Source organism: Electrona antarctica (assembly GCF_951216825.1).
Source record: "Electrona antarctica genome assembly, chromosome: 8".
Lineage (NCBI taxonomy): Eukaryota > Metazoa > Chordata > Actinopteri > Myctophiformes > Myctophidae > Electrona > Electrona antarctica.
The window spans coordinates 11,668,300-11,812,478 of NC_136789.1; the positions used below are offsets into that span (position 1 = coordinate 11,668,300).

General features: G+C 43.8%; 7 protein-coding genes across 10 annotated transcripts; 5 read left to right on the forward strand and 2 right to left on the reverse strand.

Annotated features, from left to right (window-relative positions):
• Nucleotides 1–305: 305 nt before the first annotated feature.
• On the forward strand, nucleotides 306–1,628 carry LOC306927923 (26S proteasome regulatory subunit 4-like; the record flags this gene model as incomplete). The annotated part of the gene is made up of 1 exon (XM_079507810.1): nucleotides 306–1,628. One exon carries the CDS (start codon nucleotides 306–308, stop codon nucleotides 1,626–1,628), a length of 1,323 nt encoding a protein of 440 aa, XP_079363936.1.
• A 1,364-nt stretch (nucleotides 1,629–2,992) lies between these two features.
• On the forward strand, nucleotides 2,993–4,609 carry LOC306928103 (nuclear receptor-binding protein-like; the record flags this gene model as incomplete). Its single annotated transcript, XM_079508023.1, has 1 exon — nucleotides 2,993–4,609. The coding sequence occupies one exon, from the start codon at nucleotides 2,993–2,995 to the stop codon at nucleotides 4,607–4,609; it is 1,617 nt and encodes a 538-aa protein (XP_079364149.1).
• Nucleotides 4,610–7,598: 2,989 nt separating this feature from the next.
• LOC306928188 (uncharacterized protein) lies at nucleotides 7,599–13,994 on the forward strand. The gene is made up of 17 exons (XM_079508117.1): nucleotides 7,599–7,758; nucleotides 7,849–7,913; nucleotides 7,990–8,079; nucleotides 8,195–8,322; nucleotides 8,424–8,564; nucleotides 8,932–8,994; nucleotides 9,121–9,288; nucleotides 10,000–10,096; nucleotides 10,983–11,269; nucleotides 11,506–11,659; nucleotides 11,747–11,940; nucleotides 12,043–12,160; nucleotides 12,240–12,445; nucleotides 12,532–12,649; nucleotides 12,975–13,147; nucleotides 13,349–13,425; nucleotides 13,513–13,994. The coding sequence occupies exons 1-17, from the start codon at nucleotides 7,718–7,720 to the stop codon at nucleotides 13,814–13,816; spliced, it is 2,424 nt and encodes an 807-aa protein (XP_079364243.1). The 5' UTR covers nucleotides 7,599–7,717; the 3' UTR covers nucleotides 13,817–13,994.
• A 6,597-nt stretch (nucleotides 13,995–20,591) lies between these two features.
• Nucleotides 20,592–31,592, reverse strand: elmod1 (ELMO/CED-12 domain containing 1; the record flags this gene model as incomplete). The annotated part of the gene is made up of 10 exons (XM_079508024.1): nucleotides 20,592–20,767; nucleotides 23,827–23,960; nucleotides 24,390–24,440; nucleotides 25,622–25,690; nucleotides 26,018–26,151; nucleotides 27,080–27,209; nucleotides 28,424–28,521; nucleotides 28,766–28,794; nucleotides 29,280–29,427; nucleotides 31,572–31,592. 10 exons carry the CDS (start codon nucleotides 31,590–31,592, stop codon nucleotides 20,592–20,594), a joined length of 990 nt encoding a protein of 329 aa, XP_079364150.1.
• A 639-nt stretch (nucleotides 31,593–32,231) lies between these two features.
• slc35f2 (solute carrier family 35 member F2) lies at nucleotides 32,232–42,778 on the reverse strand. The gene is made up of 9 exons (XM_079507393.1): nucleotides 42,613–42,778; nucleotides 41,687–41,798; nucleotides 40,409–40,581; nucleotides 39,721–39,848; nucleotides 38,788–38,947; nucleotides 37,262–37,418; nucleotides 36,791–36,843; nucleotides 36,524–36,678; nucleotides 32,232–33,307 (listed from the first exon to the last, which is right to left on the reverse strand). Exons 1-9 carry the CDS (start codon nucleotides 42,641–42,643, stop codon nucleotides 33,014–33,016), a joined length of 1,263 nt encoding a protein of 420 aa, XP_079363519.1. The 5' UTR covers nucleotides 42,644–42,778; the 3' UTR covers nucleotides 32,232–33,013.
• Nucleotides 42,779–45,809: 3,031 nt separating this feature from the next.
• cul5b (cullin 5b) lies at nucleotides 45,810–66,986 on the forward strand. Of its 4 annotated transcripts, XR_013790574.1 has the most exons (20): nucleotides 45,810–45,936; nucleotides 47,666–47,775; nucleotides 47,918–48,017; nucleotides 48,575–48,751; nucleotides 49,226–49,367; nucleotides 49,719–49,864; nucleotides 50,721–50,801; nucleotides 51,230–51,368; nucleotides 52,315–52,445; nucleotides 54,046–54,153; nucleotides 54,700–54,764; nucleotides 54,879–55,011; nucleotides 56,394–56,525; nucleotides 56,798–56,921; nucleotides 60,382–60,557; nucleotides 60,978–61,139; nucleotides 61,414–61,532; nucleotides 62,939–63,062; nucleotides 65,058–65,470; nucleotides 65,536–66,986. XR_013790574.1 is itself a non-coding variant. In XM_079507594.1 (19 exons), the coding sequence occupies exons 1-19, from the start codon at nucleotides 45,913–45,915 to the stop codon at nucleotides 65,250–65,252; spliced, it is 2,388 nt and encodes a 795-aa protein (XP_079363720.1). In that variant the 5' UTR covers nucleotides 45,810–45,912; the 3' UTR covers nucleotides 65,253–66,986. The 4 variants fall into 4 exon arrangements, 3 of the variants coding, with proteins under 3 accessions (XP_079363720.1, XP_079363721.1, XP_079363722.1); XM_079507594.1 differs by having other exon boundaries at nucleotides 65,058–66,986; XM_079507595.1 differs by having other exon boundaries at nucleotides 60,385–60,557; nucleotides 65,058–66,986.
• A 13,852-nt stretch (nucleotides 66,987–80,838) lies between these two features.
• capn5b (calpain 5b) lies at nucleotides 80,839–126,738 on the forward strand (the record flags this gene model as incomplete). Its single annotated transcript, XM_079507392.1, has 12 exons — nucleotides 80,839–81,003; nucleotides 96,236–96,367; nucleotides 101,953–102,161; nucleotides 102,608–102,800; nucleotides 113,880–114,073; nucleotides 117,756–117,833; nucleotides 118,230–118,425; nucleotides 120,954–121,076; nucleotides 121,308–121,504; nucleotides 123,687–123,808; nucleotides 125,239–125,375; nucleotides 126,556–126,738. The coding sequence occupies 12 exons, from the start codon at nucleotides 80,839–80,841 to the stop codon at nucleotides 126,736–126,738; spliced, it is 1,929 nt and encodes a 642-aa protein (XP_079363518.1).
• Nucleotides 126,739–144,179: the final 17,441 nt, after the last annotated feature.

A 144,179-nucleotide genomic window follows, 5' to 3' on the forward strand; every position in this document is an offset into this window, starting at 1 on the left:
GCCCTCCAGGTTGGGGGTGGGGCGTGGCGCTAACATCAGTCATCTCCATATGTGGGCATATTTTGGACCACAGCCTAGATTATAACTGCTGCTATGGACTATACAACAAAAGTGACGTTGAACTCATAGTGACATAATCATTCAACAAGAAATGTGTATATATAACCAGTGTCTCGTGTTGGTGCTAACTGAGCTGTTGAAAGGTTTGTTGCATACTAACATACAGAGAAAGGACAAGGTAGGTAGAGTCGCAGAGACAGAAGAGTGGAGACAAGGATCGAGTGGACTAGAGAAAACGAGTAACAATGGGTCAAGGTCAGAGTGGAAGCCACGGTCCAGGAGGTGGCAAGAAGGATGACAAAGACAAGAAAAAGAAGTATGAACCTCCAATCCCCACCAGAGTGGGCAAGAAAAAGAAGAGGACCAAGGGTCCGGACGCTGCGAGGAAGCTCCCCTTAGTGACCCCTCACACGCAGTGCCGCCTGAAGCTCCTGAAGCAGGAGCGCACCAAGGACTACCTGCTAATGGAGGAGGAGTTCATCAGGAACCAGGAGCAAATGAGACCCCTGGAGGAGAAACAGGAGGAGGAGAGGTCCAAGGTGGATGACCTTCGGGGAACCCCCATGTCGGTGGGGACCCTGGAGGAAATCATTGACGACAACCACGCCATAGTCTCCACCTCGGTGGGCTCGCAGCACTATGTCAGCATCCTGTCCTTCGTGGATAAGGACCTGCTGGAGCCCGGCTGCTCTGTCCTGCTCAACCACAAGGTGCACGCCGTGATTGGAGTGCTAATGGACGACACGGACCCCCTGGTGACGGTCATGAAAGTGGAGAAGGCTCCGCAAGAAACCTACGCCGACATCGGAGGACTGGATAATCAGATCCAGGAGATTAAGGAGTCGGTGGAACTGCCCCTTACACATCCGGAGTATTACGAGGAGATGGGCATTAAACCACCAAAAGGAGTGATCCTGTATGGTCCACCCGGCACAGGTAAGACCCTGCTAGCCAAGGCGGTGGCGAACCAGACGTCAGCAACCTTCCTGCGGGTGGTGGGATCGGAACTCATCCAGAAATACCTCGGAGACGGGCCCAAGCTGGTGCGAGAGCTCTTCAGGGTAGCGGAGGAACACGCCCCTTCCATCGTTTTCATTGACGAGATCGACGCCATCGGGACTAAAAGGTACGACTCCAACTCTGGTGGCGAGAAGGAGATCCAGAGGACCATGCTGGAGCTGCTCAACCAGCTGGATGGCTTTGATTCGCGGGGGGACGTCAAGGTCATCATGGCCACCAACCGGATAGAGACCCTGGACCCTGCCCTCATCAGACCAGGAAGAATCGACCGCAAGATTGAGTTCCCCCTGCCGGACGAGAAGACCAAAAGGAGGATTTTCCAGATCCACACCAGCCGCATGACGTTGGCTGACGACGTTATCCTTGACGAGCTCATCCTGGCCAAGGACGACCTATCAGGAGCCGATATTAAGGCCATCTGCACAGAGGCAGGCCTAATGGCACTGCGAGAACGCCGGATGAAGATCACCAACGAGGATTTCAAGAAATCCAAAGAGAATGTTCTGTACAAGAAACAAGAGGGCACACCAGAGGGACTGTACCTCTAACCATTCACCAGTCATACCTCATTACCATGCCTACGGCACCCACCATTGGAGAGTGTAAAAGTCAAGAGGAGGCAGCGGTTGTATAGGCTGTCTCATGCATATTTGTTTTTTGTGCATGTTATGTTTGGCTTATACAGGAGATCATGAAGGAACAATCCAGATGTCTGAGAGTGTGTCTGAAGAGGCCCTGAGAAATAGGGTTAAGTTGATTTTCTCTTGTTAACTTCTACTTCTCCATAAAGATCTGGCTGAATAACAGCTGGACCTCAATCATTATTATCAATCACATGAGTTGTAACAGGTTCCAAATATACATCCATGTTGCCTTTTGTCATTATAGTTATAATAGGAAATTGTATAAATGTAAATTTATTTTATTTTGGCACTCTGCACATTCTGTGACAAATGGAAACAAATCCTTGATGTTCAATGTCCATTATTATTGTATTATTGTGTATTATATCAGTGTACCTGTCAAAATGAATAAATACAATATTATTTAAAAAAGATGTACAAATATATGTTAATGTATATTTTTGTCAACATTTTAAATCAATGAGAAATCATTCTTTGATAATGATGATGTATCTTCCTTGTGCTGTGATGAGTGGATTTTTGAGTGTCTATTGTTGCTGGTGACAATGCCACTGTTAATTACCTAAGCCTGATTTTAGAACAGGAGGTTCAGAATGGTACTGTCTTCGCTGGTGCCAACCGCACCATCCATTGTTGGGTGCATTTCTCCTCAAACTGTGTGACCACATTATGGCATAAGGAGCACCACATTGGTCGGCTGACTCCAGGTCATTGAGGTTCATGTAATGTCCCATTCAGTTGGTCTTTACACTGAAGCACCACCGGGCTTTCCATGAAGCACCGGACAGGGGCAAATAGCAGTGTTGCCTCTGTACTAGGTTGTCCCAATGCCAATGGACTCCAACTATGTTGGAGAATATCAGTATGGTGAACACGGTCCATCCCTATGGATGCATCAGAGTATCTGTTGTTAGGTTACATGTACGCATGTACGCACGCAAATAACATAAACGCTCACATATAGTTCAAGATAGGTCAGTTTATCACAACATAATGGTCACATCCGACCATTGTTCCTTTATGTTTATATGGTCATGTCTGACATCATCAATAGAATTTGAGGAATCTGTGTGTCTGTGTCCCTTCATGCTCATGTGGAAATGCATGGCGTCATAGTCACAGTATTGACGTCATCACTGGCCTACAAGTACTCTGTCAAAGTGTACTGACGTCACAAGGAAGGAAGAGACGAGTGGGTTAACAACGCAGACAAGTAGAAGTCCCACTGAACAACAGGAAGGACATAACACACAAGATTTATAAGTCATATGTCAGAAGGAGAGGGCAAGTCACCTCCAGGTGCGGAGGCGAACGCCGCAGAGGTGACTGCAGGCCCAACTGGTAATGGCATTAACACCCAGCAGGGGACAGCGGGGAGCACGTCTGTGTCTTCGCCCGTGTCCACCACGCCTTCCTCTCCTCCTCCTGATGCGACAGTGGATGACGAGGATGAGAGTGAAGATGAGTCGGATATTCTGGAGGAGAGTCCCTGTGGCCGCTGGCAGAAACGTAGAGAGGAGGTGAATCAACGTAACGTCCCAGGTATAGATGCAGCCTATCTGGCCATGGACACGGAGGAAGGGGTGGAGGTGGTCTGGAATGAAGTCATGTTCTCAGAGAGAAAGAATTTCAAACTACAGGAGGATAAGGTGAGGACAGTGTTTGACAACCTGATCCAGCTGGACCATCTGAACATCGTCAAGTTCCACAAGTACTGGGCCGACATCAAAGATACCCGAGCTCGGGTGATTTTCATCACTGAGTACATGTCATCAGGAAGTTTGAAGCAGTTTTTGAAGAAGACAAAAATGAATCACAAAAGGATGAATGAAAAGGCATGGAAGAGATGGTGTAACCAGATCCTCTCTGCTCTCAGCTACCTCCACTCCTGTGACCCTCCCATCATCCACGGTAATCTGACCTGTGACACAATTTTCATCCAACACAACGGCCTCATTAAGATCGGCTCAGTTGCTCCCGACACCATTAACAACCATGTGAAAACATGTAGTGAAGAACAGAAGAACCTGCACTTCTTTGCTCCGGAATATAGAGAGGTTGCTGATGTGACGACAGCTGTGGACATCTACTCCTTTGGCATGTGTGCCTTAGAGATGGCGGTCCTGGAGATTCAGGGTAATGGAGAGTCCTCCTTTGTTTCCCAGGATGCCATCAACAACGCCATTCAGTCACTAGAGGACCCCCTTCAGAGGGACTTCATTCAGGAATGTTTGAAGAGTGATCCTATCAGGAGGCCTACAGCCAGAGAACTGCTGTTCAACCAGTCTCTGTTCGAAGTTCCCCAGCTGAAACTACTGGCTGCACACTGTACTGTTAGCCACCAACACATGATACCCGAGAACGCCTTGGAGGAAATCACAAAGAACATGGACCCTGACCTCGTCATCGCTGAGGTCAAAGGGAAGGCGCAGCTCAAACTCTCTCATTTCCCTGCCTCGGAGCTGATTAAATTCCTGGAGGACGTGAGGAACGGTATCTATCCTCTGACAGCGTTTGGTCTGGCCCGCCCTCGGCAGCCTCAACAGGAAGCGATCAAGTCTCCTGTTGTCACCCCCTCTGTCAAATCACCCACACCTGAAACCGTAGAACAGGAGACCCGTAAAGTGGTTCATATGACGTGTAACATTGAGCCCGCGGAGGACGGAGCCAGATATCACCTGACCTTACTGTTGCAACTGGAAGACAAGCTGAACAGACATCTTAGCTGCGATCTGTTACCAAACGAGAACATTCACGATCTGGCTGCCGAGCTGATACAAATGGGCTTCATCAGTGAGGCGGACCAGAGCAGAGTAGCCTCTGTGCTAGAAGACGCTTTCACCAACAGGAACAGTTCCCTCCATCCTGTTACCGCGTCTTTATAGGAGTCTGTCATTTCCGAGTCTTCTTACAAGTAATCGCTGTTACTCTCTGTCTTCATACGAGGTAGCGATAATAACGTCCTCACGAGGACATTGATTGTCATAATGTCTCTGTCAACACTGTTACTATTTCTACTGCATTTTCCTGTTTAAATTTTTTTTCTGGGCTAAGATGAATCTGCCAGCAGATTAGGTTTAGCTTTGACATTGGGCACAATTAAGCCTTTTGTAAGAGCTCACACACACAAACATGGAGGTGTCACAAGAAACATTGAAACCCATTCACAAGCCATACACTCACTGGTTTTTGTGAATTCATAATCAGCGCATTTCTTGTGCAAGCAGGCCAAGGACCCGAATTCCCGAAGTCTTTTAAAATCAGTTAATTTAAACTTTTTTTTTGTTGTCAGTCCATACTCGGATCTCGCATCAATGTGCGCGGTCTGGTATATCCATTACATAGGCCATCGATTGAATCGTTGCTCCAGGGCATGACCCCATAAGCTGTGTAATGCTGTTAATGCTGTCTTTACATTCTTTAACTTCATTACGTGTCTGTTGTCATCACTCGATCTGCATGCTCAGCATACATACAGAAATAGAGGGTTGAACATGCCCACAAGCATGTGTAACACTCTGGACGTTAAAGCACTCCACTGCTCAAAAAGGTGTGGACATGGCCCCTTATTAGGTTAAAGGTCCAGGGGTGGTGCACATGGGGATGCTCACATAGGGAGAGGGAGGACAGGATACTTTGTCAAATAAAAAAATGCAGATTTTCATAACAAAACTTTAACTTCAATTCACAGCAACAGTAATAATTATTATAAAACAACTGTAAATGTGTGCTCCTCAGAGGGGCCATACATACCCAGGACTTATGTCCGTCTTGAGCCCTAACCACACCAAAGGCTCGAGACGGTTTTAGCGTTGTCCCAGCGGTGTGATATGTCCTGTTGCACGTTGACGGTTGACACACGTCATCCCAAGTGATTCAACTGGTTGAATTCAATGGCCCAAACCACACCAGTTTCAACCAATAGCAACAGAGAGAGTTTGTATTTTTTATGAAGACTCTAAACCCCTGAACCCCTAATTGCTCCCGATGTGCAGGTTGGTGCCTTTCATGGTGTCCTCCGGCATCAGTGTGTGAATGTGTGTATGTGTGTATATGGGTGAATGTAATGCATAATCTATGTAAAGGTGTGTGAATGGGTGAATGTAATGCAAAATCGTGTGTGTGTGTGTGCGTGCGTGCGTGCGTGCGTGCGTGTGCGCGTGCGTACGTGCGTACGTGCGTGCGTGGATGGCTGAATGTAATGCACAATCTATGTAAAGGTGTGTGAATGTGTGTGTGAATGGGTGAATGTAATGCACAATCCATGTAAAGCTGTGTGAATGTGTGTGTGAATGGGTGAATGTAGTGCACAATCCATGTAAAGGTGTGTGTGTGAATGGGTGAATGTAATGCACAATCTATGTAAATGTGTGTGAATGTGTGTGTGTGTGAATGGGTGAATGTAATGCACAATCTATGTAAAGGTGTGTGTGTGTGTGTGTGTGTGTGTGTGTGTGTGTGTGTGTGTGTGTGTGTGTGTGTGTGTGTGTGTGTGTGTGTGTGTGTGTGTGTGTGTGTGTGTGTGTGTGTGTGTGTGTGTGTGTGTGTGAATGCCAGCTTAGCTATCTCTCTCTCTCTCTCGGCAGGCGGTGGCTTGCCCGCAGAGTCTGTATCTCCTGGAGGTTTCATCCTGTTTCAGGGGTGTGCTCTCTGTCACAACCCTGCGCACTATTCGGTTAAGTATATTTCTAGGGCGAAGAGGTTTGTTGTACAGGTATTGAGGTTTTTAAGTCGTTAAATCACACATTTATTGTAACATGAATCCATCCATGGTTAGGGGTCCCTGCTTCATCTCTCTATGTGGTGAGGGGTCCCTGCTTCATCTCTCTCTCAGCTAAGGGGTCCTTGCATTACAGAGCAGGGCTTGCTTGTCCTATTGTCAGGGACAAGTAATAAATCTTTCCAGACAAGTGCATTAAAATTGTACTTGTCCGTTGGACAAGTGACTCTTGGTTTCACTTTTTCTGTGACGCTCCTAGCAGCCAACAATATTGTCTGCTTTACTAATAACCACCTTTCCAATATTGTTAATAGCCCTAGAATGTTGGCATTGCCCTCTACCATAATTCCGAGTTTCGCGAAAACCGACTGCACGGTTCAGCCAGAACTGCTATTTTTGGCGGAAGGAGAAGAAAAAAAACAGACAAAAACAATAAAGGACCAAGCCCTTTCAGGACTGCTTGGTCTTTTAATAATCGCAACAAGGAATTAACATCATAAATCAACATCCTAACCCTAGCTCCCCTCCCCCATTACACTGTGCCTTCATACTTGCACACAAAAGCCAACATATTGTCAATCATCAGTGGATCTTTCTAATTACATTTAGTCAAAACTTTAAATTTAAATTTGGGCAGCGGTGGCCTAAGGGTTAGAGGAGCGCCCTTGTTGCCGAAAGGTTGCCGGTTCGATTCCCTGGACGGGCAGGAAAACCCATGAGCAAGGCACTGAACCCCCAACTGCTCCCCCTGGAGCTGCTTAGTAGCCAACAGTATAAGACTGTGGTTGTACTGGTCAGCTCCCTGGTTTTAATGTGTGTGTGTGTGTGTGTGTGTCTGTCTGTGTGTTTCTATGTGCAGGGCGTTGCTGAAAATGAGCACCTGTGCTCAGCTACTTCCCTGGGTAAATAAAACTTTAAATTGCACGTGAGACAAAAGGATGCTTAAAAATAATATTATGTCCTTGTCGCATGAATTCCCTTATAGCAAAATAACTTTACAATAATGTGTAGGCTACTGTGTATGATGGACTGGGAGTGGGAAAGATAGTCTTCCCTAATGAGCCTCATTCATTGCAAGCTAGTTAAACTACTAATGACCAACACATGTGCATGTCACAGCTGAAGGCCTCTGGTTGGTCAAACATGAATTTATGAAAGACTTATACAAGGGCATGGCATGCTAGACTAAAGAAACCAGTGTTTTGCCTGACCTTGTGTTTGTTAGCAGTGTAATTTTTCTAGCATTTGGGCTAGCTTTAGACTCTGCAGTAGCATGCACATCAGTGGCTATATGGCTTTCATATACTGGTTTGGGTAAGAGTTTTTAGTTTTTAGGAGATTTGTAATTGCCTTGGCATTTAGTGCTTCTCTTGTCTGAATGAACTATGCTCTGGCCTCCCACAGCTTGCCCTTTCTTCTTTCTGTGTGGTCAACTAGTGTTTCTGCTCAATCTGCTGACCTTCCTGATGGTAAGAATAATAGAGTTCAAAACATACAACTGTATGTTATTGTGCCCCTTACTATGCATGTCCATTGTCCATATAGGAGTGCTTGAAATGGAGTGTCATGACCGATATTTTATGATGGCTGTTGACCTGTCCTTTACTGGAAATGAGCTTCGTTTTGAGGCTGTCGGTAGGTTTTTATTTTTTTTACATCTGCCCTTCCTATGATAATAACGGTGTGGAGGCTGTTCCCGTCTGTGAGCCCTGTTTGGTAACCAGTGTGAAATGATGGGCCTTCTTCCCAGACAGTAATGGCAGTGTGTACGACATCACTGAGCAGTATCAGGCGTCGTGTGGCTACAGTATCAACATTCTCCCCATGCTGGGTCAGGCTGAAATTCGAGCCTCTTACTTCTCATGTCATACTGAAAAGGTACACATTGACATTGACCCCCCCCCTACACACACACACACTTCTGCAAATTTACAAATGGGTGTTCATCTTGTTTGTTTTTTTTCCCCGTTTTCAATAAGGATGAAGAAAAGTTTGTGTTCAAGTTTAATCTGATTGCCATGCATGACGGACAGGAGGTCACCCACACTGTGAACAAGACCTGTTCTCCCTTGCTTCCCTGGTCTCCCAGAGAGGTTAGCTGTGAGGTCAACTACATGGAAGTAAGCTTTCATAAGTACACTCTGGAGTTACAGACCTGCAAGGGTCCGTTTGCTTCCAAAAACAAATCACACCCATCTGAAGTGAGGGGCGCTCTTATCATCGTACATATCATCATACATCATTTCATTCTGGCCAATCAGAATTTGCATCCTCACCTTCGTCTTCATTGTTTGTGTTTACACAAACACTCAAAGCTTGCCATTCATAATTTCATTATTAATGGCATGGCCTGGGGACCTCAGGTGGTCCCCAGGCCCCAAATTGAGGACAAGCTGTTTTTAAGCCATGTAAAGCAGACAGTTTAGTTCCTTATTTAACTCCGCTGGCTGCAGTGGAGGTGTTGACTTGTTGTGTTTACTCTTTCAGATATCTGTGAGGAGTGATCAGACCTGTCCCAAGAAAGGTGGCTGGGACTCTGTCCTAATGGGGGTGTGTTTGGAAGGGTTTATATCTTTCTATCAATAGACCTTTTTCACAGCAGCCATTTTGACATGAAATGGGGTAACACAGGTTATTGCACCAGTTGACCGTTGTGTTCTTTGACTTCTTTCCTAGGCCTATGTTTCACCAGTTTCAGATTGGCAGGTGTTGTTTCAGAATCGGGGGAAGCTGATTCCCATGACCATCGTTGAAGCTCGTCTACAGGGCTACATGTTTGTGGTGGCGGGTGGAAGGCTTGTATTCCGTGCACCTTATGGAAAACCTCACTCATTTACCGCTATGGTAAGATGTTTCTTCTACAAGGCCACACACACTTGACCGCAGCATTTTCCTAATAAAACCACTTAAGATCTACAGCATACATGTGCAACTGGCGTCCCGGGGGCCACATGCGGCCTCCACCATCACGTAATGTGGCCCTCAGGTTAATATCCTAACATTGATACAAATTTTACTTTTCACTTTTCAGGATTCCAATTCAAAAATAGCAAAAGATTATTCAGGATTTAAATTCAAATATAGCAAAAATAGCTGATCTACAAGCTCAAAACGCGTCGCACTGCAGAGTGTTTTGAGCTTGTAGATCGGCTATTTTTTCCACGACAGTAATATGCAATGTGGCCCTCTGGAGTGAGTGGAAATATAGTGGCCCTCTCCATTGTCAAAGTTGCCCACCCCTGATCTACAGTGTATATACTTACATTACTTAGTGAAAATTGTCTAACAAGCTCAGTGTGTCGCAAGTGTTTTGAGCTTGTGGAGTAGGTTTGTTTTGACCAAGTAGACTGTCTATCTTCCCTAAATGGAAATGCATGTATTCATAATTTACTTCTGACTGACCGATAAAACATGACCAGCTGAGGGGGCATATCAAAGCCTGCCCCAACCCCTCCAGCAAATCCAACCCTGCTTTCAATTCCCAAACAACCACACTCCTGAGCAACTGCCACCCCCATAACATGTAGGCCACTCTCTCCATTTGGTCTCTCTCAGGTGGATGGCGTGCCGGTGGAAGTGGTGCATGCAACGCTGTTCTCCAGGCACGGCTGGGTTGTCCTCATGGTGGACCTAAGGGTTGCTTGCTCCAAGTGTCAGTACTATAACTCTGATCTCTTTACACTTCTCCATTTAACCACTTAAACCCTATACTGACCGGGTCCCCAGGGGTCTATACTTTCAGGCCAGCCCCATATGACCTAAGGGTTCTACAGGGTTCATATAGCTCCAGCTTGTCTGATAGTGATATGTAGCTGGGCCCAGAGCCACAGAGACATTTATAAACAGTATAATTTTCCATTAGTGCAATGTACTACATTTCTGGTGTGAAAAAGGCATGCGGGACCCCCAAATTTGCACCTGCGGCACCCCCACCACACAAAATTGCCATGTCTAGCTGGGTTTGCCACGCCGTGCATGGTGATACTCCTGTCAATATCCCAAGGTTGGCACAACTTGGCAGGTCTGTTTCATGGTCGTCTCCTTTTTCCCCCTCTCTACACCAGACATCTCGTCACCGAACATTGCCAATCTGCAAGCTCACAATGTGTTGCGTCCTTGTAGATTTGCTATTTTGATCTATTATGACCAGCCGGGAGGCATACTTTGGTTAGACATAGCATTGGTCCGACTGGATTAAGGTTGGTGAGAGGTGCGTTAAGACTACTGGATTAAGGTTGGTGAGGGGTGTGTTGAGGGTTAAAGTTAGTTTGTGCTGCCCCGTTGGAGTTGAGTGTTTGAGATATCGGACCAATGGTATGTCTAACCAAAAGCCTGACATGCCCAGAATAGTGATGCTAGGGTTCATATGGTTAACGCTAGTAGTATATTGTATGTCAATAGTGAAGATGGCTGTTCTACAAGCTCACAGCGTGCCACGATGCATTTTTTTGCCACATGTTCGCTCAATAGCACATTTCCAGATGCAAGTGTTCTATGTGTTTAACAGTAAAGCTTTAAATGTTGCTGCCCATATACAGATGAAGGGTCCTACTCCTACAGTGACAGCCACTCCTACAGTGACAGCAATATGGTGTGGAGGACACCGCTGGTGTTTGCACCTCCTGCATCTGGAGTCTCTGAACTGAACAGCCAGCTCGACATGTCTAATAATGATGGCCAGCTGAAAGGCCGAGACTTCAGCATTTGGGTTAATGGCCAGCTCCTCGAGCCAGAGGTTTTGAAGAAGAGGGGCTACGTCATGGTGGAAACCAACACTACGCTCCAGATCAGCATCCCGTATGATTCTGAAGGAGCACGCAGGAAGGTCAGAGGGTAGACACTTTACAGGGGTTCCCAATCCTTTCCATGCCAAGGACCCCCCCTTCACCCATTTCCTCTTTCAAATGGTGTCCTTAAAACTCCCACTTTGATAAACTTTACAATAATCAACACATGGATCTTCATGACACTTTAATGTGACTTTAAAATTCTGCATAGCTTTTTAAACTTACAGTACTGTATGTGCATGTAAACTTTATGTGGATGTATCTTATTTACTAGAGCCTTGTGTTAGACAACGTGTACCACGAGTACTTTGTCTTCTACCTCTACTTTGAGCATCTCTTTGAAGACGAGGATCATGTGGAAACTAGATTCCGCCTACTCAGATCCCTGGCCACGCCTCTTCGCTCTCAGCCTGCCTTCAGTGTTAACCGTAAGAAAGGGTCCATTCGTCAGTAAATGGTGTCCTACTCTGTAACTTAAAATATTGGAAAAACAATCTGAGTGCTCTTCATTTCAGAGACTGTTCTTGAAGAAAGCATGTTCACAGTTTACCTGGGGCCTTTCCCTGGGGATGTGGAGTTGGTGGTTGTGAAGATGAATGGACATCAATTCACTATGCCATTGCACTATATCTCCAACGTTGTTCATCCCAACAACACCCACGGATATACTCTCAGTGTACCATTTGAGGACTCTGTTGTCTCAAGCCAGGTAGGATAAAAAGGTGAAATGGAATCTTTCCATGAGAAATGTGTCTTGTTTTAGGGTTGTGGCTCTCACTACCAGCCTGTTTGTGACCCTTTTGTTGTATAGTTTTACAAAAGGGGAGTCCTGCAGTACAGACTGGACATCAACTGCTCCCTGATGATTCTTCCTGAGAGACGGTCTTACTATCATCTGGCATCAGTTGAGGCACAGATGACTGGCATCTGTAAGTTAATTGACAGGTCTAATTGTGCGTTTTCACTAGCAATGTTCATAATTACCAACTGTGCCATGCTTGTCAACAGTTCCCCCGGCATTTGAAGGTTTCTGCTCCGAGAAGAGCATCAGTTTCAAGCTAGAGCATAAGCCATTTCACTCCCTGTGGCGGGCTTATATCGGCCCAGATCTCCTCACCCCAGACCTGGCTTTTGACAAGGGCTACATCATGAACAACGACAGCCAAGCTCTGCACCTGACTGTGCCCCTCTTTCGTGAAGGCTACGCCTATAAGGTGGGATGTGAAATCAGAAAACTGAACATCAACTTGTTGACGTGAAGAGTGAAACTTTGTTAACCATTTTAACTCTTGTTGTCTAGAACATTCGTTTGAAGAAATTCTCTGGCTCTTTTGAGATAACCATCAGGAATGCCAAGACATTTGATGTCCAGGATACCTTTGTGATGACTTGTACCTTCCCAACTACGGAACTTGTTGGTATATAATTCATCCTTGAGGGCTTTCTCATTGCGTATAGGGCATAGCAGTGGTGGCCATTTTGTGGTAAAATATTTATACAAAGTTTAAGCCTGGAACCAAACCATCCAGGGTTCTGGTGAATTATAATACATTTGATTCTGTAAAGTAATATTTATGTTATACTGGTAGGCCTACTATATTTAATAAATTTGCTTTGCATTTTTCTAATGTTCTGAAATATCTATGGGGAAAATTAATGGACTTTCGATCGGTGCCACCACAAAATGGCCGTCGCTGTAAAGATGCTGACCGTGTTGACTGCCGATGCTTTCTCCATCTACAGTGTGTTCCACTGATGGGCTGATGACAGTAGTGGCTGATTTGTCTAGTGCCATGCCAACTGGAGGGAACCCTTCCAGAAGCACTCTCCTGGACAGCAAATGTAGACCCAAAGAAGCAGATGGCACCAGAGTTCTGTTCTCTTTTGCTCTTGGTTCTTGTGGGTCCAGCTTTGAGGTAGTATACCAGCACTACCAAAACCACTTAAACCATACATGTGTATATACTGTATTTCCCCATAACCGCTTAAAAACTACATGTATACTTTACTTCACAATCAAATATTATGACATGCCCAGAATAGAAACACTCTAATGGCTGAAGATTGAGTGAAACTGAAAACTAGAGAATACTTTTTTTTTTTTTACTCCCTCCTAGCTTGTCCAGGAAAATGCCATCTATAAGAACCAGATTGTCCTCAACCAAAAGCTCCTCACTGCGAGACCGCCTGACATGTGAGTTCAGTGCTTTCGATTATTTATAATCTCTTAAATGCTGCATACCGTAATTTAATTTAACCCTTGATCTTTTTACCCCTGCAGGGTGACTGTGCAGTGTGTCTATCCAATACCTGGCCTATATCGGCTCTTCTTATTGCACAGATTTGAATCCGAATTCCCTGGTATGGGAAGTATGCGGTACAGTACCAAGAACGTCACACGGACAACTGATGTCCACATGGGTCCTCGTGCATTTTCTCCACAACAGTCCGTTAGGCGTTCCGGCACTCCACCATCAGTAACTCCTAAAACTATGTTGTCCGCCGGCACTCCTAGACCTAGAGAACCTAGCAACAACCTTTCTGGTAGTGCTCGGTTTGTTCAATCCCGGGACTGGGGATGGTAGTCGCCCAAAAATTGCTAAGACTAAAACATAAGGGGACCCTTTTTATGTTCAAAATTTGATTCAATCGATTCCAATATTGTAAGACCAATTTTCATCTTTACAGGAACTCAAGATTGCAGTGATTGATCTTAATGTGTTTGGTAATTGTCTCTTAATAAATAAATTTCTATTTTATAAATACTGCTTGTTGTCTTGTTGGACTCACGAGTCTAGGTGAATTGGTGGCAGTATTTGACCTGGTTTTAACTCATATTTACAGTAGGGGACTAGGACTTACTAGGAAAGACTTTGGTAGACAGCCGGGATAACTAGAAAGGTGTGCCGCTCAGAGCATCTCCAGCAGGAGGCAAGCCCCCAGATCTGTGTGTGTAATGGAGCACTTGGGAGACTTAAGGGATATGTAATACTGACTGAGTCTTTGAACAGTGAACACAAGTATTATGTTATCAGGACAAATATGTCATTACGATATTTTATTCATCGGTAGGGGTGGAGTGGAAACAAAATCCAGTGGCTTTAAATCACAGCAGCCCTCGTATTAAATTGGTTAGCGACACATGTCAATCAGCTTATACTGGTATTATATATATTGGTTTTGCAAGATGTACGCCGGCTTGTGTTGACACCAACATTTGTGATCTCTATTGAAATGATATTAGGGGTCCAGTATTCTTCCTATAAATGAAGCATACAACTTTAACTACTGTTAAACATCTCTGCCAGGAGATTATTGCCTCCGGCTATGTGTCTGTCCACAGCTGATCAGTGTCATATTTCAATCCAACAATGCCTTTGAGAAGAGAGCTGTGTTCATGATCACACGACTAGATTTAAATAAGCCATGTTTTCTGCTGTCTGCAGACTATATTCAGATCGCAGCCATCTTGCCAGCAAGGTGAGTGCTGACTATAGGTGCAACTTCCCATAGACAGCCCATTCATCCAAAGAAAAAAGTCCTATCTAATTGTATTAAACAACGTCAAACTCGCCAACATTGCAGCTGTATGGAAAGCTTGAATTATCTTTCGATCTGTAAAGTTTTTGTTTAATAAAAATCCTCCACCTTCCTCTAAAGAAATTCCTTGCAGGTGATTTGCAAATAGGCCTATTGGAGTTTGGAAGCACTTGTTTTTAGTAAAGCAACCTGCATTATGTGCAAATTCCAAACCGGTGGTACACAGGGATGTTGAATGATATCCACCGAGCACTCCCAAACTCTGACACTCTGAATTTCTTGACAGGAAGTAGCTCATAACATGTCTACAGTGAATTTTTATGAAACCAAAACTTTACAGATTGAAAGAGGATAATGCAAGCTTTCTGTACAGCTCCAATGGTGAGTTTGACGTTGTTTAATACAATTTGATAGGACTTTTTTGTTTGGATGAATGGGCTGTCTATGGGAACATACAAGATGGCCGCAGTCTGAATATCATCAATGCCTTGTAGCCTAGATACTGCCATCTATCACTCATCCAGTGCATGTTAAGGAACATGGGATATAAATATTATGTTGCAGTATATTAAAGAGATTTAATATTCTGTACTGTTACATGCCATTAAACAATTATAGGAGTCAAATTATTGGGTTTAGTCTTTTTGACATTGCATCAACAAATTATATACAGATTAACTAACCTAAGTCATGGAATCACATCTTTACAAATTCAAAAATCACATAGTTCTTATAATTTTGTGAATTGGTATAGAAATTGACAATTATACAGAGGGCCTATACAACCCTATTTTAGTTGGCTAAAATTATTTTTTCTTTTCAGACCCGTGGGTCCATACAAAATAAAACAGCACAAAATATAAAAAGACAGCGGTATATAAATATATACAATATATAAAATACATCAAGTCAGATAAACATTACGTACACCCGTACATCACACTGGTGGCTACTGGCTACCCAGTGCCAACTCCACAAGATTCAGGCACGTAAGCCTCTACTAAAATGTAGAGGCTGTTACGCCAGTGCTCTCTAAGCCTGGATGTGTATCTAACTGCTTTTCATATGGAGCTGGTTAGAGCCTCTATGATTCTGTTCTCTGACAAAATGATACATCAATAATTGTCTTAACAGTGCATCACAGCCTGTGATGCACTGTTAAGACAATTGAGTACCACAGACGAATAACAGTCTAAGTCCACACTATTGATCCATAATATATAAATGATAGATAAGGGTTCAGGACAACGAGGCCTTTTCGTGGAGTGGTCAGTCTGAAATTTGGACTTAGACTGTTTTTCGTCTGTGGTACTCAATTATTGATGTGATTCACAGGTGGGTACACCAGCAGTCACAAATATTTGACTGGCACTATGCCATCTAGGAATGTGGAGCAACAACCTCATAGCATCATTATAGGCCACTTTTAGCCTTGTCATACTCCGCCCTGTACGCATGCCAGAGATGAGCAGTGTACAGTGACATACAGTAGGATCTGAACAGTGAACACTTAACATCAACAGAACACATATAACATTTACGGAGCAACATATTTGCCTGTGCATACATTTTACGACGTTGTCTGTAGATTTCTCTGTCATCCATCCAATCATCATTGACGACATGACCAAGGTATTTTAATTCCTTGCATGTTATGAGAGGACTAGCTATCACATAATTGAAAGGCAGGGAAAGATAAATTCCTGTCCTCTCTGCTTCTGTTGATGTATGTTACCTTTTTTTGGCATTATATTTTATATCAAAATCTTTACCATACTGAGTGCAGATCTTCAATAATTGTTGAAGCCTGGACTGCATATGACCAAATCATCAGCATAGAGATGATTGACCTCAGTGTCTTCCACAAGACAGCCAGTATTACACCCATTCAATTGATTTGAGAAATGATCCATATTATAAACGTTAACTAATAAAGGAGATCAAATCCTCCTGGTGTACCCTATTACTGACATGGAAAGGTTCAGAGATGCAATTGCCCCATTTTACCTGAAACGTCTGACGGGCATATACCAAAAGACCAGCATTCTTACTAAGTATTTTGGAACACCTCTATCAATCAATTTCATAAATAACTTTCCATGACTGACCCTATCAAAAGCTCTCGACGTGTCAATAAAGCATAAAAATACAGTGGTGTTCTGGTTCTTGTATTTGTCAATAATCTCCTTTAAGGCATAAATACATAGATCAGTGATATGCTTTCTAACACAAACGTATTATCAGTTGTGAGGCTACACAGCTCCAGTTAGTGATACCCACAGGCACTACACCAGAGGTAGCCCTACTGATTTTAAACCCTGCCATTTTTACAGCAATATGGGAAAATCATCTTTCCTTTATTCAGTGGAATTACTTGGCTTCCACCCTTAAGCTGATCAGTTCCTTCAAAAACTTTAAATTCACATTAAAAAGATGGTTGGCTGCTAACATGACCTACATTTTTAAATCCATACTGACCTTTTAGATTTAGAATAGGTTAAACAAATAATAAGACAAAAAATGATCTAGTTTTTATTGGTTATTGGTTGGGTTTTTTGTATCTTTTTGTGTTTTTGTTTCTTGTTATGTCTTTGTCTTTAGACCTATTTTGTTTTTGTCTGTTTTGTTTTGTTAATCCCCATGTGACATGGGGAGTAGTGGTCCTTTTGGGTAAAGGGGACATGGGCCATGTCCCCTTTCCCCAAAAGGACCACAACGGAAACAAGCCGAACGGCTTTCTTGTGTCTCCTTTTGAATTAATTTTCAATAAAGTGATCAATCAATCAATCAATCAATCAATCAATCAATCAATCAATCAATCAATCAATAGTAGGATTCTTTCCAGTATTTTAGACAAGACACTGGCAAAGGCAATAGGTCTATAAGTCAATATCGTAACTCAATATTGTCCATGCTATTTAGCTTCCCAACCTTGTCTTTCAGGACAAGCACCAACATTACAGACATAATGGATTCAGGGAGGGCCCCATGATCCATGAGATAGTAGTAGAATTCCTTCAAGTAAGGATTACCTCAGCCATTTGACAGTCATCTGACATTTAGCTTTTATTGTGTTTTCAAAAAGCACCTGTTAACACGTCACAGACAATTGCGTACAGCTGCAGTTTCTAGGTGTGTTCACTTGATTTAGGCTTTAACAGTAGGCAAACGGCGTGCCAAAGCAGTGATATCATATGATTATTAACTTATTATCATGCAGTACCAAACTTGAGAGCAGTTTTGAAGCAGTATATACAGCATGTATTTAAATGCACCAATTATGATCACGGGCCATACAGACAAATAACAAATCACTGTTTCGTTATCATAAATAAATTATTAGTGCACTGCTGACCACACTATAGCAAAACAAAATGGCAAATGCAAGCGAATGATGAACCCAGTACTGACATTCAGTTAAGTAAACAGCTGCATAATACTGACAAAAAGCATTGGCATTCACTTAAATGTAACAGAGAAAGTACAGTAAACACAATTGCGTCACATTCAACAGTGCAAGCATGGCATGGACATTACATCATACAGTTACAGGCTTGTGACAGACAGCTTGCCAAAGCTATTAATCTGCAACCAGTGGATGATATAATGAATGAATCTGAAGAAAAGGCTAATAAATAAATAAAAAGATAAAAAATGCACAACCAGGAATAACTTTCTTACGTTACAGAAAGCCAGCATCACTACTACACATAATAATGGAGGCAGGTTTGGGCTAAGTTTCATTTATACTTCATGATTCATTATGAAAACTACGATTTACCTGATTAATACTTGGTTGCGCATGCTGTTGAGCACCGAAAATAGCTGATCTCAAGCTCACAACGCCTTGTAGGTCGGCTATTTTCAGTGTGAGATGCAAAGTAAGAATTGGGTGTAACATTATGATTGTAAACAATGGACCAACTGCTCATCCACTGTCAAGACACTGAATGGGAATTATTTTCCAAATCTGGTCTTCATAGAGCAGCTTTGGATTTGACATAATAATGAACAATGTAGAAGTTCAAGTTCTCTTGTTGCTGCCTTCAGGAGAGAACTGCATATGACAGGATAACAGACATTACATGGAATGAGTTTCCGCAAGTCACTTTGAAGTCACTTTGAATCAGATAGCTAACAGATTGATACAGTACATATAGGCACACGTGGTGCAAATAAAAACATTTTATGAAATGTGCATTTAAATGTAGTGACAATTATTGCTTTGGCTACTACTAAAACAGCTGATAACAGTGTAACATTCAATTAAAAGTGATTGGAACATCAAACAATCATGACTAAGATCAAACATTCAGAAATGAAACGGTGGAAACTATTTTGCACACCTGAATATATATATATATATATATATATATATATATATAGCGAACAAAGATGATGAACTTCACCTATTATTTTAGTAGCCAATCAGGGAGAAATGTGACCAGGGACATTTTCTTTTTTACAAATGCCCCAAGTAATACTATAAATTGTACAAATTGGACAAATAAAATATAGTAAAATCAAAACAGTATTTGAAAACAGAAAGAAATTACAAGTTCACAAAACAATTGTCTTGTAAGCCCACAAGTGATAAACATCTGTGTAATTTCTCCACATTCAGTATTTTGGCAAGGAGAATTATTTTTGTGTTTTTATCATGCATTTACAAGAAATTACCTAAAACTATAGTACAATCTCTATATGAATGAGCTAAAAGTGATTAATTACATAAATATGTCTACCCGAATGACACAATTTGATTCTGCAAATCATTTTCAGCTATATTTTTTATGCTTCAGGTCAGTTTCATATACAACGCTTCTGTATTAGCTCTTGCTCGTTTTTAAACCTAAACTTACATTTTAAAAAACTCTTTTGCCACCTTTTCAGTTCCTATTTTACTCACCCTGTCCAAGAGCCCTTAACCTCTCATTCCCTGTGGCCACAAAGTTGTGTTCTATTGGCTGAAAGAACAAATCACTTGCTTGCATACATAGTGGGCAAAGTATACTACCGTACAATCATATGAACCATTAAAGCAACTGATGACAATGATTTACTCATTAAATGTGGCACAGACTCCTGCACCCCTACAATCGCTGTGGTCACATTGGATGCTGGTGCTCCGACATTGCAGTGAGTGGGTATAGGCAGTGTGTGTGTGTGTGTGTGTGTGTGTGTGTGTGTGTGTGTGTGTGTGTGTGTGTGTGTGTGTGTGTGTGTGTGTGTGTGTGTGTGTGTGTGTGTGTGTGTGTGTGTGTGTGTGTGTGTGTGTGTGTGTGTGTGTGTGTGTGTGTGTGTGTGTGTGTGGTGGTTACATGCTGGCTATGTGAGCTGTTGGCAGTGCCATGACATGACGTGATGCTAGCTATAGGGGAACTTGGGTTCAACAGGGAAGATAGAGTTGGCCCCCAGACATTGTAACTGAGGCGAATCGTTTTCATTTGGTATTTTGTATAGAACTAAACAAAGGGTGTCGTGATAATTACTCTACCTCCTGGATGCCTGGGGGAAACCTCTTGTACGATTGTATATTTTACTGAGTTGGGTAGGATTGGCCAGAGGGGAAGTGAGGTTAACCACTTAAACCCTAATACTCCATTGACCGGTGTCCCCCAGGGGTCTATACTTGGCTGCCTCCTTTTTTCCATCCACACCAAATCTCTTAGTCGAAAATAGCCGATATACAAGCTGACGTCGTGCATTGCGACACGTCGTGAGCTTCTGGATTGGCTATTTTCGCGGGACATTCGCCTGTCATGACATGCCCAGAAAAGGGAGGGACACTAGGGTTCCCGTGGTAAATCGGTCCGGGGTTTACAGGTTGACCAGGTGGAGGTCTGAGGCAGAGAAGTGGGGACACAGTGCCATGTCGGGGTTCTTCAGCTGGCGCAGGATCCTTCTGTGGAACTTGGAGCGAACGCGATTGAACTCCATGATGTCACTGGGATCTTCCTCGACCCAAAAGCGGTGGAACTCCTGCATCAGGTAACCTGAGGGCAGTGAAGCAAGTGACCAGAGTTACTTACGATGGCAGATGGCATGATAACGCTTCACTCGGTCAGTTACAGAGTAAAGTCCAATACGTTGTTTTCCTCCTTTTTTAGGGGTGAGAGCCCCTCCTATGTCCAGCTTTTGTGTATGTGCAAAGTACAAATGTTGTCCTACACAAACATTAAATGCCATTGACAATGAATGGACAATTATGAGTGTTTGTGTAAACACAAACATTGCGTAACACCTTCGTTGAAGACGAAGGTGAGGACGCAAATTCTGATTGGCCGGAACGAGATGATGTATGATCTGGGTGTGATTCTTTTGTATTACTAATACAAAAGGACCTCTTAACAATTCTGTTTTTTGTAATGACTTACCGGGCCATAACCACAACAATCTTAGCCTAATTATGGTGCTTTATATTAATGCACAGCAAAAAAAGAAGAAGGAGTAGTTCACCCAATATATGACTTTATTTTCTATCAATTACAAACCCCACAAAGCCTTGAATTCCATCCATCCATCCATCTTCAACCGCTTATCCGTAGTCGGGTCGCGGGGGCAACAGCTCCACCAGAGTGCTCCAGACTTCCCTCTCCACAGCAACATTAGTGACTTCCTCCTGGGGGATTCCGAGACGTTCCAAGGCCAGTGAGTCAATGTATTTCCTCCAACTGCGCCTTGGTCTGCCCCGGGGTCTCCTCCCAGTGGGACGTGCGTCGAGGACCTCCCTAGGGAGGCGCCCGCGAGGCATCCTAACCAGATGCCCGAACCACCTCAGCTGACTCCTTTCCAGGCGAAGGAGCAGCGGTTCTACTCCGAGTCTCTCTCGTGTGACTGAACTTCTCACCCTATCTCTAAGGGAGATGCCAGCCACCCGTCGAAGAAAACTCATTTCGGCCGCTTGTATTCGCGACCTTATTCTTTCGGTCATGACCCACACTTCATGACCATAGGTGAGAGTAGGAACGAAGATTGCTCGGTAGACAGAGAGCTTTGCCTTCTGGCTCAACTCTCTTTTCGTCACAACAGTGCGATACAGCGACTGCAATACCGCCCCTGCCGCTCCGATTCTCTGGCTGATCTCCTTCTCCGTCCTCCCCTCACTCGTGAACAAGACCCCGAGATACTTTAACTCCTTCACCTGGGGTAATGCCTCATTCCCTACCCGGACTGCACAATCCACCGGTTTCCTGCTGAGAACCATGGCCTCAGATTTGGAGACGCTGATCCTCATCCCAGCCGCTGTACACTCGGCTGCGAACCGGTCCAGTGAGAGCTGAAGGTCTTGGACCGATGGTGCCATCAGGACCAAATCATCTGCAAAAAGCAGTGATTCAACCCTTAGGTCACCGAGCCGAATACCCTCTCCGCCACGACTTCGTCTCGAGATCCTGTCCATGAAAATCACAAACAGGATAGGTGACAATGCGCAGCCCTGGCGGAGGCCAACCCCCACCGGAAACGAATCCGACTTACTCCCGAGCACACGGACACAGCTCTCGCTTTGGGTGTACAGAGATTGGATGGACCTCAATAAGGTCCCCCTCACCCCATACTCCCGCAGCACCTCCCACAGGACCTCCCGGGGGACCCGGTCATATGCCTTCTCCAAATCCACAAAACACATGTAGACCGGACATGCATACTCCCAGGCCTTCTCCAGGATTCCTGCAAGAGTATAGATCTGGTCAGTTGTTCCACGGCCAGGACGGAATCCACATTGCTCCTCCTGAATCTGAGGTTCGACTATCGGCCGGACCCTCCTTTCGAGCACCTTGGCGTAGACTTTCCCAGGGAGGCTGAGTAATGTGATACCTCTGTAATTGGCACACACCCTCTGATCCCCCTTTTTAAATAGTGGGACCACCACCCCGGTCTGCCATTCCCTCGGCGCTGACCCAGACTTCCACGCAATGTTGATAAGGCGTATCAACCAAGACAGCCCCTCAACACCCAGGGCCTTCAGCATTTCTGGACGAATCTCATCAACCCCCGGAGCTTTGCCACTGTGGAGCTGCTTAACTACCTCAGTGACTTCCTTCCGGGAGATTGACGACGATCCTCCATCATCCTCAGGCTCTGCTCCTGTCAGGGAGGGTGGGTCTGATGTTATTGGGTTTAGGAGTTCCTCAAAGTGTTCCTTCCAGCGCCATACGACCTCCTCATTTGAAGTCAGCAGAGTCCCATCCTTACCGTACACGGCTTGGATGGTTCCCCGCTTTCCCCTCCTGAGGTGTCGTACGGTCCTCCAGAACAACTTTGGTGCCGCCCGAAAGTCCTTCTCCATGGATTCCCCGAACTCCTCCCACACCCGCTGCTTTGCCTCAGTCACAGCCGCGGCTGCTGCCCTTCGAGCCTGTCGGTACCCTGCAACTGCGTCCGGAGTCCCCCGGGATAACATATCCCGGTAGGCCTCCTTCTTCAGTCGGACGGCTTCCCTGACCTCCGCTGTCCACCAGGGAGTTCGAGGGTTACCGCCCCTTGAGGCTTGAATTCAAGTTTTGTATTTATTTTTTATTCCTTTATCAAATAATTTGATGACCAGCGGAGTCTCCGGAGGCAGAGTCTCCTATTGAGTCTCCACATCGGTCATCACATTTTTGGCCTAATGTGACAAAAAAGTCTCCATGAATTCAAGGCATCATTGGGTCAGGGTGTGTAATTCATAGAAACTAAGTCATTCTTTGGGTGAAACTACTCCCTTAATGAATAGAACATTATTTTTAACCAATCCGTATGGTATGGTATGTTGTACAACATCTGCAGTGGTTGGAGGTGGCCCCCCTGCTCTTAAATTGATACATGTAATCCCTGGTGTCAGCCTGTCAGGTAGGACAGTGGTTATCAACCTTTTCAGGCCATGACTCCCAAAATAATCATATTTGAAGTGGGGACCCCCCCCCCCCCCCCTGACAAGCACTTGGTATAAGTTCAATTCTGATTGAGTAATGGTCTTTTTCTTTCCTTCCCCCCACCCCACCCGACAGCGATGGCGATTATGTAGGACCTGCTGTCCACACATTAATAATAACATACATCCCAACTAACTCACAGAAGGTTTGCTGGAAGTGCATCAGGTTGGGCATCTCTGGTGCCACGTTGTACAGATGTGTCTTCAGAGCCCCACTCACCATCAGAGAGTAGGTCAGCTCTGTGATGTTGATGCCCACAATGGCAAAAGAATAGCTGAATGGGACATAACAGAAACAATTAATTACTCACTTCTGATTCATAGATGAGTGCTACAGCGCAAATCTATGATAACATTCAGATGACCTTGATCAAATTAAAGATTGATCTCTATCTGGGCTGATTGGTCTACTCTAAAAACTATAACTCAGATTATATCAGATGCATAAAAGCAAGTAGCCTATGCTTGCACGCTCGCGCACGCACGCACGCACGCACGCACGCACGCACGCACGCACGCACGCACGCACGCACGCACGCACGCACGCACGCACGCACGCACGCACGCACGCACGCACGCACACACACACACACACACACACACACACACACACACACACACACACACACACACACACACACTTTTGATGGTATTTGACCTACTGTATACTGCACATGATTGTTTCAGTATGACTAGACACTCACCCAATAGCTTTGTCTATGGACTTCTGTTCCCATTCTGATTTGCTCATCTCACTGTGAAGGACAAACAATTTACAATTTAGGCATTTAGCAGACGCTCTTAATCCAGAGTGATTTACAGTAAGCAAGAACAATACAACAAGGTAATACATCATAGAAATACAACCAATACATAGAAATAGTCATCAAGAATCATAAGCGAGCTGCAGTAGATTATCTGTACAGTGAGGCTGTGAGTATACATTAAAGAGTGCTACGTGCTATGTCTACATAAAATGCTAAATTCTAAATCTAATAAAATGCTAAATTCTAAATCTAAATTACATAAATTTTGCCTGTGCTACGGGCCAAGATGGAGTCTGCAGAGGTGAGTTTTCAGACTACGGTGGAAGATTGGGAGTGAGTCTGCAGTTCTGATTGCAATGGGAATAGAAGTGATAGATTCAATCCAGTGCTGTTCTGTCTATGAGCGAAGGACACTGAGGTAGCATTCAACTATGACCCTTATGGGTCTTTTTTTGTTTTTTTAGTTTTTAAATCAACATGTTTGCTGTGCATAATATTCATAATGCATATCAGTGGCTGAAACATTGCCCTTTGCTCATTCTGCAAATAATGCTAAGATTCTGGCTAGTGGAAGCAAAAGAGTATCATATACTGTATAGCATAGATGTGGGACGGTGCAGATAAGACTAGGAAACGTTTTTCATGATGAATGGATGAACGAAACAGCAAAGAAGGGTGAGAGATAAATGCACAAAACAAGGCTATGAATTCAGCACAAAACTGTGAATGAGAGTGAAGCGAGTACCTTGCCTCCCCGTGTGTGCTCCTACAGTGAATGAGAGTGAATGAGAGTGAAGCGAGTACCTTGCCTCCCCGTGCGTGCTCCTACAGTGCATGTGAGGAAGAGAGGGGAGCAGTGGGGGAGCAGTGGGTAAATGGGACACAATGGAGGAGGCGGAGGAGAGAAAAAAAGGCAGAAGAACGGTGTTCCTTTGAGATGAGACAGCTCGTTGAGTTTCTGATCGAAGCAAGAAGCCAAAACAACACAGCACAAATGGATGATGGACGTCAGTAAAAAAGTTGCATTTGAGAGAGGGACGTTATAAAGACAGAAGAACAAGCGTGACTAAGCGAGAAGCAGAGAGTTATGGATAATGTGTTGTGTTCACTCAGTCATGCATGCATGTGCAGGTGTGGGGTGTCTGTAATGAAGAACGGGATCAACGTACTTGTGTTTTGGTTGTAGTGAGTCATGCAGCACCTGAAGAGCGGTGGCCTTGTCGTGCTCTGCAAAATACCTATAAGGAAGTAGAGAAAATGGCATTAAGTCAGTTAAAAAGACGTGACGTAATTTCAAGATTCTAAAAGCACAATGGCTTATTGGCGTGCCGTATACCTGTGGACAGATACTACTACATGTACAGCTATCATGCCTGTGCATATGTGTGTTCTCTGAGACTCATGATAGTTGAGTTTACATATTAGTTTACGGTATTATTAGCCACTATTTGTAACAGCACTATTTGTAAGAGCATGCACCACACGAGTCATATTACACAAGCGTGCCGTGTACACAATAAATACACAAGCAGGTCTCTCTCTCTCTCTCTCTCTCTCTCTCTTACAGTAAGTTGTGGAGGCCCAGCAGGCCCATGCCTCTGAAGTCAGTCTTTGGATCGCTGCCTTGGAAGCCAATCTCACACCACTGTTTGGAGATGCGACCAGTGAGAGGTGTGTCAGCACGCAATTCCTTCCAAAGCTGTAATGCAAACACGCACGCACGCACGCACGCACGCACGCACGCACGCACGCACGCACGCACGCACGCACGCACGCACGCACGCACGCACGCACACACACACACACACACACACAAACACACACACACACACACACACACACACACACACACACACACACACACACACCAGTTACACTGAATGCTGCAAGTAACTGGATTGGCAATGCAATGCAATACGATAGAATACTGGTAATACTAATAGGGTGAGGTCAACCCTTAGATTTCCATATATGGAGCGTGTCTTGAGTGTACAGGGTTTGATGAGTACCGTCAGATCAACATATGGAATGTCAGAACAGGTCAGCTCCATATATAGAGATCTAAGGGTGGCAGCGGGGGCAGTGTCTTGAGTGTACAGAGTTTGATGAGGTCAGATGAGGTCAGATGAAGTCAGATCAACATATGGAATTAATTCAGTGCTGTCGCTACCGTGCAATCCGCACTGCGAGTAGGGCAACGCGCCGATGGGGGAAACAAATAGTGCCAAAAAGTGCCAAACCGACCCTCAAAATAACCATTTTCTCTGCGGCTCCGCCGCGTAATAACGAGCGACCGTGTGTGCGTCCTCGCAAACAGCGAAAATAGTCGATCTGCATGAGTAATAGCAGCACTCTCGGCGGGAGCGGGGCAGCACAAATATCCTACGAGTAGGGCAACCAAATGGTCAGCTACGTCCCTGAATGAATTCTGTATTGGCCATCCATTTATGGAGATCTAAGGGTGGCAGCGGGGGCAGTGTCTTGAGTGTACAGAGTTTGATGAGGTCAGATCAATATATGGAATGAATTCTGTATTGGCCAAATTATGGAGCGTGTCACAAGGCGTGACTGACGGACTGACTTCATAGTAAACTGCGACCTACAGTCGCAACAACTATAGTGTATACCTTCATGAGCATGTCCTCATGCTGAAGGTTCTCACAGTCATATGGTTCCCTGCGTAGTTTCTCCACCTCGGCCACTAGGTTCCTGTAGCCTGCGATCTGGAATAGACTGGCCTGGAGAGAGATGCCGAGCCTACGGACAGAAGGAGGGCAATGGAGCAGGTTAGCATGGATAGAGGCACTGAGCCTGGAGCTCACTGATCTCATCAAGCTACACTAATCCAAGACGACGGCCAAGGAGTTCGAGACAGCTTTGTTCTCACACGCTCAAATGACATTTTACACAAAAATTGTTACATATTATGCGAAGGATGATACTGTAGCTGCTTTCCTCACAGTTAATGCACTTGCACGATCTACAGTTGATATAAAACTCCATGACACTATGTTATTCCACAACATTTCAACCGGAAGTACTGTGATGCCAAATACATCACTTCCCTTTTTCCTTTTCTTTTTTTAAAATTCAATTTCTGGCGCTAGAGCCAGACGAGCTTCTAGTGTTTATAATAGTAGTAAGTGGGCCGACCCATATCTTCCCAGATGAGTTCTATGGCCAACAATCACTTTACTGAAAATCTAAAGCCTGATTTTTACTTGATGATTTATACACATGGGTGTGGATTTGTGCAACACTAAAAATAGCAGATCTACAAGCTCACAACGTGTTATGCTGCCATGCGTTGTGTGGGCTTATATTGGCTATTTTCTGGGGCGACACAACACCCAACTAAATGTAAACTGAGGCTTCACTATTTTGTTGCTGTCGGGCAGAGACCTTGTACTGTATCTCCATATTTCAGCTTCTGTTCTTTTTGAGCGATGCAGCCGCTCCAATGCACAGCTTTGTGTGTATGTCTGTCTGTCCATTTGAGCACGGAATCAATGACTTTGATTGGCTGATGTATATGATGACGTTCTCATCATCACATCATGATAAAAGGCAACGCTTACTTCACACAAGTGTGATTTTTGTCAATTAATGCCCTACTACTTCATACAAGAATGACGCAAAAAAGTATAGCGAAAATAGCCGATTTTGGAAGTGAAAGTTATTGATTCAATGAAAAGTATTAACAAGAGCTTGTGACTAAATAATGACATTGCATCCATTGGAACACAGGTTATTTTTTCCATTTCCTGAAAAAAGCTACCGTTTTGGACATTTGGACCAGTGGTTCCCAAACTGTTTAGCCTGTGACCCAAAACAGAAATTAGACATTCTCCCGGGACCCAAACTAGTCAAAATAGCTACTAATATCTACTAGCAAAAAACAAGGGGACCAGGGTCCCGACCAGGTCTTTGGGAAACAAGGGCTCATTGTGGTGAAGACATGAGACTCTCACTGGGGGTTGGTGTCAGGGTTGATCTTCTTCAGGACCATGATGTCATCGATAGTCTTCTCCACTTTGTCAGGGTGGACACTGAGGGCAGACTGCAGCAGCTATGGAAGCCAGTCCAGATATAGGAGGAGGGAAGTGGAACGACAAAAATGAGAGGAAAGCGGCGCACGGCCAATAAGAGGATTGTGGAAAGATAGGATAGTTAAGTATACGCAGTCGGGGAGGAGGGGGGAGGATACACGGAGAGTGAGCAAATGCAACGTAAACACAGATTTCAGGCAGAACGCAAAGGCACAGTTGGATTAAAATAGGTCATCTTGCTCTTAGGAATTCAGAGATACTTGCCTCGTTCCTGGAGTATCTGAGAGAGGACTCTGAAAATGAGATGTTGAATAGAGTCAGACAACTGCTTTTAAAGTATACAGCATTACAGCACTCTTATTATAGTGTAGATATAGTATACATAATTATACTGAATGTATTGTATATACACCTATGGGGAGAGAGAGAGAGAGAGATAGAGAGAGAGAGAGAGAGAGAGAGAATTGTCATATACTGTACAGTATGAATACAACATTTATCTCTCTGAAGCTAGTAAGCTACATATCGTCTCTGTCGGGTGGAAACCTCATTATGTCCAATACTGTTACTTTCAGGATTGAAATAAGAAAATAGCAGCAGATCTATACTTAACTATACCTTTGATGCTTTTAGTGACGCTGTAGTATGATCAAGTAGGACATTTACAACAACAAAAAACACAAAAAGATTGAATGTGGAGATAAAACATTTCTACCCGACAACAACGATATCATAAAAACTTAGAAGAAAGCCCCATTCAGGCAATGACTGAGCATACCAATTTTGTGGGTCCTGCGGGCCCCAGGTTTGTGGTTGTAGCAGAGGCGCTGCAGCTCACAGCGGCCTGTGAACTTCCTGACAACAAACTTAAACCCCCGCCACAGGCATTTGCAGTACAGGAACACAAAGAACTGTGTCACAACCCTGGAAAGAAAATTGGGGGTGAAATAATTGTAAGGTAGATAGTTTGTGGATAGAGCAATAGTGTAGATTTAATTGACTCAGATAGCTTATTTGGCCCCATATAGTGGTTCAATACTAAAAATGCAATAATTTTCCTTCCTTTACTTTTTTTTTACTGAGGCAGAATAGACAACGGTGTCAGTGGGACACACTTGCTGTTATGGCTAATTATAAAATAACACACATTTTTTTTACAACTTATAACTTGTACGTTTTAGCCAGTTTCAAATCTAGCTCCACCACCCATGGGGTCAAGACATTTGTTGACACGTGGCCCTATATGGACTCTCCATTGTGCAAATGCTTCAGCTGCTTCAAGCTGAGGTTATCACCCAGAGTTGAATGACAGAATAATTCTATTATTATAACATTCTATTTCTCTCTCTCTCACGCACGGCACACGCATGCACACGCACGCAAGCACGCAAGCACGCACAGAGAGAGAGAGAGAGAGAGAGAGAGAGAGAGAGAGATGACAGAGGATAAGAAAGAAGAGGACAGGTAAGAACAAAGACGGTAGTCAGATAGCATAATAGCTCTTTTCCAGCAGAGAGGGTTTGCAGCTATTTTTAAAAGCCAGCGGGGAGCAGCACAAATGGAGATGTGGGTGGCTGTCTTGGGAAATGCATAGTGACCCATTAAGAGGAAGTGGAGGTGGAATGATCTTGAGAGCGATCTTGAATGGACACACACGCACGCACGCACGCACGTCACAACACACACACACACACACACACACACACACACACACACACACACACACACACACACACACACACACACACACACACACACACACACACACACACACACACACACACACACGGTACACCTCTGTATTAATATCAGCACGTAAAATCTTCCTGGTCATAGCAGGAATTCAGGCAAGTGATAACTATATTCCTGGTGGTTCACGACACGCCCCCCCCTCCAGCGCTGAGAATCAGCAGATGCGTAAGGCTGGGACCGAGGCTAGAATCAGCAGATGCGTAAGGCTGGGACCGAGACTAGAATCAGCAGATGCGTAAGGCTGGGACCGAGGCTAGAATCTTCAGATGCCTAAGGCTGGGACCGAGGCTAGAATCAGTGAATGAATGAGGTTGAAAGCACTAAGCAGAGTGAGAGCCACCCTGTCATGTCTCAGCCAAGTTGCCTTGGAAGGGCCTTGAGCACCATGAGCACTGCCAAAGGGACGGGAGGGAGACACAGCGCACTTCACAATGTTTGCACATACACCGCCAACAGAATTGAGAAGCGCCCTCGGCCACTGACTGACCCCGCAAAACACTTAAGCCTCAGCCGCCTGCAGGATTATACCCATTGGCAAGGTCTGATTGAGAGACAAAATAATCAAATTGCAATGCACGGAGAAGCTGCATTAAATTCCCGGCGAATATCACACTGGTGACGGTTTTCACAATTAAGGACCATTGAGGATTTGTAGTACAAACGAAGCACTGCAACATGAAATGACGGGAGTTCTTCAATCAATGATGACTGTTTACCTCAAAAAATGTTTCATCTTGCCGGATGTGTGTCGCCTTTACGGTGCTTGTGCTCTTCAGAAATATCCTAAAAAAGAACAAAATGAATGTTATAATATATATGCATAATGCATGATCAGAGCAGCAGAGATAATGTTCTCGTCTGGTGGTTTATATAGCGTGGAGCTGTCCGTGGTGCTGAAGGATCGCGGAATCGGCTATAATGGCATAGCTAACAACACTAAACGCCCGCTGTTCACATTTATTTTTTATTTTTGTATTATAGTGTAATAACGTAGACTACTAAATATGGAAACAGAGTCCCACTACCACTATTCATGTTTTCTGTTGGCCTAGTGCACGATAACCAGTTACCAGGCTAGTGCTGGAGCCGAGAGACTCATTAGTACCCATGGCACATCACCACGCATAGCATAATCTGTGCAAATGTCCATATAGGCTATAAACCTCGATGGGCGCTTTCACAAAGAAACGTGCATTATGCTCAAATAAACATTCTCCCTCTTACCGATTTTAGGAGAGGTGGGCAACAAGATGGGATGCGATTAAATTGCAGCGGGTCGTTGTGTTTGTCCTCTCTCTCTCCACTAGACAACAGTTACCTGCTGCTGCTGTTCTTCCATCTTGATGTCGTCACTGGGAGCCTGAGCGGCTTTCGGTGTTCAGCCTCCTCAACAGCATCGTTCGCAATGCAGAATTATGATTATGGTCACCTCGTGCGTCCAAACACATTAATTAAACACCATTAAATGGAATGGAGTACGAGGGAGACAGAACTGCTGCTTTGGTGGATCATTTGGTCACTAAAACATCGAGTTGCTTAACATTAATTGAATTGAATAAATTCATGTCAGCTCAGAGACAATTGGATCTACAGATTAGTCTGTTTCAGGGGTATGCAGCTAAAAGGGGGTTTCACTCCGGGTCTTATTAGCTATATAAACACCTGCTAAGCATAATTAATGACCATGTCAGTATTCATTTTGACAGCAAATTCTGATTTAGTCTTAGTCCGTTTTATAGTCAACAAAATTAACACTGGGCCATGTGTCATGTCTTCTTTTCATGAAATAATAGATTTTCATAAATGGCCCAAAACAGGGTCTGCATTTATCTTTACATGATGCTGTCAAAGAACAACGTGGGATGTATACTCACTATGTGTCGTCCTGCTATAGCAATTGAAACACAGACTGACCACCTCTAGTTAAACCTCACATCTATAGACTGATTAACATTATGAGAAACAATGTAGACTCCAAGAGAATATAAAAGTTTATTTAAAAACAATATATTTTGTTGCAAATTATTGTATACGTTTTGTGTTCTGAGATTCTCAGAATTATAAAGGCATCAGAAACTTCATAACTTGTATACTTTACTTTAAAAAGTTTATTTTTAAAACATTACATGGAACTATACTGTATGTGTGCATGTGTGTGTAAACAATTGGCAAAAGAAATACAGTGTTGAGAAGAAAAAAAACTAAAACATTTTTATCAACAGTAAGGGTGTCTAATAAATAACTGGACCACTTATTCCTTATACTGGCTAAAATGGACACAAACAGCAATTCAATTGTCACTACATTTTATCATGGATTGGAAGAATCTCTGAAAACAGCCACTAAACAATGAGCATGTGTTTTCTCTGGGAAGCATTAACATTAAAGGGGGATTCCACTCAAATGTAAATTGGGTTGATATCAGCAACTAGAATGGCACTCAGAAAGAGGATTCTTGCTACAAGGCCCCCATGTGGCTAATGTCAACATGCAATATATCGCCCTCATGTGTTCAAAATGGAGTAACAACTCCTCCACATTTCTTTCCTTTTGTATATCCAGAACTGCAGAACTGCTTGCTAACAGCTGCACAATTCTCTGACAACAATCTCAACTAATAAAGTCTGCAGATCTACAAGCTCACAACGCAACACGAAAATGTAGTATCACCAAACTGTGAATAGTACACATCTCAGGAGTGCTTGGTCCGAGGTGGTCTCTAGTAAGTCCATCTTCAGCAACTGTAACTTGTCTCACTTCTTAGTCTCTTTTGTCCTGCTGGGGTGGGGGGCCTAAGAAGGCGGTCAATTCTGTAAGACAGTCTCCAACAATCGTCACTTGTGTCCCCCTTCTTCCCTCAGTCTCTTCTAACTGGAGCAGCTGGTCCTCTGTGAGGCCACCCCTGGCCTGGTCCGCAGCAGACCATGCAGCAGGAAGCTCACAATCCACACCTCTGGATTCAGCCTGGTGTGTGTCAGGGTCCGTGGGAATGACGTTGAACATGATGAAGCCCACAATGATGACCACAAACGAGACAATGTAAAGGTTTGAGAACTGCAAGAGGAGGAGAAGAAAACAGTATAATCAGTTTGTGTGCTCATAGCTTCACGTTGCAGTGTTCATAGTATTGGTTTTATACCATTCAGACTATGGGTTTTATGGGTAAGTCTCCCATTGGCTTAGAGGCAGCGATAGAGACAAGGCAGCCAATCATGAAAATGTGTCCACTACGGTCACTACTAGAGGTAGTAGTGAATGTAGGATGCTTTACAAGCACCTGGCAAAAGATTATGCAAAGAACTTTGGCACATACTGTAGCACTTGCCCAAACTTTATTTGTTCTGGGCTGGGTGAGGGGAAACATAAAAGGAAAGAGAGGGTGCCGTATTAGCCCTTGGGTTGATATGGCATTAGCTGACGAGTTAGACACAGCGGTTCCCAAACCTTTTAGGCCATGCACCTCCTGCCCTAGCCGACGCACCCTCCACATGGAAATATAAATCGCATAAGCTATAGAGACATATATTTCCTATTTATCCACAAATATGCACATATATGAACCTGAATATGGCATATATATATGCAGCAAAGGCTATATTCTGCATATACTTGCCATATATTGAGTTATTGACATAATTTTTAAAATAAAACCATAGCACCACCATTAGCCTTTTCATGTCACGCACCCCCTAGAAGGCGCTCGCGCACCACAAGGGGTGCACGCACCACAGTTTGGGAACCACTGAGTTAGAGTATGCTAGTAGTGCCACAGTGCGCCGACCTTGCTACTGAAGGAACTCTCCATGTCAAAGTCAAATGTACGAATTTCAGCCACCAAACATGATTGCTGCAGATTGTTTTTGTAAACTCCACGTACGAGTGAGAAAACACTGGAGTCTATCCAGGCGCAAAGGAATCCAAACACAGAGTGGAAAACAGCTAGCGACCTTCAGCAGTTCACAGAATGTCTGTGCACCAACAAGAGCGAGGTGGGCCGCTGGCAGCAGCTGCAACTCCCATCCCACATTGACGGAAAATCCCAGGTCTCATTCTCATTGGCAGTAATGTTAATACATTTATTTAACCACTTAACCCTATATAGTTTGTTGACCCCTCCTTTTTTCCCTAAACACCAAATCTACGAGCATTTTCTTAAGCACCTGTGGAAATACTTGATCCAGGCTACTGAAATTTACTCCGGCTATCTTTGATGCTGTTCTTACAATCCTTTTGATGTGTTTTTTGTCCTTTAAGTTCAGGTTTCCATACCAACAAATGATAGAGAAGGAGATAACTGACTTAGGTCACATTCCCACCTAATACTTCGGTAGACTTGATGCGAATGGGCAGAGAAATTGGGATTTTTGCATATTTAATTTGCTGTGGTTTGCCTTCACACTGTCATCCGCAGCAATTGGAAACGCAGCAGGATGGACCTTTATCAATGTGTTACATTCATAAACTAGCCTACACAGTGAAATCTATGGTGTTAAAATTATACTCATAACGTGCATGTGTCGTGCCGTCTGGGACTGGACCCCCCCCCCCCCTCTCTCACTATACGCACGCAGCCACGCACTGTTCTTTTGGGCATGGAGGCACAGCGTTGAGCGCACTGATATAACAGACAGCAGCGCAAAATGTTTACAAGTTTATCGAGATGAAAGTCCCTACTCCCCAGTCCCCACACAGTGACAGCACTCCATGTTTACGGCACGCACAGACAGAATATTCTGTAGGCTATAATACACTGCAGTGTTTTTATGGGTTTCCTTAAGCAATCGATTGTACTCGTCCTCATTTTGATCAGGGCTTCAGTCTCCTCATTCGACCACGTGCACGTCTATCCACGGTAACGGGACATCTTTGCCCTGCGTAAAATATGCCTTCTCCGTCTCCAACTGTGTTCAGCTCCTCACCCGCCACATTGTTTGCTTCATTGCCTTTATTTACTGCGGATTGCATTCACACCTGCACCGAATCGTAATCAAGTGCGATTGGAAGCGAAGCGAAACCCCCGTTTTTGCTCGGAGTAGAATGCGGTTCTTTGATACGCATTAGGATTCGAATGAGCCTTCACACCTGCCAAACGAAGTGCACTTTCTGACAATGCGCAGCAGGATTCGTTTTAAATCGCAGCAAAGCTTTCTGGTGTGAATGTCACCTAAATGAAAGCACTGTAGAACAGTTTCATTAGCGATTTATCAACCTGAAATTTGGCAAGCCTCCTCAAACAAAAGAGGCATTGTTGACCTTTCTTACACAGCATTTGACAGTTCACATAACATTTCAGCAGAAGGTAGAAGATGTTAGTAGGCTGGATACAATTCCATATGCTTCTATCGTTCTACCATACTCATTAGTTATTTATTATGTATTTATTATTCCGTATACATTACTAAAGAAATGTATTTACTATTTATTCTCTCATTACTGCATTACTGTATTGCACTTCTGGCTAGCCGCCACACTTCATTTCATTGTCAAAGTATTTGTATACTCTTGTGCAGTGACAATACATTTAATCTAATCTAATTAAAGGAATGCATAAATAAATAAATAAATAAATAATAATAATAATAATAACTAGAACTGCACTCTGTCGAGTGCCTACTTGCTTGTTGCCACACTAGTAGGCCATAAATGGCCTACTAGTCCGCAAGCAGAGCGTGCAAGTACTGTAGACCGCTACAAACTTTCAAATCTCAGCCTCTCTGTGAAAGAACGTTTGCAATATTTAATTATTAGGTTTAGCTATTTGCTACGTACCTTGCTTTTGGAGGAAAGAAAGTAGCATTTTGAAGTATGGTAATGATTACTTATGCCTGTTATGGCAGTGGTGTCAGATTACATACATGTATACATAGGGGCATTACCTTTAGTCCACCCGACACTGAAACATATCATTACGTCACCATCGTAAACCAATTATACCCTGGCATTGGTACATATCTTCATCACGTCATGGGACATACGCTTCGTAGCATGACGGAAAACATACCTGCACGGTCTGCTTCCGTATGTCCCGTGCCAGCATATGACGTCATATCATATGCTGCTAAGGGACATTGGTACATATCTTCATCACGTCATGGGACATACGCTTCGCAGCATGACGGAAAACATACCTGCACGGTCTGCTTCTGTAGGTACCTTGCCAGCATATGACGTCATATCATATGCTGCTAAGGGACATACGCATCGTAGCACCTGACTGATAACATTACTTGCACGCTCTGCTTGCGCAAGTAATAATAATACATAACATACCGTGTAGTGGAAGAGGAAGAGTCCACAGAAGAGGCTGAATAGGTCAGATGTGAGCAGAGAGAGGTTCACCGCAGTAGCGCTGGTTATCTTCACCACTACGGGCATGAAGATGTACAGTGCAAACATACAGAAGGTATATGCTGCAAACAGCAAAACTGTTGAGAGAACAGAATGAGAAGGCTTTAGTAGATGCATCAGTGGTCAACCTGATACTGCACGGTAAACCACTATAATCGCAACATTCAACAAAATAGAAAATGAACTTACTGATATTGAGATTCCACTTTATTTCCCCGGCTGCACTTATTTCCAGGGTGGCGCTGAAATTCCACATACAATAGAATTAGTGGGGAATAAAGCACATACTTCATACATTTAATGGGCCAATTGAATAGGAAAGCAGTCAAATTAAATACTATGATAGAAGACGTTTCCCTAATACATTTGTAACATTGTAAACCTTAGGTTTTACTGCACGTTGTGGTAAAACTTCTACTAAATGTTTCAAATGAGAGTTTGGTCTTGGAAAAGTGGATTGATTGTGTATTTATTTTTTTTACCCAATAGCACATTGCACAGAAACAGGAATGGTGCCGTCCATCCAGTGACCATTAGCCAAGTATTTTTTAATGTCATGTTGCCTTGGGTGGTAATTATCTGGTGGTTCACCTATGCACATTGTACAATGACTTTTAGGGTGAAAAACAATCTATTAGAATACACATGGTGTTCTCTTACAACTGTATGCCGCTGATGAGTGTCCCGAAGAGTCCCATCATGCCCAGGAACTCCACTCGACTGCAGTTCTTCACTGTGTGTTCCTGACACACATTGGACATGGCATAGAGAAAAGCACTCAGCAGTACCAACCCATCTCCTAGGAGGAGATTACTGCCTAGGGAGTGAGTGAGTGAGTGAGTGAGTGAGTGAGTGAGTAGTGTGGAATATAAAGCAGGCGATTCTGGCCAATAGCTCATTGCTTATCGCGACCGAAGGTCGCAGTTAACTATGGAATCGAGCATTTCCCGGCAGTGTGTCGTGCACCATCAGTGTGTCAGGCATCATATATGGTGTCCAGGTCTCGTGACATCATGTGACATCATCAGGGATGGAGATGTGGAGACCCTGATGTCATAGTAAATGCGACCTTCTATCGCAGTTAAACCCATATATGGAGATCCCTGATGTCAACACTATTGGCCAGCAACTCTACATCTGACCTCAAACCCTTAGATCTCCATACAGTATATGGATACATTTCAGAACCTGTTCTGACATTCCATATGTTGATCCTTCCCCATCCATCCTTCCTCTTCGACATCCATCCTTCCTCTTCGATGTCTCCCTTTTGACTTATACCTGTCCATTCAAATTTCCAGCTCTAGACGGGCCTGCCCCAAAGTTATTAGTGCAGCTGTGCCCGGCAGCCGGCGAAAACTAGAGTTCTCAACAGGCCCACCTGTCCATTCAAACTCTAGACAGGCTAGCCCCAAAGTTATTCTCAACAGGCCCGAAAATTAAGGCCCGCCCCTATCTGTGCCCTCATCAAACCCTGTACACTCAAGAGAATGTCCCCGCTACCACCCTTAGATCTCCATATACTGTATGGAGCTGACCTGTTCTGACATTCCATATGTTGATCTGACCTCATCAAACCCTGTACACTCAAGACACTCAAGACCTCGCCCTTTAGGGCAAGGTCGCTTCTCGCCCTCAGGCGTCTTACAGGTCTCATTGCTGTCGGGCAAAAACCTCTTAAACCTTTTTTTTGTAAATTAACGGCAACGTCCTACTTTATCATGCTAATTTATGATTTACTACAGTAACATTCTACAGTAACTACAGTCACAGAAAAACATCAAAGTACCAGATCCACAAGCTCTGCTCTTTTTTTATTTGAAACCTGAAAAGTAACGGTTTTGGACATATGATGTTTCCACCCGACAGAGACAATATACTTAGTTGACCGTCCGTAGCACCCCAGGGCTCTAGGTCCACTAGCTTGTACATCTGCTATTATCTATCGCCCCATTGTTCTATAAAGATTCATCTTATTCCTGCTGATCCTAGAAGCACCTTACACTTTCAAGACATTTTAATCTCATGTGAGCATCCGGTTGGCTTCTGCTTTTTTTCTCTGCATCTCTCAATAACTTCAAAACATTAAACAAAAACAACATGCCAAGTTCACTGATCCAACAATATTTGCAAAGTTGCTTTTGAATATTTTGGCCAGTTTATAATAATGATCAAAGTGCCCTTACTGGATCCTTGGTCTCTTCCGGCCATCATGTCAGCTCCTACCATTGCACCCACCCCTAACAGACAGACAGCCACAGCCACAAAGTGGACCGGCCTGTATCGTGTCCCCAGGACACACCAGGACAGCACCATCAGGACTGGGATGACAAAGCAGTCCAGAAGCTGAAAATACATTAAAATGCAGACTGTGACTTTAATGGCTTAAACCAGACAAAACCACAGCAGGAAAACGTGTCATACTGACATACTGCTCCACAGGGAATAAAGCGGACAGAACTAGAGGTGAAAGAGGGTGACTAAAACTAAAGTTACAATCCTTGAGTTTTAGGTCCTCTCCCCGGAGGAGAGCTAATTGCAACTGTAACACCCGGGTTTAAAACTTGGGTCTCCTGGCTCTCTCTGATTTTTATTATTATTACAAAACACACCATCACTTCAGCAATATACTGTATATATTTCGGCCATTTGAAAATAACAGATCTGCAAGCATAGGACATTCTGCACAATGACTTTGGTATTTTAAGTATATTTTGATGCTGATACTTTTGTACTTTTACTCAAGTACTTATTGAATACGGGAATACTACTTACTTAATAAGTAAAACATGCAAGTCCTTCCACCACTGGTGTCCTACCCAACAACATGGTCTAAGTTTCTCAATGGAAGAGTTAGGGCACTTCCAACCACTGCATATGAGCTAGTTATATTGTTTTATTATTATTTATACATACTTATACTACCATACACAGATTAGTTACAATGTTTTATTCATTAAAATAAGTCCTGGATTGCATCTTTTAAGATGACTTCAAGGTTCATAATAGTTCAGGATTAGGAGCGTAACTATGAAAGACAATGGCATTTTCAGATCAAGTCGATCAGTTCACTGTTTGGGAGGCAGCTCCTAATCCTTAGGCGATAATATCTGACTTACCTGTATACTTGTCAGTGTGGTGTACTGGTAGGCCTTCACCACTACATAGTTTGCCTCCACATCAGTGAGACCCATCAGCAAATACTTCCACCACTTGGTTTTTAAAATCTGCAAAATGTTGCCTTCCCCTATAGAAAATGTATGCAATAGAGACAAGAGATTAGTTGCTATTGCTTTGTCATACATAGGATTATGTCTCCTCCTTTATATCCCCCTACCTACCACTTTAAACCTGGCAATTTGACATGCCCAAAACCAATTTGGGGCATGTAATTATTATAGTCAGGTACAAATTTTAAATGCGACCATTTTTGTCTGTTTAAAAGACCTACAAGCTGCAATATGTTGTGAACTTGAACATCAGCTATTCTTGAAAAATCACACCTGTGTAAACTGAGTGATGCAACCTCTCTCTCTCTCTCTCTGGCACAACAGTGCCACTTTTGCCCCTACTGGTCACAGTCACAAAGGTGAACACATACATAGGTGACACGGACATTGCTGTTCCTTGGAGTGGTTCCACCACTCAAAAATACAATAAAAAATAAATCGTGGCTCTGTGGTGGTCAACTTAAAATGACAGTAGTTTTTTGGTTTATATTTTTACGACTCTCATTCTACTCGTTCACTAACAATATCAATCCTTAGAAAAATAAGCCACAAGCAACGTGATAAATGTCAAGGTGACCTTTCCTGAAGCAGAGTGAGGACGTGTAGACCAACAAAAGTAGAGCGTAGTTCATGAAACTCTGCAGCATGGGCGTCTCCACCCCGGCATCCACCAGGTACTGGCTGCTCACTGCCGTACCGCATATCAGCAACGACAAGGCCTGGCCCATGGCTAAGGTCTTCAGCAGACGCCTGGGAGAGGTAAGCAAGTGCTTGGTCACGGTGTCAAGTCAAAACAAAGGTTTTTAGTTGTGTGTTGTTATTTAATAAGATTTGTCGTTTTGTTTGGCAGAGCTGGCCAGATTGTGTCTGGGGCACTACACGTCCATCACATGTTTTCTTTTAAACCAAACATGAAATAAATCTAATTATTATATGGCTTGGTTGAATGCTTGATTCTGATTGGTCAATCGCTGAATTCAGCGGTGAGTTATCTCTTGATAATGACCGCTCCGCTCTATAACAGACCGCTGCCTAATCAAACCCTCTGAGCACCAGCTGTGCCCCGCTTGATTTACTACTGTTTCCAACATGACAGCCATGTAAACACAAACACACAGTGTCATTTACAGATAAACATTACTCTCAAAAAAAAAAAAGGAAAACATTTGAGCGAGAAATAGACAAAGCAGTACCCGAAAATGGATTATTTTTGATCAACTCACTTGTTTTCCGACCGACAGTGCTCCAGCCTTGCAGCTGGGCAGACGCAGCCAGAACGAAATTATAGAATACTTTTTTGTTGTGTTTTGGGCAATTTATTAATTTATGTTAGGTAGCCATGTAATAAGTGGGATAATATCTGGCTAGGTGGTTATTGTCGGGAGATAATTCACCGACAGGGAGTTTAACCACCTCGGCGATCTGACATCTCCCGACAATGACCACCTAGCCAGATATTATCCCTTACTTAAAACATTACTCACTGGTTCATTTTCATTATTGGGATTTTTCCTCTCTTTTTTTAAAGACACCTTGCTGAGGTAATAAGCTACCGCCAAACCTACTGATCAATGAGCTTGTAGATCTGCTATTTTCAAAATATTTGTATTTATTTATTTGAAAACTAGAAATGGGATATTTAATGACTACTTTTACTTTTGGTCCTTTAAATATTTTTGATTCTGGTGCCAATACTTTTGTATTATTATTACTCAAGTACATTTTGAATTCTGGACTTTTACTTTACGTTTTTCTATATTGCAGTATTGACACTTTCACTTATTAAGTATTAAGAACTTTAGTACTTTTTCCAGGCCAGCACTGTTGGTTAGCTGAACGCGCATCGCGCACTCACCGTGTGAAGACACCTTTCATCTTGCTGCGAAGTCTCTGGGAAGCCCCAGTGCACTTTCCGCATGTCCTGTCCTCCATGGGCGCAGAACCCTCCATCTCCTTCAGAGGTGAAGCTGGAACAAGACAAGCCGTTTCAAAATAAACATTCTACTGTAAATGGGTTCAAGTTGAAATATTAAGCTGTTCTGTTCCAAGTCAGGTCTAGTAGTCTTTTGCATGCATTATCTACATCACAAGGACAGGCATATGGTGCATAATCTGTTCAGGAATGTGCTGCTCATTAAATGGATGTTAGACTCATTCCTCCTTTGATAAGAGTCACAAAAGCTTCATTCCTCCAGTTAACATAATTAGACAGCAGATGATGATTTCCTGTTTTTGGCTATATAGAAGTGTACATTTGTACGTCTCTAAATGTTATGATGAATTGAAAATGGTGGACCCTCTTGTAAACAAGTGTAATACTTTATGGTGTCGCACTGTCGTCCACTCACAGTTGACAGTTTTTGTATTGAGTTGTACTTGCAATGTACTGTAATCCTGCAAACTGATAATAAATACTTCAATCAATCAATGGGTGGCAATACTATGTCTCCCAATTAGAGACAAAAAATGTGCACGTTTATTAAGCACAACCATTGCAAGCCCCGCTGCCCCATAATGGCACCTCTCCCAGGAGCGGAGGGCGAGTAGATACATGTATTGGATTTTTTTAATTCCATTTTCAATTCATCAGAACCGTACAAATACACTTCCTGGCTCCATGAAAAAGGAAATCATCATAGTTAAAAAGGTAGGGAAGGAAAAGACATAGGTCCAAAGGAGCTCAACCCGGGGGGTCCGGAGACGGGCTAGAAAAGACAAAAAAGGTCCCATATGGGGCTAAACCATATTGTATTAGCACGGTTCGCTCCCTTAATGATCTACCTGTACACAGCTGGGTTTCATTTCCATTCATGGTTAGTTTGATAGGCGAGTCGTCAGCTGAGACAAGTTGACATCATGATTCTTCTCCTCACAATTCCATGAAGTGTGCGACAATCCATGCGACAGGTCCTCCAGCACATGGTCAACCTAGCATTTATTTACACAGCTCTCAATGGGCCGCCTCGTACGCTGTGATTGGTCAGAACGACAGTCTTTTTACCACGTGACATCTGCAACGCGCAGCCAAACTTGACGTTACGCGGATGAAGGCGTGCCTGTGTGTGTGTGTGTGTGTGTGTGTGTGTGTGTGAAATGAAAAATGAAATGAAATCTATATTTACCCAGGGTATCTGGGCTAAGCTCAAGAACTTGTTTCCAGCCAGGCCCTGCTCATAGAACACATTTCATCGTAGTGGTTGATGCCTTGTTCAAGGGCATTTCAGCGGTGGTAATTTTAACGTGTCGGACGGCTGGTTCGAACTGGGAACCTTCCGGTATCTAGACCGCGCCGCTATCCGTTCGGCCACCGCTGTGTGTGTGTGTGTGTGTGTGTGTGTGTGTGTGTGTGTGTGTGTGTGTGTGTGTGTGTGTGTGTGTGTGTGTGCGTGTGTGCGTGCGTGTGTGTGTGTGTGTGTGTGTGTGCGCGCGCGTGCGTGCGCGCGCCCGTGTGCGTGCGTGCGCCCGTGTGTGTGCGACAGAAGGAAATACCGACACTGTGATAGAGAATGAAAACAAGACAGTTGTTTTTGAGAAACCATGCTGTCCTTGACACTGTACAAATGTTGTCTTGTTCGCTTAGATTTCACTCCTGCAGATGAGCCTTTCTTTTTGTATTAGACTATAGGCTATCAAACTCTGAATGGCCTTGGCTTTTAAACAAGAAGTTCAAAAAGTACTACTTGCTATGCCTTTATCATTGCGAATTTGTAAATGATGCTAATTTTGGTTTGTTTCAACTTGTCTTTTCAAGGCAGCCTTAGTTACAGACTTTTATAATCCATTCAAAATGATAGGATATTCATATTTATCTGACATGACAGACATACTGTTATCTATTCTTTGTTTTTGACATGAATCATTGTGATCCATTCAAATCATATTTATATTCATATTAATAATTTATATTTATACCGGGTATTTATCTGGCATTTAGTGACATATGACTGCATGTTATTCTTTCTTTGAAACCCTGAGCCTTTTGTGGTTGCTGAACTGGAGAAAGTCCTGCAGGGCCTGAAATGTGGAAAGGCAGCAGGATATGACAACATCTCTCCAGAGTTCATGATACATCTTGGACCCCGAGCCCTAACCTGGCTGACACAACTCTACACCAGGATCGTACAGACAAACTCGATCCCAAAGAAATGGCGGACAGCAAAAGTAATTGCCATACCAAAACCTGGCAAGGACCACAAATTACCAGCAAGCTACCGCCCAATCTCCCTACTCAGCGTCCCCTTCAAAATCCTGGAACGCCTAATACTACAACGTATTTCTCCAAGAGTAGAGGACATTCTCTGTGTGGATCAGGCAGGTTTCCGCAAGGACCGCAGCACAGGAGAACAAGTACTGGCCCTAACCACCTTCATCGAAAATGGTTTCGAGAACAGACTAAAGACAGGTACTGTGTTTCTTGACCTCACAGCAGCCTATGATACTGTCTGGCACAAAGGCCTCATACTAAAGCTCACAAAGGTGCTCCCTGCTTGGGCAACAGCAATTATCCAAACTCTGCTGACCAACCGGAGGTTCAGAGTCCACCTCGGACAGAACATAAGTGCATGGAGAACACAGCGAAATGGACTCCCGCAAGGCTCAGTTCTAGCTCCAACCCTGTTCAACATCTACACAAATGATCTACCAACCACCAAATCCCGCAAATTCATCTACGCTGACGACATCTGTCTGGCATTCCAAGCACCAGACTTCGACCCACTGGAACAAGTGCTCACCGAAGACCTCTCCAAACTGGACCAGTTCTGCAAAACATGGCGCCTAATACCGAGCCCAGCAAAAACTGTTTCCAGTGTTTTCCATCTCCACAATGCTAAAGCTGCCAGATAACTGGACATCTACCTGAGCGGACTCAAACTAAAACATGCACCCTATCCAACCTATCTTGGTGTGACCCTCGACAGAACTCTGTCCTTCAAGGAACACCTAAAAGGGACAGCAGCTAAGGTGAAGTCCAGGAACAATCTGCTCTGTAAACTTGCTGGTGCAAAATGGGGGGCGGCAGCCTCCACCCTGCGCACCTCAGCACTGGCCCTGTCATACTCTGCAGCAGAATATTGTGCCCCTGTCTGGTCTAGGTCATCACACACACACCAAGTGGACACCCAGCTCAACACCACCATGAGAACCATAACCGGGACTATTCGCTCCACACCACTCCCCTGGCTCCCAGTATTATCAAACATAGCCCCCCCACATATCCGGCGAGCAGCAGTCTCTCAAAGGATGCTTCAAAAGGTCAAAGACTCTCCCCACCTACCAATCCATGCAGACATATTTAACCCACCCACTGCTCGACTCCCATCTAGACGACCAATTTGGAAGAACCCCCCATCAGCTGACTTCACCATCCAATCAGCTTGGAAAAGGGAATGGGAGTCCAATGAGGTCTCAAACAAACACCTGGTGTCAGACCCCAACCAACAGGTCCCTGGCACCACCCTCCCAAGGAGACAGTGGTCTACGTTGAATAGGTTCAGGACTGGACATGGCCCCTGCTTGGCCAGCCTTCACAAGTGGGGCAGTAGCCCAAGCCCACTGTGTGCGTGTGGTGAGGAGCAAACTATGAAGCACATCATAGAAGTTTGCCCTCTCCAAAGACTGGAAGGAGGATTAATCACCCTCCATACAGCAGACCAGGAGGCAACCGATTGGCTAAAGGACTTTGCATTCGCTAAATAAAAATTCTTTCTTTTTGTCATAAATTCTATTATGCTCCCATCAAACATTTATCTGACATGACTGAATGTTAATTATTGCAATTCTTATATCATTAATTTGACTGCATGTTCTTTCTTTTTGACATAACATAATAAATCATTCGGATATCATCCTTTCAAATCACATTGCATTCTAGCCCTGGACCAGGGCTAATTGCATTCATATCTGAGTCTGACAAGGCTGCATGTTATCGTTGTATGACATAAATCATGATGTGATCCAAGCAAATCAGATCTGCACTGCTCAGACCAAGTTACAGTAGGAGTGAAAACAATCTGTGTGGAGTCCCGAACGAGCAGCATATTCACGCGAGATTGCGCGAGACAACAATAAGTTGAGGGGAACATGGCGACGTCTAATTTGCTGAAGGTAGGCTGTCTTCCACTTCGAATCAATTCTTTTTAGGTTTCCATGTCACTGCATGGCACTACGTTTTGATGGACACAAATCGTGAATGGACCATTGGTCATCGTTGCGGTGTCCAGCAGAAAGTCGTATTTACTCACTATACGACCAGTTAGTTATCACTGGCTAACATTATAGCTACACTATTCTATTCAATGACTGAGCTGAGCTGCTAAAAAGAGCTATATATAAGATAGCTAACAGTAGAGAGACACAAAAGACGGAGGACGTACAGTTTAATATAGCATGCATTGTATTGTATTCATCATGCTGCCACTGGGCAGCAGCATATCTGACTGTCACCCACCCCGGGGTGACAATTATAAGAGCTTCCCTGCAACTGACAAGACGGTGGCATCCTCCTCAGTGTTAACTGTTAAATTAAATTATTTAATATAGACGAGTCCAGATTTTGCTCCATTTGTTCACTCTCAGAGTCAGAGTTACAAATGGAGTAGGATCTCATGGGTCGCCAGGGAAAGGGGACTTTGCATTCAAAATGTTGGTCATCATGTGGGTTTTTGCATGCAGACAGGGACAGTACTGTAACTGTCAGTGTCAACACGGAAGCAATCAAACTTTGTATATTTCAGATTCTGACATAGTTCCGTAAGAGGAAAAAAAGCAATGCATGTTATGTTATTCAACACTTCAATTTGGGATTTACTTGAATGAAAATGGTATTTTATTTTAATATGCATGCTAGAGTAAGTATATGAATACACAACACAATATAATTAGCACATCTGCAAGGGGATGGTTGGAGGTTAGCCGCAATTTGCAACAGTAGCTTATTTTTAAATATGTTGCATCTACACCAAGTTCACCAACCAACCATTGACAGTCCGTACATCCAAACACAAAAGTCCTATCGGATTGTATGCAACTCAATATGTCAAGGTCAAGAATATGTCTATGTCAAGAAGTTCCAAGTGTTGGAGTTTGGAAGCGCTCGTTTTTAATAACATAACCTCCTGCATAATGCATTATGTACAGTTTGTACACTTTCAAAACAGGTGATATGCAGGGCCGCTGAGGGATTAACAAGCGCTTCCAAACTCCAACACTTAAAATAATCACCTGTATTGACAGAAATTAGCTCATAACATGTCTACGGACCTACGGTGGATTTTTATGAAACACATTTTGCAGACAGAGGATAATTCAAGCTTTTTGTACACCTGCAATGTTGGTGAGTTTAACATCGTTTAATACAAATACAATTTTTGTGTTTGTTGGTAGCTGATTGATTGATTGATTGAATTTTATTTCACAGTATGTAGAATGGGTACATTTCAATACAAAAACTGCTACGAGGATGAAACCAGAAAAGCACTAAGACTTATTTACAGCAGGGTCCTCCATTTTCAATTCATCAGAACATTTAAAGATGTATATATACGACAAATATACACTTCTATGGAAAAAAGGAAATCATCATACATACAGTTAAAGAAAGTTAAAAAAGGGAAAAACATGTCAGGCTGTCAATGGTTGGTGTTGCAACTCTAGATTCAACTGAACATATAAAAAATAATCTAGTGTTGCAAGTTACGGCTAGATAGAAGTCTCCCATGTGGGACACCTGGGTTCAAATCCTGGCTAGGACATGACATTTATAGATTGCAGCTTTCACCACAGACATCCATGTGAGAGTTGTATTGTAGTTTATTCGCTTTGTGCTTGTTTTCAGAATAAAGGCTCCCTCCAGTTTGAGGACAAATGGGAACTGATGCGTCCCATAGTCCTGAAGTTGCTACGCCAGGAGTGTGTCACCAAACAGCAATGGTTTGACCTGTTCTCGTAAGTGTATCAATTGAATATGTTTCGAGGGATAGATTTGGGTTCAGTCAGTTCAGGCTTTCTGTTGTGTTTTAGCAACTAGGAGGGAACAAATAGGGATATTCCTCCCATCGCCACCTTTGTTCCTGTTGATTTTCCACAGAGACGTCCATGCAGTGTGTTTGTGGGATGACAAAGGTCCAGCTAAGATCCATCAGGCCCTGAAAGAAGACATCCTAGATTTCATCAAACAAGCACAAGCAGTAAGGGTTTGGTGCCATAATTAGAATTTCATGTCTCAACTTTGTGCTGCTCTTATCCTTGAATCTAAGCAAATCTCTGTTGTTAACATGGAGTTAGAAGTTGACTTGAAAGGTCTGAGTAGATGAACCCAGAAGTGTTTTAAAGTCAAATACACTTTTTACTGCATCTAAGCATCAGAGGCTGCTGTCCTGGATCACTAGATTTAAAAAAAAGTCTTACTTTAAATGATGAAGTAGGTCAGGAGTGGCTGATTGTCAGTATCAGCCAGTAACACGCGGGAGTCTGTCCCCGTAACAATGCGCTAGACCCCTGGGAGATGGATTGCTGAGGTGGAGCACCACACCTACCATCAGCTCCCAGTACGACTTGCCGCACCCAAGCCGTGCAACTCATCCGCTGAGTTGGCGGTGCCCGGGATCGAACCCATGAACTTGTGGTCCAAAGGCGAGAGCTCTACCGACTGAGCTACACGGACACTACAAATAGTCTAACTATATGATCATATTCCGTCACTAAGACTGTCCCTACCTTCCGTTCTCGCCTTCTATTCCTCCAGCGGGTTTTAAGTCACCAGGATGACACAGCGTTGCTGAAGGCCTACATTGTGGAGTGGAGGAAGTTCTTCACGCAGTGCGACATCCTGCCCAAGCCCTTCTGCCAGCTGGAGATCACGCTCATGGGGAAGCAAGGCAGCAACAAGAAATCCAACGTGGAGGACAGCATTGTGCGGAAGGTGAGGAAGACAGGAGTGTGTGAGAGAAGTAGGTTGTGACAAATCTAAAATAATTAATATGTTTTACACTCTCAAGTTGTTGTTTAACTGTTGTTAAACAAGAAGTCTACACAATTAGAAGAAGAATGGAATTGTGGACATATCCAACGACAACAAAATATTCAAAGTTTTGGGTCTGCAAGGCTAAATCTCATCAAATGAGTACGACAGACGAATAACAGTCTAAGTCCACACTATTGATCCATAATATAAAAATGATAGATAAGGGTTCAGGACAACGAGGCCTTTTCGTGGAGGGGTCAGTCTGAAATTTGGACTTAGACTGTTTTTCGTCTGTGGTACTCTCAAATGCCGAATAAATAATGGGCCTTGATATGAAAAGACTTGAAAACCACTGTATTAGAATATTTTCATAGGTTTGTGGTGCTCCCACAGCATCCAAGTTGACGCCTGTCTCTCTCTCTCTGGTCTCAGCTGATGCTGGACACATGGAACGAGTCCATCTTCTCCAACATTAAGAACCGACTGCAGGACAGTGCTATGAAGCTGGTGCACGCCGAGAGGCTGGGAGAGGCCTTCGACTCCCAGCTGGTCATAGGGGTTCGAGAGTCTTACGGTGAGAGTAAATACATTGTCGCTGTTGAACGGGAACCTTTGTATGTCCAAAACCATTACTTTTCAGGAAAAGAAAAAAATAACCTGTGGTCCAATCATGTATACAGTAGATTATTTTGTCACAAGCTCTTGTATATTATTAAAAAAAACCCAGTGTATTTTTTATTACTAATATTTTTGTGCATATAACAGAAGGTTGTTTTTTTATTTAGTTTCATAATGGCACAAGTATCTGCTAATGTCTTGTTACTGTAGTTATCACAGTCATTTTGGTTTAGTCATGCAGCAAATTACTCAAACTAAACTACTCATTTGTGTATGTATTTATTCACTACCTGTTTTCTCTGAGCAGTGAATCTTTGTTCCAACCCCGACGACAAGCTGCAGATATACAGAGACAACTTCGAGAAGGCCTACATGGACTCTACTGAACGTTTCTACAGAACGCAGGCACCATCCTACCTCCAACAGAACGGGGTCCAAAACTACATGAAATATGTGAGTACAGTACAATTTGTTGTACCCAAGCTGCATCCTAGCCTAGGACAAGACTAAGTAATCAAGGACTTTCTGCAGAATATATGGGAATTTATTCATACGATAGTGGGCTGCTTTTCACTAATCTAACCAGAATGTGTTTTAGTGCTTGTGGTCAGTGTTCTGTTCATTATAGCCTAGCTCCTCATGTCCATTTAGTTTGGTGTCTCAAGCTTGTATTCATAAAGATTCTGTGTCTGGGTCAGTTTTGTTCCAAGCTTCAAGGTTGTTTGTTGGTTCCATGGTTAGTGTAAGGGTTGAAGCTCGGGTTTGGTGATGAAGTGGTTGTAGCTGTAGGCTCGCTGCAGTACTTTCTTTTCATTTCTCTGCACTATAGTTTTCACTGTAGAATTTACTATTTTCCAATAGCAATTTGTTGCATGGTCCCTAAGTCAGCAAGGTTGCATTTGAAGTCCAATCTACCTCCACATTCAGGATTCAAGATTTACATTTTACAGAGTGAAACATATTTTTGCTTTAGGTGCTCACACTTATTTATTTTTATGCCATGTAGTGGCTGTTTTCAAACAAATCTCTCTCTCTCTCTCTCTCTCTCTCTCTCTCTCTCTCTCTCTCTCTCTCTCTCTCTCTGAATTAATTCCTTAGTGTTTAATACGTTAAGTTATTATCGTCATCACATGCCATTTCATGAAGGCAGGTAGGGCACAACCTAGGCAGTTCTTAGTTAATTGTTAATCCAAAAGTATTGGAGCTTTACATTTTTCCATAACAAGTTCCAGAAGTTTCCATTTAAGTATTTAGACATGAGGTGAAGTTAGTCTACCTCATGAGAGATGGTGTTGTCTCTGTTTGCCAGGCTGATGCAAAGTTGAGGGAAGAGGAGAAACGTGCACTGCGCTACCTGGAGACAAGACGGGACTGTAACTCTGTACAAGCAGTGAGTAGCCAGTCACATCTTATTTATAGTATGAATGCATTAGCTTAATATACTCTACTGTAAAATAAACTGTGTTCCAATGGATCCAATGCAATGCATTATTTAGTCACGAGCTCTTTTTAATCTTTTTTTGGTCATATTTATAAAACTCACAGATATTATTATGAATTACCCACTTTCACCTCAAAAATGCTAAAAAAATAATAATAGCTATCTACATTCTATATTCTTCTATATATATGTACAAGCTCACAACTGAGCTATTTTCGCTACTTTTGCATGGCATTTTTGTATGACTAAGTAGGGCATTCATTTACGTTCAAGACATATGGAGACAAGGCTTCTGCCACGACAGCGACGATATTCAGCATTCCAGGAAAACACATTTAGCTTTTCTTTTTTTTTGTCTTTGCTTGTCTTCATTTCAGCTAATGGAGTGTTGCGTCAACGCTCTGGTGACATCGTTCAAGGAGACCATCTTGACCGAGTGTCCAGGCATGATCAAACGAAATGAGACAGAGAGTGAGTACGGCAGGAGTGTCCCCGCCAAAGGCTCAGCCAGCTCAGGTTTGCACCAGGAAAATGGACCGTCCCCCTACCCCTCCCCCCACCCCCAGCACCTAAACGTCTGTAGAATACCCTTGTCTGCCCGCCGCCTCTCTCTGTCCTGATTGGTGTCTAGGCTGTAATAACCACTCATCACTGTGTTCTGGAGCTGTAGTTCTGTCTATCCACACAGTAATGTGACCATGTTTATAGCCCTGGAGTGTCTGTGGTGCTGAGGCTGAAAATAGACAAAGGACATTCTAAATCGGCCCCATTCCTGCCGTCAAATGGATCAGCTCAGGCCCCAGTACGTCATATTAACCATATGAACCCCAGTGTTCATATTCTGGGAATGCCATTATAGGCAAATGTTCTGCAAAAAATAGCAGATCTACAAGCTCACAATATGTTGAGCTTGTAGAGAAAAGTGAGCTTGTAGATTGGCTATTTCCCCCAAATAGATTTGGTGTATAGGGAAAAGGGTTGGGACTAAGTTTAAGTGGGCTGATCCATTTTTGCTCTAGGCTTATTCTCTCAATTGAAGACTTTTGTCTTTAACAAATGCTTCAATGTACTCTTAAGCCCAGTCCACACACAATGCAGTGATTCCCAATGCAACAGGTTGCAACTTGCAACCATATCATTCCACTTGGCTCTCAGATGTTGCAGGGCATAATAGTGTTCATATTTTCATACGTTTTTGGGGCTTTGCCTAATCTGCTCATCTCAGTACTGTAAGTGCTTTGAATCTTGCTACTGTACTGTGGGTGAATTTGGGGGGAATCTTTAAATATGCATTTATTTATATTTATACCCACAATTGGGTCCCGACCCACTGTTGTAGGCTATGCGAGAAACAGTGTTGTAGAGCAGTGGTTCCCAAACCTTTGTGTCCGCGACCCAGTGTTTGGGATACAGTGTTGTAGCAGTGTATACGGTGCCCATTATGCCTTCCCTCCTCCTGCAGAGTTGCACTTGATGTTCTCCCTGATGGACAAGGTGCCCAGTGGCATAGATCCCATGCTGAAGGACCTGGAGGATCACATCATGAACGCTGGCCTGGCTGACATGGTGGCCTCGGCAGAGTCCATCACCTCAGTAAGTGACAGTGGTGAAAAGTACATTGTACTTAAGTACTGTACGTACTGTAAAATGTTGAGCTATTTGTACTTTACTTGAGTATTTCCAATTTCCAATACTTGTACCCCTATTCACTACATCTCGATTCCAAATATTGTACTTTTACTCCACTGCATTTATTTGAAAACTGTAGTTACTAGTTACTTTTTGGATTTTGATTATTATTTCGAATAATAACCGTATATGCATTTCGGCCATTTGAAAATAGCCGATCTACAAGCTTAAAGATGTAGGGAAATGAAAAATACGGGCATTTTATTTTGAAGCTTCGCTCTGAAACGGAAAGCTTTGAACCAATCGGCACCCTCCAGGGTATGGGACGTAGCTCTGTTACATACACGTGCACAACGCGTACGTTGAGTTTGTTTGTTTACATGTCACAGAGAGATGGGCAGCAAAGCTTGTGGCTTATTTCTAACCTATAATGTTTTCAGATACATATTTTAGCGTGCTGATTAAGTTTAAAATGAGTAAAACCTCTCTGGATGTCTTGAATGAGATTAAAAACGGAGTAGTTCTGTAATCAAATTCAGCTGTGTTTGGAGGAACGTGCAGCAATAGGAATCAAACGGGTGAATTAAATCAAGCGTCATCACACATCACGTTTTTGTTCAAAAGAAGTAATTAAAGGTATCTTCAGTGATTTCACTTAATTCTAATGATAATCCTCCCAACTCTAGAGTGTGCTGACCATATAAGGAGTTCCTCCCTGTCCCCAGTTAACCCCTGGGGTCAAAAAAGCGTAGGTTTCGTTTTTGGCTAGGTGGCCCAGCCTCAGGATAGAGAGGTGCCTTCCTCCAATCATGATCGAGCGGAGGTGGGCCTTGGTGTGCGTGCTGTTGGCCTGTTGCGTGTCCCCCCACTGTAGAGCGTGTGCATGTGCACATCTTGTTACCGGGGCGGACCGGGGGGTTGTCCAAATCACTGAATGCTCCTTTAAAATTAATTTCACTAGGTCTATAAGTACATTTTTGTTACTAATACTTTTGTACTTTTACTCAAGTAAATGTTGAGTTCCGGACTTTTATTTGTAACAGAGTATTTATACATTGCAGTAATTTGCTACTTTTACTTAAGGACGCAATGTGAGTACTTTTTCCACCCCTGAGTAAGTGCTTCTAGTGTACTTCTTCTCACCCACAACATATTGATGTAAGGCAGGGGTGCCAACATTGGCACAGGGGAGGGTAATCACTGGCATAGGTGATAGAGAGGATGTTTTGGTTTAGAAATAAGGGGTGAAACCATTAATGGTAATAGCCTAATTGGTACATAAATTGACAGGAAATGAAATTTCTTAATTGATTAATTTGACATAATATGATGACTTTTAAATGAATCAAGGAAAGGTTGGTTTTGACAGCTGTGTAAAACACAATTCTGTCACTTCCTTTTAAGTTACAATCAATCCCATAGATTAACCAAAACATAATTGTCAGATGCATCTATTATTATTATTATTATTATTATTCGTTAAAGAAATCTGTCGCAGCGCCAGCTGACAGGAATGTCTCAACTCACTAATGGGTAATAAAACTTGAGTTTGTCTCTTGAACAGGATTCTGAGAAATATGTGGAGCAGCTGCTCACGTTATTCAACCGATTCAGTCGACTGGTGAAAGAGGCCTTTCAGGACGACCCACGCTTCTTAACAGCCAGAGACAAAGTGAGCACAGCAACAATCACAGTATCACACAGATCTGTAATCTGCCAGGACACATTGCTGTGCGATTTAGGTCGGTGGTTCACAACCTTTCCTGGATCAGGGCCCACTTGAAAAGCGTTGGCAGCCCACCCATCTGACCACTTAACGCGGCAGCCATTTGACCATGCATTTTTATAGCCTTTTCAGATGTTTATTTTAATTATCTGTCAATTGATTTTGTTTCAGCTTGGATCAATGGAACTAACGTAGTATACTTTAAGTTCATATTCATCGGTATCACAATAAAAGCTAATTCTTCAAGCTTTTAAAGAAGAAAAACATGTTTTTTTTTAATATAAATGTTATATTAATAGCCTATTTAGGCATTTGAACAGACACTCTTAGCCAGAGCGAGATAGAAATGTGACATTGGAATAAGTATTGGACACAACTCAATGATCAGTTATATTATTGGGTATTATTTTTATCTCTTGAACAGGATTCTGAGAAATATGTGGAGTTGTCTAATGATCTACCATGTTGACCATGTTCTTATCTGCCCTGCAGGCATATAAAGCCGTTGTGAACGACGCCACCATATTTAAATTAGAACTTCCCCTGAAACAGAAAGGGTGAGAAATACTCCTTGTATGATGTACATACCTTTGGTCCATCCACTGAAGAATGGCATGTCGCATAAAGCCCACAGTGACATTTCCGTCCCCTCCCCTGCTGTGTTTCCCCAGTGTGGGCCTGAAAACCCAGCCGGAGTCCAAGTGTCCGGAGCTGCTCGCCAACTACTGTGACATGCTGTTGAGGAAAACGCCGCTCAGCAAGAAACTCACCTCTGAGGAGATAGAGGCCAAGCTCAAAGAAGTGGTACGTCTACGCTTGCATGGCTCTGGCAATTTAAGGAATCTCTGTCAGTCTGTCTGCCTTTCTCCTTACTCATCACTGGGTTGAGCAATTGATCTGAATGTGCACACAGGCATTGACCATTGGCATATTATTGCTGTTGGGAGGAAACCACCTAACTCCATTTTTGAGTTTTTCTTTTTTTTGTGGTGCAACCACTCCAAGGACCAGCAATGTCTGTCTGTCTGTCTGTCTGTCTGTCTGTCTGTCTGTCTGTCTGTCTGTCTGTCTGTCTGTCTGTCTGTCTGTCTGTCTGTCTGTCTGTCTGTCTGTCTGTCTGTCTGTCTGTCTGTCTGTCTGTCTGTCTGTCTGTCTGTCTGTCTGTCTGTCTGTCTGTCTGTCTGTCTGTCTGTCTGTCTGTCTGTCTGTCTGTCTGTCTATATGTTTAGGGTACCAACACTTGACAAAGTGGCGCTGTTGAGCTTCACACTGTGCACAGCTGCATGATGGGAAGCTGAGTTTTTAGCAACCATTACGTGATTTCGGGTGTGACAGTACAGTACAGTACAGTACAGTAGAGGGACCCGCTGGGGACCGCCACATGGTAACTCTGTCATTTCTCGACTGTTTCGGGCGCAAGGCGGCTCGCCGGAACCGGGCCGACACCCTGGGCGCGTTCCTGTGGATCTGGAGTTGCACCACTCACTTCACACGGGTGTGATTTTTTCATAAATCAGCACTATTGAACACCCTTTACATCTGTGTGTTGGTTAAAAAAATATTGAACCAATGAAAAGTAGTAAAAAGTGCTTCAGAGAAAATCTCTTAACTCCATTGGACCCTCAAACTGTCTGCTTAAGCAACTGCTTCCACCACATCTCCCCCTCTCATGCAAGTATTTGACAATATATAAAGGCTCAACACCAACTTTGACGAGGCAGTATTGTTTTGTTTTCAAAATATAAGATTTTCTTAATTTCCTGAAAAATGTATATTTTTCATTTCCTGAAAAACGAACATTTTGGAGTTAGCTGGTTTCTTCCCGACAGCAGAGATATCACTATCCAGGGGTTGTTAGGTTGTGGAGGCTATGAGAGATAAAGGTGATTCCAGATATTAAAGGTTATTTTGTACAAAATCATATCATGAACTTATTGTTTTTCTTCTCTAGACATATCATAATATATAAAAAAACATTCTGCAGAACTCATTATTTGACATAGAAACATTTTATTAATTTTTTTCTAATGTTTAATTGTCATAGCTAGCCGTTAGTTTTGTGGGTGCTTAACAGCCAATTTAATTCTGTGACATTTAGTCATGGTATTCCTTCCTGTGAGCCTTTTTCCCCAATGAGTATGTCATGGTATGTGTGGTAATAATGTTTTCTATGAACTCTTTTACAGCTATTGGTGCTGAAGTATGTCCAGAACAAAGACGTGTTCATGCGTTACCACAAAGCACATCTGACACGTCGCCTCATCCTAGACATCTCAGCAGATAGTGAAATAGAAGAGAATATGGTGGAGTGGCTCAGGGTAAGGTGTGTGTGTGTGTGTGTGTGTGTGTGTGTGTGTGTGTGTGTGTGTGTGTGTGTGTGTGTGTGTGTGTGTGTGTGTGTGTGTGTGTGTGTGTGTGTGTGTGTGTGTGTGTGTGTGTGTGTGTGTGTGTGTGTGTGTGTGTGTGTGTGTGTGTGTGTGTGTGTGTGTGTGTGTGTGTGTGTGTGTGTGTGTGTGTACTGTGTGTGTGTGTGTGTGTGCGCGCATCACATATACTATTTGGTTGACTGTACTGTTGTGTGCTTCAACAGGAAGTAGGAATGCCAGCGGACTATGTCAACAAGCTGGCCAGAATGTTCCAGGATATCAAAGTGTCGGAGGACCTCAACCAGTCTTTTAAAGAAATGCACAAACATAACAAGCTAGCATTATCGGGTAAGAGACGAGAAGAGTGGCAATCACTCGCTACATGTGCTTCTGTGTACGCAGGTGCATAACTGTAGTCCCTGGTTTACAGAAAGTGGCATACCCGTTTCCCATAGCTTTGATTGATAGGCTCTGTGGCATATTTATAATAATAAACCTTTATTTGTATAGCACCTTTCATGACATGAAATGCAGCTCAAAGTGCTTTACAGAGCAGTAGAGAAAAAAAGAAGAAGCAAAGGCATAAAACAACATTAAAATAATAGCAGTAATGCAATGCAAAAGCAAGAGTGCAGATGTATATCTTGAGTTTGTTCCACGCCGTCGGCCCGTAGAAGCAGAAAGCTGCTTCACCGTGTTTTTTAGTTGCCATTTTTTTAAGCACATCGAGCGAGCCAGCAGTGGAGGACCTGAATATACATAACTAGGCAGGCAGTCATGTAGGTACTGTAGGAAGGTGCGAGACCATCAGGTCACCTCATGTAGGTAGGAAGGTGCGAGACCATGAGTAAAACTGGAGTAATATGTTCTCTCATCTTAGTTTTAGTAAAAACTTTGGCTGCTGCATTTTGGACAAGTTGTAATCTGTCAGTTTTATTTTGATTTGAACCGGAAACGCATATGAAGCAAGGTGTCATACAAGCTTGTCTTAACCACCAAATGCTTTCCATTATGGTCTGCCACATGAGCCTGGGTCCATTCAATATTTTTCCTAGAGGCTTACTTTTTGTGCCTTAACTATTATTATTGCGATATGCTCTTGCTGTTTCTGTTTTTTCTTTCTTTGCTATTTTAGTTTTTTCATCTGTATGACACTAGAATTTCGCCGCCCTTCGGGCGGCTCATCCTAGTTCCGTTGCAGCGCAATGGGAAGAAGGAAATTGCGAGATTTGACAGACTCCACTTCATGTTTCAGCTGTGTTTTTAAACCCAGTATTGTGCCCTTCACATGTATTAACAGATGGGTATTATTAGTATTTGTTGTATTTTATTTTCACATCAAAGCAAATTAAAGTAATTTAAAATAAGCACACATGAAACTGCTTTTTACTGTTTTGGTTTACTTACAATAAGTTAGTGTTTTTGGAAACCAAAAGATGTTGAGAATGGAGCAGAACATACTGTAGTATATTTTTGTGGGGACCTTGACTGCATTATAGTAGGCCTACAATCTTTTGGATTGCAGTGACCCCACATTGTTTCTTCGGGAACAATATTTGTAGTTACAATGAGGGCTACATGAGCCGAAGGGAGAGAAACACGTCGCCTCTCTCCAGTCCGTGCGTATGTTGCTGCTGGTGGCTGAATAACAACGGATCGCATCGCTGACTGACATAAACGCACAGTTACAAATCAGAGGCACTTCAATAAGAAAACTCAACTAATAACGCTTGTGTGTGTTAATCTGCCCGATGCTGACGTTAGTATATAATGTTTAGATTGTTTTCCTCTTGTACATGCGTTTGTGGGCACAGTGGCAGGGGGTGAAAAGCCGATTTGTCCCATGGTGTGCACTGCGCAACTGTGCAGTGTAAAAAATGCTGAAATCAAACCACACACACACACACACACACACACACACACACACACACACACACACAGTCACTCAGTCACAAATCCTCCACAGTGTGATTACGTGTCTGCAGTGACACTGATGCGAGGTTACAATGAGTCCGTGGTGTGGTGAGACTGGGAAAGGAATAAATCGCGGAAGAGCTTGGCATCCGACTGCGCGCGTTGTGTGGATGAGATGGGCGCGTTGGGAAATACCGCACCGAAGCACACTCGCCTATTAGTTTTCATTGCATTTGCACAGTGCGCTCAGTGCGAGATTTGCGAACGTGGCCGTTGTGTGTGTGTGGCTGGCTGCGTGGGGATCGCCATGTGAGGGGGCTAGCCAATAAGGGGCCTGTTGCATTAGTGTGTGTGGTGTAGCCGAAGGGGGTGTTGAGAACATGAGGGGGATGTAGCACAGCAATCGGTGACCCCTACATTAAGCTGTGTTGCTCCCATCATGCAGTGCAAATGCGTGTTGTAGCAACCGTAGCCAATGGGAAAACAGGATGCAGTGTTGCCAGGTCCGCGAATTGTAAGCGAGTTGTAAGTAGCGTGTTGAATGGCATTTGTTCTGGGCTAGTTTTCATAGACCTGGCAACAAATTAGGCGGGGGTGTCGGTGCTTGTGGCGTGTTTGTGTTTATTATTGATATTGATGTTGTTTGTGAGTGTGGACGGGAGGCGGCTTTAGTGGCAGTGCAATGACAGTTTTTACGCGGGTGTTGTGGAATGTGGTCGTGCGGCGCGACATGAGGAGATAGCCGTGGATCAACGCGGAGGGTAAGGCTGTGTCGTGTTAGTGTGTTGTTGCAGTGTGTGTTGCAGCGTGTTGCAGTGTGTCAGTGACGTAGTAGCTGGTGCCTTTTGTTCCTGTGCGTGCTTTTGGGCACATGTTTTCAATTGTAATATAGGATATCTGTTAATGTTTTATTTGTAATAATTGTGTATATTCAACAATGATGTAATTTGATCCTATGCATATACAAATCTTCCCGGAGAATGCCACTTCAATCTCAAGCCCCTGGAGGATTTTTAGACATTCTCCTTCACTTGACATTCTTACTGACTCTTTGTATCATTTTTAAATGATTTTTTTTAAGTGAAAAATAAACAAACAAAGAGCTCACATTTGGAGCAGCCGCAACACAACTTAGTGGGAACAGGCTTTCTGGTAATAGGAAAGTCACCAGTTGGCCTACCGTCCCTTGTGTATGTGTCAGTGGCCCTGAGCAAGACACTTAGGGCCCTATTATGCATGTCTTAAGTACCAGGTCTTATTACTTAACTTAAGACCTGGAGGCGTGATCAATGCCATTTGGCTATTCTGAGTGGCCAAACAGCATTGACCACGCCTCCAGGTCTTAAGTTAAGTCATAAGACCTGGTACTTAAGACACGCATAATAGGGCCCTTAATCCCTAGCCTCGGAAACCCAGACATTTTTATTTTGCTTAACCCCCCCCGAGCACTCATCATAACCGTCTCAAGGCCTATTCATGCTCCAGTTTTAGGTGATATGGTGAGTGGTGACCACCAGAAAGCTGGTTAGTAAAAACAGAGAGATGTGTTTGGGTGAGCGCCTGAGTGGTGAGTCGCTTACCACCGCGGCGTGACGTCGTCATGTAGTTTTTGGTGGTCACATTATCACCTAATACTATGTATGTATGAATAGGCCTTTAGCAGCCATCAATTGGGTGAATTTAAAGTTGAATTTCCCCCACGGGACTAATAATAAAATAAGTAAAGACAATTTTGTTTCCAGGCAAAAACATAATCTCCACTTCCCAGCCTGGCGGCCTGGTGGAGATAACGGCAAACATTTCCAGCCAAGTATGAAGCAAATAATATCCTGGACATTTCAAGATGTAGGATGGTTTATGTCAACTATGCGTCTCCTTTCATGTTCCCTTGCAGCAGACTCTGTCAACATTAAGATTCTGAATGCTGGCGCGTGGTCGAGGAGCAGCGAGAAGGTGTTCGTTTCTCTGCCTACAGAACTGGAGGATCTCATACCAGAAGTAGAGGACTTCTACAAAAAGAACCACAGTGGCAGAAAGCTCCACTGGCACCACCTCATGTCCAATGGCATTGTGAGTCTTAAATGCACATGGGGCTCAGGGGTAGAGTGGCTGAGAGAAAAGACAGATTTGTTCTAGTCTGGAATGTTAAAATTAGGATTGATCAAGTGATATTACTCAAACAGAGAACATAACCTCCCCAGAATAATAGTCAACAAACAAGTTCCACAACAGTAGGTTATATGAATGGGTGAATGTAATGCACAATCTATGTAGAGCGCTTTGGATAAAAGCTCTATATAAATGCATTTTCCATTTACATAAGCAGGTCTCATTGCTTGATTTGCTTTGGATTGGAGTTTGTGCCAGGTTGCGACACATTCTGATCTTGTAGATATGCTATTTTCACTGAATGTTTGACATGCCCAGAATGTGTTTAAGCAGGCTGACCGTATACCACCATGTGTTACACCTCTCTCTTTTCATCTCCAGATAACGTTTAAGAATGAGGTGGGCCAGTATGACCTGGAGGTAACCACGTTCCAGCTCGCCGTGCTGTTTGCCTGGAACCAGCGGCCCAGGGAAAGGATCACTTTTGAGAACCTTAAGTTGGCCTCTGAGCTTCCTGATGCCGAGCTTCGACGCACACTCTGGGTAAGGCACGGAAATAGCAAGAGCTTGTAAATCAGCTATTGTTGCCATGGGACATCACCATAGCATACGATGGAATATACCTTAGGCATAAGGATGATGACTACCGTACGACACTCGATCTTCGCTCAATATTGTTTGATAGAGGCATAGTAAAAAAATTATTTATACACCTAATGATAATAGACACTCATTTGTCTTTGCTGTTGTTTTTAATTACAGTAGATCATTTGATTGAACTGGCATATGACTTTCCTCTGATCTCTCCCTCCTCCAGTCTTTGGTGGCGTTTCCTAAACTAAAGCGGCAGGTGTTGTCGTACGACCCAGTGGTGGGTTCACCCAAAGACTTTGCAGAAGGAACACTATTCTACATCAACCAGGAATTCTCTCTAATGTGAGAAATGTGAAGAGTCTCCTTTGTCTGCCCCCCCCCCCCCCCCCCCAAACAAATACATAAAAATAAATGGCTGATCTACATACATGCTGAACGTGTAGATCAGCTATTTTTGAAAGCATTTGAAAATACAAGTTCTATGTTATGGGTTCCAAGATCTCAGGTTTATTACTAGTACCTCCTGAGCATAGCCAACACATTACCTTTTGAGAACCCTATTTGAAACCAGCAGCCGGGAAACATGTTTCGCGGCATTGGCATGGTTCACTTAGTTCTAACCCATTGGCATGGTTCACTTAGTTCTAACCCATTGGCCTGGTTCACTTAGTTCTAACCCATTGGCATGGTTCACTTAGTTCTAACCCATTGGCATGGTTCACTTAGTTCTAACCCATTGGCATGGTTCACTTAGTTCTACCCCATTGGCATGGTTCACTTAGTTCTACCCATTGGCATGGTTCACTTAGTTCTACCCATTGGCATGGTTCACTTAGTTCTACCCATTGGCATGGTTCACTTAGTTCTAACCCATTGGCCTGGTTCACTTAGTTCTAACCCATTGGCATGGTTCACTTAGTTCTACCCCATTGGCATGGTTCACTTAGTTCTAACCCATTGGCATGGTTCACTTAGTTCTAACCCATTGGCATGGTTCACTTAGTTCTACCCATTGGCATGGTTCACTTAGTTCTAACCCATTGGCATGGTTCACTTAGTTCTACCCATTGGCATGGTTCACTTAGTTCTAACCCATTGGCATGGTTCACTTAGTTCTTGCAGTTGAAAAGAGCCATTATAAGCATTGAGGTAGACTAAAGGTTTAGTCTACTGATTGACTTGCGTCTCTCCCAGCCACACACGGCATCTCTCTGCACCCCCACAGCATCTCTCTGCACCTCCCCACGGCATCTCTCTGCACCTCCCCACAGCATCTCTCTGCACCTCCCCACAGCATCTCTCTGCACCTCCCCACAGCATCTCTCTGCACCACCCCACAGCATCTCTCTGCACCTCCCCACAGCATTACATTATAGGAGCCCTGACATTGTCAAAAGAAGAGAAATGGTGCAAAGTTTTGTTTTGAGCTGAGCTTGCGGTAGATAAAACAATCCGTACAAAATGGCAATTTGGGGAGTGCCTACCATGTCTCCAGTAGCTAAATGACAGACGGGGAGGGCTGTTAGAAAGTACATTTAGCAAGACGAATGTTCACATTACACGGGAAAGGGCTTGAGGGAGTGCATCGGGATTTTCTATCCGGCTGTTTCGGGACGCTTTTCTGACCACAGGTTTCAATGTAATGCGGATAGATCGCTCCACATAAATCACACACGCAATCTCTATGCAAAATTGTATTTTATTTTTTTACCCCAATCTTTTTCCTTTTTTTTTCTCTCTATTCACAGAAAAAACTCCAAGGTACAGAAAAGGGGAAAGATCAATCTGATTGGCCGGTTGCAGCTCACCACAGAGCGAATGAGAGAGGAGGAGAACGAGGGTATAGTCCAGCTCAGGATACTAAGAACACAGGTACAGTATGGAGACTCGCTGGGCTCATTGCTGGAAAGTAATGAGCAGTACACGTATATGTACTGTACTGTACATGTACTCAAGTACTGTACTTAAGTACAATGTTGATGTATTTTTTACATTACTGGACTAGTTCCAATTAAATTTCAAAACTTTTACTTCACCACATTACATCTACAGTACATCTTAGAGGGAAATATTGTACTTTTACTCCACTGCAATTATTTGACAGCTTTACTGTAGTTACTAGTTAGTTTGTAGATTTTGATTATTATTAGCACAAAACATACTTTACATTAACCACTTCGGCCATATATACCATATTATACTTTGGCTTTTTGAAAGCTTGCAGATCAGCTATTTTCAATGGATTTTCATCCATTTTATACATTTGGAAACTTGTGAACATAATTTTACTTTTGTTACATTTGAGTACCGTACTTCTACCACTGGCTGTGCTCAACATGCACGTAGGAGCGGTTCTTGAATTACGCCTCGGACAAGCACCACCTTCTGTGTGAACAAACAATCAAACGCTGCGTTTCCCACGACGGAATTTCACATGATACAACAGACGTGTTATGTTTTCTTAGTAGTGTGAGCCACGTTTCAATTTGAAAAATACTTTACTTAAGTCCTACGTACTTAGTTGTACGACAAATGGCTGAATCAGCCGATCTATACGTTTACAGCATGTTACATCTCTTTTCCATTTTTGTTTATTTTTGAGGGGCGCTAGCCCCACCTATATTCAGCTATTAGTGTAGATTTTCGTATTAGACAAACATTAAATTCCCATTGACAATGAATGGAGAATTTACGTCATATGTGGACGAGCAAATCGGCTATTTCTATCCTACACAAAGATAAAATTTCCATTGACAATGAATGGAGAATTTACATCATGTTTCTGAGCAAATTAGTAGTTTTGTCCTACACAGAGTAAATTCACATTGACAATGAATGGAGAATTTACGTTATGTTTCTGAGCAAATAGACATGTTACGTCATGACGATGTACGATGATTAGATGTTCTAAAATTACCATTTTAGAACATCTGCCAAAAATAGGGTTGCCGGGGTTAATGTGTTTAGCATACATTTTTTACACTGTTACAAAACCACTGTTTTATATGGGGGGGGGGGGGGGGGTGCTAGCCCCTCCTATATACAGCTTTTTGTCCTAAACTCGTCACATTTGCCATTGACAATGAAAGGAGAATTCACGTCATATGTTGTGTCTGAACAAATCGGCTTTTTGTGGCAACAAACATTAAATGCCATTGACAATGAAAAGAGAATTTACATCATATGTAGACAAGCAATTCGGCTATTTTGTCCTAACACAAACATTACATGCCATTGACAATGAATGGAAAATTTACATTATATGTGGACGTGCAAATCGGCTTTTCTAAACGCAGTGCAACTGTTTTAATTCAGCTATATATATAAGCTGTCATCTTACATGATCATGGTTAAAAGATAATAACATAAGTTGACAAATTAATTCAAGAAGAAGTATATTCATTTTGTATTGGATGATGTACGACGACGAGAGCGCCCCTCACTTCACACAGGTGTGATTTTTCAAACAAGGTCCATGCTTTGGGTTGATATTAGAGAAAGTAAAAGATGAGTGTTAACCTTTTTTCTTTTTTTTCTTTAGTTTTACTGATTTTTGTGATTTTTGTCCACTGACCTCATGCTTCCTTCTATGCATGAGAAGTCCAAGCCGCTTCTTTTCCCCTGACAGGGGGAGTTTCCCCGGTTGGACGTACGTGGAAGGTACACGTTATTCCAACCAGTTCCTTTCCCCTCCATCAGGCGCCCCGGCTGGCCAGGGGGAGGCAGTATAGAGACCAGGACTACTGCATGGTTCTTTTGTGAGGGTACCTACCCTAGGGGACACAGGGAGAACGTGCGAACGCCACACATGAGCTTCTTTCTCACACATTTCCCCTCCTCTTGTCTCTGTACTCCCCGGCCGTCTAGGAGGCCATCATTCAGATCATGAAGATGAGGAAGCGGCTGAACAACGCCCAGCTGCAGACAGAGCTGGTGGAGATCCTGAAGAACATGTTTTTGCCACAGAAGAAGATGATCAAGGAGCAGATGGAGTGGCTCATAGAGCACAAGTACATCAAACGGGACGAGACGGACCTTAACACCTTCATCTATATGGCGTAGCGGCGCGGCTCGACGCGCTACAGAGAGACACTGCCGTCTGTGTCGGCCGGCGTTTGCGCGTGGCTATGGGCCTGATGGACAACTGAGAGTATATCCAGGTCCCTCGTCCTCCTCCGTTCAATTCATGAACCCCTAGCGTTTCTATTCTGCGGTGAACATCCTGTGAAAGTAGCATACCTACGAGCTCACAATGTGTCGCGACCGCGGCGCATTGCGAGGTCATGGATATGCGAGTTTCTGGGAGACTCCACTCAACTAAGTACTCTATAGGGTTTAAATAGAGGTCATGGATATGCGAGTTTCTGGGAGACTCCAGTCAACTAAGTACTCTATAGGGTTTAAATGGTTAATGGTTCGGGCTAGGTATGAATTTATGACTAGAGATGTATTTAAAATAAATCATCCTGCCTTTAAAGTTCTATAATGAAAAAAAAGAGAGAAAAGAAAATGCTTAGGAAAAACCGCAGCAGTCAGCACCAAATGTTTTACGGTGGTTTTGGCTTGGAAGGGGTTCCTTGTCTGTCAGATGAGGCTCAGCTTGTGAATGGTCCGTTTTTGTTGCCATGGTGTGCCCCAGCCACCATGCCGACCAATCACCGTGCTTGCCCCCCCCCCCCCCCCCACACACACATACACCACACACATTGATTGTTTTGTGTGAGTCTAAAGGCATGCTGAGGGGAAAAGAAACAGAAAAGCCCTGCTGACTCACAACTCCCGCAGTCCAGTTTGAATATGTGTCTGACCACCACTCAAAACAACACAGACAAGAAGCTGTGCTTCTCTACATGTTGTGACACACACAGAGGGTGTGTCTCTTACTCAAGTTAAGTCAGATGTGTGTGTGTGGGGAGGGGGGTGTCAAAGCTGTAGTAGTGGGAGCGGACTCAGGTAGAGTGATTCAGCACTTCCATCAGGACATGGAATGCAGCGGTCCGGGATATAAAGCACTCGACAGCTTCCAGAACAGAAACAACAAGACGAGTGGATCCAAGTTCCAAAACGTTCTCCGAGCCTCTACTCATAGGTCACAAGTAGAAACTAGAATGTGGGACAATTAGCATATTGCTACTATATGATATGAAATCAATTTTCATCTACCACATCACATGTGTATGAGCTATAGAGGCAGATTTGGAAATTAGTCCACCCCCCCCCCCCCCCTCCCTCTTTTCTACAGGTTTCCTATGAAAGGAGGCAGAGATTTAGTGTTCCACATGTTGACTACAGCAATTCAAAGCTATACTTGTCTTTAGGAGAGTGTACAAAGGGATGTGAATAATGAAATGACTAAATAAACAGCACCTTATTATAAAACGATGCACACAGGCTTGGTCCTGGAGTGAGTTCTAAATCCTACACGCCTAAGTTATAAAAGAATGGTATATTCCCATTCTTTGATAACCGTCCTAAACAATGTGTGTGATCATTATTTTATTTAGGCTTTACATTCAATCTACATTTTGTTGCTACATTTCCATTCCAACCACCAGTGGTCCTTGAGGGGGTTCCACGTGGTCCCCAGCTAAATGATGGAGAGTTGGTAACCAAATGGACCCTTATTATTAGATCTTTAACTCTTTAGAGTGTAAAATGAAACCGTACGCTCCCAAGAGTAAAATTATTGTTAAACATCTGCATTACTTAATTTACAAGTCTACACAATTTGAGAATGTAGAAGAAGAAAAAACAAAAAAAACAAATATATATATATATATACTATATATCAATCAAGTATTGCGTCTGAGAGGCTAAATGTCATCAAATTGTGGTCTGTGGCTCAAATGCTGAATAAATAATTGATATGAAAAGGGTTGGAAACCACTGGTCTACAATAATACCTCTCATATCAACTTTATTGAGTGTCATCACTATTGCCCACACCATCCTAAGGGATATCAGGAGGTCTCTAACCTGTCCTGTACCTTCCCTAAGGTATATGGATAGAGCTTTATCAGTGATTCTCAACCTATTGAATTTCAACGACCCTCCGTTTGATCTGCGTCAGGCCACGCCATGGTCCCCCATTTGATGCATGATTTACAAAAAAACATCTATTCTGTAGACACATGATTTTACATTGTGTCTCAAATTGATTGCTGGTGGTCCCTGAACCCATAGTTGAGAACCCGTTTATAACCTGTAACATCCTCAACTATGAGATCTATAGGCCTACAGCTGGACCAGGTATATACTATATAGCCCATGCGTAGGCTAGAACTGTCCCCTATGAGGACAGTAGCCTACTATAGGACAGAAATATTTTTTCATTTGGCTGGTTAAATCATTCATGTGCTTGAAGTGGCTCCACTGTGTTTGAATTGAGTGCTGTGCTTTGGACACCGCCTTGTTGCCAGGCTGTAAATCCCGATTTGTACGGCGGAGTATAATTTCGGGGTATATTTCAAGCTAACTTGTCGCATTGCTACAATAATAGTCTATGGCATCATTGGGCACATAATGAAAATGAACTGGAGTCTCTCTGGAGCCATACGAACTCAGAGTGAATTGTTCCAATTCACTGTCAGTAAATGTGATCTTTTGTCGCCATCAAGTGGACTTTCAAGGGAACTTCAACCTCGATAGGACAAAGCGAAACACGGGAATATCCATCAATCTATTAGGCTAATTTAGTTTCGCTTAATCATTTATTTTCAAGTAGGCCAATGCATTAAGATTTGAGAGAGAAAATAGCCCACCCTGCCATTCAGAAATAAACAAGGACTAATTGTGATAATTTGTATAGCTCGCTATACAAAGAACATGTGCTCGCGTCTTTCTTGCCATCGACGTTGAACGGGAGACAGATGAAAAGTAGGCTATAGTGTTATTGCACTGTTCGTGGCCAAAATGCTGCGGATCCCAAATGATTGTGGCAAAAACATGTCCCCTGCTTTAGCTTTGGAATAGCAGGTAGGATCCGAAGATTCAGATCGCTCAGTGACAGATATAGACGGGGGAGACGAATATGAATTATGTCATTCTTTTTTCGCTATATTCCTACCCTACTGTAGTAGCCTAAAATAAACGTCAATATAAACCGACCGCAGGTCAATTGCAAGTGGGTTTTGTGATAATAATTAAGGCGGATCGTTTGCGGGGTGCTTGCGTCCCTCTCCACAATCCTATTTGTCACTTACAACAACATTGCATCCTGCCATCCTCAATATAAGGGGTTTTTAAAAGCCTAATTTATGCCCCGTCGCGCGGCGGTGTCGCGCCGTGCGGGCCGAAAATAGCAGACCTACAAGCTCACGCTTTGCAGGTCTGCTATTTTAGGCCCGCGCGACACCGTCGTGCTGACGAAGTGTCTTTATAGACAGTATTCTCTCTCTCTCTCACAAACACACACACACACACACACACACCCGCACATGCTCAGTCCGCAGCCTGTGTGTGTGTGTTTTCCCCACTTCCCAGCTAGCTCTCTCCTCGTCCTCGACTATATTAGAGCTCCTCCCTGGCGTGCGTGCGTGCGCGCGCGCGAGAGAGGAGGAGGAGAGGAGGAGGAGGAGGAGAAGAAGAAGAAGACGAGGAGGAGGAGGAGGAGGAGGAGAGAGAGGTGTGCTGTGCTGTGAGAGGCAGGGAGGCAGCAGCAGCAGCCCATGCAGCAGCAGCCAGCATAGGGCTCTCCATCATCCATGGACCGATAGAGGAGAGGAGAGATTCCCCGGAGGAGCCGACGAGAGGAGAGAGAGAGAGAGCAGCCGTCGTCAAGGGAGAGAGAGAGGCCTCTAGTACAGGTAGAGACTGCTCTTGTCGTGTGTGTGTGTGTGTGTGTGTGCGTGTGTGTGTGTGTGTGTGTGTGTGTGTGTGTGTGTGTGTGTGTGGAGGAGACTGGAGAGGTGATGGATGCTTGTTGTTGCTCTATCTATAGGGCTATAGCTGCTGCTTCCAGATTCAGATTCCGTGTTGTTTGTTTCACTGGTTGCTGCATATACACACTGTCTTCTTGTGTGAGGCGTTCCGCTCGAGGGGGGATGCCCGTTTGGCTGGTGCGTGCAGCGTGTGCACGCGCGCGTGTGTGTGTGCGTGTGTGTGTGTGTGTGTGTGTCCGCGCGCGCGTGCGTGCGTTGCCGCGCGATGGAAACCCGCGATGAAGATGATGATGCTGCTGCTGCTGCTGCTGTATCTGCACGAATGGATTTGCTTCCCTTTTTTGCGCATTAATAACTACATAGATACTCGGTACCCCCTTAAAAACAACAACAACAAGGGAACAAGTGTCATTGTTGAGCCAGACTACTGTATATCTTCCTGTTCATTAGAGTGGAATGGACAATGAAATAAGTAGCCTATATAGCTTATGTTGGGACCACATGGATTATCTTAGAAGTACAGTATATGCAGTCTATGTATGGGGATTTACTGTGGGGCTCCCACATCCACGCCAGTTATACTGTATGTTATGATGATAATGATGCCATGTGTCAGATACAGACAAGCAATTAAAGCAAGTCGCTTTTGCTCAAGTGCACAACAATTAACCACTTATTAAACCCTCTTATTCTCGGTAAAGAGGTAAAGAGAGTTATAACTGTAGCTATACTTAATTGGACCGCTTTTTTCTGTCTCTGTACGCCAAATCTCGTTAATTGCCAAAAATTGCCAATTTACACGGTGTCAGTTTGTAGATCTGCTATTTTTGGCGAATGCCCCCCCCCCCCCCCCCCCATTCCCCCCCAGATGCTGGGGTTCAAGTGGTTCAAGAAAGAAAGAATGAACACATGCCATGCAACATGGATATGATTTGGACGTGAGCCATTTGTCGAACCATATGGCATCATCGGTGGTCAAAGAGTGAAAAACACATCACAGCTGTTTGTTCTGAGACTACTATACCGTTATTTACACGTAGACAATTTGATACCACTGTGTCCTCTTCACAGGGCAGTTGAGCGCAATGCTCGATTCATAGGGTCAGTATGTTTCCGTCCTATACCACGGTGACGGTGTCGCATGCTGAAAATAGCAATATCTACGAGCTCACACAACTTGTAGAGTTTGGCTATTTTTCGGCCATCATAAGTATAAGTATAAGTGCGGGGAGCTCAAGGATTAAGGCAGAAGGAAAGTGACTTTGCATGGGTTGCAGGTGTCATATGTCATGGTGGTGGTGGCCAAGCCTTGCTGGCAGGAGCAGAGGGGACTGCAGAGAGAGTGTGTGTTGTTGGGCCTGGGATAGCCCTCTGCTGATGCTGAGAGGGGAGGGGTGGGGAAGGGGGGGGGGGGGGTATTGGCGCACCCCTCGATTAGCCATCCAAACAGTGCGGGATCTCCTCTCTCTCTGCTTCTCTCTCTCTCTCTCTCTCTCTCTCTGCTTCATTCTCTATCCCTCCCTCTCCCTCCCTCCTTTGCTTCTCTCTCTCTCTTCTCTCTCTCTGTCTCTGCCTCTGTCTTTCTCTCTCTCTCTCTCTCTCTCTCTCTGCTTCTCTCTCTCTCTCTCTCTCTCTCTCTGCTTCTCTCACTCTCTCTCTCTCTCTCTCTCTCTCTCTCTCTCCTCTCTGCTTCATTCTCTATCCCTCCCTCTCCCTCCCTCCTTTGCTTCTCTCTCTCTCTTCTCTCTCTCTGTCTCTGCCTCTGTCTTTGTCTCTCTCTCTCTCTCTCTCTGCTTCTCTCACTCTCTCTCTCTCTCTCTCTCTCTCCTCTCTGCTTCATTCTCTATCCCTCCCTCTCCCTCCCTCCTTTGCTTCTCTCTCTCTCTTCTCTCTCTCTGTCTCTGCCTCTGTCTTTGTCTCTCTCTCACTGGTGTACTGGTGCATTACTGCTCCCTGTTCACTTCTGTGAGTGTAATCAGTCTGTCAGCAGAGTGGAATCAGAGAGTTGGCACGCGCACGCACGCACACACACACGCACGCGGTCGCGGATGGACGGACGGACAGCCACCTCCCTGTCCAGATGATCTCATAACGTACATCTTCTCACATGCTACAGGTCTGTTTTTAATAATTAGCCTATTTTTTTTTTTGTGGGAAAAGGGTATAATTATTGAACTGTAATTACAACGCAGAAGACAGCAACAACCACAGTTACAGGAATTCAGGCGTGAGGTGTAGTAGTACAGCAACTGGATATCCCAAACAAAGGCGCTGAGGTTTTGCATATAGAGCACAGAGCATACAAAGTACTTTCAGTAACAGTACGTTGGCAGAGAAGCATAAGGATATATGAGGTTTCCACAGGGCTCATCAATATGTCCGTACAGAGTAGCATAAGGACATATGAGGTTTCCACAGGGCTCATCAATATGTCCATACAGAGTAGCATAAGGACATATGAGGTTTCCACAGGGCTCATCAATATGTCCATACAGAGTAGCATAAGGACATATGAGGTTTCCACAGGGCTCATCAATATGTCCGTACACGGACACATGTGACAAGAGCAAGACACAAATGTTTGATTTTCTTCTTTACACATCATTATAATGTTCTTATTTTAATCATAAAATCCAATTACTGAATGTCAATTCTCCAGCTTTATGACACATACAGTATAAGGACTAAAGGGAGTCCATTAGTACTAGTGATTCGCAAGTGTTTTTTTTGCAAGAACCCCTTAATTAACTCTAAGAGTGTACAATGAGTTACAGACTTGTTGTGCTCATTCATCAGGGCTATCTCTTTATGTGTTTCTGGTAATATTATTGGCTACTCATTTGTATGTCCGTGGCAAAAATGGAATTTCGACAAAAATGGTGGCTCGTTATAGACACATTCGTTGCCTACTTTCAACCTTTCAACCCCCCCCCCCCCCCCTCACCCCCAATAGTAAAAAGAATATCAACAAGCTGACAACGCGATGGGACGTGTTATGATCAGCTATTTTTGCTATTTGTAACACAATTGTTAAAGAACCACTTCACCACTTTTCAACCTACCATCATATTATCGGTCCTCACTAATGTTCATGATAAGATGCCACCATTTTTTTCTACTCTGTCTGTGTCTCATAGGGCTGTGGGCAGTTCATCTATTAGCTTGGGGAATCCAAACTGCAGGCTTTCTATTCCTGAAATGTTGCAATGCGATAATGGAAGCCATCGTTCTTCTAACGATAATACAAATCTTTTAATCTTGCAAGAAGAAATCTGCCTAATGATGATGTCACTGGTGGACAGGTTTCTGAACTGCCCACAGCTAGCCCTCCTATGAGACAGACTGAGTAGAAACAATTGTGGCATTTTATCATTAACATTAGTCAGGACCAATAATAAGTTGAAAAGTGGTTGAAGTGGTCCTTTAAGACAAGTGGTCACCTTTTGTTATGCTTCACTTGTTGATGATGGTTCACTTGTTGATGATGTAGCGTAATGAAATACAGTAGATGTTAGTAGTGTTACTACTACCGACCGACATCCATGTCAGCTATGTTCCATTGTAGCTCTGGTCCATAGCTCTAATGCATCCATGTCAGCTATGTTCCATTGTAGCTCTGGTCCATAGCTCTAATGCCTTTGCATCCATGTCAGCTATGTTCCATTGTAGCTCTGGTCCATAGCTCTAATGCCTTTGCATCAGAGCATCATATGTTCCATTGTAGCTCTGGTCCATAGCTCTAATGCCTTTGCATCAGAGCATCATATGTTCCATTGTAGCTCTGATCCATAGCTCTAATGCCTTTGCATCAGAACATCATATGTTCCATTGTAGCTCTGGTCCATAGCGCTAATGCCTTTGCATCAGAGCATCATATGTTCCATTGTAGCTCTGGTCCATAGCTCTAATGTTACTACTACCGACCGACATCCATGTCAGCTATGTTCCATTGTAGCTCTGGTCCATAGCTCTAATGTTACTACTACCGACCGACATCCATGTCAGCTATGTTCCATTGTAGCTCTGGTCCATAGCTCTAATGTTACTACTACCGACCGACATCCATGTCAGCTATGTTCCATTGTAGCTCTGGTCCATAGCTCTAATGTTACTACTACCGACCGACATCCATGTCAGCTATGTTCCATTGTAGCTCTGGTCCATATAGCTCTAATGCCTTTGCATCAGAGCTCATCCATGTCAGCTATGTTCCATTGTAGCTCTGGTCCATAGTTCTAATGCCTTTGCATCAGAGCATCATATGTTCCATTGTAGCTCTGGTCCATAGCTCTAATGCCTTTGCATCAGAGCTATGCTACTCTCGTCTTCCTGCGCTCGCATGAAATGCAAGCCATACTGTAGTGAAAATAAAAATAACGTTTTCGCTACTCACCAATACAAATGCGGCTTGTGTTACTAGAAAGCCTACTTTCTGCGGTGGACACACTTTGAGCCCCCCACCACATGTATAAAATTCACTTTTTGGCCAGAAAAGGATTTATTTTCACCGGAAGGAAAAATCTTTTCTATATGGGGTTTTCTCTTGGCAATATCAGTAGAGGGCGCAGTGCAGTAACTAAAAGTATTTTTCTTCCGGTGAAAAAAAATCCCTTTCTGGCCAAAAAGTGCATTTTATATGCGTGTAGGCTTTATAATAAAAACATCACACCCGTGGGAACTGAGTGGTGCAACCCCCCCCCCCCCCCCTCTCTCATTAGCAGGCAACAGTGCAGCACTATATCTCTCTCTCTGTTTTTGGCACAACAGCACCACTTTTGCCACTACTGGTACTCATAGTAACATAGTCACATACATAGTCACATACATAGGTTAACACGGACATTGCTCATGCGAAAACATTCTCTTTATTTTTGCCAGGGGTCCATACAGTATTCTTTGTTTGTGTAAATCACAGTATGTCTGGAGGAAATCTAGGAACCACTGCATGGCTTTTAAAATGAATCCAATTTCCTATATTTAGTATTCTTTGTGTTCTAACTTATCTGACATGTTGTGGACTGATAAAATGTAAGCCCATCCATCCAACAGTCAGTGTGGCTAATTGCAGTTCTCATTCCACTGTATTCCATCTAATGCTCTACCATCTGTCTCTTTCCTCTTGGGTAGAACTGAGCTCATATATCACCACAGTTAACTCCCCCCAAACATCTATCCACAATCACACTTCATTCATTATCCTATACATAACCCAAGAGCTGTGGATTTGTGCACTTGGAATGCACTGAACACACAAGTCCACTCCAAACGTGGCACAAAAATCAGTCGGTCTGGCCTTTAGTCTGCTTGTATGTGTGTTGCGTTTGTCAGAAATAGCTTGGCTAACAAAAATGTCAGATTTTTTGCCTCATATTTTGGCCATAGGGTGCCCAGAGCCATTAAGATAGAAAGAGTTGTGCCATCTCCGATTCTCCGTTCTCCATCGGCCCAGGCACAAACACATTGTTTCTGATTTCTCATTAATGCAACTCTTATCTCAATGGCTCTGGAATTGTATACATTGCTTGCCTGCATCCAGATCATTGTGATTGATTGATTGAATACTGTATTAGTGAGAAATGTAAACAAAGTCCTGGGTACTTGTTTCCATTGTGGTCCTACAGGTATTAGCCTATTCAATTCAATCTTCAGTTAATCAACATAGCATAAAGAATTAACGCAATATTACACAACAGGTCGTTTCGAGGAAGCAATCTGATTGGTTGAAACAGCCTTCTAGCCGTGCTTCAAACCAGCATCATGGAACACCTAATTAAAACAAAGAATTCAGCCGTGTTGTTCTCCCAGAGCACAGCAGACTCAGTGGCTAGGCTAGCTAGTTTCTTGGGACATTTGTGGTCGTAGTGGCTTCATCTGTCATTAAAAAAATATGATTTTTTTTTGGCGACTATCTTAGTTTTATTAAGGGTAACTGTTGTATAATCGCAATATTGCTTAAATACATGTCATCAACAAAAATACACTCACAGTGCTCAGTCCACTGAATGGACTGCTTCAGTCAGCCAGCCTATACATTGTAGGCTCACTGACTGAAGACTGAAGCAGTTAATATGCTTGTATGTAATTACTAATTAGGCCCTAATACATCACTGCTGTTTGTTTTCATCAATGTCCGACGTGTCGTGCTTTGACATAATTTGTCTGTGTCATTTTGTGACCGTGGACAAAGTGTGTGCTCACTCTCTCTCTCTCTCTCTCTCCATTAATTAATTGCCATGTGGTGGCGTTTGTTTTAGCTTTCAATGACACAGACGAGACACTACAGTAGCAGTAAGAGGAACCTAAAACAAGCCTGAAAACACGCATGGTTGTTGATGACTGTCACTACAAACACATGCAGAGTGTTGTCAACTCAGACGGATGTCAACCAAAGTGCTACACAGAGCAAAACGACAAAACAGCACAATAAGTAAAATACAAATAGAATACAAAATGAAAGCAAGCAACACAACAATAACACTAGGGCAAGGTCTTGGGGTGCCAGGCTGTTTTTAGATTATAGATACAGCATTTCTTTACCTCGCTGGTATAGGCCCGCTGCCGAATGTGCATGGCAGCATGGTTTTCCCATTGCAATCACGAGCCAAGACACCACACCATCTGTTACATTTAGCTTCCAACTGTGTAACCTCTTCGCTTCTCCAGGCATTTGTTCTGGCACTTACGCAACAGTTTCCCAGCTATTTCTCAAAATGTTAAGTTTCTGGATAGTTTCTTTAATTAAGCCTGTGGCAGCGGCAAAACAACGGGCCCAGTTGTTGCAGCCTTGTTCGGGGCATGGCAGCATCGTATGATGACAGCCTTGTTCGGGGCACGGCAGCATCGTATGATGAAATATAAGTTAGGCTTTAGTGGAGCGTTGTTCGGGGCACGGCAGCATCGTATGATGAAATATAAGTTAGGCTTTAGTGGAGCGTTGTTCGGGGCACGGCAGCATCGTATGATGAAATATAAGTTAGGCTTTAGTGTAGCGTTTTGCAGCCTTGTTCGGGGCATGGCAGCATCGTATGATGAAATATAAGTTAGGCTTTAGTGTAGCGTTTTGCAGCCTTGTTCGGGGCATGGCAGCATCGTATGATGAAATATAAGTTAGGCTTTAGTGTAGCGTTTTGCAGCCTTGTTCGGGGCATGGCAGCATCGTATGATGAAATATAAGTTAGGCTTTAGTGTAGCGTTTCCATCCATTATGAAAATGAATGAGTTTGATTTTTTTAATAACAAGTAAAGTGTAGATAAACTTCTTTCTTTCTTTCTTTCTTTCTTTCTTTCTTTCTTTCTTTCTTTCTTTCTTTCTTTCTTTCGGGCCCACATACAGTTAGATTATCACTGAGAACCGTATTGTGCATTAGAGCATGAATTCATCCACTTCTCACTTGAATTGGTGCCAGCTGCTGTGTAGCTACTGTATAAGGTTATTCTAAGCGTCTTCCTTGTTGTTTAATATTCTCTGCACTACTGTGATGTTGTACTTACTCAACATTAAAGACTGAGGGGCTCCTGCTATGGGAGGAGTTGGCCTGTTGTCTCTGTTGGGTGGAAACCTCATATGTCCAAAACTGTTACTTTTCAGGATTCAAATAATGCTTTTTGCAAAATGTAGCAGATGTACAAGTTCAAAATGTGTCGTTTCACGCCATGTTTTGGGCTTGCAGATCTGTTACCTTTGATGCTTTTGTGTGACACTGTAGTTAGTATACCGGTAATCGAGTAGTTGTGTTCATTTAATATTTGCAGATAGGAGGTTTCAGCGATATGATACATATGCAAATGTGGTCTAATGCTACTATATTGCCTAAGCAGGGCTTCTCCTGACTCATTGAGGTGTTACTACACACAACAGTAAGCATGATCATGACTATATGCGCAACAAATAAAAGGCAACAGGCCCGTGTAACCTCATTTGACATTTTCCTGTTGTTTTATTGTTTATTTCTATAATGCTTGAGTAAATGAAATCCCAGTTAACAAGATGGTTAAAAAAATAGTAATTGCATTACAACATTGGAAGGGGGGACGGGAGCGAGTGTGAGCAGAGGGGAAGGGAGTGGAATGCCATAAATAAACCATTTGATTTGCTGATAGGCAACAACAATGATACTTTTATTGTCAATTGTCAATTTGGTGATTTTCCTTTGAGGGCTGGCTAAAACCTGTTTGAGGAGCAGAAAATAAATCTTCTATGCAGGAAAAAACCATGGCAACAAATATCCTTGTTCTGTATGTGTCTATTACAGTCAAGAATTTGTTGATGGATGTGATTTCCTTACTTCTGAACATATGAAATAATTAATTCATTATTTATCCCGTCCTTGTTTACACCATCAAGAAAATGAGTTTACATTATCCTTTAATTGGGCATCTCTCCAATTTCTGAGATGCCCACATTTTCACAACATTTTGAGATGAACAAATCGATTGGGTCGAATAATAAATGACTGCGACTTTCATAGATCTAAGAGAGTCTGGAGTTGCTTTATTTAATATTGTATTGTCTAAAGTCTAAACAATAATGGCATGCAAGAAATAATTGCACGACAGCCTATTGACAAACATCTCATTCAATCATTCATCATTGCCTTGCTCTAAATTAAACAATATATTTATTTAAGATGGATCTCCTTAGATTTCCTTTAAGTCTACAGTCTTGCCTGAAGGTCTATGATCGAAAGCTTGCTATTTAAAGAAATCCGATTTTACATAGTTTTGAGTGTGCAGAGGCTGCCTTTTATTATTCATTTGGTTTCCTTTTGGATCCAGCACCTCACATAAGTCTACTGGCACTATTTATTCTGCAGTCTTTACCACTGTTTCTTCTTGGACCTGTATGTATACCAGGGGTTCTCAACCCGTGAGCTGGTGAGCCATGGGGATATTGCACGTGGGCTCCTAAATAATTGGCAAAACACTAAGATTTTAATGATAATATGACATGCATTCACAATCGAATGACATGATCATACAAATAAACATGATGGTGAAAATGCACACGGAACAGCCATCTGGCCACTTAACATGGCAGCCGTGATCCAGAAAAGCTACCACTGATTTATACCCTATAGGCCAGATTTATACCCTAGCTGTTCCTCCAAAGACCACCTGTCGAGAGAGCCACTGATCCATGTATTGCAGCGCGTCCTTCTTTTGTTTTAATCTCATTCGACTCATTAAATGATAAAACTATAGTTTTATCAATGTCGCATCAATATTCAGTCTTGGAGATCACGAATGAAAGCTGCCTGTGTGTAAAATATCAATCTAAGATTTGACAAAGCTCAAGAGATCGGCTGCTATAGCATCTCTGTCTCTGTCTCTGTCTGTCTCTCTCTCTCTCTCTCTCTCTCTCTCTCTCTCTCTGTTGCCACACAAAAGTAGTAAAAATAGCAGATCTACACACATTTTGAAATGATGTTAAAATAATAATAAAACGGGAACGGTTCTAGAAATTATATCATCTTTTATAAACCAAGCCGTGCAAGCACTGTCCTAATTGGGTGAAATTACTGACTAAAACGGATAGATTGGAGCTACAGCTATATAACTTACTGTATAAGCTAAGTCTATTTCATTTAATGTAAACCTGAGAGTGTACATATGGAACCAAATGGACCCTTAGTAGTCCAGTTGGTTCAATGTGTACACTCTCAGAGTTAAAAACCCATTAAGCGTCCATTTGGAACCCCCACCAGGAACCCTGAGGGACCCCACTTTGAGACCCACTGCATGGGGTAGCAGAGTGTTTCCAGAGCGCCAACATGCACAATAATAGCACCCTGACTGTTTGACCAGAATGGAACAGACTAGAGCCTTGATTAGTATAATTGGTAAGAACTGTGAAGGATGTAAGGAAGAGGTCGCAATCTATTTCCAATATGGCCGCTGTGCATAGAGCCTAGTATACTATCATGTTAAACTAGCGCTGCATGTCAATTCTTTAATAGCCTACTAGTACACGTAGACTAGTACATTTTATTCACCCGGACAGACTGATGAATTAGCAAATGTAGCAGTTCAGTAGACGGAAATGAGATTGCACCTATGGAATAAAAAGAGATGTGGTCAAACAAATCGCCAGCTGCCACATTAACCTTGAAGACAACAGGCTGTCATTGATCTCCATGGATTTAATCTCCCTTCCCCTATAGGGAATAGAGATTCCCCGCACGCACGCACGCACGCACGCACGCACGCACGCACGCACGCACGCACGCACGCACGCACGCACGCACGCACACGCACACGCACACGCACACACATATCCACATCCAACACACACTTGCTCACCCTATCACATTTCGGAGATATTGGTTTAGCAATGGAGTTCGCCAGGCTCGTTTTCTCCTCGATGTGGCCTAACTCATCCTTCTGTTTCTGTGTGCAGATCAATGTGCACACTGCTTGCGTGTGTGCATGTGTGTGTGTGCGCTGTTTAATGCAGCGGTGTTAATTAGACCTCTGGGGTGAATTGACAGGCGAATAATTTTGATCCATTGACATCCAGGTTGTATCCACTGCAGGAAGGAACTGTGGGCTTCCACTGAGGGCTCTCACTGCTAAGGTTGAAAATGGCTCATTGTGTGTGTGTGTGTGTGTGTGTGTGTGTGTGTGTGTGTGTGTGTGTGTGTGTGTGTGTGTGTGTGTGTGTGTGTGAGAGAGAGAGAAACTAGTGTGAACTTACTGACCCGAACAAAATTTGTTTCTCAAACCTCACTATTTTTAAGGATCAGCACTGTCTGTCTGTCTGTCTGTCTGTCTGTCTGTCTGTCTGTCTGTCTGTCTGTCTGTCTGTCTGTCTGTCTGTCTGTCTGTCTGTCTGTCTGTCTGTCTGTCTGTCTGTCTGTCCGTCCGTCCGTCCGTCCGTCCGTCCGTCCGTCCGTCCGTCCGTCCGTCCGTCCGTCCGTCCGTCCGTCCGTCCGTCCGTCCGTCCGTCCGTCCGTCCGTCCGTCCGCACCACTTACTTCAGACAGATCTGATTTTGAGTGGTGCAGCCACTCCAAGGAACAGCAATGTGTGTCCTTATGTCTGTCTGTTTAGGGTACCAACAGGTGACAAAGTGGCGCTGGCACTGGGAGTGACAGCCCCGCCCCCTGCTATTAATTTCAATGGAAGTTGCTCAGTGGCCTTTTGAAGCACCCGGAAGACTGCCGGAAGTACCATTATAAGGTTATAAGGTTGAGAACGGTCTCAAATTTGAGGTCAGGGTTGACGCACGTTACGCACATGACATCACTGAACGTCTGGGGGCTTCAGTACAGTACAGTACAGTACAGTACAGTACAGTACAGTACAGTACAGTACAGAACAGTACAGTACAGTACAGTACAGTACAGTACAGTACAGTACAGTACAGTACAGTACAGTACAGTACAGTACAGTACAGTACATAGTCCGACAGCCCAATAGTCCGACATGTGTACTAAGAGTCCGACAGCCAATAGTCCGACAACCAATAGTCTGGCACCCCAATAGTCCCACATGCCAATGTACTAACAAGTGGCATGGCTTTTGGCCAAACGAGGCATGAGTTATGCCTGTTCAAAGTAACGATTGCTATAGGGCCCCCCTTTGGCCAATTGATTGGAGTAAGACTGGTTTCAGCATGACCCTCTACCATACTGTAAAGTTTCATAAACATTCATAAAAATGTACTCCTGATTTTTTGTTTGTATACTTTCCACCCGTATTATTTTGACCGTACGTAGTACGTATTTTGCTGATTGTCGTTGTCGGTATACTACCTCCAGGGCTGCAGCATGTTTACTTCAATCAAGACGTTCGAGGGGCAGCAGTACTCCACCCTGAAGAGGCAGTGCTTACAGAGTGGCCTGCTGTTCGAGGACCCCCGCTTCCCCGCACAGGACGACTCCCTCTTCATCCATGGCAACAGGATCGGACGTGTGGTGTGGAAGAGACCGCGGGTGAGTGAGTGAGTGGAATAGCCTCCGGCGACCCTGCATGCCAAACCACCCCGCAAAATAATTTAGTTGGATCAGGGGTCTTCAACGTTTTTCAGGCCAAGGACCCCTTAGCTGAGAGACAGAGATGTAGCAGGGACCCCCCCAGCCAACTACATGTTGTGTATACCAGTGGTTTTCAACCCTTTTCATATCAAGGCGACAAGGCCCATTATTTATTCGGCATTTGAGCCACGGACCACCATTTGATGAGATCTAGCCTCTCAGACCCAACACTTAGAATATGTTGTTACTTGTTAGTGTTTGTCCACAATTCCATGCTGTATTGACGTGGTACCATATGAGGGATAACAGGCAAATGGATAACAAAAGCCATCAAAATAACAATTCTTCTAACTCTTGAGAGCGTAAAATGAAACCAAATGGACCCGTGACTCCGTGAGGGTCTATTTGGTCTATTTACGCTCTCAAGAGTTAAAGATCTACGAGGGTCCATTTGTTTACCAACTCTCCATCATTTAGCTGGGGACCACCTGGAACCCCCTCAAGGACCACTGGTGGTCCATGGACCACCGGTTGAAAACCACTGTTCGTGTATTGCAGATTCAACTTTTACATAGACTTCATAGATATGTAGACCTGATCTACAACTTGTAGATCTGCTATTTTTGGCTATTGTTCCCCATCACACAAAGATTTGGACCCCCTGTAGTTACTGTGAGGACTCCGACCACCCTAGGAGTCAGTAGTCACGGACCCCCCTGTTGAATACCCCCGAGTTAGATAGATGCACACCTTTTACCAAGCTGCAAAAGCTGCCGACGCAACTTGTGCATATCAATGGTCCATGTGTGACCTGTTAAGTAGCCTACTGTAGGCTAGTCTGTAGGCACATAGCTATAGGCTACTGTGTGTTGACATGTCGGAACCAGTAGGTTATCAACACAGTATTATGGTGCTTTAACACTTTATACCAGCCTTTCTGGTAGAGTGTGTTGTTACTGTTGTTTTATGGTCGTTTGAATGTATACATTTGTCACGAGTTGACTCTCTTACACTATAGCTGTGCTGTGCACATGTAGGCACACGCGTGTTTGCGCGTGCGTGCACATGACGTCATTAAAATGCTGTGGTACAAAATCACTATTACACCACTGCTCACAATGCTGCACATATTATGCACGCACACACAGGTCCGGATTAACCCCCGATCGTCTTTTAGCTCCCCTGAGAGTTGAGGGCCCCTCCTGGACGCCGACCCCCACTGGCCCAATTGCGAATCTGTCCTTGTGCACGCACGCACGCACGCACGCACGCACGCACGCACGCACGCACGCACGCACGCACGCACGCACGCACCCACGCACCCACGCACCCACGCACCCACGCACCCACGCACCCACGCACCCATGCACTCATGCACTCATGCACCCATGCACATATCCACGCAACATCACCAGCAGCATCCTTCCACTCAGCAGACGCCAGTGGTCCATCCAACTATTCTCCTCCTTCCGGATGGCATGATGCCGCATGCACAGACAGACAGACGGCGAGCGTTTAATCGTCATGGAAACTGGGTCACGCAGATTGTATGTTTCCGTCTCCATGGCAATGTCGTCAGGCAGCCGTCCGTTAAGCGAAGCGTGGGATCGCTCAGCAGAGAGAGAGAGAGAGAGGCTTAAAGTGCTCGTTCTCAATGTGGGGTCCGTGGACCCACCACAGTGGTTCCTTGAGGTGCTTCCAGGGGGTCCCCCCAGAAAAATTACTCATTTAGACCTGAGGGCGATTCTAAAAAAAAAGGCTTCTAAATCTTAACAGTTTTTAGAAACACCTATGTTTCTATGACAGTGGTGCTCAACCATCTTCATGTCAAGGACCCCCAGGATTATCTGTATTTGGCCCCCATCTGAAAGTTTGTAGTTCCAGGGACCCCCCAGAAGCAAAGATTTGAGCCAAAAAACTGTTTAACCACTTGTCTTTTTAGATGGCACATATTAGTTTGGGGGTGCTTGACATGACAACGTCTGAGAACCACTGGCATAAAGAATTGGGAGGCAGTGGGAGTCTGATTAGGTTAAATACAGTTCACCTAAACCCTCTATTCTTAGTAAAACGGACCTGAGTTGCAACTGTACTGGGAGTCTGGGACCGCTCTTTTTCTCTACACCAAATTTCTGCTAAAAATAGCCGATCTACAAGCTCACAGCGCTCACATGCGTTGTGGGCTTGTAGAACAGCTATTTTTGGCTAACATTTCCCCACCCTCAAATATGGATGCTATGGGGTTCAAGGGGTTAAATTCATATGAGAATAATATGAATTATTATTATGTTATAATTTGGCATTCACATAAAACAATATGTTTTAAACACATTGGGGGGGGAAATGGTTTGAGGAACTAAAGCTTCCACACCTCCAACATTCAGTTTGTGTTCATAGCAGTCCACCTTGGTAAAGCTCACCTCATCCCTCAACATATACAAGGAGTTTTATATCATCAATATACATTTAATTGAACGTCTTTACAGTAGAGGGGCTTCCAGAGCATTGCACATATATCTGTTCTATTTTAAATGTTGGACATTTACAATGTTCATTTATGGGCCACTATCGTACTCAAAGTACTGGCAATAGAGCGTCGCAGTCCCACCCCCTTTCATGACGACGCCAGGCCCAGGAAATAATTCCCAATGCATTTTTCCCATAGACATTTCAAAACGTATTTATATAAATACCTTATAAGCGTCGTACAAAGCCAACTCGAGTCGTGACAAATCATGACAACAAACACAATATTTTGGACCAAACAAATAATTACAAAGAAGAAAAACAACAAAAAAAGTGTTGTAACCTGCCTTTTTTTTCTACTTTCTAATTCTTTGTTTGGCCCAAAACATTGTGTTTATTCTTATTGTCATGATTTGTCACGACAAGAGTTGGCTTTGTCCGTGGCGTAAACGTCTTTAAATAAATACTTTCTGAAAAGTCTATGAGGAAAATGAACGGGGAATCATTTCCTGGGCCCTGGTAGGGGGCGGGACTGCAACGCTCTATACCAGGGGTGGACAACTTTGATCATGGAGAGGGCCACTATATGTCCACACTCACTCCCTAGGGCCATATTGTACTGTCGTAGCATTATATTCTAATTGAAATCTTGCATTATTTTTTGCAATTTTTTAATTTGAATCCTGAAAATTAACATTTGTATGTAATTTCAAATGCCTTTAATTATATGTGTGTTGAAGCAATGAGCTACTAATTTAGACTGAAGTAATTCAAGCGGGTCATGTTTGCATGTTGTGGAATTGTAAACAGCTGAAACCAATATTATATCAGTATTCTGACATTAACCTGAGGGCCGCATTAAGTGAAGGTGGGGGCCGCATGTGGCCACCGGGCCGCCAGTTGCCCACCCCTGCTCTATACAGTGTACAGCACAGCTGCAGCTTCCTCCGCTCGTCATGTCATCACAGTGCAGTTCTATTCTGCTACTACTACGGCTAGGTTCTAGAACGTTTTCGTGCCACGGACCCCCAAATTGAGAAGATTTAGGCTATGTAAAAATTAAAAAATAAAACAAACATACATTTAACCCATTTAGGCCTGACCTCGAAATTAAAAAAAAATCTTTTTTCACGATTTTTCAAAAATAGCAGACCTACAAGCTCGTAGCGCGCCACTCGGTGGCGCGCTATGAGCTTGTAGATCTGCTATTTTTCAATAGCTAAATTATAACATAATGTTTAAAACACCAAAAGGGGTTCCCACCCAAAATGGGTTAAAAAAAAATAGCAGATGTACAAACTCGCAGTGGCCAACGTATAAATGGATAAATAAGTGGTTAAGAACGATTGTGAGATGGTATATTAACTACTTTTGCTGGGGACCCCAAATGCATGTGCATTTTGAATATATATACTATAAATATCCACCATGTTTTATCATGTATTTACATCTGAATCTACAGTATGACAGGACTAGGTCAGCTTTGTTTAAATTCTTTATTTTATTTTAACATTATAGGTTATTGTCAACAAGTGTTCAAAGTAAAGTCCTCAGTGTTCATGTAACTCTGGCATTTTCAGAGGTACACTCGGCGATCTTATCTTTTCTTAACTTTTTCATCTCTACGTTCTCATCTCTTGTTCTTATAAAAATGTGAATCCTTCCGCCCACACGGAGAGAGACCTCACCATCCTCTCACCACCAGTATCTGCAGCACGACAACACTAATTAGGCTATTTTGATCCACTTTGAAAAGCCAAGACATGCAGTCTCTCTGGGTATTAAACGCTGTATGTGTACATTACAAAACGATGCTTTCTGCTTGCCTAAATTGCCACTGATGTGGCTGTCTACTACTGGACAGTCTGATAACACATTCATTGCGACCACAGCTCGCAGTTAACTATGGAATCTAGCATTTCCCGTCAGTTTGTGTGTGTGTTTGTTGGTTGGTTGGTTGGTCGCCGGTCGGTCACCCCAGGCAAGCCCCCATAGGCCTATATGGTGCCCAGGTCATCGTGACATCACATGAAATCGCTTCTCGCCCTCAGGCGTCTTACTGGTTAGTTTGAAAGCACATATTGATTAAATATTTTGAACCCCTACTCGCTTTCAGACAGCACAGGTGCAAAGCTCTTGTATGGGTGAAAATGCCTCGATATGGTGGCGTGTATAGGTCGGCTATGATTTCACTTCACATCTTCACCCACCTGGACTGCGCACCCGCCTCCAACATGCAAGGAATACAATTAGGCCTGCATGTATTCACATGAACCCACGTTCAAACCAGAGAAACAATATAGGAACTATGCTAAGGATACAGGTAGGTAGGTAGGTAGGTAGGTAGGTAGGTAGGTAGGTAGGTAGGTAGGTAGGTAGGTAGGTAGGTAGGTAGGTAGGTAGGTAGGTAGGTAGGAATGTCAACAACACATGGGCACAGGTCTCCACCAGGAGGATAGGAGTGTATGTGTGATGTTTGGAAAAATGTTTAGGAGTAATATAAGCATGTTTTTGTGTGTGTGTGTGTGTGTGTGTGTGTGTGTGTGTGTGTGTGTGTGTGTGTGTGTGTGTGTGTGTGTGTGTGTGTGTGTGTGTGTGTGTGTGTGTGTGTGTGTGTGTGTGTGTGTGATGCGGCTTGGCCTGTTGTAGCGCCACCATGAGGATGATTTGAAAACTGTCAAGTGGCATTTCTTCCTCAGCCTAGTGGGAATATGCATGCGCAGTTTCACCGCAATCGGACGCTGCGTTGAGAAGTTGTGGCAACTTGTACAAAGCGGGCTACTCCTGAAAAGTTTATAAGCCAATTGTAGCCAATCAGGGTGGATTATGAGAAATCAAACAAACCCGTCTTGATCACATGACTATGGAGAGCATGTGTACCAATTTGCATGAAATTTGGTTAAAATCTGAAGGAGTAATATTAGAAAATGTGTTTTACATAATGTCGGCATCCTGGTGGCGCTATAAAGAGTATATGTGAAAAATTTGAGGCAAAGTTTTTCCTTGGCCTCTATGGAGTTGGCATACAAAGTTATACACAGATCCGTGCAGTTAGAGGTAAAAACACCAGTTATAGCGCCACCATGAGGCTGAGTTGAAAATGTTCAAGTGGCATTTCTTGCTCTGCCTAGTGGGAATGTGCGTGCACAATTTCACGGAAATCACACGATGTGTTCATGATTTGCAGCATTTTGTTTGAAACTGAGCACTCCTGCAAACTTTGGAAGCCAATCTTAGGGATGGAGTCTGAAAAATCTGAAAGACCTGTTTCGTTGAATGGCTCTAGAGAGACCAATTTGCGTGATGTTTGGACAAAATCTGTAGGTGTACTGTCCAATTAATTCTTTTCACAAAGCGGCCTGCTGGTAGCGCTATAAGAGGCCAATGTGAAAACCTTGGGGCAGAGGTTCGGCTGTGGCATTCAGGGAGTGTGTGTGCAGAGTATGGCTGCGATCAACGGTGCCGGAGATTAGCTGTCCACAGACGGACGGACGGACAAACGGACACACACACGGACGGACGGAGTGAAAAACATACTCTCTCCCCTTGCCTTCGGCCTAGTGGAGACAATGAATAGTTTGTTGGAAAATGTACCTGTATTGTATTGTACTTTTAAAGTTTGCAGCTGTACAGTACTTGGCTTTGATGCTGTTTCTGTACATTAATGCAGTTTGCCATAAATATCAAAGTGAATCACGAGTCATGGAAAGACTTTGACAGAACATGTTGTGAGGTGACAGCCTTCTTTCATCAAACATAGACAGGCCTGGCATCACTCAATGACGGACGGCCTCTGGTTTTAATATGCAGTGTGATTCTGTGGTACGTTGTTCGTGCTGTGTTCACTGACTGGCAGATACTAAGCTTCAGGCTGCCATTGATTTTCAATGGAACTATAGAAGCGAGCGACATGAAGATACAGGTAGAGAGGCCGGATGGGAACCACAAGGTTCCAAGTTCGATCCCCAAGTGTCCTTGAGCAAGACGCTGAACCCCTATTGCCTAATTGCTCCCGATGTGCAGGTTGGTGCCTTGCATGGTTTCCCCCTCCATCGGTGTGCTTAATGTAATGCACAATCTATGTAAAACGCTTTGGATAAAAGTGCTATGGTACATAAATGCCCCATTTAACATTTTACCGTCTCAAGGCTTTCTGTGGCAGGCTGACCGAGTGGTTATACTTATACTACTGTAGATAGCCCATCTCTTAACCACACCAGGTCACATGCAGGTCTGATCCCTTTAACAGCCCATTTGTGCAACATGTCCTTGAATCTTTACCCTCTCACATACTGTCACTCAGCTAGTAAATGCCTGACATGTGTATTGTAAATGTAATGACAGAGCATGGGCCATGAATAGCAAGTAGCTCAAATCTCTCTCTCTCTCTCTCTCTCTCTCTCTCTCTCTCTCTCTCTCTCTTCTCTCTCTCTCTCTCTCTCTCTCTCTCTCTCACATCCATCTCCTCTTCTGATTAGTTGGGGTTTATTTATATCCTGCTTTGACGTTAGTTGTTAGTTGTGAAGTTCTAACATGTGCGGGGTCCATTCATCTGTTCATCGGCTTTGCTTTGCTGCTGGGCGACGACATAGTGGCGTTCCGACGCACCGCCATCCCGACCACCACTCACGCACACCCCAGTTTGACTGAAACGATACGAAAGGCGCACAGAACAAGCAAGGGCGCACAGAACGCATAACAAACTCTCCACCAGGATAGGAGCGTTTTTAGAAAAATGTCAAGTGGCATTTCTTCCTCAGCCTAGTTGGAATATGCACAGTTTCACAGTTTATTTGCGTCATTTTGTGGAAATGTGGAAATGTGGAAGTCAATCTTAGCCAATCACGATGGAATATGAGAAATCAAACAGACCGGTCTTGTTGACGTGACTATAGAGATCATGTGTTCTGATTTGCGTGACATTTGGACAAGTTATCGCTATAAAGGGCAGATGGGCAAAGGTTTTTCCTTGCCATCTATAGGGAGTGTGCATACAGTGTGCAAGGTTTACACAGATCGGTGGAGTTATAGGTAAAACACAAATAGGCCAGTTATAGCGCCACCATGATGCTGATTTGAAAATGTTCAAGTGGCATTTCGTCCTTGGCCTAGTGGGAATTTGCGTGCAAATATTCACGGAAATCACACAATATTTTCTAGATTTGCGGCATTTTGTTCAAAACGGAGCACTCCTGCGAACTTTGGAAGCCAATGTTAGCCAATGAGGATGGAGTATGACATTTCTGGAAGACCTGTTTCGATTAATGGTCATAGAGAGACTGTGTAACAATTTGTGTGTGTGTGTGTGTGTGTGTGTGTGTGTGTGCGTGCGTGTGTGCGTGCGTGCGTGCGTGCGTGCGTGCGTGCGTGCGTGCGTGCGCGCGCGCGCGCGCGTGCGTGCGTGTGCGAGTGCGCTTCATGCGATGCATGTTGACATGCCATTATTACTTGCGCAAGCAGAGCGCACAAGTACTGCGATCGGCTGGGTATGTATGTTGGTGTTGTCCACCGGCCAATAAGGGATTGGTTGGGTATGTATGTATGTCGGTGTTGTCCACCGGCCAATAAGGGACCACAATTCTTGATGACATAACAAAGGTACGTTTGGTGATCGGCTGGGTATGTATGTACAGTATGTGGGTATGTACTGTATGTATGTCTGGGGTAAGAATGGTGGTCCCATATTGGCTGTTGATGGTGACGTAACTAAGGTACGTTTCAAGGTTGGTATACGGTCAATAACGGGTCTAAAGGATTTAGAACAGCAGTTGTAATAGACATTAGTTAGTATCAGTACTTGCGCGCTCTGCTTGCGCACAAGTAGGCCATGTATGGCCTACTTGTGTGCAAGGCGCAAGTTGGCACCTCGACATTTCTAGTTGAAGGCTGTACTCATAAGTTGTTTGATGTAGCTGTACTTGCCTAGGGATGTATGTTGGGGGCCGGCGGTTAGGCTCTCAGCATGGCCTAAATTATTAGGTTCCGTCGGCAACAGCCGCGATATTCACATTACCTCAGTGTCCGTATAGGCCTGCAGGGCATGGATCAATACTCTATTACACTTCCACCTGAGTCGATCCCCAGCCCTGGGCTAGGGGGAAGGAGCCTGAAGTTGTATTCAGAGCCCAGAAATCAATGATAATGCTGAGGGGGAGAAAAAGAAAAAAACTGTGAGTAGAGATCTTAACTCTGCCCACGTAATGTAATCTAGCGTACTTCCTGAGACACGCATGCAGCCGTTCTCTCTCCGACAGGTACGCGGAGACTGCGAATGAGCTCACACTGATGCATGAGCCATGTGGAGCTAGACTCTCAGCACAAAGGGACAGTGGTGCAAAAATAACTCAATTTTTACTTAAGTAAAAGTACCAATACTGCAATATAAGAGTACTCTGTTACAAGTAAAAGTCCGGAATTCTAAATGTATTTGAGTAAAAGTACAAAAGTATTGGCATCAAAATGTACTTAAAGTACCATAAGTAGAAAGCAGAATGTATCATTTCAAGTTTTTAAATAAGAATCATTTGAAAATAGCCGATCTACAAGCTCACAATGCATCGCCATTTTCAAATGGCCAAACTTTATATAGGGCAGACTTGTCGTGGGTAATGTATGTTTTGTAATAAGAATCCAAATCCACAAAGTAACTATAACTAAAGCTGTCAAATGTACAGTACTAAAAGTACAATATTTGGATCTGAGATGTATAGTGGAGTAAATGTAATTTTTTTGGATATTAAGTAAAGTACAAATCCTTCAAAACTGTACTTAAATACAGTACTTAAGTAAATGTGTTACTTTACACCACTGCAAAGGGGGCAGAGAGAGAACTCCCGAGGGGTCCTTCTGATGAAATCGCTTTAACTGTAAAACAGCCGATATCCTCTCATAAACCTATTGTCACTTATTGAGCCGAAAGATCGTGCTGAAGAACACAAGAAAGAAAACGGTTACCCATCATGATACAATGGACAAACCAAAGACAGTACATGTCGCATGCATCGATTGAAGGAATGATCCAGCATGCTCGTCGATGGACAGGGACAGGCCATGCACTAGTGACCCAGCAGCCCAAAAGACAAAGCAGAGGGGCTCCCCAGTGGATCACTGAGTAAGCATACATACAATATAAAAATAAGGCTCAAGTCCTTCTTGCAGCTGTCCTCGGTGTGAGATTAGAATCCTATCCGAGGCACATTACTGCAGGTCATCCCCTCTTCTGTCCCGCTTCTGTCCCTCTTCTGTCCCTCTTCTGTCCCTCTTCTGTCCCCACTTCTGTCCCCTCTTCTGTCCCTCTGTTCCTGTCTCCCCTCTTCTGTCCCTCTGTTCCTGTCTCCCCTCTTCTGTCCCTCTGTTCCTGTCTCCCCTCTTCTGTCCCTCTGTTCCTGTCCTCTTCTGTCCCTCTGTTCCTGTCTCCCCTCTTCTGTCCCTCTGTTCCTGTCCTCTTCTGTCCCTCTGTTCCTATCATCTTCTGTCCCTCTGTTCCTGTCCCTCTGTCCCTCTGTTCCTGTCTCGCTCTCACTGTAACTATCTGGGGGGGAAAAGCATAAAAATGCCACACAATAAAATACATAGTATATGGCGGTCTGCAATATTAAATACATAGTATACGGCAGTCTGCAATATTAAATGATACACAGCTGTGTATGACTTGATAAAATAAGCAACACAAGCTCAGATCGATGTCAGGTTATAAAGAAATCAAATTATATATCCATTTTGCCATGTTTTATAGTATTGATGATAGTATTGTGTTTTCTTTGCTCGGTACATCAGCGTTGGAAAAACATAATAATGAAACGTTAACAAACAAAAACCCTTATTGGTTTGGCCTGGGGAGTTTGCACCATTATAAGAACCAATTATTTGCCAACCAAATTTTGGTTGGCAAAATGCGGAAGTGCAACCGAGCGCTCAATGTTAAAGCCCAGCTGTCATGAATCCACGGGTCCGCCTGCAGTCCCTCCTCTTACCACTAGGGCTGAGCGCCTCAACGTTGGAGAGCCTTACTGGGGCCTTGGCTTGCACCCTTTGTCAGTGTTGCCATGTCTGCACTCTGCTTATTCTAAGCATATTTGGGCTTGTTTTTGGTATATTTTGGGCTTCCAGCTTCCTAAATGTTATTTAAACCAGTTCTCAAACATTTTATCAAGGCACGGACACCTGTATACACACATGCAGACAGCCTTACGGGTCCAATTTGACCACTTTTATTGTTTGTGTCGGGGATTGCCTAGCCTCGGAAATCATACACACACACACACACACGCGTGCGCACATGCACATGTGCACGCATGTTGTTAATGTGACTCACACGTGTGCATGCCGGGGTGGGCGGGGTTAGAGGGACCATACACGGTCCCCAGGGAGCTCTGCAGTGGCTGCATAGCTTTGACCTCTCATGCTAAGTCTTTTGCAGCAAACAGCCTTTTGCAGAGTCAGCCTTATTCCTGACCTTGGCGTTGTGAACTGTGTGTGTGTGTGTGTGTGTGTGTGTGTGTGTGTGTGTGTGTGTGTGTGTGTGTGTGTGTGTGTGTGTGTGTGTGTGTGTGTGTGTGTGTGTGTGTGTGTGTGTGTGTGTGTGTGTGTGTGTGTGTGTGTGTGTGTGTGTGTGTGTGTGTGTGTGTGTGTGTCTGCCACGTGCTTGCGTGTGATTGTGAGTGAGAGAATGCACATCATATCTTAGCATGCAGTTTCCTTAACCTGTGTCTTTATATACACACACACAAAGAGCACAACACACAAGGTGTGCAGAACGAACAAACACACACACACACACACGCACGCACGCACGCACGCACGCACGCACGCACAGGTGAAGTAAACATTGAAGATGCTTTGCTACAAGCAGAATCTGCTAGAGCTACTTACAGGTGTTGCAAGATCCTCCTCTTTGGTAATCCTCGGTGGATGGATGGTCTGAGCGTTACGAGTACCAGCTGTCAGGGTCATCAGCTGCAGGGGAGCCATCCTTCCTTGATGTTTCGCCCCTTTCATCCCAGAACATCTCCGGATGGTGGGGCCCGCGGTCAGGGACGTCTCCCTGCCACTCCCTGCAGCTGGACTCGGGACTATGCATGGCAGGGGCGTCCTACTCCCTGAGCCAGGTCTGAACCTGGCCGCATACCTTCTGCTTCTTGACTGGTTGTCAGTGAGGCTAGGATCCTGCAGGGTTCCAACTGTGGGCTCTCTTCAGCCATATCCATCTTGATGTGGTATCGGCTATCTCCCCAGTGGCTTTCTTCAGTTGCTTGGGATCCAACCCGATCTTCTGCAAGAAGTAGCGCACTGATGTTGCTGGGAAACCACGGCAGCCAACTTTGATGGGGAATATGGATGCGTGCCATCCTTTGATAAGAGCCTCATCAATCAAATCCTGGTACTTGGCTTTCTTCAATGTTGAGAGATGCCTAGTCTGTCCTTCCAGGGCACTGTTAGTTCTGCTACCAAGATGGTTTTAGACACACACACACACACACACACACACACACACACACACACACACACACACACACACACACACACACACACACACACACACACACACACGCAAGCACTCTGTCTCATCCGTGTCTGTTATCTATACCTTTATTTTGATTGAGCCATGCAAGTGTGTTTAGGTAAAGAGCAGTTAAATGATTGTGAGCTTTCTTTCCGCTGTGTGGTGAGTAATAGCGGCGGTGCCCATCGACCCATCCTGGTCTGTCTAGCTCCCAGCCAGCCTCATCACCTAGAGATGTATTATCCACACAGCACCGTTCACACACCAGCCTCATCGCCTAGAGATGTATTATCCACACAGCACTGTTCACACACCAGCCAGATGTATAGCACCGTTCACACACCAGCCTCATCGCCTAGAGATGTATTATCCACACAGCACTGTTCACACACCAGCCAGATGTATAGCACCGTTCACACACCAGCCTCATCGCCTAGATCAGTGCTTTTCAACCCTTTTCATATGGAGGACCATTATTTATTCTGCATTTGAGCCACGGACCACCATTTGATGAGATTTCTCCTCTCAGACCCAAGACTAAAGAAGATGTCTTTGTTGTCGTTGAACACGATTTTGTCATTATATGGCAATAATATTTGCCATTGCCTACAGTACTTGGGAACGATGCAACTTCGTCCATCCATCCATCTTCAACCGCTTATCCGTAGTCAGGTCGCGGGGGCAACAGCTCCACCAGACTTCCCTCTCCAGAGCAACATTAGTGACTTCCTCCTGGGGGATTCCGAGACGTTCCAAGGCCAGTGAGTCGATGTGTTTCCTCCAACTGCGCCTTGGTCTGCTGGTCTCCTCCCAGTGGGACGTGCGTCGAGGACCTCCCTAGGGAAACGCCCGAGAGGCATCGTAACCAGATGCCCGAACCACCTAAGCTGGCTCCTTTCCAGGTGAAGGAGCAGCGGTTCTACACCGAGTCTCTCTCGTGTGACTGAACTTCTCACCCTATCTCTAAGGGAGATGCCAGCCACCTGTCGAAGAAAACTCATTTTGGTCGCTTGTATTCGCAACCTTATTCTTTTGGTCATGACCCACACTTCATGACCATAGGTGAGAGTAGGAATGAAGATTGCTCGGTAGACGATGCAACTTGGGAACCTAATAATACCCATTGTGATAGCACCCGTTTTAACTATCTGTCTGTGTCCTTGTTGTGCCAATACTGTATATGGAGATCTCTGTAGTATGCAATACCCATTGTCATAGCACCCATTTTTACTGTCTGTCTGTGTCCCACATGGAGATCTCTGTATCTGTCTGTCTGCCTGTGTCTGAAGCGTGCAAACTGACTGTGAAAAGTGGACTGGTTAAGTAATCAATTGGCAGGTGTGGGGTTACCATGGCAATCAATTGGCTGAGGCAGAGGCTGGAAAATCAATTGGCTGAGGCAGAGGCTGGAAATTGCACAGGTGAGAGGAGTTGGCCTCATCAGGCCCATGCACTGGCAGAGCCTGACCAGAGCCTTTTGTGGTGTTTCTGGACAACAGTGTATGCCACCGACTTGAGGCCGGGCACTGCACCCCCTGCGTTGTGTGGAATGCGTGTGTATTTATAGTTAGATGTCCACTAAATCTTGTCCCCACACGTCTCATAAGGGACACACGTCTCATAAGGGACACACGTCTCATAAGGGACACACGTCTCATAAGGGACACACGTCTCATAAGGGACACACGTCTCATAAGGGACACACATTGCTGGGCATTGGAGTGATGCACCCTATGGTTGCACCACTTTGTGCCGCGTTGCGAACTTGTAGATCAGCTATATTTTAACTATTTCTTAATATTTCTAGAATTTGTTTGTTTTTAATTCAAATGTAATACAAAAAAATGAAATTCTATGATATTCTGTATTTGATATTTTTCTAAATGTAGGGAAATAAAATGGGATTTTTACTCGAGTCGTGACCCATAAAAATTGGTCCATGACCCACAAATGAGAAACAGTGCACTAAAGTACCCGGGCAACACATTCACTGGGGTTCAGAAATCTAAAAGCACATTTTAGTCTCTCAACCCAAGGGAAATGTTTATTGGTCTATATTACAGTGAGCTTAGCAACACACATGGGCCTGTTTTTTATTACAATTTTATTGTTTTGCTCCCTTTGGTTTTACAGGGAGGGGATGGATGATGTGTATGTACAGTATATCAATCCGCATAATAAACAATCTAAGATGGGTTAGTAGTAGGGATGGGTTAGATGGGTTAGTAGTAGGGATGGGTTAGATGGGTTAGTAGTAGGGATGGGTTAGATGGGTTAGTAGTAGGGATGGGTTAGATGGGTTAGTAGTAGGGATGGGTTAGATGGGTTAGTAGTAGGGATGGGTTAGATGGGTTAGTAGTAGGGATGGGTTAGATGGGTTAGTAGTAGGGGTGAAATTGTAGTAACTGCATCCCTTAAAAAACTGCACTATCCACATGTTTCACACAGATTACATTTCTTTGCTAAATAGTTACTGTATCGATTTTAATAATTGAATCGTAATGTATCGCCATAATGAACCGCTGGCCTAGCGGGCACCTATAGCTCCATCATGGGTTCGAGTCCCGATCCCGGAAACCTTTGCTGCATGTCAGTGACTCCCCATCTCTCTCTTTCCGTTTCCTGTCTAACTTATACTTCGCTATCAATAAAGGCATAAAAAGCCCCCAAAACAAATCTTGAAAAAGTGGTCCCATTTTCATTTTTCACAAGATCGGTGGTTGTTGCAATTACCTGCACTACAATACTTCACCATATGTTGCGCTATGATGAAATATACCCATACAGTGTAGTGTACGCCCCAAAATAGTGTCCAAAGTCAACTCTGAACTCTCTGAAGTTATTTTGTCATATCTGCACGGTGCGCAATTATTGTTTACAACAGAAATTACATTTTGATAAAATGTCCCAACGTTAAGTTGAAAAAAGTAATACATAAAATAAATTGTTAATCGAAATCTTTTGTATGAGAACTAATGGTCACCTCCTAAAATGTCGTGGTCGTGACAGCCGCTGTATGGTGAACTGGAGACTCTGCACTTGTGGTGAAGTCGAGACTCTGCGGTGCCACATTAATCTTCTCAGCACCTCCGAGACACCACTTATCAGCTAGCTAGCAGCTCACTCACTCCTTTATCTCTCTGTCTCCATATCTCCCTCTCACCCTTTGTCCCTTTCTCTGCCCCCTCTCTCTCTCTCTCTGGTCTTACTCTGTGTCCCCAGGAGCTCTGTGAGGACCCTCATCTGTTTGTGGATGGCATCAGTGCACACGATCTGCATCAGGGACAGCTGGGGAACTGCTGGTTTGTGGCAGCGTGCTCCAGTCTGGCCTCCAGAGAGGCTCTGTGGCAGAAAGTAAGTGTGTGTGTGTGTGTGGAAAGTAAGTGTGTGTGTGTGTGTGTGTGTGTGTGTGTGTGTGTGTGTGTGTGTGTGTGTGTGTGTGTGTGTGTGTGTGTGTGTGTGTGTGTGTGTGTGTGTGTGTGTGTGTGTGTGTGTGTGCGTGGCGAGATGTGTGGTCAGAATCAGACGTTGTAAGGACATTTTCACTGTCCCCACAAGAGAAATGTTGTGGCTATAGGCCTATAATAGGAAAAGGTACAGTTTGGGGTTAGGGTTACAATTTGACATTAGAGGTTAGGTTTAGAGGTTAAGGTTAGAATTCTACATTTAGAGGTTAGGTTTAGTTGTTAGGGTTAGAATTAAAATAGATTTGGTTACGTGGCGGTGTGGCGTGCCGAAAATAGCTGACCTATAATCTCAGATCGGCTATTCTCCAGAATGTGGCACACAGATGTCTGGGTGTGAGGGTACAGTAGGTCAGTGGTTCTCAACCTGTGGGTCGGGACCCCGAGTGGGGGTCCCCACATTATTTTGGAGGGGTCCCCAGATAATATGAAGTGACAAAAGAAAGAATGAAAGAAAAGAAAATGTCCATTACTGTATCAAAAGTATAATCAATAAACTATACCATAAAAACTGGTCAAACATTGGCTAAGACTCTAACATCCTTCTAACAGTAGGATATCTGTATGAAACTATGAGTATATGCTATCGAGTGTTGTCTACATAATATGCTATCTTAAGTTTTTGCCTTTCTCAAAGTAGACTCAAGTCCTAATGTTACTGTAATTGTAGATGCTGCCATCCATCCTAATCCATGTTTGTTGTAAATTGAATTATTAATTATTAGTGTTGACAAGGGAGGACAAAATGGTGTTATATTACATCCCAGTCGGACGTATAATTCCCCATACTGTAAGTGACGAGCTCCAAAATTTGGCATACCACTCTACAAAAAAATTGTATAAACACTTTTAAATGGTATACCATTTTTAAAATGGTGTACCATTTTTCAAAACGGTATATAATTTTAAAAGTGGTATAAATCATTTTTCAAAATATTACACAATTTTGAAAAACGGTATATACCATTTTTTGGTATGCCAAATACCACTTTTGAAGCTCGGCCTCTCTCCAATTCCAAGTGCTTGTCAGGGTGAACGTGGTCCCCAGATCAAATATGATTATTTTGGGGGGTCTTGGCCTGAAACCCTTTAGCCTGTGACCCAAAAGAGAGATTAGATGTTTGCCGGGATCCAAACTAGTGAAAATAGCAGATATACAATTCTCACTACTTCTTAAACATTTGTTTTCTAATTTATGGAATTTCTTAGATTTTTCTTTGATGTATTTAGGCCTCTTAAATTACTGAAAAAACAATATCATTGAATATTGTTTTTAATTCATGAACATCTTTTGGGAATGTTTTTCGAAAATGTTTGGAAATAATTTAAAACAAAATGTAGGAAACAAAAAATAAGGGGACCCATAACAATGGTACGTCTAGAGACAACAGGTATAGGCTCAACGTAACCAGACTCGGGTATAGCGGCATGATATCTTTAGCTGTTTTCTTTGCTTACTATCTATCTATGTATCTGACACAAGCCCTGTCTGTCCCCTGTGGTGACAGACAGGGCTGTAAAGGGTGACCCTAGGGGAGGGACGGGGTCACATGGTGTCTGTCCCCTGTGGTGACGTACGTACATGCTGCTGTAAAGGGTGACCCTAGGGGAGGGGCGGGGTCACATGGTGTCTGTCCCCTGGGGTGACGTAGGTACATGCTGCTGTAAAGGGTGACCCTAGGGGAGGGACGGGGTCACATGGTGTCTGTCCCCTGTGGTGACGTACGTACATGCTGCTGTAAAGGGTGACCCTAGGGGAGGGACGGGGTCACATGGTGTCTGTCCCCTGTGGTGACGTACGTACATGATGCTGTAAAGGGTGACCCTAGGGGAGGGACGGGGTCACATGGTGTCTGTCCCCTGTGTTGACGTACGTACATGATGCTGTAAAGGGTGACCCTAGGGGAGGGACGGGGTCACATGGTGTCTGTCCCCTGTGTTGACGTACGTACATGATGCTGTAAGGGAGGGACGGGGTCACATGGTGTCTGTCCCCTGTGTTGACGTACGTACATGATGCTGTAAAGGGTGACCCTAGGGGAGGGACGGGGTCACATGGTGTATGTCCCCTGTGGTGACGTACGTACATGATGCTGTAAAGGGTGACCCTAGGGGATGGACGGGGTCACATGGTGTCTGTCCCCTGTGGTGACGTACGTACATGATGCTGTAAAGGGTGACCCTAGGGGAGGGACGGGGTCACATGGTGTCTGTCCCCTGTGGTGACGTACGTACATGATGCTGTAAAGGCTGACCCTAGGGGAGGGACGGGGTCACATGGTGTCTGTCCCCTGTGGTGACGTACGTGCATGATGCTGTAAAGGGTGACCCTAGGGGAGCGACGGGGTGACATGGTGTCTGTCCCCTGTGGTGACGTACGTACATGATGCTGTAAAGGGTGACCCTAGGGGAGGGACGGGGTCACATGGTGTCTGTCCCCTGTGGTGACGTACGTACATGCTGCTGTAAAGGGTGACCCTGGGGGAGGGACGGGGTCACATGGTGTCTGTCCCCTGTGTTGAAGTACGTACATGATGCTGAAAAGGGTGACCCTAGGGGAGGGACGGGTCACATGGTGTCTGTCCCCTGTGTTGACGTACGTACATGATGCTGAAAAGGGTGACCCTAGGGGAGGGACGGGGTCACATGGTGTCTGTCCCCTGTGGTGACGTACGTACATGATGCTGTAAAGGGTGACCCTAGGGGAGGGACGGGGTCAGATGGTGTCTGTCCCCTGTGTTGACGTATGTACATGATGCTGTAAAGGGTGACCCTAGGGGAGGGGCGGGGTCACATGGTGTCTGTCCCCTGTGTTGACGTACGTACATGATGCTGTAAAGGGTGACCCTAGGGGAGGGGCGGGGTCAGATGGTGGCTGCCGTGCTGATGGAATCTTTGCCCCGCCTGTCGTTTCTCAGGGTCGCCACGTAGGGGGAAGATGGATGATGCAGTAGGAACCCACTGCACATTCTGCCCACACACACACACACACACACACACACACACACACACACACACACACACACACACACACACACACACACACACACACACAGAATCCCTAGAGATCATCTCTCTCACGTGAGATATGTATTAAGTCCTTCAAGGCTGGCTGTGCTTCAAACCGAGACTAGCAGGAAGGCGTTATGGCATCAGGCGCAAACAAATCAGTTAGGCACAAAAGTGGGCAAGCCCATACAGTATATGGGCGTACAGTATAATGATGACATCAGGAATCTCCATATATGGCCATAAAAGGGACAAGGCCGACAGATACAGAGATCTCCATATACATACGTATACTGTAGGTGTGAGGTCTGCATAGCGCCCCGAATCTCTAGTGTTTCAAAAATGCACCTGTACAATTGTAGTTTGATAAACATTTAGACAGTGATGGATTTAGAGTTATACATACAGCATTCTTACATAAAAAAGAATAGATGAATAGATGTAACTTTAGATTTAAAATGAATGTATAGTGGAGTAAAAGTACCGTATATTTCCAAATAGTAGCCCTTACTCGAATAGCCGCCCACTACCTAATAACAGCCTCGGGTCTGAGTCTGACACCATTTTGCATAATAAACACCTCGTCCAAATAATAGTTGAGATTTAACTCACGCCATACTCAGCCAATTCACAGCCGATTGTTATAATTCAAAGTGCTCCGTTGAGTGGCTAATGTCATTGGGCGTATGAATCATGTGTTTATATGCCTTTATCGAACGATATGGAGAGAGGTGGACTTTGGGTAATAATGTCCAAATGCGTCCCCGCGGTGCGTGTAACAGGAAGACCTCATGTGCATTGTGCACTGAGCTGTCGCTCTTGAATTAAGAGATTGTGCTTGTCATTCAATTTTCTACTGACACTTACAGTATGTGTAGCCTATAAGTTATGTTTTTTATTCAAACGCAACCAAAAGCTACAGCTTATAATGAGAGCATTTGGATTTGCGGTGCTGCTGCACAATCATCAATTGCTATCCAGAGAGAGAGGGGAGGGGGGAGAGAGAGAGAGAGAGAGAGAGGAGAGAGAGAGAGAGAGAGAGAGAGAGAGGTGTAGAGAGAGCGAGCGACGCAACCCATATGTTCAGCAGGTAATTATGCATACAAGTTCGGTTTCGCTCAGAAACAATGGATTATAGAAAATTAATCTTTTTTTCCTGTCCTTTGTAGTTGTGTAAGAGAGAATATTAAACGATACATAAATAACCTACACTGTCCTATGTCAAATTCAAAGATACAGTTGACATACCTACAGTGGGGATATATTAGATGCAGCTGTTATTTTATCAACTTAGGTTAATAGCAACACATTGAGCGCAACATCAGCTGATTCCAGCCAGGATGAGAGGGAGACAGGAGAGAAAGAAAGGGAGCGACAGATTCAGACAGTAGAATGAAGGGGATTGGTGGGTTGGTGGACCCGCCTTGGCCGCCCCACAATATTGCGTCGGAATGTGGGTGATGCGCACTCTCTCTCTCAATATTACGTCAAAAGACTATGCCTGCAATATACTGTACTGTATGTTTACCATACCTTATAATTTTGCACTAAAAACATGCTCGAGAGCAACTGTAACCAATTAATGGCCTGGTGCAGGCCAGTGCAAAAATAAATACAAGCCTACTGCAAATAGACGCCTAGTTCCTTTTAAATGCCCGGGGTCCAAATCGATTTTGCATATTAAACGCACAGGCTACTATTTGTAAATATGCGGGTACAATATTATTATAAAAGTACTGGAAATTGTACAAATAAAGTACAAATACCGTAAAATTGTACAAGTAAAATGTACTTAGTTACTTTCCACCACTGCTCACCTCCCAGTGCGAGACACGGAAGGCCCGCTACAAGAAGTCCAGCAGGCCCGGTAGGCGCTCGTTCGCCGTCCTCTGTCCCCTCTGTATGTCCCTCCCTGGCGTCCCCGCCGCTGCAGAGACTGCAACCGTGTGATGCGCATCACCTCTACGAGCTGGCTGTCGATCCAGAAAGACAGCTTCAAGTCGGCAGACATGGCGTTCTCACGTCACACTTCAGGGGACTAACTAGATCTTTCTCACGTCACACTTCAGGGGACTAACTAGGTCAACAGCAAACTGGCTGGATTAAAGCACAGTCTGCTGCAGCTGAGCGTCTTGACTCTCTCTCTCTCTCTCTCTCTCTCTCTCTCTCTCTCTCTCTCTCTCTCTCTCTCTCTCTCTCTCTCTCTCTCTCTCTCTCTCTCTTTCCTTTCTGTGCCTTAATTCCCCCCTAACTCTTTTAGTGTCTTTTCACTTTCTTCCTTTTCTATTCCCTGCTAAGTTAGACACAACCAGGTCTGTGTGCGCGTGCGTGCGCGCGTTACACCTTTGGCACTGTTGGACACAATGGCTGTTAACACTCTGGGTTTATTAAGACGGGCCTGACACATGCTTATTCCCTTCTGTTCCTCTTCATCTTCCTCCTCCTCCTTCCACCTCCCCTGGACAGGTCATCCCCGAATGGAAGGAGCAGGAGTGGGACGACGAGAAGCCAGAGTCCTACGCCGGCATCTTCCACTTCCGCTTCTGGCGCTTCGGCGAGTGGGTGGACGTGGTGATCGACGACCGACTGCCCACGGTGGACAACCAGCTGGTGTACTGTCACTCGGACGACAGCAACGAGTTCTGGAGTGCCCTGGTCGAGAAGGCTTACGCCAAGTCAGTGACTCAGTGCATGTGCCGAGTGCCGACACGTTCACGACATTTCCTGTGTGGCGAAGTAGACGACAGTGTTAGAGCAGTGGTTCCCAAACCTTTTTTGACCCAAAAGAAAATAAAGACATTCCCCCGGGACCCAAACTAGTGAAAATAGCCGATCTACAAGCTCACAACAAGCTTGTAGATCGGCTATTTTCACTACATTTGTTTTCTAATTTATGGAAATTCATAGATTTTTATTTTATTTTCCTAACAGTGTGTTAGAGCAATCATTGCAAAGTGCTAACTACTAAAGATGCTTTTACTAAATTATGACCGAAAACAAGTTATAAATACTCTTGTTTTGGGCTAATGAGCATCATTTTGGGGGTCCTTGCCATGAAAAGGTTTGGGAACCCCTGGGTTAAGCGGCGGGCCCTCTCCTCTCCTCTCCTTCCCCTTGGCAGGGTGTACGGCTGCTACGAGGCGCTGGACGGAGGCAACACGGCCGACGCCCTAGTGGACTTCACGGGGGGCGTGTCGGAGCCCGTGGACCTGCTGGAGGCCCAGGCGGCCACGGACGAGGTGGCCCGCAACCAGCTGTTTGAACGAGTCCTCAAGGTCCACAACAGAGACGGTCTCATCAGCTGCTCCATCAGAGTGAGTACCAGTACACTGCATGCCACTGAATAATAGTGTTGTAGTACTCAAGTCCGGCTCTCAAGTTCACATTTTCATTGACTCGTCTTGTCTCTGTCTCGCCCCTTAATTTGACTTGGACTTGACTCGGTCTCAGACCAAATGACTCAGGACTCTTCCCCCACTGAGTCCACTCCCCCACTTATAAGAGAGCTGTCTGGCGCTTATAGACAGCTATCTTGTATCTTGTAATTACTTTCCACCGATATGAGTTTCACGATGGCTACTGGGCAATACCATGAATACTGATTAACGTCCGACCTCACATCTTATTCCAGATCTTATTCACATCTTATGCGAGGCCAGAACAGTTTATGTGATTTTACCGTCTTCATATGAATCACATAATGGTAAATGCCACTAAATGGTAAATGGTGCATTTATACAGCGCTTTTATACAAAGCGATTTGCATAGATTGTGCATTACATCTGAGTCATGCATACACTGATGGCGGAGGAAACCTGCACGTCGTGAGCAATTAGGGGTTCAGAGTCTTGCTGAAGTACTGTACATGCTGTACTTCCTTCCGTTTCTGTAATTATTGCCACGTCTACATTGCCAGCCTGTCCCTCCCTGTGTTAATTATCTGGTAACGCAACAACTCCATTCATCTTATCGGAGCACGTTTCAGAATGCACTTACTCATCTGGTCATGGGAGTCTGACCTTTTGGATTGTCTCTAGTGTGTCGTGTCTGTTCCCAGGCTACAATAGTAGTCGACCAATTTATAACACGCAGCCATTGTTATTCCAAAATCGAGTGCACGACACGTACAACACAGTTGTTTGGTGGTTCTGTCTCCTTTATATGCATGAGTTCTCACCTCGGCGAACCCATTTCTGAACAGTGGCAGCGAGGCCGTACGCTGGCAACGTGTTGAGCAGCATCCTAAATAAAGATGCAGCCTCTCTCCCTCTCCTTGGCTCTCGTTTTTTCATCTGGCACACACACAGGGATGTTTCTTGTAGGGGCGGCGTGCCACTATATGGACCTTTGTTTTACCCGCCTTGATTCGAACCGTTTTCTCCTGTATGGGAATCCAAACACAGTGGTGGAATAACTATGTACATTTTCTTACTGTAAGTACTGTACTTGAGTATGTCCAATTTCCAAAACTTCTACTTCTACTCCACTACATCACAGAGCCAAATATTGTACTTTTACTCCACTACATTTATTTGAAAAGTTTTCTAAACTAAAGAAATAGTTACTTTGATTATTATTACAAAATATACATTAAAGCGCAAATAACATGCATTTTAAAACTGCTTTTAATATTTAATATCATATTGTCTATGTCCCTCAAAGTTATTTCTAATGGTTTGAGCCTCAATCACCACTCTGATATAACCAGGCCTTGTCATTTCTTTCTGGACTTTGAAAGCAGTTTTGGCTGCAGTACCACAATGTCCTGAGGTGGTGGGGGTGCTGATATGCAGATTATTTAATATTTGAGTCATTATAATACTGATGCTAGATAAAACCAGGCTTGTTTCCATTCCATGCCAGCTTGGAAAATCAACAATGGCGGACATTGTAAACAAAGTGGAAATGCAAATGTGGAAATGAAGACTGAAGAAGACAAGGAATTATACAAAGTAGCGTGACATTGATGACATCACGATGAGGCCAAAATCAGTTGAGCTGTTCCTGAGAGCAATTTCCATTAAAACACCTATATGATATGAAAGCCTGATTGTTCAAAATTGGTTATTTGTGGGGATAGAAAACACATATGTGATCCCCAAAAACACAAAAGAAATTTAAAAAGTTGAATTTTATGTTATAGGTCCTTTAAACACTTCAGCCCTAGCGCTAGCTCACAATGCGTCACGATGAAACGCATTGTGAGCTTGTAGATCGGCTATTTTCAAATGATTTTTATACATTTGAAAACTTGAAATGGGACATTCTTCGTGAGTACTTTTACCTTCCGGACTTTTACTTGTAGCTAGGGATGTGCCGATAATTAATTGCTGTTATGGCCGATAACCGATATTACCGATGTCGATATGATCTAATTCTGTATTCAAAAATTATAATAATTTTGCCCATTCTGAAAAATACATGTAACAGGGTATCTTCACTGCAGGCTTAGGCAAGTCGGATTTAACTTTAATACCTTTATATTTAATATTGTGAGCTTGTAGATCTGTTCAAGCTGTTACTTTGGGCTTGTTTATCTGTAAAGACAGACCGATTTAATCGGACCGATTAATTAATTGGTCTGATTGATTCATCAAACTGATGCCGATTAATCTAAAAACAACTAGAATCGGCCGATACCGATGTGTTTGCCGATTAATCTCCCATCACTAAGCGGAACAACAACTGAGTACCTTTTCCACTGAACTGGAATCCAAACATCAACCACTCAGCCAAAAGGGTGGACAGGGGAGATATTAGACTTCTATATTCTATATGGTAGGTCAGGTCAGGTCTTCTCCACTGTTGATGTATTTTTAGTCATAGTCTTTTTTTTCCTTTGTTTTTAGATTGTTTTGGGGTTTTTTATTACTTTATTTATAGGACCGTAGACTGACAGGAAATGCCGGGAGAGAGATGGCGTATGACACGCAGCAAAGGTTGTCGGGATCGGATCAGGATTTTATAACACACTGTCAGGCTGCTGTCATGGTCTTTTGAGTAAGATTCCATTTAGTTTTTAGTCACATGTCAGTCTTCTGAAATGTTTTAGTCTAGTTTTAGACGACTAAGTATCATACGATGTTAGTCAACTATCTACAGTTGATTTAGTCAACTAAAATGTATGTTTGGCAGACCTTGATGGCGTCGTAATGTCTGATTGGCCTTGTGCCCGAAAATAGCCGATATACAAGCTCACAACGTGTCAATCATAAAATAATGATTTAGTTCTACTGAACCTCTTCTCCACTAGTCCCACCCTAATATTTTAGTCTAGTTTTATAATTTGTTGACGAAGACGTTGAACAGATTTAGTCATATTCTTAGTCATCATAGCTTAGTTTTTATTTCGTTTTCGTCAGTGGAGAAAAAGGTAGTCGACCACAACATGTTTTGTCATGGTTTTAGTCGATGCAATGAACACTCTTCTGCTGCTACAGGCTTCTACTGGTGTGCATTATTTTCACCCTGGATACAAACTGACAGTTTAGAGATGAATGTAAGGAATAGCTCTTCAAGCTATTGGATGGGAGATGGACCGACGAGAGAATATATAAATCATTCTTTGCTCTAGACTCTAGAGTCTGGTATCAGGGTTGTGTGGTTGTCAATCTGTTTGTTGTGTTCTGGGGTTTGTCTGTTTAGAAATTCAATGGCCCCTGAAAGGCAGCAATGCATTTTAGATTCTTAGCTTCTTATTCATAAGAAGCAGTGGAACAATCATGTATTGAGCAGGGCATTATTTATCAGTGCTCGGTTGCTAAGCCCGTGTTTGGACAGACACCATGTTTAGCATGCAAGACTGTTGCTGGTCTATTTGCCTGTGTTTGTATGTCTGTCTGTCTGGTTGGCTGTATGCCATGAAAAGCTCGATTTGTCTGAGCCAGGAGAATACTACGCGACCTCTGTGATGAAATACATCATATATGACAGAAGGGGACTGAACACATTATTTGATCGTACAACTAATTTTCTGATAACGTGGCCTGCTCACATGACTTCATCCTTCCACCTAACGGCTCTGTTGCCTTCGACTCGCGAGCGCTGACAGCGGTGCGATATTCATTTGTTATAGAATCATTAATTCCAGTGGGGGAAAGTACATTTGCCTAAAGTACTGTACTTAAGTACAATTTTGAGATATTTGTACTTCACTTGAGTATTTCAAATGTACTTCTATAAAACAACTACATCTCGGATCCAAATATTGTACTTCTACTCCACTACATTTATTTGAAAACTTTAGTTGTATTATATAGAAATTTCACGAAATACCTTTCGTTTATGGGTAGGTTTCCTTCAAAACCTAGCTGCAGAACATTATTTTATGTACTCCCAGGACAGAAAATTCTAGAATTTTCGCTGTCCTGGGCTCTAAGGGTGACGTAGGAAGCCACGCCTATCCCGTATAGATACCTGCGTGGCTACGTCAGCCCTCATTCAACTTTTCTTCTGCTAAGCTGCGAGAACGAACTTTAACATTCCAGTGTGTGCAGGGTAATATATCTCGCAAACTCGGCCGAGAGATTAATTCTTTAGGACCGTGAGATCTCTGGCACACTCTCGAAGCAAACAGAAGGATACTTCTCGAGAAAAAAAAGCCGAACTTCGACACAAGTGAGTTCTAGGCAACTTGTTGCTACGCTAGCTTGTCGAAAAAAACAGCTCGCGCCTCTTTTTCTCTCTCGCTAAAGCTAGCGTTTGTTAGCTTAAAGCTATCGATAGTTAGCTTAGCGCTACTAGGCAGATACGCCTGTGGTCTACTATTACACGCCACGAGGAAGATAAACCTGTGGCTGTTAAGCACTCGGACTCCTCTCTCTACAAGCAACCATGTCGCTGACGAGGGAGACCCAGCCCGGGGAAAGACGCCATCGAGGACAGCCGGTGCCCGCCGACTGTCAAGAAGGCCCCAAACAAAAGACGTGCTCCACCTGGGGATGCGGGAACACGATGTCGGGCAAAGACGGGCATGACGAGTGCATGTATTGTCTCGGCCTCACCCACACCCGTGAGTCCATGGAGGAAATCGGTCCCGTTTGCCTCCATTGTGAGAAAATGGACGACGACGTCCTAAACAACAGGCTCGGACGTGTCCAAAGGTATTATGACAACTTTGCCGCCCACGGACTCCGAGAGAGGAGCCCCACTCCTCCCCCGCGACGAGCTCGCATACAAGTCCCGCCAAAGGGGCTTTGGCCCCGCGTCACCACCGGAGAGGGACAACGAGCTACCCCGAGACAGAGGCTCGACTACTCGGGCAACAGAGCCCCAACCGGAGCCTCTTCTTCAAGAGCAGCACCTGCCGGCGCTAGCCGAGACAGGTACGCTACTTCAGCCTCTGCAACCAGGGCTCACGAGGCCACTGATTACGAGGCTCATGGCGCGAGGCCAAGGGATACCTTCGCACCGCGCCGCTCTTCCCCAGCTCCACGTGCTCGACAACACGTCGTGCAGGCCACCATTGAGTGCCCGCCCAGACATACAGCTAGACGCAGACAGCCTGCCGTTGCACCCAGCTATATGGTGGACCGCCTGGACCTTTCCCCAGACCGCGCAATGTCTCCCGGTGGGGAGCATTGGACTACCAGGGAGGAAGGGGAGCTTCGTGATGACGAGCTCCCTTCCTTCCAGGAGCAACTCCAGGACTACCACGTCCTGGACGAGGCCTACGCGGACGAGCGAGATGGCCATGATGACCTCTCCCCCGGGGACTACGTCAGCACCACTCGTCGCCCCTTCGACGACCTGGATGCCATGGACATACAGGAGCACCAGCAAGCCAGGGCTCCTGTCCCCCCGCCTCCTGTACCCCCCATGGATGACTCCAATATTTACGAGATATACAGGAAGGCTAGTGCACGTTGTAACCACACATGGCCTAAGTCAACTGTCAAGGTACTACCATGGGAAGGCAGGACTGATGAGTCCGCCCCCCCCCCTGCACCTAGAAGACAGAAGCTCCCTATGGCACAGGGCTTCGAGGAGGCCATGATGCACGCCTGGGACGAACCCCTCCTGAAGGTGGATTTTCCCAAGGCCAGCGCCAAGGGGCCCAACGACATACCAGATAAACAAACCCTCGCCATAGACTTCATGCCTGCTATGGACAAGGCTATAGCGGCCTACCTGGCCAACCCTGCAGCTCCTAGAGTGGATCACCACGTAAAGGAACCGCAGCTCCTGTCCAGCAGCGTGAGGGAAGCCTCAAAACTGAACAAGTGGCAGTATGCACACATGTCCTTCGTGGCGAAGGCCCTCAATGCAGGAGCACTTCTCCAGGGTTCCATGAAGAGCCTCCTCATTGAGATGGGACAGAAGTCCATTAAAGTCCAGCTAGCGGAACTGCCAGAAGACCTGGCCGAGTTACGCCGCCTGAATCACGAGATGGCCACCCTCCAGAGGGACTCCACTCTCCACAACGCCAAGGCAATGGCATGTTCCATCCTCCAGGAGAGATGGCGTTGGGTCGATCAGACCAGCGCCATCTCCCTGGAGACAAAGAAAGAGTTTGTGGCTGGAAATATCCACCCAGACAGTATGTTTAAGGACGCTCTGGCCAAGATGTCAGAGACCATCCAACAGCTCGAGTCCTCCACCAAGACGATGAAGGCGCTCGAACCGCTGGCCAACCAGGCCGCCCCGGTAGGCCGCCCCAAGGCTAAGAAGGCACCCTGGAAGGCCAAGACCGATGACAAACCCAGGTCCCAGGACCGGAGCGGAGATAGACAGCGACAGCCTGCAGGCCGAGGCAGAGCAGACCGCCGCACCTCTCCGCCGCCCTACAAGGCCAGGAGCGCTCCCAGAGGCCGAGGCCAGGGGAAGCGCAAATGACCTGCCCGGGCCGGGTCATCTTCCCCACCACACTCAGAGTTCAAGGCCAGAGGTGGGGATCACAGATCTCACCTCAGAGCCTGCGCTGAAGCGCTTAAGGGGGCCTGTACACAGTGCTGTGAGCACCGTTGTACAGACCACGAAAATTGTTATGTGCAATTCACATGTGTATGTTTTTCCACGTTGTTCAATAAAGAAAACAAAAAAACAAAAAACACAAAAAACAATAAAACCAACTCTGAAGGGCATAGGCCCAGTGGGAAAGATAACCCACACTGTGACAGCTTTAGCTGTCACAGGCCAAAAACTCCACGCCAATTTTTTCCAAACTCAATACCGAAAAAATTCACTAGAGGGAGACATTTCACACAAAGTAAGTCTTCCCCTAGGCAGGCCATGCACCACGCTGACAAGCGCAGGGAACCCTTTGTCACGTCATCTGTCACAATGGCGGATATCCGGGGCTTCCCCGTGGATAATCCGTACAATTCAGACAGGATACAGGCTACAGTTCGCCTCGAAACCGCCCACTTCCAGGAAAATTATTTTCTCAGAAGCGAGCGGGCAAAAGGCCGCCATTCTGCAAGAGGAAATCAATTCATTAATGCAGAAAGGCGCCATCACAGAGGTGGCCCTCGACCAATCAATGAACGGTTTTTACTCCCGCTATTTCTTGGTAAAGAAAAAGGGGGGCGGACTCCGTCCCATTCTAGACCTGAGGGCATTGAATCGTCACTTAAAAAAGCTGCGATTCAAAATGCTTACTCCACCAGTCCTCCTACGCCTAATTCGCGAAGGGGACTGGTTTACGTCAATAGACCTGCAAGACGCATATTTCCACATTCCGATTTACCCGCCGCACAGAAAATTTCTGCGCTTCGGGTTCAGAGGAAAAGTGTACGAGTACACAGTCCTTCCCTTCGGAATGTCACTGAGTCCCAGAGTCTTCATAAAGTGCACCGCGGCAGCTATCGCTCCGCTCCGACAGCAAGGGATCCGTCTCGCTACATACGTAGACGACTGGATCCTACTTGCAGACTCTCCACGAGAAGCACTGTCGCACACACATCGTGTGCTCAGCCACCTCGACTCGCTTGGGTTTATAATAAACCACGAGAAGAGCATGCTTATGCCAACACAGTCAATAGACTTTATAGGCATAACACTGAACTCAATCTCTTACACGGCCCGCCTGAGCCAAGAGAGAATAGACGCAACACTGCAGTGCGTGGCGTCATTCAAAAGGGGACGCTCGATTCCTTTTCATGCATGCCTCCGGATGGCGGGGTTATTGGCCTCTGCGGTCTATTTAATCCGCCTAGCAAGGCTACATATGAGACCTTTCCAACGATGGATAGGCTCTCTACATGTACCAATGCACCGTCGGCACCAGAAGGTAACAGTAACATCACAATGCATACTAGCCCTTCAATGGTGGTCAGACAGGAAAACCCTCTCAGAGGGCGTCCCCATGGGAAAGCCTCTGATCAGGAAAGTCATCACTACAGACGCCAGCATGACAGGCTGGGGAGCCACGATGGATGGACTCACAGCCAGAGGTTTATGGTTGGGGCCACTACGTGCCCTTCACATAAATTACTTAGAGCTCATGGCAGTCTTCCTCGCCCTGAAACACTTCGAGCAGCGCATCCTGGGTTGCCATGTCCTAGTCAGGACAGACAACACCACGGCCATGTGCTACATCAACAGACAAGGTGGACTCAGGTCCCCTCGTCTTCATCAACTGGCTCAGAAACTGATCCTGTGGTGCAACACACGCGTCCTCTCAATAGTAGCGTGTCACGTCCCAGGTCTTCTGAACACAGGGGCAGACCTGCTGTCCAGAGGACCTCTCCGCTACTCAGACTGGTCACTACACCCTCATGCAGTGGCCCAGGTCTGGAGCAGGTTTGGGAAATCCAAGGTGGATCTCTTTGCCACAGAGGAGAACACGAAGTGTCCCCTCTTCTTCGCAATCAGGGGACCATCAACGTTGGGGCTAGACGCTCTGTCACACCAATGGCCCAAAACCCTTCTCTACGCCTTTCCCCCGCTATCCCTCATCAGCCCCACTCTGGACAGAGTGAGGACTCAGGGTCTGAAGGTGCTCCTAATAGCCCCGTCGTGGGGGGTCTGGAGGTCGGAAATAACCCCTCTCCTCTACGACCAGCCGTGGAGAATTCCCCTTCGAGCGGATCTCCTCTCTCAAGCGAGGGGGGAGATCTTCCACCCTCACCCCCAGGACCTAGACCTATGGGTCTGGCCCGTCAAAGGGTGATGTTGACTGCCGTGGGTCTACCTCCGAACGTAATCGAAACGATTCAGAAAGGCAGAGCCCAGTCAACAAGGGACCGTTACGACACAGCCTGGCGCGTCTTCGAGCATTGGTGCTCACGAAGACCAGACCAAACAGTCCCCTACCAGGCCTCAGTGATCGACGTCCTGTCATTCCTGCAGGAGCTCCTAGACAGCGGCCTAGGCCTCTCCTCAGTCAAGGTCCATTTGGCGGCAATCTCTGCCTGCCACCCAGGCTTTGATAACCAGACGGTGTGGAAGCACCCGCTGGTAAAACAATTCATGAAGGGTGTACGCAGGGAACATAGGACATGCAGATCCCTCGTTCCCTCGTGGGATTTGTCCCTGGTTCTAAAGGCTCTGGCTACAGCACCCTTTGAACCACTACAAACCGTGAGCCTCAAGCTCCTAACCCTGAAGGTGGCTCTCCTGATCGCACTCACGACAGCAAAAAGGGTCAGCGACCTACATGCGCTCTCGATCTCCCCAGACTGCATGAGGTTCGATGAGGGGTCGACCAAGGTCACCCTAAAGGCAAACCCCGCCTTCATTCCCAAAAATGCTCTCTCAGTGTGTGTGCCAGTGAACCTACAGGCTTTCCATCCCCCGCCGTTCTCCTCTGACGAAGACAGCAGGCTTAATTGCCTCTGCCCAGTCAGAGCTTTACGCATATACGCGGATAGACTGGCTCCCTTCAGACAAGGAAGCCAACTCTTTGTGTCCTGGGGTGCCAGGACCAAAGGAAAGCCCGTCACGAAGGTCACTATCTCTAACTGGATAGTGGAAGCCATCCGTCTGGCCTACACTAGCCAAGGCGTGGATTCCCCTCAAGCCCTGAGGGCCCACTCCACAAGAGGTGTGGCAGCTTCCTGGGCACTCTACAAGGGTGTCTCCATTCAGGAAGTCTGCACAGCAGCAAGCTGGTCTACACCCTCGACTTTCGCCACATACTATAACCTAGATGTGGCAGCGCCTTCGCTAGCGCACGCGGTCTTGGGGGCCGCTGCTCAGTAAAGCATCAGGGCAGCATAGCGCTGCCTCCTGCTCTCCACAAGGACTAGGTTCTGGACCCAAAAGGGTCCGAGCCCCTCCCAAAAGGTTTACCTGGGACCCACTGGAAGTTCAGGTCACGGGAGTTCATAAAGTCCCATAAACGAAAGGTATTTCGTGAAATTTCTATATAATACAACGTTAAAGGTTACTTTAGTAACCACGGTTGTATATATAAATTGAACGAAATACCTTTCGTGGAACGCCCTTCTGTTCTCTAAAGCAGAAGAAAAGTTCCGAATGAGGGCTGACGTAGCCACTATACGGGATAGGCGTGGCTTCCTACGTCACCCTTAGAGCCCAGGACAGCGAAAATTCTAGAATTTTCTGTCCTGGGAGTACATAAAATAATGTTCTGCAGCTAGGTTTTGAAGGAAACCTACCCATAAACGAAAGGTATTTCGTTCAATTTATATATACAACCGTGGTTACTAAAGTAACCTTTAACGTTACTAGTTACTTTGTAGATTTAGATTATTATTACAAAACATACATTAACCACTTCAGCCCTAGATACATTTCGGCCATTTGAAAATAGCTGATCTACAAGCTCACAATGCGTCGCATTGGGAGATTTGTTTTTGTATACAAGATTTGTATACATTTGTAAACTAGAAACAGGACATTCTGCATAACAAGTAGCCTACTTTTTCTTTTTGTACTTTAAGTACATTTTGATACCAATAGAGTATTTCTACATTGCAGTATTGACACTTTTACTTAGGCTACGTTTTTTTTGTCTTTCTTTTTCTTTTTACAAATTGCAGCGTTTAACTCCCATTTCATCTTATTTGGTTATAATATGGTTATATTTATGTAGAAAATGTATCTGAAAGAAATAAACACAATTCCAGTAAGTATTTTTTCTTTTCTCAATTAAGGACGCAGGCTATTTGCAGGTGTTACCGATGATACTAATTAAGGCTGTGTTCTATTTAGTGTGCAAGGACCCCCATAACTCTGAGAGTGTACACATGGGTTCCATTTGTGCACTCCTTTACGGGCCATTTGGAACCCACTGAAGGACACTTTGAGACCCACTGGTGTAGCAGAGTGTTTTCAGTGAGCCACCATAGTCTGTTTGAACAGAATGGAACAGAGCCTTCATTAGTATCAGCGGTAACGCCTGTGAAGGAAGTAGGGAAGTGTCCCAAGTTCTTTCCAAAATGGCGTGTGTGCATAGAGCCTATATTCCCTTTGGTTTCCGCCTGCAGGCGACCACGGTGGAGGACATGGAGGCGCGGCTAGACTGCGGCTTGGTGAAAGGCCACGCGTACGCCGTCACCGACGTGCGCAAAGTGCGCCTGGGCCACGGACTGCTGGCCTTCTTCAAGTCCGAGAAGCTGACGATGATCCGCATGAGGAACCCCTGGGGGGAGAAGGAGTGGAGCGGCCCGTGGAGTGACAGGTAAAATATGGATCGGCTCATTGACCTTTTGCAGACCGCGGCCATCTTTCTATCAGACTTTGGACGCGCTCGTTTTTTAAAGCAATGTCCTGCTGCCTCCTGCATTATGTGCACATTCAAAACGGATGTTACACATGGGCCGTTGTCGAGTGATATCCAACGAGCACTTCCAAACTCCAACACTTAAAAATAATCACCTGCAAGGGCAGAAAGTAGCTCGTAACATGTCTACAGTGGATTTTTATGAAACAAACACTTTGCAGATAGAAAGAGGATAATTCAAGCTTTTCGTACAGCTGCAATGTTTGACGTGAGTGAGTTTGACGTGTTGTTGAACACACACACATATGCTTATGGTCGGGAAAGTTACACAACTATACTGTAGAAAAAAACCTATGATAGGGTGCTAAGAGAGGAAGTGTGGTACTGCACGAGGAAGTCAGGTGTGGCAGTGAAGTGTGTCAGAATGGTGCAGGACATAATGAGGACATCATGGCAGCAGTGGTGGAAAGTAGATTTACTTAAGTGTACAATTTTGAGATATTTGTGCTTTACTTGAGAAGGCCTAGGCCTCACTCAGACCTTTACTGCATTGCTGTATGCTTGTTGGATGAATGTTGTGTAGTGTCATGGCCGCCCCAATGCATTTCCAATGGAAGTCACATGGTTTGTAGTCCACATTTTGGACTACAAGCTGTTGTATGGCTTTCGGCTGTGTTTCGACTGCGCCCCTCCCCCTCATACTACACAAATGTTGTGTCAAACCATGTGACTCCCATTGGAAATGCATTGGGGCGGCCATGACACTACACAACATTCATCCAACAAGCATACAGCAATGCAGTAAAGGTCTGAGTGAGGCCCTATTTCAATTTCCAATTCTACTCCACTACATTTCAGGTCCAAATATAGTACTTTTAGTCCACTACAGTTACTTGAAATCTTTAGTTACTAGTTACTTTGATTATTATTACAAAACTTTGTTCTGCACATTGAATACTTTTACTTTTGGTACTTTAAGTACATTTTCATGGCAATACCTTTGTACTTTTACTCAAGTACATTTTGAAATACTTTTTCCACCACTGATGAGGACATCATGGCCAGTTGTGAGGAGTGCAGTATAATGAGTGATGATGGACGGGATCAAGGTGGGAGTGGGCGTGCGTCAAGGACTGGCACTGAGCCCTTTCCTGTTTGCAGGAGCCTCCTCCCCACTTCCGTTTCGTCTTTACAGTCGCGCAAATTTATTCGAATATACAGTAAATCAAAATCATCTAAGCATAATATAGATTGCTGCTTAGCAGAAATGAAAATGAAAAAATAAGCTCTAAGATATTATTCAAATGTTTTTTGTGGCAGCTTCCTTACTCGGATTTCAGGAGGTGTAGGTATGGTTTTGCATGCCCACTCAATTCATAATTAACAGAGGAAGATGCAGAAAACAGAACCAGATGGAAAGTGATGATCCTGCAGTGGTGAACCTGATGGGAATTAGCCGAAAGAAGACGAATAAAGAAGATCCAATCGTATCTTTTACAAAGTGAACCATGAGTTGTGCCGGTTTACCACAGAATAGCCACAGCCTTGTTACAGGGTTGACAACCTTTCTAGAACTAATAGCACTCTAAATGCATATTCCCATCATAACATACAGTAGCACATGGTGCCTAGCTTGCATGTTATTCAGGAGAGGTATCATACAATATTAACCATGAAGACTTTTGCGAAACCTTAGAATATAATAAGTTGTGCTCTGGTCACAATCTGAAAATAAAATGACATGATTCATGCTGAATCATATCTGATTGAAAACATTTGAGGAGGCCACGCAAAGTGGATTTAATCTGTATTGAAGTGACCTCAAACAAAAGAAGCATACAGTTGAGTAATGGCCTATTGGCAACAACATTCATAAGCAACAAAATGGTACAAAAACTAAATCTACTTTCAAACCTTTAATGAATTTAGCTATAGCGGGTTATTGTGAAGGTTTCAGTCTTTTAATTCTGAGCAGTATCATGGAGACAGCACAGCTCAAATCAGGTGCCATCATCCCCACCTATTCACAGTTGTTGATTGAAAAAGTACTTACTTAAATAAAAACTAATACTGCACTATAGAAATACTCTGTTTACAAGTAAATGTACAGAATTCAAAAAGTACTTGAGTAAAAGTACAAAGGTATTGCTATTGGCATCAAAATGGACTTAAAGTACCAAAAGTAGAAAGTACTCATTGTGAAGTGATTTCAAGTTTTCAAATGTATAAACATATTTTGAAAATAGCAGATCTACAAGCTCACAATGTGTCGCTCCGCAACACATTGTGAGCTTGTAGATCGGCTATTTCCGAATGGCTGAAATGTATATAGGGTGGTTAATGTAGGTTCTGTAATAATAATCAAAATCTACAAAGTAACTAGTAACTACATTTACATTTACTTACATGAATGTACCTAGTTCCTTTCCACCATTGTTCACAGTCACAACAGGGCCCTACGGTGCACCCAGACAGTCTGGAGCTGCTTACAGCTTCAGATCACGTCTACGTGAATCAAAATTACTTGTCCACACAAGTGGCCTTTTAATCAGACGGCAAGCTTTTCCGCAAAGGAAATGAATTAGAGTGTGCCCTATTCTCAGGACATCATCTTCCCTACCTCCGTCCATCGCTTCTCATTCCATCCCTAATACCCCTGGGGAACATAGAAGAGAATGAAATGAAATGATAGCAGCACTACCTCTTCCCCCGCACTACTTTGTGTTTTCATATTGTTAGATGCCTCCTGCTCGTTGAAACCAGCTGGAATAGGTAATGCTGGCTTATAAAGGAACCTAAATTATAGATGAGAGCAAGAGAAACAAATGTTATTAAAGAGCAGGGAGTTCTCTCTCTCTCTTTATCTCTCTCTCTCCACCCCACCCTCTTAGTCTTTGATTTATCTAATCGGACAGTAAAGTTTGAATTGTCTACTCTTTGTTTTATAATAGTCATATGTTTTGGTCTATTTATGTTTTTGTATTTTTATTCGTAATTTGATTAGACGTATGTTTTGATTGAAACTTTTCGTCTCTTGTATATTAAGTCCTGTTTAATAGTATTATTTTTTAATCAAGTGTTATAAAATGTGTATTCTCTCTCTCTCTCTCTCTCTCTCTCTCTCCTCTGTTTCTCTCTCATGCTCTCTTTATTCTTGCTCAATCACTCTGTCTTTTTGGCTCAGCGTCTATGCCAGCTGAATTATTTATTCACAATTTCATTAAGAATCGTGAATGCGTGGATTCTGATCGACTGTCAAGGGGTGCAGGCTTGTCAGTAAATTATAAACGGGTAGCTTATACATTCTGTATTATGGTTGGTTCCCCTTGCCAATGAAGGAAATGTTATTCCCCCCAGTTTTCCCTAGAATTACTGTACTTTGAGGCAAGGCAAGGCAAGTGTACAAACGTATTTGTATTTCAACAACAAGGCAAAAGTGCCTTAAAATAAACACACACACACACACAGTGGTGAAGGTTGTTGTGTTTTCCTTGTCTGTAACTGTGTGTGTGTGTGTGTGTGTGTGTGTGTGTGTGTGTGTGTGTGTGTGTGTGTGTGTGTGTGTGTGTGTGTGTGTGTGTGTGTGTGTGTGTGTGTGCGTGTGTGTGTGTGCGTGTGCGCGCGCGTGCGTGCGTTTCAGCTCAGAGGAGTGGAACAAAGTGAGCAAGAGTGAGAGAGAGAAGCTGGGCGTCACCGTGCAGGACGATGGCGAGTTCTGGTAAGAAGAACCATAGACAGAAAGGTAGACGCCTCCTTCGGCTCTGAACCACTTCGAGGCTCTGACCACTCTGAACCTCCTTCTGCTCAAAGTGTGCAGTGGTTTTCAAACATTTGAATTTCAAGGACCCCCATAACTCTGAGAGTGTACAAATGGACCTTATGGGTCCATTTGGTTCCATTTGTACACTTTCAGAGTTACACACCCGTACGGGGCCATTTGGAACCCACTCAAGAACACTTTGAGACCCACTGGTGTAGCAGAGTGTTTCCAGTGAGCCAACATGCACAATAGCAGCACCCTGACTCTGTTTGAGTCAGAGCTTTCATTAGTATCATCGGCAACACCTCAATTAAAATTGACACCCGCCCGCCTCCACTCCTCCGCCCAATGTAGGATGACTTTCGACGACTTCAGCCAGTACTTCACCGACCTCATCTTGTGTCGCCTCATCAACACCTCCTATCTGAGCATCCACAAAACCTGGGAGGAGGAGGTGATGAAGGGCTCCTGGGTCCACCGCCAGGACCCGCTCCGCAACCGCGCCGGAGGCTGCATCAACCACAAGGTCACCTTCCTGCAGAACCCACAGGTGAGTAGCAGTGGGTTCAACCACAAGGTCACAAGGTGGAAAAAGTACTACATTTTTTAGGGCTATGTCCAGCTTTGAGGATTTGTGTAAACACAAGCATTGTCCCAACACAAACATTGAATGCCATTGATAATGAATGGCCAGCTTTGAGCGTTTATCCCCCAACACACATTTTCTACTTAAGTGGATGCGCAGGGTCGACCCATAACTCCGTTTGGTTGACACAGGCGGGGCGGGGCGGGGCGGGGCTAAGATTCAAGGTGCAATTATGGTGGGCGCTGTGGTCTTCGTGGAGGGCCACCCCTGCTCGGCCACAATAAAATGAATTTAACGGGTTGGGTTCGGGCCGCGAGTCAGGTCAGTGGCAGGTAGTGTATATCTGCTATTTACTTGCGCAAGCAGAGCGCGCAAGTACTAGTTTCGCCCGACGATGCGTATGCACCGTCCCAGCAAATGACGTAATGACTACTTACTACTGAGCTAGCTATATCAGATATACCCTGACGTCATTTGCTGGGACGGTGCATACGCATCAAGAGTAACCACAGTATACCGCTAATCAACTTACAAATTACATATACATATACATAGGAACATTACCTCTAATCCTCCCGACACTAAAACATATCGTCATTACGTCACCATCGAAAACCAATTACATTCTGGCATTGGGTCCTTTAATCCATATCTTTATTACGTCATCATTGAGAGCTAGTGATCATTGAGAGCTACCTATACCAGTTATACCCTGACGTCATTTGCTGGGATGGTGCATACGCATCAAGAGTAACCACAGTATACCGCTAATCAATTTACAAATTACATACTGTATACATATACATAGGAACATTACCTCTAATCCTCCCGACACTAAAACATATCGTCATTACGTCACCATCGAAAACCAATTACATTCTGGCATTGGCTAGTTATCATTGAGAGCTAGATATACCAGTTATACCCTCTTCGACTTCTTCTATTATGATACTAGGAGATTTAAATGATGACCTGTATAGCGAGAAAGATGGAAGTATAAAGACCTTCATGTCCAGATTAGGCTTTAAACAATTGATCATAAATCCAACTACAGAATACGGAAGTATTTTAGATCATGTATATTTTAACAAATGTGAAAATATTATTACAGAAATTGAAATTAGAGACACCTATTACTCTGACCATGATTTAGTATTAATATCACTACAGTCCAAGATTAAGTAAATTGAATTATTAATTAATTATACTGTATACGTGATACGTGTATACGTGATAACATGTTTTGCGTATGCACCGTCCCAGCAAATGACGTAATGACTACTTGTGCCTGATACGGCAGTGGTGCCAGACTACATACATGTATACATAGGAGCATTACCTCTAATCCTCCCGACACTAAAACATATCGTCATTACGTCACCATCGAAAACCAATTACACTCTGGCATTGGGACCTTTAATCCACATCTTTATTACGTCATCATTGAGAGCTAGTCATCATTGAGAGCTAGCATATGACGCCAGTTATACCCTGACGTCATATGCTGGGACGGTGCATACGCATCAAAAGTAACCACAGTATACCACTAATCAACTTACAAATTACATATACATAGAGGCATTTCCTGTAATCCACCCGACATTGATCGAGATATACGTCACCATCGAAGGCATTGGGTCCTTTAATCCACATCTTTATTACGTCATCATTGAGAGCTAGCTATACCAGTTATACCCTGACGTCATATGCTGGGACGGTGCATACGCATCAAAAGTAACCACAGTATACCGCTAATCAATTTACAAATTACATATAGAGGCATTTCCTTTAATCCACCCGACACTGATCGAGATATACGTCACCATCGAAGGCATTGGGTCCTTTAATCCACATCTTTATTACGATATACTTCATAATACTACTTAAAAAAAAGTAGGTACGTAGCAAATAGCTAAACCTAATAATTCAATATTTCAATCGTTCTTTCAAAGAGAAGCTGAGATTTGACAGTTTGTAGCGGTCGACAGTACTTGCACGCTCTGCTTGCGCAATAGTAGGCCATTTATGGCCTACTTGTGTGCAACAAGCAAGTAGGCACTCGACAGAGTGCAGTTCAAGTTTCAAATATTTGAGCTTTTGGTGTCTGTCCCCAGACTGTCATTAAATTCCCATTGACAATGAATGGAGAATTTTACGTCATAATGTCTTAATTACCAAATAGACATACCGGTAGTGTCTATTTTATGTCATGATGCTGTACGATGAGAAGAGCACCCCTCACTTCACACGGGTGTGATTTTTTAATACATTCTATACATTTGAAAACTTGTGAAATTGGACATTCTGCATAATGAGTACTTTCTACTTTTGGTACTTTATTTTGATACCCATACTGTTGTTCTTTTACTCAGGTGAATTTTGAATTCCGGACTTTTAGTTGTAACATAGTATTTCTACATTGCCGTATTGAAGTATTCAAAAAATTTAATTGAATTGAAATTGAATTTGTATCTCTCTCCTCGTCTGTCCAGGTTGTGTTCGACGTGAAGAAGATGGAGGATGAGGTTCTGATCTGCTTACAGCAGAAAGAGAAGAGAGCCACTCCCAAAGAGGGGAAAGGAGAGAACCTGGCCATAGGCTTCGACATTCACAGGGTACGCACACACGCATGCACTCACGCACGCACGCAGAGACTTAAAATGTATTTTTAAAGGGGGACAACACACCAAATTCGTCTTATATCTTTCTAAAGAGTTAATAAATAAAGGCAGAAATATCCTAAAAATATTTAAAAGGGGGACGTGTTGTGTCCGCGACCCACAAATGGGTCCCGACCCACTGTTTGGGCACCAGATTAACGCATTGTGCCACGTGTCCTCGTGCAGGTGGAGCTCAACAGAAAGTACCGGATGCACACGGCCCAGCAGAAGGTGGCGGGCTCCATCTACATCAACTCACGCTGCGTCTTCCTCAGGAAGGAGCTAAAGGAGGGTCGCTACATCATCATCCCCACCACCTTTGACCCCGGGCAACAGGGCGACTTCCTGCTTCGTGTCTTCACTGACGTGCCTTCAGACTGCAAGTAAAGATCAGCACAATGACCGTACTAGTGTGGTGGTTATAGGGATATTTTAGTGACTGCGGAATGAATTATATTGCAATGCCACGTTCACTGCCTGGATTTCACTAACCTTTGAAGAACGACCGTGCTGATATCATCGTTCCTTTCCATGAAAATCCGCTTTAAAATGGTGTAATTGATTGTCGTAGTGTTGAAAAATAATCCAAAGTGGCGATCAACAACAGCGGAGGAACCACCGCTGCGCGCCACCGCCGCCATTTCCCTAAACCCTTTGCATGCCAGTGCGACGGATGTTTTCCGATGACGTCATCAAAACGCGTCACCTATCCCACAGTTCCCGCACTAAAACGTATTAAAAACGCGAATTAAACAATGAAAACGTAACTTGTGTAACTCGTTATTGGGAGGGAAGCTGTTCTACAATCAATTAACTTGTGAAACTCGTGAATGGGAGGGAAATGATGATCAGTGGTGGAAAAAGTACTCACATTTTTGACGGGTGTCCAGCTTTGAGGGTTTGTGTAAACACAAACATTGTCCTAACACAAATATTGAATGCCATTGGTAACGAATGGCCAGTTTTGAGTGTTTGTGTAAATACAAACATTGAAGACGAAGGTGAGTACGCAAATTGTGATTGGCCGGAATGAGATGATGTATGATGATGTATGATGGTAAGAGTGCCTCTCACTTCATTCAGGTGTGATTTTCTTTACTTAAGTAAAAGTATCAGTAGTGTACTGCAGAAGCACTTTGTTACAAGTAAAAGTCCGCTGTTCAAAATGTACTTGAGTAAAAGTACAAAGGTATTGGTATCAAAATGTAATTAAAGTACCAACAGTAAAAGTACTCATCATGCAGAATGTCCCATTTCAAGGGCTGATAGTGGTTAATGTATGTTTTGTAAGTACAAACACCTCAAAACTGTACTTGAGTACAGTACTTAAACTAAATATACTTAGTTTCTTTCCACCACTGTTAATAATTAACCATTATCCCAAAACACAAAGTGTCGCCCCGGAGGTGGTCGCGCCACGTCGCGGCGCTGCAAACCGCTTGGCGAGTTCTTTGTGTACTTGAACAAGGCAGTCACGAATCGTGACTGCCTTGTTGAAGTAAACAAAGAACATTGGGCACTTCAGGAAACTGACAAAGCGACACGGTCGTGACTGCCGTGGGAGTTTCCTTTCGAGAAAAAAATAATAATGTATTTTCGCAGAACATTAAAACCGTGATTTGCGATGCAATCATAATTTGCATAGATGTTTTTTAGCTTTGCATCAATTCACTGATTGTGCCGTTTGATGACGCACAATCATTCACGGCAACACACAGCGCGGCAAAACTAGTAGATTGTGACAGAAAATCTCTCCAGCGTGCGTAGGAAAGTCATCTTTTCCTACTGGCAAGAATGGCGGATAGTCTCCATAATTGAATCCATTAAGACCTGAGGCCGGTTCTACAAATGCCTTCTAAATCAGTAGTTCTCAAACCTTTTTGTTCCAAGGACCTCCAAAATGATATATTGGCCGTTTATTGTCCAACTCAACCTGCACATTTACTGTAGATTCCCCTTGCAGCACTCGTGTGTGGGTGTTTGTATTGTTTGTATATGTGTGGGTGTTTGTATTGTATGTATATGTGTGGGTGTTTGTATTGTATTGCACACAGACAAGATTTGAGTGGAACCAACTCTTTTCCCCCCTGTACCTTCTCTCATGCATGTCAACCTGTCCCTATTTGTTTTGTAACAATAGAGGGTATGCGCATGCTTAAAGTGAATGGCACATCGAGTGGCAAATTGAGTGGCAAAGCAACATGCAAAGTGAGTTTAACATTGTTTAACGTTTGTTTAATGCAATCAGATAGGACTTTTCTGTTTGGATGCATGGGTTGTCAACGCCAGAAAGTCGTTTTTTGCCAGTCAGTAGGCATTCCTGCATAACTTCCGGATTTGATGATGATGTCACATGCATACCGTCTATAAAAAGGGATGTTGGAGAAACCACTGCTTTACAGAATGTTTGTCCCTGAATACGGGACGCATAGAGTCCCGGAACAACACATTTTCAGATGGGGGTCCGGCGGCCAATACCGATCTTTCTGGGGGTTCCTTAACATGAAATATCTGGTCTCAGGTCTGGAGTGTTTAACCGTGTTGTTCTCCATGCTTACCGCACAGAGAGCTGTCTCTGGACGATCCGCCCCAGACATGCTGGACAGGGATGTGCGGCTACCCCCAGCTGGTCACTCAGGTCCACGTGCTGAACGCAGAGGGGCTGCAGGGACAGGACTCCAACGGAGGTACGTACAGCACAGTTAACGTTTGTTCACCTGATTCTGTTCCTGTAGTCCTGTGCTGTCGATCGCATCGTCAGTGTTTCTTTTCCCTAGTTACAGTATATCCAGTTAACTCTTCATTTTGAAATTCATTTTTGCTCCTATGCCACCAAAATGTGGAACGCCCTACCAACAGCCATTAAGACATGTGAATACCTTGACTCTCAAAGGGCACCTACGGACGGCTGCAATTCGGAACTGGCCCCTGTAAAATCTGAGTCCCCCCTCATCCCCTTTTCCCTCTCACTGTATATGTTTTTTTCCCTTTTATCTCCTTACTATATGATGATTTCCAGTTTTTGTTTTTATAAAGAAGTGTATATTTGTACGTCTCTAAATGTTCTGATGAATTGAAAATGGTGGACCATGTTGTAAACAAGTGTAATGCTTTACCAGTGTGTCGTCCACAGTAACTGTGACTGTAAGTAAATACTTCAATCAATCAATCAACTTAACTGTTGCTAACCGTGGCTGCAACTCTTTTTTTGTCGATTTAATTGAATACTTTTACATTATTTACTTTTGTAGGCTACATATCAAATCATCTGTGCAAATATTTAATATACTTTTTAGAATCGACTAAATTATTATACTTTATTTATTTTTCCTTCATCATAGAAATACAAAAAAAAATAGCCAACCTACAAGCTTACAAACAATGCTTTGGATCATAATAGAACTGCTATTTCTGATATTCTTTAAAAGTGCCCAAATCTTTTCTCCCAAATGGATAATTTATTCAAATCCATATATATATTTTTTATAACTAATTAATTTAATCAATTAGTTTGATTAACAACTATCTATTCCACCCGTACAGGTAAGCTGTTCTCTAGTGCTATGTCATGATTTGAGGCGTTATCTAGACTCTAGTGTGTGCAACATGCTTTGATTGCCTAGCACTACAGTCCCAAATAAGCAGACACCCATATCAAAATCCAAGGCACTTCGGCACCACCTAGTGGTTGATGGTGGCGTTGATATTAAATTACTGTGGCAATCTTTGAGATCCCCATCAGTGTTTATAATTTACAATTTAGGCATTTAGCAGACAAATCCAGAGCGATTTACAATAAGCAAGAATAACACATGGCAATACATCAAATACATTAAGATAATAGTCATCAAGAATCATACGTAAGCTAATATCCTAACATCCGTCTAATAGTGGAATATAATGAAACTATGCGTATACATAGTGTTGGGCTGTGAGAAGTGGTTGAGAATGTAGAACATCTAAGTGTGCTATGCATTACGCACGCACGCACGCACGCACGCACGCACGCACGCACGCACGCATGCACACACACACACACACACACACACACGCATGCAAAACCATTATCCCTTATCAATACGGTGCATTGATTTAGACTCTCCCCGTGCGCCCACAGCCTCGGATCCGTATGTAATCATTACGTGTGAGGGTGAGAGGGTGCGCTCGCCGGTCCACAAGGACACGCGCAGCCCCAACTTTGACATCAAAGGCCTGTTCTACCGCAAGAAACCCAAGGAAGGTATCCACATTGAGGTAAGCTCTCTCTCTCTCTCTCTCTCTCTCTCTCTCTCTCTCTCTCTCTCACTCTCTCTCGGTGTTAGTTAGTTAGTTCGTTTATTTTGGTCCTTTTGACAAACAATGTAGTACAGTACATAATAGTATTTCCCTGTTTGACCCCTAGGGCAGTATTATGTGTGTCTTAAGTACCAGGTCTTATTACTTAACTTAAGACCTGGAGGCGTGATCAATGCCATTTGGCTATTCTGAGTGGCCAAAAAGCATTGACCACGCCTCCAGGTCTTAAGTTAAGTCACAAGACCTGGTACTTAAGACACACATAATACTGCCCCTAGTGGCTAACTTGACATTGTCGTCTTTATTGTCCCGGCTCTGCGACTGTATTTCGTAGGCTCCATGCACACACCATTTCTGAACGAGTTTGGGCCCTTTCCCTACTTCCTTCACAGGTGTTATCGATGATACTAATGACCCTTTTCACCATTCTGGTCAAACACAGTCAGGCTGCTGCTATTGTGCGTGTTGGCTCACTGGAAACACTCTGCTACACCAGTGGGTCTCAAAGTGTCCTTGAGTGGGTTCCAAATGGCCTCGTACGGGTGTGTAAAGGCCTATTCATAGTCTGGATTTTGGGTGGTGAGGTGACCACCGCTCCGGTGGTGAGGTGACCACCGCTCCGGTGGTGAGCTGACCACCGGAGCTGAAATAACGTTGAGCGGTGGTGAGTAAAAACAGAGAGAAGGGCTGGAGCGGTTGCGGTGGTTTGCTCTTCACCGCGTCTCGTGACGTCATGTTGTAGTTCGGTGGTCACCTAACCACCGAAAATCCAGACTATGTATGAGCCTTAACTCTGAGAGTGTACACTCTCAGAGTTATTATGGCGGTCCTTGAATTTTAAAAGTTTGAGAACCACTGCACACTAAATGGAACAAAGCCTTAATTAATATCATCTGTAACACCTGAAGGACGTAGTGTAGGAAGAGTTATTCTATGTGCGTATGTATAGCCCATTGCGGGACCTTCTTAGCTCTATCTTTTCCACTTATCCGTCCTGCCCTTTGTGTCTCCCTCACATCCACAACCGATCGATCCTCCACTCTCCCCATCACCCCCCCCCCCCCCCCCCCCCACCATGACCACCTGACCGAACCAACCCCCCCCCCCCCCCCCCCCCCCCCCCCCCCACCACAAACAGATTTACAACAAGAATGTGATCATGGACACTTTCCTGGGTCAGGTGACCCTGTTCAGCGACCCCAACGAGCGGCAGGAGCAGCACACCCTCCACCTGCGGGACAAGGGCAACCGGCAGGACGACGACCTCCCCGGTACACTCACCGTGCGCCTCATCACGTGCACGGCGCTCACCAACATCTGACGGGATCCAGTCAGTTGGGTCGTTTTGGGCCGGCCCGGCCTCGGATTCACGGGCAACGGTGTTTTCGCCCGCCGTTTGTGTCGGTCTGCCGGCCGCTCTCTGCGTTTCATTCTCGTCATTTTTTGTCTGTCTTTCGTCCGCTCCCGTTCTTTGTCTTTTATCGTCCCTTTTTTTTCTCTTGCTCACATTGTCTCTTCTCTTTTCTCACACACACATTCAGCATTGAAACGCCGTTTTACATGAAACATGTAGGCGCACACACATGCCACACACACACAAGCGCACACGCACGCATGCACGCACACACGCACGGCCGCACACACGCAGGCACGCACGCACGCAGGCAGGCACGCACGCACGCACCCACACACAACCACACACACACACACACACACACACACACACACACACACACACACACACACACACACACACACACACACACACACATTGTGTTTTCCTGCACTCTCCATGCATGCGCCAGTGTTTCTAAGGGCTATGCATTGCCTTAAGGCTGAGTCTGTTTGTCCAACCCTGGGACGAGTAGTGTGTGTTATGCACAGTGAGGGAGCTGGCGGGGGTGAGGATGTGAAATCGATATATCGTCCATATACCGTACATCCTCACCTATACCACCTGGTTGGGTGTTAACTCTCCAATTTGATCACTCTGGTATGCCTCCATTTCAACCACTCAAACGACTGTATTTGATCGAGACCTTTATTGTTATTCACAATACTGGCCGTAGATTTAACTGTGGATTTAAAAAAAAATACGATTATCTCCTCAAGTGTCTCCCACTCAGACACGTACAAGTCCTCTCCAGATTGCCAGTGCTTTAGTTAGCATGCACCATTTTGTCTATAATGGTCACTTTTTAGTGTGTGGACTCGACTAACAAGAAGTCTGCAGCTACGCTCTCCCTCTCCTGAGAGCCGCCATGTGCTGTTCCGCTCCGACCCCCCCCCCCCCCCCCCCATTCAACCTGCTGTTCTTTTCCCCTCACCCACTTCTTCCCTGAATTCCCTTTAAGCCTAATTCATGCCCCGTCGCACGCCGCTGTCACGTGCCGAAAGTAGCACACCTACGAGCTCAAAAGGCGTCACACATGCGGCGACGCCTTGTGCAAGCGTAGGTCTGCTGTTTTGAAACGGGTTTGAAACGGGCTTCAGACTGCACTGGTTGCTATGGACGGTCCCCGTGCTGCATGGCTAAAGAAAGAGACTTGTTGCCTGTGCCGTGCATCCTTCTAATCGTAGCTTAGCAACCAGTGCTTTTGACAGTTCCCCCGCACAACCACAAAACAATTTCTCGTCCAATGGAGGAAAGCGTTCACACCTGACATAATAAAGTGCTTTACGGGACCAAAGATGAACCAGGCCCTACCCCTCTCCTGGTCCAGCCTGGCCTGGCCCCTATTCAACGCCGGGACCCTCCACATCATCTCTAAACGCCGGGGACCCTCACCCCCTGTGCCACGTCATCATCTCTAAACGGCGACACCACTGCCTGACTCTTCCTCAGACTCGAGTCCCTTGGCCCGTGTCAAGACTCACGGTGCCTGACCTCCAAGAGACAGTCGGCTCCACTTTTGGTCGCTGACATCGAGCAGGTGTGTGTGGTGTGCGTGTACGTGTGCATGAGCGTGCGCATGTATGTGTATGTCATATATCTTAGTCGGTGTGCTCTACTCTGTGCCGTGTCTAACTGTCAGGGATGAGCTCTGCCAGTGTTAGTTCTTAAATGGGAGCGTTGAGTATGTGTTAGCCATACAGTATATGACCGTATTTTGTGTCTATAAAGGAAACCGTCAGATCGCTTCTGTCGGGATATGTGGGAATACAACTGGCCAAAAAAACAAAAAAAGAAGAATCTGTCCTTTTAGGGAGCACACGACTTGCACTTTACAAAGATCTGAGTGACCTGCAAGGAACAGAAAGCAGAGGAGAATGCCTGCCCCAGCAGCCTTGAGCTATTTGCCCTGGTCCTGGCCCAGCCTCTACTACCACCATTACAGGAACCATGTCAAACGTGGGGCGGGCGCTCTATACTGTTGCAATTAGAGAGTGATTTCAGAATGAATTTCTACCATTGGTCCAACAACCACAATCTCCCCTGAATCATTTGGAATTTCTTGGGCAGATGATGGTCAAAGTGGACGTCCTCTTTGGCCTGCCGTTCACTGGCATTCTGATCTTTGATGATTGAAGCCCAGACAATACATCACGTCCTTTATATTTCCTTTGGGTTTGTTTTCAGAAGTGCAATATGCATACTTAAATATGTTATCGTTTACGGTTTACTTATTTTTTTACAATTAGTGTTTCAGCGGTTTCTGGAAGAAGTAAGAGCCATGTAAGTCCCAATCATTCGGAAGGCATTTATTTAGAATGTAAGACGAAGGCTCTTGTGGAGCAACCTCTTAATCAAACCACTCAAGTCTTTTAACTTCGTCTTCGATTCTTTGCCTTTTTATTTATTTATTTATAATTTCCTTTTCATTACTTGAACTACGTTGCACATGTGAATTGAAGTCTCATCGTTCCTTTGTGTGCAGCGGCTTTATAAATGTGTCTTTGCATGGGTTACTTTCCAATATGTTCATGGCCTTGTATACCGTTGTAATGTTTAATATACAGTATATTTATTCCTTTTGGTCTTGAAGTCTTTGAAACCGGTACTGTTGAGAACTTGGCATGTCTACAATATTTGCACTTCATATCAATCATATCAAGATGTTTAAAACAGCTACAGCTACTGTAAAATTACACTCACACATTCGATGTGACTCCAACATGGTGGGGTCATCATTGTCTGCAGCAGCCTGTGACTTCTACTGTATTTAGGTGCTAATTCAAATGCCCATCTCCTCTGTGCCCTTCTTGTTTTTGTGTTGAGTCTCTGCTAGAGAAAAGAGACAGAGAGGAATAACGTAGTAAGACTGAATGAGAAAAGAATGACGAGTATGCTAGTCTATATTCAGACTAGCATGTTAAACCTAACTTCCTAGGGCAGCATTTTATACTGTAGAGCCAAAAAGCCCCAGGTTTGCAATTGAAGCAAGCCTGTGCTCAGAATGGCTACAGCCTACAGGTCTGAATGCCCAAACCAAGGAAGAAAAGCACTCTCCCCTCCCTCGACTCACTACCATTGAAGTGTCCTTCTGCAAGGCACTGAATGCCAAAATGCTCCGGGTAGATGGAGATGCTCTCTGCGTTTAGAGATCTCCCTCTGGTCTACTACAACAGAGGTTCCCAAACTTTTCAGTTTGAGACCCAAAAGAAACATTGGTGTCTCCCCAAGACCCACATTTACAGTACAAAAAATACAATATGAATGAATAACTTAAGCCCCTATTTCAAATATAATGAAATTAGCCCATCTACAACAAGCAAGTTGTGTAAACTTATTCACCATATCCACATGGTGGCCATTTTGCTATTAAGTTAATGAAATGCTACTCTGTTAGAGTGGCATTTCTTCCCAACCCGTAAATATGACGTGAGAGCAAAATGTGAATATAGTCAATATCTGAGCTTGTGGATGTACTATTTTCACTATTTCTTAAAGGGATATTTCACGTGAGGGGAGCATTATTTTTTATATATCTATATTAGATTTTTAATGTTTATTTTATTTGAAAGGGAAATATCCCTTTAAACGTTTTTTTCTTTCATGGATTATTTTCTTACATTTTCTTTGCCCTGAAAATGTATAAAAGTGTAGGAAAAAAGAAAAAAGGGAGACATTTACTCCCAACCCATAAAAATGTGTCTGCGAACCCAAACATGGGTCCCAACTCCCTACCCAGTGTTTGGGGAACACTGCTATACAAAACCTGCCAGCTCACCAGAGTACAAGTTGCAGGTGTGCAGGTGTGGAACTCTGGCCCTCTAACTTTGTCCCCAAGAGTCCCCACATTTCCCCCAATACAAGGGCATTATTGTATAAGTACAACATGTGTTCTTAGTCATCTTGCCTGGGTGAAAATGAGGTTTCAAATATTGTGTGGCACTGGCAACAGAGGGAGGGAGAGTTTGAAAGTGCCAAAAGGATTAGACCACGCAGGGTGTTGACACAAACGTACACACTTTGTTAACATTTCTATTGTTCTATTGTTGTTTCTAGGCTCCAAGACAGTTCGATTTCTATTTGTGAACACACCATGCACTGTTGTCTCCCATAGCTTAAAATAAATTGTTTTTCCCTACCTCCCCATTATCTGCTACATGGAGAGTGAACCAGAAACGATGGGTCTTTGAAATGATACTGGACGACTTTCTGGGGATTTAGTGAAACAGATAGTGTTACCATACTCCTTTATGAAAGGCTATACTATGTTTTAATGGAGCAACTCTCACATTCAAGTCTAGTATGTTTATAAATAGGAACTGCATTGTCGCAGTCTATACGAATAATGTGATAAAGCCTTATTTGAGCTCCAGTTGTGGCGAGTCGGGGACACAACGCACCTTACAGGATCAGTAGACGAGCTACATGTGAACAAGCATGCTAAGCTTCGCTGACATTCAGCTCAGCTTAGGTATTTGCATGTAAAAGTGTTTCAACATATCATATTAAAAGTCCCTTAAGATATAGAGTCAACTGATGGTCTGGGGATTTGGCAATAGAATGATGTAATTCAAAGTAAGGTGTTGCCAGTGATACAGTGAGCTCCAGAAGTATTTGCACAGCTACAAATTGGATGATAATATGCCTTCTTACTCTCATTACTCTGAATGTGAAATGACACAATAACTAAACGGTTCAAATGCATACTATGCATGCTCTATTTTGTGTACACTATGTATGCATTTAATGTTGTCAAACGTTACTTACTGTGTTTACATTTTAGAAGACTTCCTTTGATAACTCCACAGCCTATTTGTATTTCATACATCCAAATATAGTTTGCTGTACTTTGAAACATGGCTCTAGTCTAAACCACCCAACGCTATAATGGTTGTCTAAAGGGCTACCAACAAGCAAAGATCAGCAAGCATCGTGCTCTCGCTTGTGCCATATCATTCACCTGCGACATCACGTAATATAAGCATATTAACCACATGGACCCTAATGACTCTCATTGTTTTTAACTGGTTCATATCTACTATGCTTTTGTAATGGCAACACAACCTACCTGACCCTGACTGCAGCTGTCATGATTATTACCCAGGCAGTCGTAATAAAAATGTGTCTATCTTCCAGTCTAAATTAATTAACTAATGTTTTGTGCTAAGCTGCATATCTATTGGAGGAACATTGGGAGAGACAAGGAAGGGTAGAACAAAAGCGCAAACTACAAATATCCATATTTTGTTTATTTAACAGGGACATTGTTACAAAAACAATGTAAATACAATGAATTTATTTATATTTCAAAGCCAATTTTGATGCAGAGATGCATAATGAAGGCTTTACTCACTGATCTCTGAAATAAATACACCCACATCTTACCTTTCAGATTTTATTATTGGCTGCCATGTTTTTTACAGAGCGAAAGCAGGACCATTTGATTGTTTGATGTTTTATAATTGTTTTCTTATATTTGTACTTAACCCTCCATCTTTTCTTAAGACAAGTGAAGAAACAGTCGACAGTTTTCGCCGATAATGGCATGCCCAAATTAGGGAGGCCTGGTTGAAAGTGGTATAGTCAAATACCCGTTGATTGAAGTGGACAGCTTGCACTTCACAGTTACTGTGTCATTTCTCAGAAGTAACGTGACTTCAGTCGTTTGACCTGTCCTCATATTTGTGGACCTCACTGTTGCCAAATATAAGATCTAAAGTCTAGAATGAGATATTCCTTTCCAAGTTCCTCTCCATTCCTCTGCAAATCTTATGTGCCACAACAGTGCCAAAACCATGAAGCAAATGTGACTATGGTAAACTTTTGTTCTCTAATATGTTCTTTTGTATGTGTGTCTTTGTCATGAAGTGATGGTGGTTCTTAATCACGGCATTGCTTTTGTTGCACATTATTCATCATCATTTGCCAAAAGTGTTATGGCTTTCACACTCCAGGCATTACATTGACCAGAGTTGGTTGGAGTATATAGACATTAACTGGTTGCCTGATGATTGATATTCCGGCATTTTTTTTCTCTCCCTGTCCTGTATATAGATCTTTAGGGCCGATGCCAAAGCGAGTTTTAAGCATACAATACACTTGAATGAAGTTGATATGTTCAGAACTTTTGTGACTTTTCTATGAATCCAATAATGCCAACGCATGTAGCAAAGCGCTTTTCAAATCCCCTTGCGCCAACCACTCATGGTATATATTTTGGTCTTCAAAGTGTTGTATAAACATAAAAAAGCTGTTGCTACTCTGATAAACATACTGTGTGACGTACAAAGCTTATGTTGCGCACTTGCATGCATTTAACAGTATCCAATTTTCTAATACTTTGCATTTAGTACCCTGCAGTAGACAGTATGTATATGAAAGTAGCAACAATGTGGTTGTCAGTTATTAAATACATGTTTTGATTGTTGTGAATACGTAGGCTACCATGAACATAATTTGTTTCAAGATGTGATAGTATGGTATTTATGAACAATGTCATAGTGCAGAGTGTAAGATAAGGGGGATCAGAGGAACTCTATAGGAAATAGAAACATGAGGATTTAGAGACGGCTTTAAAGTGATTTGAGGGAAAAAAACGTATGTTTATTTTAATATAATATACTTTAAAGCCTGCGCAGTATCAATGCAGTCTATGTTTATCAGCTGTCTACAAATGATCAACACGGTGCAACAGTCTTAGGTTCGCTTGTCAGCCTGCATACTGCTGCATGTGTCTTGAGTAAGAGACATCGGTCATGAAACATTATGCCATGGTGTTATGTCATCTTTATGATAGTATTATGTAGGCTATATCAGGGGTTCTCAACGTTTTTGGCCGGGGACCCCCGGAAATGCTTTGGCAACGTCTCGGGACCCCCGCCCCGCCCCCTCCCGACCCCCAATATAAATTGACTGCTATAACCTTAACCCATTTTGGGCGGGAACCCCTTTTGGTGTTTTAAGCATTATGTTATAATTTAGCTATTGAAAAATAGCAGATCTACAAGCTCATAGCGCGCCACCGAGTGGCGCGCTATGAACTTGTAGGTCTGCTATTTTTGAAAAATCGTGAAAATAAAATTAAAAAAAAATCTTTTTTTTTTTTTTTTTTGAAAATATTTTGGGGACCCCCCAAAATAATTTGGCGACCCCCCGAGGGGTCGCGACCCACGGGTTGAGAACCCCTGGACTATATGACATTTGACGCAATTTTGCAAAGTTGCCAGACACCTTCTTCTGTATTATGGTCATTGACATTTTTATTGAAGATATGGATTCTTATCCACTCAAAAACGAATGAGCTTGTGATTCTCTTGTATTTTTCTGCTGATGTTTATAAACTTGAGACTGGAATAATCCACTGCATGGTGACACTTCTAGAAGATACTATGGTCTTTATAACGAGTATCTTTTATCAGTATTTTATACCCTTGTTAATTTTCTATAATCCATTTAACCTTGCGTTTGGAGCTGATACGTTTACTGATAGCTAGGTATCAGAGAGCTGATGTGCTGTATGTTCCTGTATGTACTGTGTGCTTATCCGTGTGTTCTTTTCCACGTGACTTCCTTTTTGTTTCTGCTGCGTGTGTTTGTTGAATTTGATTCTCGGTTACACTGTGGTTATTTTATAGTTATGATTGAAAATTAAACCTTTTTTTTATTTTGTATTTTATGTCAACTTGTGGCATGACTTTGAAATAAAAAAATAAAACCTATCTGGGTACTTTCAGTACTTTTTTGTTTAGTACTGAATGTGGTGAAATTGTCGCAAATGAGCAGGTGGAAGAAGTATATAGCCTATATATCTTTTTACTTCAAAAGTATCAATACCGCAGTGTAGAAATACAAGTACTGGCGTTTAACATTTACATGAGTAAAAGCATAAAAGTATTGGTTCAAAAGTAAAAGTACTCATTATGCAGAATGTCCCATTTTTCAAATCTTTTGAAATTAAAAATTCTAATTATTTTCAAATAGCCCAAGTTTAAATAAGGCTGGAGTGGTTATTGCATGTTTTGTAACAATAATCAAAATCTGCAAGGTAACTCATTGTCAAATTATTGTAATGGAATAGAAAGTACAATATCTAAGATATAGTAGTAGATGTAAAACTATGTTTTTATTTTTTTGGTATTCAGACAGCCAGCAATGAGTAAACGCTCCCAAAAAAATGTGTTTCTATGACACATCTAGGGGCCGCAATCTGCATTCAAAGATTTTCCTAGAAGCTTTGTCATTGGTCGATTTGCCTGTCTATTTCCTGATTGGTTAGTCATTGCGACAGGGTTTTTTTTCGACCAATGACATAAAAAAAAGGTAATTAAAATGTTTACATATTATTGCTTATAGCTACTTTAAGCCAAGGTGTTGACTCCAGTGAGCTTGTTTTTTCTTTTTTTTAAGCTATAGTTTTGTCCTCTTACTCTACTTTAGTTTAGTAGTTTTCAACACAAGTAGTCTTCCTTATGCACTGCAGTATTATTTATGTCAAGTAGGCTAACAGTATAGTCTTTTCCACCCGTGAAAATGTAGACATTGGTTTAGTTTGACGTATACATTCATATCCAGCAGCTGTTTTCAGTTGCAGTATAGTCTATGCTGCTCCATTCCACATTATCAGAGCATATCTATTTACACGCACCTCGACAGTGGGTGCAGGGCCAATAAGGCAATTATGGAAGGAGGTAGGGCCCGCACACCATTCTTTTGGTAAAGAATTACTTTATTGAATAAACAAACGACAACGTTTCGATCTTGATAGATCTTCGTCAGGTCAGTATACAGATGCACACATGTTTCATCACTTTTATCCATTCCCCTCAGATTGAGTCCCTCCCCCCCCCCGTCGTGTGCCACCCCCACAAAACACAGGTGAGCCTCATTACTCATGAGGAGCCAGAATTGTGACAGAGTATACAAAAGATACTTATATACCATTTACACAGAATACATCATAATATTAAGAATTTTTTTTCTCTCTAGTTGAGACTACAGTACCTGAGTGGGGACATAGACCAATTGAACATAAACACCATAAGTACAGAATAACTAACACCAGTAAGGGTCCATTTGGATATAGGAGGGTTCATATAGGGTCCCTCTAGGTGACTCAGGATGCAGATACACAGAAGCAACTCACTTGGGTACTTTTTCCATAATATAGGAGCATAGATTTATTTTTCATTTATTTTTCTCAGAGGCTATTTTCAAAGTTCACTGTTACTGCAATACCTCTTTGGAGGGTACAGCTTACATTAAATGGAACGAGGGAATAAGGCATGGGCTAGAAGCTACAGAGAATGTCTCATTGCATTTTCTTGATTCAGACCAGATTCAGACATGGTTTGTAGTGTATAATGTATATAACTTTCACGTCTAAGTAGGAGGTTGTCTACATTGCCCCCCTTCGTGGAGTTATACCATGCTCTATTCCTATATACCTCAGGGAGGAGACATTGTGCTGTGCTTCTGCAAAGTGTACAGCTACTGGGTTGCGCTGATCTTTCATGCGTATGTTGCTTCTGTGTTCTGCAATTCTGGTCTTCAGACACCTGGTTGTCTTCCCTATGTAGGCAAGACCACAAGGACACAAGATTAGATAAACAACATTCTTTTGGTTACATGAAATATACCCTCTAATTTTCATCTTTTTCCCTGTCTGTGGGTGATTGTAAGTAGTACACTTTGTAGTAAAGTTGCACTGGGTGCAGGAACCACAGAGATAGTTGCACTGGGTGCAGGAACCACAGAGATAGTTGCACTGGGTGCAGGAACCACAGAGATAGTTGCACTGGGTGCAGGAACCACAGAGATAGTTGCACTGGGTGCAGGAACCACAGAGATAGTTGCACTGGGTGCAGGAACCACAGAGATAGTTGCACTGGGTGCAGGAACCACAGAGATAGTTGCCATCAGGCATATCTAAAAAGGTTCCTTTTGTTACTGGGGGTAGGTCAGGTTTCACCAACATGATTCTAATGTTGGGGGGACGTTTATACACTACTTTTGGAGGGTTCTTAAAGACATTGCACAGTTGTGGATCTGTGTTTACTATGTGCCAGTGATTTTTTATGATCTTCTCAAACTCTTTCCCCATGGGGGAGTATTGTAGAAAACGGCAAGTAGGTGCTACTTGTCTTTTAACCAGACATTCCTCCTGTGTCATATTTTTGTATTTGTCTCTAGCTGCCATTAACCACTGATCAGGATAATCTTTTTCTCGGAATCTCTTATCTACTGTAGTTCATCCGCTTGTTTTATAAAGTCTGGTGTATTACTGCAGACCCTGCGGATTCGACTGTATTGACTGATAGGTAAACTTTTCTTTAAATGTGTGGGATGGAAGGAATCAGCATGCAAATATGAACATGTGTCTGTTTTCTTTCTGTTAAGGTCAGTAGCAAACCCCTTAATTGCCATCTCTTTTGATCTAGAAAATTAATTTCCTGTGGGTCATGGCTTATAGTGAACTTGAGATGTTCATGACTGCTGTTTAGAATAACCGAAAAACTCCATAAGGCTGTTTTCAGAACCCTGCCAGATTAAATAGACATCATCCACTTACCGTTTCCACAACTTGATGTGTTGTTGAAAGCGGTTGTCTGGGTTTGTCACAAAATTGCTTTCAAACATTGCAACGTAAAGGGAGCTAAACTGTGGACTAATTTTACTTCCCATTGAGGTCCCCTTACGTTGAATGTAGTAGGAATCCTTCTTGTCTGCCAGGTCTCTAATACACTTTGTGCTGGGTAAGACCTCCGGAGCTCTTTGACTGAGGAAGTGTGTCAGAGCTTCTAGGCCCCCTTCATGGTCAACATTGGTGAATAAACTTTCTATGTCTAATGTAACTAGTATGTAGTTCTCCTGATCTAAATCTTAAATAGATTTCAAAATGTTGATCATGTCCATTGAATCACATACAAAAGAAGGTAAAGAGGTGGTAAAAGATTTTAAAAAGAAATCAACAAAACTAAACATTTTCTCAGTGAGTGAGTCAATGGCTGAGACAATCGGTCTCCCAGGTGGGTTCTCTAAACTTTTGTGAATTTTGGGGAGTACTGTACGTAGAACACAGACATGACTGGATGTTCAGAATGTCATCTCTGTGGTTCCACGGCCTGGTCGAATGAATGAATGTGCGGGCCCTACCTCCTTCCATTCCACATTATACCTGTCTTTCCAGTCAATACATTTTTGAGGAGAGCATATTGTAGGATAACCTGGAGTCTGCTGAATACTATATCTGTATTCAGTGGTTCACGGCATATAGTTTATAGTCTTGAACTTTATAAACAGAAATTTATAGAGGCAAGGCCTATTCATACTCCAGTTTTCGGTGAAGAGGTGGCACACCGAAACGGTGGTTAGTAAAAACAGAGAGGTGTTGTGTGAGGGCTTACCACGGTGCGGCGTGACGTCATGTTGTAACAGAGAGATGTGTTGTGTGAGGGCTTACCACGGTGTGGCGTGACGTCATGTTGTAACAGAGAGATGTGTTGTGTGAGGGCTTACCACGGTGCGGCGTGACGTCATGGTTAGTAAAAACAGAGAGATGTGTTGTGTGAGGGCTTACCACGGTGTGGCGTGACGTCATGTTGTAACAGAGAGATGTGTTGTGTGAGGGCTTACCACGGTGCGGCGTGACGTCATGTTGTAACAGAGAGATGTGTTGTGTGAGGGCTTACCACGGTGTGGCGTGACGTCATGTTGTAACAGAGAGATGTGTTGTGTGAGGGCTTACCACGGTGCGGCGTGACGTCATGTTGTAACAGAGAGATGTGTTGTGTGAGGGCTTACCACGGTGTGGCGTGACGTCATGTTGTAACAGAGAGATGTGTTGTGTGAGGGCTTACCACGGTGCGGCGTGACGTCATGTTGTAACAGAGACATGTGTTGTGTGAGGGCTTACCACGGTGCGGCGTGACGTCATGTTGTAACAGAGAGATGTGTTGTGTGAGGGCTTACCACGGTGCGGCGTGACGTCATGTTGTAACAGAGATGTGTTGTGTGAGGGCTTACCACGGTGCGGCGTGACGTCATGTTGTAACAGAGAGATGTGTTGTGTGAGGGCTTACCACGGTGCGGCGTGACGTCATGTTGTAACAGAGAGATGTGTTGTGTGAGGGCTTACCACGGTGCGGCGTGACGTCATGTTGTAACAGAGAGATGTGTTGTGTGAGGGCTTACCACGGTGCGGCGTGACGTCATGTTGTAACAGAGAGATGTGTTGTGTGAGGGCTTACCACGGTGCGGCGTGACGTCATGTTGTAATTTTCGGTGGTCACCTAATCACCTAAAGCTGGAGTATGAATCGGCATGTTTTTATGCTTGACCAGCACTTATAGTAGCCTAGTAACCTGCTGTGTCTGTCAGCTGAGCATTATAATACATAGTTTATACTGTCATAATATGACATGTCATGTGCCAAAAAAAAACAGCCTGTGAGCTTGTAGATCGGCTATTTATGGTGCGTCATACGAAATGCGGTAAGTATTAATGAGGCTTAGGTCCCGCCTCCTCCTCCTCCTGGCTAATACGGGATCAGTGGCTGTGAATGAGACGGAGCGAGAGACCTCAGAGCTATAGCCTATAGGCCTACTTCACTGACACACACACAACTGTAACTAAAGATATACCTGACCGCTGGGCAGAGACCTGAAAGAAGGAGTTATTATTATGAGCATGCAAAAGATGAAAGAGATTCAACAAAGATAGATGCCATAGAGGGGAGAAGAAGGGAAAGCAACTAAAGAAAAATACAAAGACTTAACTTGACATCTATAATTGTCTTCCAGATACCTGTAGTGTATCACCATCTCTGACCTCCTCCTGTCTACCCGGATTACGTTCAGAATGCATGGGAAATGACCGTCTGCGGTCGAACAGGCTGAATTAAAGGACCCCGTGGGAAAGAAGGAGTGCGTTGAGAGGGTAAGTGGAGCAGGTGGGGTGGCTGGTGCACATGGTTGGGGTCCGGGGGCCGGGTGGGGGGCTTAAGCATATCAGCCCAGGCCACATAGAGCTCCTTCTCTCCTGTAGCTTTAGGCCAAAAGCCTATTACTGCCCACAGCTCGGCCACCCTGTTTACTGAGACAGCACTGGTTAAAGCTGCAATCCACCATTTTCATGTCTTATACCTATAGAAACCACATTTTGTAATGTGCTGCTACAGTAGTTATATTGTATTGACATACTCTACTACTACTTTAACCATATTGGTTAAAATAGCATTTTATTCTAGAAGTAATTTACAGATTGCAGAGTGTGTACAAATGGATGGACCAAATGGATGAGGATCCAATGTTACATTTGTTCATTGTCAGAATATCACATGCCTAGTAATGAATGAACACTGAAGATTTGACTGTGTATCCATGCTTAACCAGTTGTCTATATTATTGTCACTTGAGGATTGTATTGCATTGTGTATGCAAGATTGTTAGATAAGTGTCCTATTATCAATAGATCACAGGATGTGAAAATTGCTTTTAAAACCTTTTTTTTAAAGAGCATCAATGATAATAGATATTTCCATATTTTCCCCAGAGGTAGGCCTACACTGTACAACCATGAGTGTGTTTTAAAGGTGGTGTAAGTTATATTTGTTGTAAATTGCATTCTCATTGTATTAATTGGTAGAGTGATTGTTCAGTGACAGCCTGACAGGGGCACTTCAGTGCTTTACACTCTATTTTGTTGTTGTTTACTAAACAGAACAACAACAACCGGAGAGACAGGTAGACCACTGCTACTGAACACTAGCAGTGATTGCCATCACAAAACAGAGCTTGTGTGCGTGCATGCGTGTGTGCGTGCGTGCATGCGTGTGTTTTAAAGAAATATAACTTTGACCTTACTTTATCACCGTTAACTAAAATTGGGATGTGGTTTAGACATTGTTTTGACCCCACATTCATTCAGGAACTGGATCTGTTATCAAAAGGTACACCTAGGCCTGCTGTATGCTTTTTGTAGAGAGGGTAAACACTAAACAGCAGTGGTGGAAAGTAACTGTACTTAGTTACTTAGCTAACTAAGTAGTAGTAGTAGTAGTAGTAGTAGTAGTAGTAGTAGTAGTTGCTCTGGACAAGTGACTTGTGTGCCCTGATGTGAAGTGAATGGGAAATCTACTTGTCCAAAGAACAAGTGCCTCAAAAAGTTAATGTCAAAAAGTTAATGTAAATGTACATTTACTTAAGTATACTTAAGTACAATTTTTATTTTATTTTACTTTATTTATTTCCAGTTTATTTCCAATTTCCAATACTTTTACTTCTACTCCTCTACAATTATTAGAAAATGTTAGTTACTAGTTAGTCTATACTTTGCAGATTTGGATTATTATTACAAAACATACATTAACCACTTCAACCCTATACATTTCGGCTATTTGAAAATAGCCGATCTACAAGCTCACAATTTTCAAAAGATTATTATACATTTGCAAAATAGGACATACTGCACAATTAGTATTTTTACTTTTGGTACTTTAAGAACATTTTGTAAACCAATACTTTTGTACTTTTACTCAAGTAAATGTTGAATTCCGGCCTAGTATGTCTATGTCTATTGCAGTATTCATACTTTTACTTAAAGGGGAAAACCACCCATTTTCAACATTTTACTATGTCATTAATATACCTTAGAGCTGTTGTGTGGAAATAATAAAAAAGTCCCCCCATTCTGTGTTTCCCAGAACTGTAATTATGAAAATAATCATTAACATGGTGAAACACATCTTGATGACATCATCAAGATGTGTTTCACCATGTTAATGATTTTTTTCAGACCTCTAGTTCTAGGAAACACAGAATGGGGGGGACTTTTTTATTATTTCTACACAACAGCTCTAAGGTATATTAATGACATAGTAAAATGTTGAAAATGAGTGGAATGCCCCTTTAAGTAAAAACTTGGAGTACTTTTCCCACCACTGGTAAACAGCAGGAATAATTGACGACACAGAAGCTGCAGGTTTTCAACCTTGTTGAATGAACATACCAGAGCCCTCTGTGTGTCTGTACTGTACCTCTGAATCCCTGCCATGTGAGTCATTATTGACATAAACACACGTCACATCCCTACAGCTCCATGGGCCTCCTCGTTAGAATAGCATTATGGGCCACACACACAAAGATTAGAGGCCCAATCCCCAGGCCGATTTTTGGCATTAGCGAGATTGCTGGTGACCCATGCATGACTGCATGAATGGGATTCATCGATAGATGCTATAACAAATGAAGGGCTGAGTTCCGTGACTTCGACACAGTCTTTGAGGACGGAGGTGAAAAGTTCTGAACTCATGTGAATGTGGCCACTAATGCTCTTTGCACGTGTCAAAACAGAACTTTTAGATTCAGTAACCACATAATGCGGCATACCACCACTTTGAAAGCGGCATGCCGCTTTGAAAAGCGGCATACTACTTTGAAAAGCAGCAGCCGCATACCGCTTTGAAAGCATAACACTTTGAAAGCAGCATACCACTTTGAAAGCAGCATACCGCTTTGAAAAGCAGCATACCGCTTTGAAAAGTGGCATACCACTTTTAAAAGCGGTTTGCTGCTTTTCAACGTTTTCAAAGTGGCATAATACTTTGAAAGCAGCATGCCGCTTTGAAAAGCATCATACCACTTTGAAAAGCGGCATACCACTTTGAAAAGCATCATACCACTTTGAAAAGCGGCATACCACTTTGAAAAGCATCATACCACTTTGAAAAGCGGCATACCACTTTGAAAAGCATCATACCACTTTGAAAAGCGGCATACCACTTTGAAAAGCGGCATACCACTTTGAAAAGTGGCATGTCACTTTGAAAAGTGGTATATACCACTTTTTTTTAGAGTGGTATGCCAAAGACCACTTTTGGAGCTCGCCCCTCATGCAGCAAGGACAGTATTTATATCACCCCGATGAAAAAAAATTACACCTGTGTGATGTGAGGGGCAATCTTATCATCGTACATCATCATGTATCTACCTAGATATGTCCCTAACCGCCCCCTCAGGTCCTCCACTGCTGGCCTGCTTGAAGTGCCTAAAAAAATGTGCACAAAAAAATATGGTGAGGCAGCTTTTTGCTTCTACGGCCCAACAGCCTGGAATAAATTACCATTCCAGCTCAGACACGCACCCTCTGTAGACATTTTTAAATCTCAACTCAAGACTCACCTCTTCACTCTTGCTTTTAGTTGAGTTTTAATATCTGCGTTCCTACTCTGTCCTGACTGATTTGCTGCATGTTGTGTTTTTATTTATTTTTTCTCTATGTTTTTATACTTTTATTTTGTTCTTTGCCATTGTTCTATCATTTTAACTACTTGACTGTGTTTTATTGTATTCTATTTTTGTGTCCTGCCCTGTGAAGCACTTTGAGCTGCATTTATGTATGAAAGGTGCTATACAAATAAAGTTTATTATTATTATTATTATTATCATGACGTAACATGTCGATTTGCTCAGACACATATAATGTACATTCTCCATTCATTGTCAATGGGAATTGCGAGGCCTGCGAGGCCTCACTAACCTGACTCCGCCAGATGGGGCAGCAGAGAGTACACTGTGTTCCTCCCTCCTGAGGGAGGCCTCACGCCCTTAGAGTATAAATATAAAAGAGAAGTCACAGAGAGGAAACCATCCGCAAACCCTGAGGCGAAAAAGACATAGTGGCCGAATTTGGTATTGCAGCTCGAGCCAGCATTATGCATTGCGCACGTTCACGTAAGGGGCCGATATTCCGATAACACGTGAACGCTATGTTTCATACGTGAACGTGCAATGATATTCAACGGCCCAGTGCGTTCAGGTCTGGCCCATAAGCAATTCCAGAATGCACTCTTTCCAACCCGGAAGAACGCCTCATGTGCTGGGTGAGCAACTCAATGCAAGTGGATGAGAGGAGAAATCCAGTGACGTCTCTATCAATATATAAGCTCACGCCTTGCGAGCAAGGGGCCAGTGAGGCTATTCAACGTTGAAGCTTTGGGCCCTAGTGGTAGGAGGAGGGACTACAGGCGGACCCGTGGATTCATGACCGGGAAACCCCGTGCAGCTGGGCTTTAACATTGAGCGCTCGGTTGCACTTCCGCATTTGACCACCAACATTTGGTGGTCAAAAAGGCCTCACAGCCTTGCGGCTGCTAGACAGCATTTTTTAATTATTTGAAATGGGAACAGCTTTGCTCCTCTCTCTCTCTCTCTCTCTCTCTCTCTCTCTCTCTCTCTCTCTCTCTCTCTCTCTCTCTCTCTCTCTCTCTCTCTCTTTCTCTCTCTCCTTTTCATTGAGATATTAACTATTTAATTACACATTTCCATTTTGCACCCATATTTTACTGCCATGTCTTAATACAGTGTTGCTTTTTA

Coding starts and splice junctions, on each gene's coding strand:
- cul5b (XM_079507594.1), top strand. CDS start 45,913: ATGGCGACGTCTAATTTGCTGAAG. Junction 54,765..54,878: donor CTTCCCCTGAAACAGAAAGG/GTGAGAAATACT, acceptor GTGTTTCCCCAG/TGTGGGCCTGAAAACCCAGC. Junction 55,012..56,393: donor AGGCCAAGCTCAAAGAAGTG/GTACGTCTACGC, acceptor ACTCTTTTACAG/CTATTGGTGCTGAAGTATGT.
- LOC306928188 (XM_079508117.1), top strand. CDS start 7,718: ATGCACATCAGTGGCTATATGGCTTTCATATACTGGTTTGG. Junction 7,759..7,848: donor GCTTTCATATACTGGTTTGG/GTAAGAGTTTTT, acceptor GGCCTCCCACAG/CTTGCCCTTTCTTCTTTCTG. Junction 10,097..10,982: donor AAGGGTTGCTTGCTCCAAGT/GTCAGTACTATA, acceptor GCCCATATACAG/ATGAAGGGTCCTACTCCTAC.
- slc35f2 (XM_079507393.1), bottom strand. CDS start 42,643: ATGAATGGAAATGAAACCCAGCTGTGTACAG. Junction 36,679..36,790: donor AAAGTGGAATCTCAATATCA/GTAAGTTCATTT, acceptor TTCTCTCAACAG/TTTTGCTGTTTGCAGCATAT. Junction 33,308..36,523: donor TCTTCCTCTTCCACTACACG/GTATGTTATGTA, acceptor CTCCTCTTGCAG/TTCTCAAACCTTTACATTGT.